The 144,179-nt window shown below is 43.6% G+C and overlaps 2 protein-coding genes across 8 annotated transcripts; one reads left to right on the top strand and one right to left on the bottom strand.

Annotated features, from left to right (window-relative positions):
* Window positions 1-53,644: 53,644 nt before the first annotated feature.
* On the bottom strand, window positions 53,645-104,824 carry ACAD10 (acyl-CoA dehydrogenase family member 10). 6 transcript variants are annotated; one of them, XM_081252641.1, is made up of 21 exons: window positions 104,730-104,824; window positions 99,926-100,125; window positions 95,144-95,292; window positions 93,326-93,520; window positions 89,148-89,306; window positions 88,289-88,448; window positions 86,644-86,785; window positions 81,414-81,482; window positions 79,719-79,900; window positions 75,564-75,714; window positions 74,326-74,471; window positions 73,391-73,564; window positions 64,241-64,641; window positions 60,673-60,813; window positions 60,040-60,177; window positions 59,826-59,916; window positions 58,759-58,917; window positions 57,911-58,083; window positions 56,009-56,152; window positions 54,911-55,001; window positions 53,645-54,323 (listed from the first exon to the last, which is right to left on the bottom strand). In XM_081252641.1, exons 2-21 carry the CDS (start codon window positions 100,110-100,112, stop codon window positions 54,235-54,237), a joined length of 3,141 nt encoding a protein of 1,046 aa, XP_081108767.1. In that variant the 5' UTR covers window positions 100,113-100,125; window positions 104,730-104,824; the 3' UTR covers window positions 53,645-54,234. The 6 variants fall into 6 exon arrangements, 4 of the variants coding, with proteins under 4 accessions (XP_081108767.1, XP_081108766.1, XP_081108769.1 ...); XM_081252640.1 differs by having other exon boundaries at window positions 54,924-55,001; XR_014017341.1 differs by having other exon boundaries at window positions 54,265-54,323; window positions 54,924-55,001; window positions 57,911-58,054.
* A 91-nt stretch (window positions 104,825-104,915) lies between these two features.
* Window positions 104,916-136,469, top strand: BRAP (BRCA1 associated protein). 2 transcript variants are annotated; one of them, XM_081251968.1, is made up of 12 exons: window positions 104,916-105,180; window positions 107,200-107,361; window positions 108,027-108,225; window positions 109,386-109,575; window positions 116,355-116,468; window positions 118,122-118,270; window positions 122,464-122,539; window positions 123,001-123,139; window positions 123,511-123,620; window positions 125,943-126,032; window positions 131,705-131,808; window positions 133,845-136,469. In XM_081251968.1, the coding sequence occupies exons 1-12, from the start codon at window positions 105,099-105,101 to the stop codon at window positions 134,206-134,208; spliced, it is 1,779 nt and encodes a 592-aa protein (XP_081108094.1). In that variant the 5' UTR covers window positions 104,916-105,098; the 3' UTR covers window positions 134,209-136,469. The 2 variants fall into 2 exon arrangements, with proteins under 2 accessions (XP_081108094.1, XP_081108095.1); XM_081251969.1 differs by lacking the exons at window positions 131,705-131,808; window positions 133,845-136,469 and adding an exon at window positions 128,398-128,592.
* The last annotated feature ends 7,710 nt before the right edge of the window (window positions 136,470-144,179 follow it).

Genomic DNA, 144,179 nt, shown 5'->3' with positions numbered 1-144,179 from the left:
CTCAATGTGGGTAGGAAGCTGATCAGGAGAGAAGAAAGAAGATGGTAGTTGAGGGAACCAGGAAAGGTTTATAAGGTGCAGTTCCCCTGCATGACTCAGGTCTACTCATGCCCTTCCATGGGATAACATTAGGCCACCATTGTATGTGTAAGAGACACATTGTCCTTACCCTTTCCCAAAGAGGAGCGAAACAAAGTCAGTCAGATATAGAGCCTGTCTCAGGGAGGTGACAGTCACCAACTCCAGGAAGGCTGAGACTAGAAGATCAGTGACACAAGCTACAGTCTATGGTAGAAAGAATAATGCCCCACACCCCAAAAGATATCCATGTCCTAATCCCTGGAACCTGTCAATATGTTATGTTATATGGTAAAAGGGGTTTTGCATGTGATAAAGTTGAGGACTTGGAGAAGGAAAGCATAGCCTGGATTATCCAGGTGGGCCCAAACTAATCACATGAATCCCTAAAATCAGAGAACCTTTTCCTGCTGTGGGTAAAAAGAAACTTGACGACAGAAGAAGGGTCAGAGTGCTGCTGTACTGCTGGCTTTGCAGTGGAGAAAGGGGCCACTAGCCAAGGAATATGGGCAGCCTCTCAGAGTTGGAAAAGGCAAGGAAACAGATTTTCTCCTAGAGCCTCAGAAAGGAAGACAGCCCTGATGACACTTGATTTTAGCTCAGTGAGACTCATGTTAGACTTCTGACCTAAACAACTGTATGAAAATAAATTTGTGCTGTTCCACAAGCCACAAAGTTTGTGGTAATTTGTTACAGCAGCAGTAGGAAATTAATACACAGTCTCTACTGCTGTAGCTAGTTCTAGGGCCATAATTCATTTATCATCTCAACCCTCTACTACCCATCTGGATTTGCCTCATCTTCAGCTAGTATTTTTGTTGGTCAGGGTGATTTGACTGGTGGGGTGTCCAGACATTCATCCCCAAAGGGTGTGAGTGATTGTGTCCTTGCCAGGTCACAGTACTGTAACTGTCCACTAACAGTCACCCAAAGCATAGAAGTAGCTAGTGATAACAGTAGTGAATCCTCTGGGTTCCAGACATTCTCTATCCTGCCCCTGTCAAGTACAGTTGAACCCTGAACCACAAGGGGGTTAATCCACATACAATTTATAGTTGGTTGTCTGTATCCGTGGTTCCTATGGACTGGATCAAGTAGTACTGTAGGATTTACTATTGAAAAGTATCCGAGTATGAGAGGATCCTTGCAGTTCAAACTCATGTTGTTCAAGGGCCAACTGTAGCAGCAACCCTAGTAATTCCCCCTGGCAATCAGAACTGATTAACCCAGGTCATGTAGTAACTCCCTTCTCTGTCTGTTGGTTCAATGACATGAGGAGCCCAAAGTGACTAAGTGCTGTCACAACGTGCAATTCAGTGGAACGCTCCCTGTGTCCCCCGGCTTAAGTGCTCCTCCAAAAATTAGAAACTCTTGCCCTAGAGAGCCCAGGGTTACAGGGATGAGAAGCACAGAATCAGCAAGTGGATCATTGGGTGTAATTTGAGAAAGGCACGGTCTCCATCCCTGTTACCATGGTCACTTTGTTCATGGGCCCACGTGCAAGCTATGAGCATTGGCCAATAAGACCCACTGAAGACAGAATTTCTTATTCTTTTTTTTTGTATAACCAGCATAACAATGCCTTACACATAGTAGCTAATCAATATTGTTGAATTTGAATTATTTATTCAACAAACATTTAGTGAGGACCTACAACGTGGTAGACAATGAGATAGGTTAAGACTGTCAGTTAAAAGTACCTGTCCTGTGTTGAAGCTCTTAGGACAAAACAACTATCCCTTTATATGCCCTCATCCTTTAGGCCCGATGCAGGCTGCCCTGGGAAGGGCATGATCTCAGGAGAGGCTGACCCTGAAGGAGCTGACAGCTGGAGGCCATCTGCTGACCGCACTCCTCACAGCTGGGCAGCAAGTCCCTCCTTGAAGAGGGATCTGAATGGGACATCTCTGTGTCTACCAGAGTCCACCTCTTGCTCTGCTTGCAGCCCGTCTCCATGTACTCTCCTCCATGGCCCCGTGGGTCTCTCTTCTTTCTTTCTTCCTTTTTCTTTCTTCCTTCCTTTCTTTCTTTCTTTTTGGTTGCGTTGGGTCTTCGTTGCTGCGTGCAGGTTTTCTCTAGTTGCGGTGAGTGGGGGCTACTCTTTGTTGCGGTGCACGGGCTTCTCATTGCGGTGGCTTCTCTTGTTGTGGAGCACGGGCTCTAGGTGCGCGGGCTTCAATAGTTGTGGCTCGCGGGCTCTAGAGCGCAGGCTCAGTAGTTGTGGCGCATGGGCTTAGTTGCTCCATGGCATGTGGGATCTTCCTGGACCAGGGAACGAACCTGTGTCCCCTGCACTGGCAGGCGGATTCTTAACCACTGCACCACCAGGGAAGCCCGGTCTCTCTTCTTGAGGGAGAACTTGGAAGCGGGAATTAGTGGGCTGAGCCGCGGCCCCTGCTGCTGCAGTTGGTCCCCATTCTCTTCCTCCTCCACTACCGGGTCTGGATTCACCTCCATCTCAGCTACCACCACTGCTGGCTTTGATGTCTTAGCTGGTGATGTGACTCAGACCCTTATCGCTGAGCTTAGCAGGCAGGAAGTTTATTAGAGAAGGTTCTCAGCATGACACCTGCGGGGCAAGTGAAGGAAGCAAGATGGGACAGAGAGAGAAGTTGTGACATAGTCACATCGAGATTCCAGCTGACCCCTCAGGGAGCTCTGAAGCTGGGCTTACCCTTCAGAGCTGTCTCCATCTGGGGCCAAGAGCACTGGGCCTTTTCTGCCTCTGCCTTGACCTCTCATTGGATGTGAGCTGCCCTGGGGAAGTGGCTGTGACACTGGGTAGGATGGCTTTCTTCTGCCGAGGGCGATTCCCACACAAGGCTGACAGCTGAGGGCTGGTAACGGGGGTGTGTCAGCTGTGACAAGTGCCCTTCAGTCCCGAAGGGGGACGGCTGGTGCCAACCACAATAGCCCCATCTGTATCCAGGACCCAACACTTGTCTCTCCCTGTCGTGGTCTCAAACTTGGCATCAGTCAGTGTTTCTCACTGACCCCTCTTTCCAGGATTTGTTACTGTAGTAAAATACACATAACAGAAAACTTACCATCTTAACCATTTTTAAGCGTGCAGTTCAGTATCGTTAATTATATTCACAACATTGTGCAACCAATCCCCGGAATTTTTCATCTTGCAAGGCAAGCTCAATAGCCAGCCATTAAATAATTCCTCATTCCTCCTTCTCCCCAGAGCCTGGCAGCCACCATCTGGCTTTCTGTCTTTAGAAATGTGACCATTCTAGGTACCTTATATGTGTCTTTTTGAGACTGTCCTATTTCTCTTAGCATAATGTCCTCAAGATTCAACCATGTTGAAGCACATATCAAAATTTAGTTCCTTGGTAAGGCTGAATAATACTCCAGTGTGTGTATATACCACATTTGGTTTATCCATTCATCCGTCAATAGATAACTTGTGTTGCTTCCACCTTTGGCTATTGTGAATAATACTGCTATGGATATGGATATACAGATATTTCTTCAAGATCCTGCTTTAAATTCTTTTGGATACAAAGCCAGATCTAAGATGTTTTTATCCAAGATGTTTTTAATCTTTCATTGGCTTAACTCCTTCCAAATCCAGACAGAGGTGAGGATGACCCACCCACTGTCTTCTTAGGGAGACAAAATCAGAGCACCTCCCAGGTTTGTTAATCACAAACAGGACTTTGAGAAACAGTCTCTATGATGAAAGAAAATAAGGTTAAGAGGTAGGCAGGGGGCCAGCTCATTACCGTGCTCAAGCTGTGAGGGTGTCTTTGTGATGATGAGGGGAAAGCAGGGGCTGACAAGGGAGAGGTAGATCCTAGGAGGGGAGGTTGGGTAGAGTTTTAAAAAATTTTGCCAAGAAATTAATAGTACATCATTTTGTTGGGCTGGTTGTTTTAGGCTAAGCAATACCTGAGATTTCAAACAGCAAGGATGAAAAGTACATTTTCTATGAATTTTAAAAACACCTTGGGCTTCTTGTCTAAGACCTATAAATTTGGACGAACACATACACTCAAAGTTTATTTCCTCTGTTCTCATTAAAGTTAAATCCAATATGCATGACTCAAACCAAAAGTTAAAAGCAGCATCGGATGTCTTTTGAGGTTTCTTTACCCCAGGTAGCCAGCTGAAATAAGAAAGTGATAAAAGTAAACTTAAAATTCAGAACTCATTTTCTTAAGGAAATTCTCAACACTGCAATTCACCCACACAGAGCTGTGTGCAAGTGGATAATTGATACTGAATACATTAATGGCAAATCGTATGCATGTTTCCTAAAATAAACAGAACTGTACCATGGTGGTTAGGAAGGAGGCTTAAAAAAATAAATAACAGTAAGAACTCCCTACCGCAAAAGATTCATTTTTTAAAAGCATTTAAAAAAAATTAATTTTATTTATTTATTTATTTTTGGCTGCGTTAGGTCTTTGTTGTTTCGTGCGGGCTTTCTCTAGTTGTGGCGAGTGGGGGTTACTCTTCGTTGTGGTGCGTGGGTTTCTCATTGCAGTGGCTTCCCTTGTTGCAGAGCACGGGCTCTAGGCGCGTGGGCTTTGGTAGTTATGGCACAGACTCAACAGTTGTGGCTCGCAGGCTCTCGAGCGCAGGTTCAGTAGTTGTGGCGCATGGGCTTAGTTGCTCCACGGCAGGTGGGATCTTCCCCGACCAGGGCTCAAACCCATGTCCCCTGCATGGGCAGGCGGATTCTTAACTACTGTGCCATGAGGGAAGCCCAAAAAATTCATTTTTAATCATCATTTGAAATAATGCCAGTTGACTATACTAGATACTCCCAAGAATGTGCTCTGAAAAGACCAATCAACCCTAAAAGTTATGTTGTTACAGTGCAATATTTAGTGAGCTGTAGGATAACTTAAAGTTGTTAGCTGTATCCTCTTGGGACATCCCCATCTTTATGAGAGCAGTTGTATGTGATACTGTACATGTTCTCGGTTTTGTACAATGATTCTATACCTTAAATGACTTCCCTGGTCATTTCAAGGAGAAAAAGAAATTGACAAAACAAAACAAAAATCCAACACATCTCTGATTTTCTCCATAGCTCTTCCTTTACTTGGCTGAAACACGGACAAATCTAAAACCCCTTTTCTCTTATTCCCTTTAGCAAGATGAGATTATCTGTAGTTTTCAAAAGAAGCTCACAAGCAAGATGAGATTATCTATAGTTTTCAAAAGAAGCTTCACTAGTAAACATAGAAAGTACCAAAAGCAAGAAAAGAAAAAAGCCGAGTTGAAAAATATAGGTTTCTGATTTTCTGATCCTATAAAACTTGCTAGCTTACTGAGACAGCTGGCTCTGATCTGACCCCCTGATGAAACAATTTCCTTGCTTAATTTTTCCACTGTTTCTCCTCTGGCCTCTTCCTCTCTCCTATATTTGCACCCACCCAAAAGAAGGTCCCACTCACTCAAAACTTCAAAGAAAAAGTGAATAGAGGGTAATTGAGGTTAGTGGCCCGAACCTGTGTGAACAATGGACTTTCCACTCTCCTCTAGGTGGCTTTGACATAGAAAGACGTCCTATCCCTAAGAAATGGTCATAAATTCATTTCCTAGAGTAACAGTTTGTGATAATTCCTCATTTGGAATATCTATTACACAAGAATCTAATGAGCATCCTTAACCCAACTTTAATCCTGGAGACTTAATCTTAGCTTTAAAGTCAAATTCCATTTGTGTGGGGAAAAAAAGTAATTTTTATCATGGAAGTCACAGCTGTCATTGATATAAAATTGTATCCTTCACTTCTCACTGTCAAAACTTTCCACAGCTGAAACAAACTATCCTGACCTATCTGCAGACATCTCAAAGAAGGCCAGTTACCCTAATAACCTAAGTGTTAAATTAAGGGCAAGAACTTTCTGGAAGTGTTTCACTACATGTTGACATATATGACCATTATAGTGGGTGAGCTTAGGTCAACACACACTAACTTCTGTTTCTATGGTTAATTATAATAGAGATAAGGCAGAAGAGACTAATGAAAAGCTCTTTTGTGTATCATTTATTCATATTTGGATGCTCACCATGGCCACATCCAAGCCATCCTAGCCCACCTCCCCAGTATTTTAAAGATATCCAGAGAGCCTGTAAACTCAGTACATGATCCCAGAGTCAGGCAACCGACATTTTCTGAAAGTTTTCTTTGATGTTTAATTAAAACCCTCAGTGCAGTTAGCGAACAATTGATCACCACTGTGATGGTTAATTTTATGAGTCAACTTGACTGGGCTAAGAGATGCCCAGATAGCTGGTGAAACATTTCTGGGTGCGTCTATGAGGGTGTTTCTGGAATACATTAGCATTTGAATCAGTAGACTGATAAAGATGTTTGTCCTCACCAATGCAAGCAGGCATCACGCAATCCACTGAGGGCCTGAACAGAATAAAAAGGCAGAGCAAGTCTCTATTTGCTTTTTTCCACTTGAGCAGAGCAGCTAGGACATTGACCTTCTCCTTTTTTTTTTTCTTGGCCACACCGCGCAGCACCCCGACCAGGGATCAAACCCATGCCCCCTGCAGTGGAAGTGTGGAGTCTTAACCACAGGACCGCCAGGCAAGTCCTCATTCTCAGGCTTTTAGACCTGAGACTTAACGCCGGCAGCCCTCCCAAACCTCGGGCCTTTGGACTTGGACTGAATTACACCACCAGCTTTCCTGGTTTGCCAGCTTGCAGACAGCAGATCGTGGGAATTCTCAAGTCTCCATACTCATGTGAGCCAATTCCTATAATATATCTTCATATCTCTGGTTAAATAATTCTATTCATTCACATTTTCCAAGATCTATTTACAAATTGTTTGACCACATTTTGTGATTTTCTGAACCATCTGCTAGTTTTGGCATCGTATACTGACTTATAATTAGAAAGCAGCAAAGTGAAAGGTGGCTAGTCCATCTCTTTGCTTCAGGTCCCCTGGACCAAGCCTAGTTTGCTTCAAAAGAAACAATGTCTGTCCTAGGCTCAGACCAGCTCCCTTTCATTTTACTCTTCCGCACCTGCCCCGGAACTACCTTATACATACTATTCAGCAGCTCACCCACACCTGGAAACCCCTAATTTAGCCCAAGAATTTCCCTAGTCTCACCCAAAGTCCTGCAAATCTCATATAACCCCTTGAATTCACACAAGAGCAAAAATTATCTTTCTGTAATGGCCCAGAATTCTTTCAAGGGACAGTAGAGAAAACAACAGACCTCAGAGGTGCCACCAAATTGGCCTCATATGACCCATATGGCCAATCTCAGTCAATTAAATTCTACAATTTGAGAGCGTTCCCTTGGATGTTGGCAATAAATTTTCAGGAAGGTTAAAACATACACGTGTGTAATCCATTGTCATCATCAGTCATGACTTCAGTGGCATCAATCAATTTCTCATATTGGTTACAGTGATGACCCAGCCAGTCCTTAGGAACTTTCAACCTGGGTTATGAGAAGGCCAGAGCTTGGGGTACTGCCTGTGGGGTGCTCGCTTTGTCTTGCCAGAGTACAAAATCCTGGGGGTGTGGGGTGCCTGGAAGCAGAGGGAGGGGCACCAAAGGAAGAGGTAAGAATAGACAATCCAGATGAATCCCTCACAACTTTGCTTGTGCTTTGAGAATATGAGTTATGCAGATTCCAACAGAAAAGAAGCAAATGTGCTCTGTGGGGTCAGACTTTGTCTATAAAGAATGTTCATAAGGTAATAATGCCTTGGAGAATTTCCCATCAATAACAAGATTCAACAATTGTATAGTGTTTATTTTGTGCGAGGCACTATTCTCATCTCTTTACATGAATTTATTTATTTAGTCATTACAACAGCTCCATAAGGTAAGCACTGTTGTTTTTTAAATCTTATTTCTGGTAAGCACTGTTTTTAAACTCCATTTTCAGATAAGAAAACTGAGGTTCAGAGAGGTCATGGCCTGGCCCTGGTCTATGGTCTCAAAGACTTAGAAATCTGATTTAGCAGCTCAGCAGGAGCAGGTCCGTATTTCAGAATAGGACTCCCATTCGTTAAGATTACTACGTCCAGTGTTCAAAGCCAGGGCGCCAAATTATTAATTCGTGATGAGAAAGGTAAACTCTCAAAGACCACGTTGCTGCGGTTTGCATAATAGCATTTTCCCTTTGTAGGCAGAGAAACCAAATTGCAATCAGAACACAGTTTAAGGAGCATATAATTAGAATGAAGAGAATTAGATAAATGAGCTAAAAGTTTAGTTTTTTTAGACACACTCTGCCCTTCTTGTCAGTGATTCTGTGATACTAGAAGTCCATGGCTGAGCCATATGAATAGGACTCAATATTTACCTCTGTGATGCTCCTTTTCCTATGCTTTCAAATAGACCAACTTCTCTTCTGATAGACAAAATTTTTTGAAATTGTGTTGAACCCCTGAATTCAAGCCTTGCTTTGTCTTAGGAGTGACTGTATTTCTCTATTCTGATACACTGTATATTTATTTCATAGATCTCTTTTGTGCCACCAAATAAGTCTTATCTATAAACATTATAAAGCCTAGCATAGTCATTGTACAAGGCAATTCCTCAGTAATGTTTGTTGAAAGAAGGAGAGTGAAGGAATGAATGTACATCTCAGTGAAAGTACATCTCAATGGCAGATGACTTTAAAATAGCTCTCCCATCACTGTGAAAAACAGTATGGCAGTTCCTCCAAAAATTAAAAATAGGATTACCATATGATCTGGCAATTCCACTTCTGGGTATATACTCAAAAGAATTCAAAGCAGGGACTCAGAGAGATATTTGTACACTCATGTTCATAGCAGCATTATTCACAATAGTCAAAAGGTGGAAGCCACACAAGCGTCTATAAAATGATGAACGGATAAACAAAATGTGGTGTATACATGCAATGGAATATTATTTGGTCTTAAAAAGGAAGGAAATTCTGACACATGCTACAACATGGATGAACCTTGAGGACATTATGCTAAGTGAAAGGAGCCAGTCACAAAAGGACATATACTGTATGATTCCACTTATATGAGTTACGTAGAATAGTCAAATTCATAGAGACAGAAGGGACAACAGTGGTTGTCAGGGGCTGAGGAGAGAAGGGAATGGGGAGTTAGTTTTTAATTGGTACAGAGTTTCAGTTTTGCAAGATGAAAAGGGTTCTATGGTTGGATGGTGGTGACGGTTGCACAACAATATGATGTACTTAATGCCTCTGAACTGTACACTTAAAAATGGTTAAAATGGGGCTTCCCTGGTGGCACAGTGGTTAAGAGTCCGCCTGCAGATGCAGGGGACGTGGGTTCATGCCCTGGTCCGGGAAGATCCCACATGCCGCTGAGTGGCTGGGCCCGTGAGCCATGGCCGCTGAGCCTGCGCGTCCGGAGCCTGTGCTCCGCAACGGGAGAGGCCGCAACAGTGAGAGCCCCGCGTACCGGAAAAAAAAAAAAAAAAGGTTAAAATGGTAAATTTTATGTTATACGAGTTTTACCACAACTGAAAAAAGTAGCTCTTCCATGCTAACTCATGACTTATGTTTTTAAACCTGATTTCTGTCTCCACAAAACCAATATATCTCAGCTCCTATATTTGTCCCCTTGCAGTGCAATGTTTTATCCTGTTAAATTTCATTCTGGTTGAGACTCCCTATTATACGATATCAGTGTATCAGTTATACCATAGAGCTGTCCAACACAAAACACATTTCAAAGTAAAACCACAAACAATATTGTCACTACTTGCCAATTAAAAGGACAGACTTCAATCAAGAAAATAAATATATTATTCGTGGTTGATAAACAAAGCAATTTGATATTGGGTGAACATCAACTTCAACAATCTTAACATACTTGTTTTTTAAGATCTGCAAGAAAGAAATGTACCAGCTGAGCACAGTTGAACAAAATCATTGTAGGATTAACAGTTTTCTGACCCACTTACTGAAAAAAGCTGAATCACTCAATTGAGACCCCAGGGAAATGCAGATTTATACCTTTGATGTATTGCTTGGTTTTTCTTCAATTAAATTCTGTAACCAGTTTTTGAGTCCTTACCATATTCTTTTCTTTTAATTGGGTGATTCCATATGCCTTCTTGAATATAAGCCTTTGCAAACTCTTGATTTTGTAAATGCAAAGGTATAATAAAACATGCATACAGCTTTCTTCTATGCAATTATTTTCTAAACCCATCAGGGGGGACTGCTTCTCTCCCTAATCCTTTCCTTTATTAGATGGGGGGTGAGTGAGTGGAGTGGGCTGTCAGGAAGAGAAGTCCAGTGCTCTTTGCTTGCAGATGGGAATTGGGGAAGATGGGGGAAATAGCCACTCCACCTGTAGTCACCCTGGCCCAGTAAAAGGGAATGCTTCCATTCCCGAAGGCATGGAGCCATGGTTAGCTGTTTTCTATCCCCAGGCCTTGACTTACGTTTTTCCAACCACAAAGAACAACCTTTCTCCTCCTGTCAGGTATTCTAGCCCTTCTCTTCCATTCAGTAGCTTCCTTTAAGAAGGTTTCTTCCAGATGAGGAAACTCTTTTCATTTTCAAGCCCAATGATACAATTCCTGACCAATATCTCATCAACAACTCACTCTTAGAATTGTTATTTTTATACTGATTACATGCTTGTCTTATTTCTCTGTATAGGCCAGATGTCCTCAACCATAGACAAATCAAAGGGCCTATTTATGTGATTCTCTCTCTTTTTCTGGCTTTCTTGTTTCTGGCAATATCACCATCATTCTGTTGTCCAGGTTAGTAACCTCAGAGGCATGTCTGCATCCTCTTCTTTTTTCTCACTCCCACTCACTAATCTCTAATCAGTCTCCAAGTCCTAGCAATTCTTTCTTTTCTTTTTGGCTGTGTTGGGTCTTCATTACTGCACGCAGGCTTTCTCTAGTTGTGGCGAGCCGGGGTTACTCTTCGTTGTGGTGTGTGGGCTTCTCATTGCGATGGCTTCTCTTGTTGCAGAGCATGGGCTCTAGGGTATGTGGGCTTCAGTAGTTGTGGCTCACAGGCTCTAGAGCACAGGCTCAGTAGTTATGGCACATGGGCTTAGTTGCTACGTGGCGTGTGGGATCATCCCGGACCAGGGCTCGAACCCGTATCCCCCTGCACTGGTAGGCGGATTCTTAACCACTGCGCAACCAGGAATGTCCCCTAGCAATTCTTTCTTTTCAGCCTCTCTGACATCTTTTCTCCATTTCCATCATCCCTTTCATCTAGACTCTTCCAGCAGCCTCATAGCTGGCCTCCCTGATTCCCAGCTCCCACGGTGAGCTCATCCTCAACACCAGTGCCAGATGAACCTTCCTGAACTACAGCTTTATTCAGATGACTTCACGATTTTAAAATCTCCAGTGGCTCCACATTGTCTTTGGCTTAGCATTCAAGGCTACATAGGCGGGAAGACAAGAGGTTTTATAAGCAAACTGATCTCTGTTCAAATACCAGCTCTGCCCTGTACTAGTTGCAGGACTTGGGGCAAGACCCTGACCCTCTCAGAACCGGTTTCCACATCTATAAAATATGGGTAATAATACTCATCTGGAAAGATTATTGTAAGTTTTAAGCAAGATAGTGTAAGCCAATCCTTTGGCCATCCATTGTAGGCACTCAATAAGTGGCATTTTTCCTTCTTCTGCAAGCCAGTGCCAACCTATCTTTATCTTTACACCTTTATTCTCCCTCCTTGGCTGTTCTCCAAACACAATGTCCTGCCCCTGTGTCTTTGGAGAAGCTGTTCTCTCTACTTGCCTTGCCTTCCATCTTTGCCCATAAAATCCCCTATGTCCTTTAAGGGCCACAGTCATGAAGTGTTCCTTGATCAGTTTTGTCAAATATTGTCAGAGACATGCCAAGGGGGGAGGTGAGAGTATGTTGCCACTGACATTGTTTAGAACTGCCAGCTTATAGTGATAATAAAAAGCACACAGGGGCTTCCCTGGTGGTGCAGTGGTTGAGAGTCCGCCTGCCGATGCAGGGGACACGGGTTCGTGCCCCGGTCTGGGAAGATCCCACATGCTGCGGAGCGGCTGGGCCCGTGAGCCATGGCCGCTGAGCCTGCGCGTCCGGAGCCTGTGCTCCGCAACGGGAGAGGCCACAACAGTGAGAGGCCCGCGTACCACAAAAAAAAAAAAAAAAAAAAAAGCACACAGACTTTTAATTTTGTGCCACTCTATCTAATAATATCTCCCTTCTCAGAATTCCAAAAAACACATAGCATAATTTATAAGGTATTTAATATACTGTTTAATATAATTCAATACTGGTTATAATTATAGTTTTTCTGTTCATGTTTTTTATTATTTATTAAATTGTAAACTTTTTGAGGGCAAGTATCATAACATATACATTTTTGTTTCCCCTACATAATATCCAGCACCACGGTTTCTATACAATTAATGTTCTAGATAAATGAAGAGGTTAATACCAACCATACAGACTAAGTTAATATGTAACCCATCTGGCATTCTGAGGTCAAGGTATTTTTTTTTTTTTTTGTGGTACGCGGGCCTCTCACTGTTGTGGCCTCTCCCGCTGCGGAGCACAGGCTCCGGACGCGCAGGCTCAGCGGCCATGGCTCACGGGCCCAGCCGCTCCGCGGCATGTGGGATCTTCCCGGACCGGGGCACAAACCCATGTCCCCTGCATCGGCAGGCGGACTCTCAACCACTGTGCCACCAAGGAAGCCCAAGGTATTTTTTTTTTAAACCTCTTGAGTGAGCATTGACTATGTGCTAGGCAATGTACTAAGTGCTTTACATACATCATTCATTATTAAAATGTATCAAGGTCCTACTCTATCCTAGGCACTGTGCTAGGTCTTAAGAACACATTAGTGAAAAAGATTATTTGCTTACATAATGCATGGTAGTCAGAGAGATTAACTAATTTACCCAGGGTTATTCAGCTAGTAACTGGGGGAGCCTCAACTTGAAACTGTGTTGCCCTAGAAACTGTGTTCTTATCCACTATATTTCCTCTGTTGTGAGCTATAGACAAGCCATAGGAGACTGGTGATTGCCCAGTTTGACCACACTCTCTTACACAAGCAATGGTGGAATTCTTTTTGAGGATAGGGATTTGTGTTTTCATAAATCCTAAATGGCTCACATAATGTTAATTCTAAACCCATACCAAATTCTGATGGTTACTTAATAAATACTAACTGGACAACTGCCTTGATAACTATACAATCCATTGGACTTCTTTATAACTTGGGAATTAAAAAAAATTAATTCACCCATAAAAATTTAACCATCAATAAGATCTTATTTCTCCCAGCCACTGTCAAGTATAAATTAAATTACCAATATTAACTGGTGCATTACTCCAACTATCTTCCCAGAACATTTAACATGCCCACATATACACCCCAGACACACACATAACTACAGTCTGCAGAGCATGCAATTGAACCTAGTCCTCTTATCACAGAAAGGCACCAAGAAGCCCACATAGGCTTTTATCAAGAGCAAGAAGGGTAGTTGTAGCAATGATAACACAAACTATGAAAAATAGATTAAAGGCATTTTACCTATCCACCAGCAAAATTTTCAGGTGTTCTGGCACTGGATGATACACTACTTCTACAATCAGTTTACTCTGAAATTGACAGAGAAATATAAAGGAAAAAAATGGGGGTGGGGGGAATTCACTTAAGAAACAGTGTTACTATGAGCAGTATCAGTAGGTATAAATAACTTGCCTGCCAACAGATTAAATCAGAGTGTGATGCAGGAAGAACAAGACAACAAATGTTTGGCAAATTCTTGAAATGAAATAAAACTAGACAATGTCTAAAAATAGCGTCAGATGACTGATATATGTACAAAACACATCAGTAGTGTGTTTAGAGCCAAGATCATTGAAAAGCAGGAAAATGTGAGCACAAAATTATATCACAAATCTTTCTAGATTTGGGCATTGGAAGAACCAAAAATAGCCAACTCTTGAAGATAAAACAGTTGTTTTCTGATGAGTTTGAGCAGTGGAGACCACCAAATCACTAGAAGAGGGAGGGGGAAGTACGGAGAAATTTAATCAATGTTGGGAGCCATTCAGCCCAAAACGTAAGGGTTTTGTTGCTTATTTGTTTGCCTGAGTGGTATAGCTCTATTATGGGCTGGTTTCCAGATGGGAATTCCTAAGAGCAACCAAAGGCACACTTGGGCTCACGTCACAGCCTCTCTTGTGTATAACCCACTTAAGTATTTCTCGGGCAACAAATCCCATGGTCAAATTGTAGAAGCCCATTGTTTGATTGATTGATTGATTGATTTTCTTGGCCACGCCTTGCAGCATGTGGGATCTTAGTTCCCAAACCAGGGATCAAACCCCTGCCCCCAGCAGTGGAAGCGCAGAGTCTTAACCACTGGACTGCCAGGGAAGTCCCAGAAGCCTATTGTTTTATTTTTTTAAATAAATTTATTTATTTTTTAAATTTATTTATTTTTGGCGGTGTTGGGTCTTCATTGCTGGGCACGGGCTTTCTCTAGTTGCAGCGAGAGGGGGCTACTCTTCCTTGTGGTGTGAAGGCTTCTCACTGCGGTGGCTTCTCTTGTTGCGGAGCACAGGCTCTAGGCCCACAGACTTCTGTAGTTGCGGCACATGGGCTCAGTAGTTGTGGCGCACAGGCTTAGTTGTTCCTCGTCATGTAGGATCTTCCCCGACCAGGGATCGAACCTGTGTCCCCTGCATTGGCAGAGGGATTCTTAACCACTGCACCACCAGGGAAGTCCAAGCCTATTGTTTTAGATCAGGGTTTCCCGACCTTGGCACTACTGGCATTTAGGGACAGATAATTCTTGTTGTGGGAAGCTGTGCTATGCATTGTAGAGTGTTTAGCAGCATCTCTGGCTTCTACCCATTAGATGCCAGTAGTAACCCCCATTCCCAGTTGTGAAAATCAAAAATGTCTCTAGATATTGCCCAATGTCCCCAGGGTGCAAAATCACCCCAACTTGAGAACCAATGGTTTAAGGGATGAAGAGATGATCATGCAGCCCAAACTTGCACCATACAGATGAGGAAACCAAAGCCCAAACACACTGAACGCCTTGCTCAAATATACACAGCTGGTTAATGGTGGATCTAATCCAGGAACCCCAGGTCATCACTGTCAGTAACTCCACTATAGGCCAACTTCAGTCATTTGCATACTACCGTCATGATTTTGCTATATCCAATGCCATTTATATTATTATTTACTATTTTTATTTGAGTTGATTTTTTAACTTAATCTATTTTAAAAGGAAACAGACAGGGACTTCCCTGGCAGTCCAGTGGTTAAGATTCCGTGCTTCCACTGCAGAGGGCATGGGTTCAATCCCTGGGGGAAACAGGCATATATAGGAAAAAAGTCAGACATAAAAGGTATGAAGGATCATGGTGTCAGAGGGAGAAATTTGTGCTCAGTTATTTTATGTATTTCTTACTTATTTATCAAGCACCCACACTGTGCCTACCATGTGCCAGGCACCATTTTAAGTGCTATACACACATGAAATCTTTTTTCTTTTTTTTTTTTTTTTCTTTTCTGGCTGTGCCGTGGGGCATGTGGGATCTTAGTTACCCGACCAGGGATCAAACCTGTGCCCCCGGCATTGGGACCATGGAGTCTTAACCACTGGACCGCCAGGGAAGTCCCCATACATGAAATCTTTTTATCTTAATAACAACCTAAGGGAAAAAGGGAAAAGGGAGTGTGGGGTGGGGTTAAGGCCCAGGAGAGGACCCTGGAGGGTGAAGGGAAAAGTGTGAGGGGCTGCCAAGGTGAGAACCTAGAGATGGGAGGGACTGGGAAGGAGTCCCAGGAGGGCGAGCTGGGGCCCTGTGATGAGTAGCAGAGAAATCACACTCTGACACCAGGCAGGGCAGGGCATCTGCTAAAGACTGATGCTACTGAGCATCAGCCACTGAAGTTAATGTCTTTCCCTTAAAAACCAGGTTGAGAATCACTGGAGGTACACACACCACATTCTGCAAACGTTAAGTCAGTTCATCTCCAAATAAACAGAAAAAGCTATTGGGTAATATTTTAGGAATTTTTGAGACTTTTTATGTTCCCAGGACTAGTTCATAAATAAATATAAAACTTTAAAAAACGCACACACACTTGTAATTGCTGAATGAAAATACCAAGCGTAAAACTGCTTTATCACGTGTTTTGCCAGCTCCTCATAGTTCTTCAACGCTTGACTTTTCAAAAACAAGTTTTCTGGAAAACATTTTGTCTTTTACACTTGCCAGTTTTCACAGATCAAGATGCTCATAGAAATAAACAACTTGAGGAAATTTAATGAGTGTTATCATGTTCGGAAATACCAAGATTTCTAAGAAAGAAAATTTCATGCTTTGTCCTTAGTGATTTAACAGCATTTATGGAAATCCATCCATGGTCTGTTCAGATGGGTCAAACCTAAGATCACCAACGTATCCAAGTACCCAAAGGAATACTGATGCAAATGTATTTGAAAGGAATACAAAAATGATAAAAATATGAAGCTTAGTAACTAAGAGCAAGCACTTTAGAGTTAGCATCATAGTATCATGTCCTAGTATATACCGGTGTTATATACTAGCATTATAGGGTTATTGTGGGGATTAAATGAGATGTCATATAAAGGATTTAAGGAATGAAATGCTAAATATATTCTAGCCACTATTATTCTAGTATGAAGCAGAATAAAATAAATAATAAGTTTTTTAGATGTCTGAGGGTTTTCACATCTTTGCTTTGATGAGTTTTGAATCCTGGAACTAATTTCCATGTGGGGAGGTATTTGTTCATTCTTCTTAGCTTAAGCTTGACCTGTCTTGAATGGCTCTAAGTCAGCAGTTCTCAAAGTGTGGTTCATCAACTCCTGAGGTCCCAAGACCCTTCCAGAGGGTCAGCAAAGTACTGGTAGATGTGTTATTCTTCACTACTACGTGCTCACAAGAAGAAAAAAAGCTACTTTGATTTGAGAATGTGCCTGACAAAGCAGTACTCTTAATAAATTCTGATCCTCGAGTACGTATCTTTTTAATACTCCACGTGATGAAACAGGAAGTATCCATAAAGCGCTTCTGCTGCATACCTAAGTACATTGCTGTATTGAGAGAAAACCCTTGCACCACCGTTTGAGTTAGGAGTTGAACTAGCCACATTTTTCATGGAACACCATTTTTGCTTGAATGAATGACAGACTATGGTATTCAGGTTTGGGTATTTGGCGATATTTTCTCAAAAATGTATGTAGCAAGACTGTCACTTTGGGGCTTCCCTGGGGGCGCAGTGGTTAAGAATCCGCCTGCCAATGCAGGGGACACGGGTTCGAGCCCAAGAATCAATCACACATGGGTAAAAGAGCCCTTCAAGTGGAAGAAAGATCAATGGATTTCCTTGATTTTTTTTTTTGCGGTACGCGGGCCTCTCACCGTTGTGGCCTCTCCCGCTGCGGAGCACAGGCTCCGGACGCGCAGGCTCAGCGGCCATGGCTCACGGGCCCAGCCGCTCCGCGGCATGTGGGATCCTCCCGGACCGGGGCACGAACCCGTGTCCCCTGCATCGGCAGGCGGACTCTCAACAACTGCGCCACCAGGGAAGCCCCCTTGATATGGTTTTTGATTCCACATTGTGACTAACCTTTCAAAAGCTATCACTTATTGAGTTTTGGTATGTCATTAAGGAAAAATACCCTCAACAATCAGAAAAGGCCATTAAAATATTCCTCCTCTTCCCAACCAAATCTTTATGAGACCAGATTTTCTTCATATATTTCAACCAAAATGAAACATCACTACATTGAATGGAGAGGCAGATATAAAAATCCATTTTCTGCAATTAAGCCAACATTAAAGAGATTTGCAAAAATAAAAAATAATGTCACTCCTCTTGCTCATTTTTTTTTGATTTGGGAATATATAGTTATTTTTCATTAGATACATTATGTTAACATGTAATGGGTTTATTATAAGTTTTTTAAATAATTTTTTTCAGTTTTAATTTTTAATGCAGTGTATATCTAAACCCCTATAAACTAAAGGTTTTTGAGATCTTTGATTTTTAAGAGTGAGAGATTCTGTGACCAAAAGTGTAAGAATCACTGTTATTAATAGTTCTCCAAACTTGGGCTGGTCTTCTTTGACTATTCACAGGAAGATAGTACTTAGGGCCACACCTGTAGTAGAAAATGATCACTTCTTAGTCAGTTTAGGCCCGGGAACATTGTGAGGATAGATCTTCAGAAATTAGAGCTCGCATTGTAATAGTTCATTCTTACAATAACAGGCAAGTCTAATGGAGTAGGACCATTGAGTTTAAGGAAGGCAAGACAAAGACCTTTGGGGAAAGATAGGCTGCAAGTCTGCGTCAAGGAAGAATAAATAGCTGAAACAAACTTTTTTTTATTTTTAGAGCCCCCAGGGTGAGGCAGGCAGTGTAAACATGGCAGACCTGTGTCTTTTACCACAAGAAGATCACATAAATCATGATCTTCCCGTGAGATATTTTTAAATTTTATTTAATTATTTATTTTTGGCTGTGTTGGGTCTTCGTTGCTGCGCGTGGGCTTCCTCTAGTCACGGTGAGCGGGGGCTACTCTTCGTTGCTCGGGCTTCTCATTGCGGTAGCTTCTCGTTGCGGAGCACAGGCTCTAGGCACGTGGGCTTCAGTAGTTGTGGCACATGGGCTCAGTAGTTGTGGCTCATGGACTCTAGAGTGCCGGCCCAGTAGTTGTGGTGCATGGGCTTAGTTGTTCCACAGCATGTGGGATCTTCCCGGACCAGGGCTTGAATCTGTGTCCCCTGCATTGGCAGGCGGATTCTTAACCCCTGCGCCACGAGGGAAGTCCCTGTGAGCAGTTTTTTCCCTTTATTTGTCAACATAAACCCTTCCTTTCGGGGCTGCTGATCTCCAAGGCAGCTGGTCCCTTATATCCCTGAGTCGTCAGCATTAAGATGCTGGGTTTCTGAAGTCATCTCTTCTCCTATGGCTCTCTAGGGCTCCATCTCCTGACTGCTTAGCTCTCGCGGGGGCTCAGACCCAAAATCCGCGGCTGGAGGAATGTCCTCAGTCCCCTTGGAGACCACCTAAGACTGAGACCCATCGAACACAGAGAAACACCCCAGCCCAGAAGCTGGAGCGAGGCCAGGGGCCAGGCGGTGCCTGAGGTGAGAGCGAGGCTGGGGGCGGGGCCTTGTCCAAGGTGCGGGCGAGGCCACACCCCGAGGTGAGCGTGCTGGGGGCGGGGCCACACCCGAGGTGGACGGGAGGCCCGGGGCGTGGCTGCGCCGGGGAGCCGCCCGGACCGTTAGGGATGAGCCCAGTGTCTCCACAGGTGGCGCGCGCAGCGCAGGGCTTGAGGCCGCCGGCGCCTCCTGGGCGTCGCTGAGGAGACCCACGAACCGCTGAATCGCTCGCGGGCACAGCGAACAGGTGCCCCCGCGCGTCAGGAGCCGGCAAGGGGCGGGGAGAGGGGTCGCGGCAGGAAGCTCGAGGCGGGGTGTGGCCGGCCCGGTGAACTGAAGGAGCAGAGGCTGGCAGGAAGGTGCTGGCCGGGCCGTGCGGCGCGAGATGTGGAGCCGCCGTTGCCGCCGCCTCCGCTGCTGCTGCTGGGGCTGCCGCCGAGTCGAGAGACATGGAGCGCGGCTGCAGAGAGCGGCCGGCGGCAGCAGGAGCAGCAGCGAGCGTCGCAGCAACAGCGGAGCGCAGCCCGCCTCGTGAGCGCTGCCCGGCCGGCGGCGGCAGCCCCAGCAGCACCAACAGGGCGGATGAAAACCCGGCGGTCCCTCCTTGCAACATCCCTCCCGCTTCGTGTCCCCTCAGTCTTCCCTTCCTCAGCCTTTCCTTTGCCACCCATTCCTCCTCCCCAGCGCGCTATGAGCAGCTGAGCCCGGAGGCGGGGGAGGGGACACACGCGGCCGGCGCGCGGGAGGGGCGGGGCGAGGAGGCGGGGCCCCTGCCCACTGTGGCCTGGCGCGCGCGGGCCTCGTCCGCCTTGTGCCTGGGCCTGGCCGGCTGCGCTTCAGCACCCGCAGAGCCGAACAGCGCCTGCTGCACCTAGCTGCCCGCCGCGGTCGCCCTCATCTCCTTCCCCGGGGCCCCGCGGAGCTGGAACTGGCGTTAGAGGAGCTGGCGCTGCTGGCGGCCGGGGAATGGCCGTCTGACCCCGGGGAGCATCCTCAGGACAGGCCCGGGCCTCTAGCCGAGATGGCCGGACTGTAGCCGCCGCCGCCGCCCGCCCAGGATCCCGAGCTGCTGTCGGTGATCCGGCAGAAGGACCTGGTGTTGGCGGCCCTGGTGGGCAAGGCCCTGCTCGAGAGGAACCAGGACATGAGCCGGCAGTACGAGCAGATGCACAAGGAGCTGACAGATAAGCTGGAGATGAGGACGTCCCTCCTGGGATGGGTGGAGGGCGGGGAAGGGACAGGCACCCGCCTGCCAGCCCATGGTAGCTTCGGGAGCCACTCACCTACCTCACCCCACCTCATCCCTTCGTTGCTCATCCTGCGAAAACCGCCTGGAAAGGGGGTGGAATGGGGATTATGGATTATCAGACGAGGGCATTCATGGAACCCACCTAACTTTCCCACCCTGCTCAGCAAATGGGCCCATGCAGGGCTCCAACCGCCGTGGGCCGTTCTATATAGGTACTATACACAGCATCTAAAGTAGAGCTTTCAGTATGGCTAATTTATACAGCACTGAGGTGATGCCTGCACACAGAGTAATTAGAAAGCCGGGAATATGCTCCAGGCTTAACACATGCTCCAGGTTTTCAGAGAAGTGGTTAATGGCTAATCAGGGTGTTAGCCTAAAGCTTTCCAGCTTTGGAGTTAAGGCCCCTTGTTTTAACTTCGCAGCAGCTAGGAAGGAAACAAGTGCCCCCAAAGGAGCTTTAGATAGCCTTCAAATAGTCAAGGATTAGGAGGTTTGGTTCCACTACAGAAATCAGGCCACCCTGGGCTCATCGTGTGACCAATGGCTATGGATTCAATTTGGACCGCAGTTTTTATATGTATTTAAACAGTACTTTTCTGTTTCTGTTCTGGGTCTCACACATGCAATTGGATGGCCAAATGCAACCTATGAGAACCGTATAACTTTAACTGTTATCCTTTTCTGCCTGTACATTTACTGTTGTTACTCAGTTTGGTTGCAACCAGTTCTTATTCTTAGTTACAAGAGAATCATACAGTCCTGAATAAGGTCTGAAATTGACCCTAGTCTGGTCCCATATCACTGCTACTTGTCAAACGGTCAGAATGTAGGTTCAGAAACTTTTCTATAATAAGAAATGTGTCTGTAGTCCAATGACATATCAAATCAGGGAGAAAAAAGGAAACCAATGAGTGCCCTGGAGTTCACTTGAGTGCCTAGTTGTAGTTAACTAGGTTTGCCAGTTGATAAACTCCTGAGATACCTCTCTGAAAAGTGGTTTGTGAAACCTATAGGTAGACTGCCAAAAAACAGCTCAATGAACTGAATTGTTGAATTTTCACTTGAGGTAGAGGCCTAGAAATAAAAGGGTGTCTTCTTTAAAAAAAAAAGATTTAATTACAGTCTCTATATAGAAGTACTACTGCATAGATGTATGCTTGTGATTTCAAATTCCTTCAGTTAAGGACTTGATTAAAGAGACAGCTTACTTGAAAGGAACATCATATCAGTCAGTTTGATTGGTGATAGATTTCAGGGTAATCCCCAGTGTTCAGTCACACACATCCTGGGTTCCATTTGGAAGCTTTATACATGTCCTCAACAAAGGAAAATGATCTTCAAATTCTATAACAAGAAACGTTCTGTTGTAAAATAATAAGTTACATTTGACCTTTTGCTGTTGACTTGATAGACAACAATAAAATAGTTTAAAACTCTTATTCAACTTTTAGGGCTTCCCTGGTGGCACAGTGGTTAAGAATCCGCCTGCCAATGCAGGGGACAGGGGTTCAAGCCCCGGTCCGGGAAGATCCCACATGCCACGGAGCAGCTAAGCCCGTGAGCCACAGCTGCTGAAGCCCGCGTGCCTAGAGCCCGTGCTCCGCAACAAAGAGAAGCCATTGCAATGAGGAGCCCGCGCACCGCACCGCAACGAAGGGTAGCTCCCTCTCGCCGCAACTAGAGAAAGCCCACATGCAGCAACAAAGACCCAATGCAGCCAAAAATAAATAAATTTTTAAAAAACTATTTAAAAAAATCTTCACTCCTCTCAGGTCAGCATATGAGCTCTAGTGTTAAAAGTTTATTTTTAATTTCTGGAGGTTGGTTGCACAACACTGTGAATGTACTGAACCAATAGTACACTTAAAAATGGTTAAAATGGTAAATTTTAGGTTATGTATACTTTACCACAATTTAAAAAGTAATGTTTTAAAAAGTTTATTTTTAAAAAGTGAATTATTGATCATTAATCAATATTAATGATTGATGAGATGGTTCATTTATACTATTTCTGCTAGGTATGTCTGAAAGTTATTAAAATTTTTTAGTTTTTTTAAAAAGTAAACTTAAAAATATCTTATAAAGGTATTGTCATTAGCTCCTTGTTAATTCTTTTAGTATTAATGAGAGTGACAAATCTGATTAACAGGGGACTATTTCATTTGATTCCTGCAAGTGAATTTTCCCTTGCAAATTATGCCTGCAAGTATGTTTCTGTTTGTTTGTTTGTTTGTTTGTTTTGCGCGGTACGCAGGCCTCTCACTGCTGTGGCCTCTCCCGTTGCGGAGCACAGGCTCCGGATGCGCAGGCTCAGCGGCCATGGCTCATGGGCCCAGCCGCTCTGCGGCATGTGGGATCTTCCTGGGCTGGGGCATGAACCCGCGTCCCCTGCATCGGCAGGTGGACTCTCAACCACTGCGCCACCTGGGAAGCCCTGCAAGTATGTTTTTCAGGCAGCCTTGATTTTAGAATGTCTGCTTGGACAAATTCTTTCTAAAATTTAATGCAGCCACTCTGCTAGATTTTCAGTTAAATTCAACATTTAGAAGTAGAGATCCAGCCCTTACTTTAGAAAGCATTTGTAATTTTCTACAAACTATTAGACAGTGGAGTCAAACACATTTTCTCATAGGTTAGTTTGAAAGATAAATACATGAGTGGACTCCGAGAGAATGTTGGTTTGACTGTTACATAATGAGATTGGTTTTAGTCCCATCTGCTTCGTTATGACTTCAAAATTGGCACCTTTCTAAGTTCAGGACCAACAAGTCATTTTCAAGATCTTTTCTACTTATTCATTGGCTAATATTGAATACCTCTCCAGTTCTGTACGCCAAACCTAAGCTTTTGTTTTGTCATTTAAAACATAAGGTACTTGATCTTACACTGCTCTCTCATTAAAGGCATACTCTTTAAAGTCTTTATTGGTTTAAAGATTAACATAGAAGTTCTTTAGGTATGTGTCTTCTAGGGTTAAAATGAAGATTCAGTTAATTTGAGGGGCCGTAAGGTTTTGGTCATTTTTTTCCACCCTTAAATTGACTATACTGTATTTTATTCATACCCTGAATCAAATGTTCACATGCTTAAAGATCTAAATGCATTTTTTTTTTTTTTTTTTTGCGGTACGCGGGCCTCTCACTGTTGTGGCCTCTCCCCTTGCGGAGCACAGGCTCCGGATGCGCAGGCTCAGCGGCCATGGCTCACGGGCCCAGCCGCTCCGCGGCATATGGGATCCTCCCGGACCGGGGCACGAACCCGTGTCCCCTGCATCGGCAGGCGGACTCTCAACCACTGCGCCACCAGGGAGGCCCCTAAATGCATTTTTTTTTTTTTTTTTTTTTTTTTTTGCGGTAGGCGGGCCTCTCACTGTTGTGGCCTCTCCCCTTGCAGAGCACAGGCTCCGGACGCGCAGGCTCAGCAGCCATGGCTCACGGGCCCAGCCGCTCCGCGGCATGTGGGATCTTCCCAGACCGGGGCACGAACCCGTATCCCCTGCATCGGCAGGCGGACTCTCAACCACTGCGCCACCAGGGAAGCCCCTAAATGTATTTTTAAAAATTTATTTCTTCTGCATACACAATTAGCCCTTTTGCTTTTAAAACATATCCAGCCAGGTCCCTAGTTTTTTTCCCCCAGAATATGAACAAAAACAGTAACTTGCATTTATACACTTTTTTCTTCAGAGATTATATATTTAGTTTTTAAAAATATGTTTTTAATATTCAGCATCCCCCTTTTTCCCATTCCAGCTGATAGTGAATTATCTCTTACTGCAAAGGTAGTCTTTTCCCTTAATTACATTTTCTTCTCCCTTCCCTAGGCCAATTCTCATGATTCTAGCACTATTTTTTTTAAAGAGGCAAAACAAGTAAGGTGAAAATGATTACATAATGAGGTAGTAGATTTAGGTAAGCAAAGGCAGGGGTCCTTATTTGCATTTGGTGCTTGGTCCACTTAAAAAGTAGTATTTTTTCTTTGTATTTTTCAAGAACCATATACTAGACTTATGAGAATAGTATTGCTTTTTTGGTTCTTTGTAGAAATGTTTCTGTAACAACCAATTTTAGGTAGGCTAATGATACTAACTTTTGTTTTTATCAGAGTTTGAAATAAACTTTTTTTTTAGAATGGTTTTAGATTTACAGAAAAATTGGAAAAATGGTACAGAGTTTCCATATGCCCTGCCCCCAGTTTCTCTATCATTAACATCTTACATTAGCATGGTATACTTGCCATAATTAGTGAACCAATACTGATATGTTATTATTAACTAATGTCCTTAGTTTATTCAGATTTCTTAAACTTCGCCTAATGTCTTTTTCTGTTCCAGGATGCCACCTTACATTTAGTTTCTGGATCTTCTTAGTCTCTTATTTGCTGTAACAGTTTCTTAGATTTTCATTGTTTTTGATGACCTTGACAGTTTTGGTATTTTTTTCTTTTTTTATTGAGGTATAACTGACATACATTATTTTATTAGTTTCAGGTATAGATATTAACTTTAAAATACCATATAACCCTGAGAAACAAAGAATAGCATGGGCAGAGCCTGACTTCCACACTTGTTGATTTTCTGCCTAGAGTTTACTGGTTAATTTAGTACTTAATTGAAAATATAACTCTAGGAGGAAATTTTCTTTTCTCAAAATAGACAAAAGGCTAAATTCTGTATGTTCATTAAGTTTTGATTTTTTTTTTTCAAAGTATGGGGAAACCTGAATTGGGAAGTTTGTCACGTGCCCAAAGAAATGTAAGGACAGAATAGACTGATCAGCACCACCTGCCCTCAACCCTCCCCTCCCTCCCCCCGCCCCAAGTGGATTAGACTGTTTTAGTTACTTGGGGCTATTCACCAACAGCTGTTTGCTGAATATTTTTAAGTCTCTCTGTTCTTTTAGAAGAGAAGCCTGATTTATCTGGCCTTTCAGTAACACTGATTACTGAGTTCTTGCTGTAGCCTTCTGCTTGATCTTTTCCATTTTGGAAAAACTCAATAAAAGCAAATGTCACAGTTTTAGGATTGCAATTAGCATTTGCTTCTGCATTTCATCTTTCTGAAGTTTGTACAGTGACTAAAACATTCTCATTTTTGGAAGTTCAGCAAAATGAGGGAAGCATAGATCAGAAAATTCTCATGCTGAGGAGTACAAGTCCCTCTCTCGTCATTCTTTTTTCCATGTGTTCCAAACTGAGGCCGTATAAAGTATAACTATAATGTGACTTTTTCAACAAATAGAGTGGCTGTATCCAAATTAGTTATTCCCTTGAAGTGGTCAACTTTGGAGGGCATACATTTATTTCAGTGAAAACTGCCTTTGCTAATGTGCTCAGAATTTTAATTTTGGATCACTGTTTTTCTTTTGGCACATTAGTCTGACTGCTCTGTCACAGTAAATTTTCATCTGGGGGGTAAATTAAACTTTAAGAAGCATTCACAAGTCACTCAGATCAAATTAGGGGAATAAAATGTCAGGATGAAATAGAGTAATCTCTTTTTAAACACATCTCAGATGTGAAGTAATGGGACTGGTTTTCTTGTATAACTATATACTGCCCCCTAAGGCTTTCCAAAAGAGGCATTCCAAAAACATTTGAAGGGTGAGAACTCGGGTAGAATAAGAGCATGGTTTTCCAGGGTGAAAAGATGTCTGAGTACTCTGAAAGAGAAGATTAAAATGCTCGTCTTAGGTTGTTGAAACAATCTCAGTACTGGATATCAACCTTCAGTGCATCCGAATTTCCTGTAGAACCTAGATAGGTAAGTAGATAGATAGCTAGATAGGTGGATAGATGCATCCCTAGGCCTCATACCATTCTTAACTGTATCACAATCTTTGGAACTGGTGTTCAGGTAGATATATTTTAAAAGATTATACCAGAGATTTTCTGACAGCACCAAAAATTGAGGACCATTGCTTTACATTTCATATATATTTCATATACTCCCTGAGGTACAGAGTTGACTTTTTTGTACATACTATCCTTTGTAAGTAGGGGAACGTACTTGCTTCTGTAAAGAGGCATTTGTATTCTCTCACAGAAGCAAAAAGATGTTCTCATTTCCTTCAATCCAAAAGAGTTCTTTTCTATTGAGCTGCTGCTTCAAACCATCTGTACTTTTCCTACATACCATTTGTCACACTGTACAACTTACTACTTCTATCAGTCCCACTCGAATGGAAACTCCATAAAGGCAAGGACCATGTCTGTTTTGCTATCACTATGACCCAGCACAGTGGCTAGCCCATAACAGGCACTCAAGAAGAAAAGAAAAGATCAGAAATAAATATGCAAGGCTAGTAGGCCATGATTTAACAAAAATAGGCCTGAACCTGAACTTGCCTTAATGATTTTGAAATACAATGCTATATATAGCAACAAATATTTATTAAGTTGTTCTTTAGAGCACTGAACAGAGTCAAGTGACTGAGACACCAATCCCAGTTCTCCCATTTGGTAGTATAGACCTTGAGATTGTTACTAAAACTCTTCTGTTGCTTCATTTGTATTGAATAAGAAAAGGTGGTTAATCTGAAGGATCTCTGTAATTCTTTTTATCTCTGAAAATTCTGTGATTCTAAGTGCCTGGTATTATGCCAGGCATAATAGCTGACAGCAAAAGAAGCTTTCTTAAGGACTCATTGTAAGTTGTTTAAATGTATATTTCACCAACTAATAGATGACTTACTAAATCTCAAGTGAGTTCCTAAGTCTAGAACCCCTATGCCCAAGGACAAGAATAAACATAATAACATTAAGTGTTTTCTGTAGGAATGGCATTCTCTGTGAAACCAGCCTTCCCTTCTCTGGAAGAAGGGAATATTTTTGCAGCTGTGAAGTGTGCAACTTTTCCTACGTGACGGTGTTTTGTTGTGCTGACGGACTAGGAAAAAGAAAAGTTAGGAGAGTGTGAAAAGAGAAAAAAATGAAAGGCTCTGGAATTTTTAACAGTTTTTAAATCCTCTTCACTTATCACCCAGCAATTGGAACAAGAGAAACGTGAACTAAGACGATTTGAGAACCAAGAAGGGGAGTGGGAAGGACGCGAGGCAGAGCTGGAGAATGATGTGAAAGAGCTTCAGGATGAGTTGGAGGGGCAGCGAGTTCATCTACGGGAAGTAGATGGAGAACAAACACAGGCTGTCCAGGAATTAGCAGAACAGAACCAAAGGTTATTGGCTCAATTCAGCAGGGTGAGTTACAAGTTAAGAGTTTATGGAATAAAATAATAAAAGTTGAAACAGCTTTTGTGTAATGTCAACCATTTATATGGTAAGAGTAGTTCTGATTTTCGTTGCCTTGGGTATTGATATCAACAAATGAAGTACTTTTCACCTGTAAGAATTTCAGCTGTGGTGATATAGGCGTCAGGAGAAAAGACCCTTTCCTGTCATTAGCCAGCTGTGAGACTTTGGCAATCACTTAACTTGGGAGTTTCCTCATTTTTAAAATGTAAGAGTTTGCTTAATGATTTGATGTTCCTTATAGCGCTAAAAGTCTATGATTCTTTTACCTAGAGAAAATCTATTTCTGGTAAAGCTATGTTAATGCATTTAGTTCACATGTTAAACAGTGCCATCTTTAAACTGAGAAGCTTGGGGGAATTTTCTAGAGCAAATTATTTTCATTGACATTACATTTGTGAATGTACATTTCATATTATTTAAACATGAAAGGAGGCATGTGTATCTGTGTTTAAAATTTGTTCTATTTCCACATTAAGTAAAAGTTCCTTTTTGTACCTTTATAAGGTGGTGTCATGGAAGTAATAATTAACCAAAATCAAGACTGCAAAATCATCGCAAAGAAGGTGTTTGAGGGGTGGATAGGTGGAGATCTAATTTAAATACAGAACATACCTTTTAACAAATGCAGGAATTTTGTTAATAATGCCCTGGTCTCTAAACCCAACTACTTTTGAAAATTAAGAGCTGGATTTATCATTGTACCTCAGTCTTTCTCATGTGCTGAAAATGAGTTCAGTTACCAGAGGAAAAAAAAGAACTTCTACTCTGATCTCATCCCTAAGCACTAACGTTCTCATGAGAGCACTGCCCTTGTCTACATGGTTAGTGTTTGGTGCTTAGGTCTCTGGGAAAGGCTTAGCTAGAGCAGCATATGAAGTTATTTCACTAGTTTGTGTCATAGTTTCTTCCCATGGGCACCCTGAGACTGGTCAAAACCTTCATACTTCACAAGGTAGTGCAAAGTAAATGCTACCACTAGAGAAAGGGAGAGGAAGAAGGAGAGGGACAGAGGAGAGGATGAACAAGGGGTCCTGGGGGAGATGGGGGAGGGGAGGGGGGAACCTAATAATTTGGAAAACAGCTAGTTGCAGGAACTATCAGAATGTATGCGAAGGTGAGACTTCAGGTGGTAGGTGGAGCTAAAGATCTTGCCTGCGGGTTTCTCAGCTAGGGAATCAAATCACCATTTGATTGGCTGGAAAGGAGGAGCTGGACAGTTCTTCAAGAAGTCATTACAGGGCCAACTCAGTAGCCTTTCTGACTCAGTTCTAAAACCTTTCATGGACTTCCCTGGAGGTCCAGTGGTTAAGGCTCTGCGCTTCCACTGCAGGGGGCACGGGTTCGCTCCCTGGTCGGGGAACTAAGGTCCTGCATGCTGCGTGGCTTGGCCAAAAGAGTAAAGACAAAGACCTTTTTCAGCAACTGGGAAGGGAATCTCTATTCTCATAAGATTTTGTAGGTTTTTGAATCTTCATTCATCATTCATGAAATATTAACCAAATAGGCCTGACCAGATTGATTTATTTGTTCAAAAACATTTATTTAATACTTACTCTGAACAAGTGTTTCTTATGGAGACATGAAAGGAATACAACAAACCAGAACAATTTAAGAGGAAATTGTTCCTGGGAGCTAAGTTCATGTTACAAAATAATGTGAGCAGGGCTGCCCTGGTGGCGCAGTGGTTGAGAGTCCTCCCGCCGATGCAGGGGACACGGGTTCGTGCCCCGGTCCGGGAGGATCCCACGTGCCGCGGAGCGGCTGGGCCCGTGAGCCATGGCTGCTGAGCCTGCGTGTCCGGAACCTGTGCTCTGCAACTGGAGAGGCCACAGCAGTGAGAGGCCCGCATACCACAAAAATAATAATAATAATAATAATGTGAGCAGAAGCCAACTCAACTCTGCTTTCTGATCTGGTGAAACATAGGTGGCTGAGAGAGAGAAAAGGTGAAAGCAAATATTAGTGTGACATAGAGAGAGCACTCTGATCTCTTTACCACTCTGTGATGGAAGTAGTGGTATTTATCCTTTATTTGACAGTTGAGGAAACTGAGCATCAGAGGGTTTTTTTTTTATAGTTTTTCAAAAATATTTTTATTGCAGTATAGTTGACTTACAGTGTTATATTAGTTTCAGGTTTACAGAAAAGTGAATCAGTTATACATATATATATATACACACACACTTATCCATTCTTTTCCAGATTCTTCTCCCATATAGGTTATTACAGAAAATTGAGTAGAGTTCCCTGTGCTGTACAGTAGGTCCTTATTAGTCATCTATTTTATATATAGTAATGTATATATGTTACTCCCAACCCAATCTCCTAACTTATCACTTCCCCCCACGTTTCCTCTTTGGTAATCATAAGTTTGATTTCGAGATCTGTGAGTCTGATGCTGTTTTGTAAATAAGTTCATTTGCATCATTTTTCTAATCAGATTCCACATATAAGTGATATTTGTCTTTCTCTGTCTGACTTACTTAGTATCATAATCTCTAGGTCCATCTATGTAAGCATCAGAAGTTTAGTGACATTGCCCAAGGCTTTGCACTGGTTACAGGTTAACCACTGGTTTCAGGAGTGGTTTTTGTATATTTTCAAGGACAGGTAGTCAGAAACAAAAACCTCACATGTATTTCCATCTCACTGGCTTTTTAGTTGATATTTGCTGGAAGTTATTGTTTTGGTTGCCCCTTAACTTCAGAGTCACTGAGTAAAATGAATCCAAAGGTTTGGGGTCTACTTTTAGCAGTTTGCTATATCAAGGGTGTGCTGCAAAGTTGAGAAGGATTTGATGAGAGGCTCACTTCAGCTAGAAGAGAAAAGGGGCTTTTGCACATAGGAGCTCTCCTCTGTGAAGACAGCATTCCCAGCTTTTTCCAGTTGGGTAGTCTTGCTAATTAGTAGGTTAAACACATTAGGGTGGTAATTGCTTGTTCATTCAGCATATGGGTGTTTTTATTGGTAGATTCATGTCTTGATTATTTGAGCCTGTTCTTAATTATTTATGCATAGAGAGCCATGCCTGATTCAGGAGCCTTCAGGTTGGTTCTGTTAGTTACAAGTGTATCATGTTCTGATTATCTTTTGCAAAAGAGGAGAGCCTGAGGTTCTAGCATATTAGGTCTAAATTTGTTGGGGGCGGGGCGGTTTGCAAGGCCCAAGATTCAGATGAATCACTGTGGGAGTAGATCTTCTTAATGCTGCTAGATTTGACTTAATACAATGGCAGTGGGCTTTTTTTTAATTGACATCTGGATTCCATTGGTCCCTGTAGGCAGCTTAACATATTGCATTGGAGTGATGAAAACAGAGTTAAATGAGCTGCCCCCGCGTGGTGTGAGGTGAGGCCTCTAAGTTTTGTACCTGCCAGATGGATTGCAGGTGGTAATAAGGTTAGAGTTTACTGGCACAGAAAAAAAAAATTAGCTGCAAATTCTATACTCTTTTGTTACCTAAGCTTGCTGACCTATAGTTCTGGCCCCTGAATATTGTTACCTTGAAAAATAAAGTATCTGTATTCAGTGAGTAAACGTAGTCAGCAGAAAAGCCTGTAATGTTTTGACTCTGACAGCGTCTTCTTCATTGCTCTTCATTGGCGTCCAGGACAATGATCCAATGCTATCATACAATTTGTAGAACTGAAAAAGAACTTCTAGTCTAGCTGGACTAGACTAGAAAATGTTGGTAAAATGTTTGCTTTTCACAGATAATGCAAATTTGATTGTGTTTTAAAAACATTTGTCACACTTTGAAGAACCATTACCAAAAAACATATCACGTGCTCTCATGAGATGAATGCCATATTAAACAGATGAAAGACCATTGGTGCCTCAGGTTGTGCTGCCAGCTTATGTTGCTTTCTCCTTAACTAAGTAATATGATGCTGTTGTAACATGAGCTGCGTAAAAACTGGTAGCATTTGTAACTACTTCACTGGGTGAATTAAAAAATTTGTGTTCAGTACTTTAAAGTCAAAGCTAAATCCACAAATACATCAATACTGAGTAAAGCTACTGCTGTCATTGTTGTCCTCCAATTTCAAATTGTTTTTAGAAGGCCTAATTATTTTTAATGAGTTTATCAATCTTAATACAGTTAAACTTATAAAGTATTCAATATTAATAAAAGATAACCTGTATCTGTTTACTGAGGCTTCTTATAAGGTTATATATGGAAAAGTATATGGGGTGGGAAAAACCCCACCTGACATAACTTGGAAAGCCGTAGTTTAGATCAGTGGTTCTCAAACTATGGTCTGAGGAGCCGTAGGTCTTCAAGAGGTGCCTCAGAGTAGTTACAAGGTAGTACAATTCAGTTATTTTCAGCAGATTCATAGAATTGTGCCACCATCACTGTGAACCAGTTTTAGAACATTTCCCTAGCCTGCCCCCCCCACCCCACCCCCGCCAACGGTTCCCTGATGACCTTTGCAGTCAGTTTTTACTCCCACCCCTACCCCCACCTTCAGCCCCAGGGCAACACTGATCTGCTTTTGATGTGTATTGATTTACCTTTCCTGGATATTTTGTATAAATAGAATCAGACAACAGGTGGTTTTTTGTGTGTCTGGCTTCTTTAGCATAATGTTTGTGAGGTTCACGTACATCGTAGCACATATGAATAGTTCATTTTTATTGCTGAATAGTATTCCCTTGTGTGGATATAGTGTATTGTGTTTATCCGTTCACCGGTTGATGGACATTTGGATTATTTCCAGTTTTTGACTATTAAGAATAGTGCTGCTATGCACATGAACTTGATTCATGTACAAGTCTTTGTGTGGACATTTGTTTCGTTTCTCTTGAGTGGAATTGCTGTCTGGTATGTCTCTGTGTAACTTTTTAAGAAACTGCCAAACTGCTTTTCAAAGAACACTGTATCATTTTACATTTCCTCCAGCAATGTCTGAGAGTTCCAATTTCAACAAAAAGAGGACCCTTTTTTAATATTAAAAAAATACTATATACTCTCACATGATAATAGATGTCATTTTAGTATCTTCAGGTTAATAAAAAGAATAAAAATGACAGGGAATTAGTCATACTCCTAGAAGGGTTTATATTCTGTAATCACAACAGCATTTAATGACTTGATGTATTTAGTCTACACGCAGTGCTTTCTGTGCACTTTTATAGCAATTCATTGTCCCCCAAGGATCATGGTTGGTAGCTACTGGTCCAGATGACTTATTTAGAAATAAATGTAAGCTATCTTTTTATCCATCTTCTGTAAAATAGAGACCTACCTCATAAAATTGTTTAGAGGCTAAAGCATTTGGCCCATACTAGGTGCTCAATTAGTGACAGCTATTACTACTAGGGATTAGTGTGACTTAATATTGAGTATAGGCTTTGGAGCCATACAGGTGAAAATTCTAACTTTCCTGAACCAGGCTAAATTAATAACAGTCTCTTCTTAACTCTGCCTTGGAACAGAGACTGTATGGATTCTTGGAAACACCTCTTTCTATACTTATTCCTTGCTGACTTCAAAATGCTGTTTGTATCTATCCATTTCATTTGGTTTCATCTTTTTGGGTTTGGAAGGTTCTCCTCCCCACCCTCAAATTATCAAAGCTGCTTAGCAAAAGTTGTTCCTGTATTCTAAAGCTGTAGTTCTCATCCCTGATTGCAATAAGAATCACCTGGGTAGCTTTTGCACTGAATACTGATTCCTGGGTCCCATCCCCAGAGATTCTCATTTAATTGCTCTGGGATGTGATCTGCATATCAGGATATTTCTTTAAAAAAGCAGGTGATTATAATATGTGGCCAAGGATGAGAATTACTATTCTAATATGAAACCAGGATTTGTGACAGCTGTTCTTGCCTACTTGAGTACCAGCAGCCAGTGTTATAAATATCTTAATTCCTTCATTAGTAAAGGCGTTAAGCAAAATAGAGTCTCTGGGATAGCCTGTCAGAATGACACCAAGCCACTGGAGGAACCTGTCAGGTAAGCCCTTCTTCCACCAGAGTGGCACAGTCAGTGTCTGAAAGGAGGTTCTGTGGAATGAAAGTGAAAACTTTAAGCCATGTTGAAGTCACGGCATGTTTCATCCATCATCCCTCCTTGTAGGAGGCAATGTGGCATAGTGAGATGGATTCAGGTTTTGGCCTTAGATGAATCTGGGTTTATTTTGGTTCTGTTGATTACTAGTTGTGTTGCTTGAGATTCAGAGTTTGCAACTGCACATTTTTCTCATGTGGAAAAAAATAGGGATTATTAAAAAAACAACCAGAATCATACTATACACCTTACAGGGTTGTTAGCATTGTGGACTATATAGTTCTTAGCATACTTCCTGGCTCAGTAAATAGCAGTTGTATTGGATATACTGCTCCTACTCATGCTAAAGACTGTCATTGTCTCCAGTGCCAGTCACGATGCCCTAATGCTCAGAAGTTATAAAATTTGATGATATAGAAAACAGAAAATTTGATTTCTTTTTTTAAATCAGTTACTCATAGGTAAATAATTAACAGAGCTGTGGCATTATAAAATTAGTGCTCAGCAAGTAAGTGTTGCTACACACTATTTTAATGGCAATATCCCTTCATTTTTGTTTAATGAGATTCATGGTCAAAGTCATGCAGTGTCATACACCCCAGGGACAAAAATAGTAGCACCTCAGTATTTAGCAAGACATGCTTTAGTAGCTATAGCAAGTGTGATAAAAACAAAAGAATGGGCACGAGGGGACAGCTGTAAAGAATAGTCAGGCAAGAAGTCAACATCAGAAAAATCAAGAGTCAAAAATGTTAGGATAGATAGACAAGCCAGAATCAGAACATATAAGACAAGTGCAGTTCATCATGTATTTTTTTCCTAGCTTTGTCTGCAGAGGTCCTAGAAGCAATGAAATACTAATAGTAATAAGTACCCCTAATGCACAGATTTTACTTCCTAAATAACACTCCCAACTAAAAGGAACCAGGACTCCTAGGAGAAATGACTAATTCTAAGTCTAGAGTAGGAACTTAACAGGCTGAGCCTGAGACATCATCTTGTGCTAGAAGCTAGAAATTCAAATAAAACCACAAAAAACCCTGAGTTACCAAAGCAATCTTGAGAAAAAAGAACAAAGCTGGAGGTACCACCCTCCAAGACTTCAGACTATACTACAAAGCTACAGTAATCAAAACAGCATGATACTGGAACAAAAACAGATGCATAGATCAATGGAACAGAATAGAGAGCCTAGGAATAAACCCAGGCACCAATGGTCAATTAATCTACAACAAAGGAGGCAAGAATATACAATGGGAGAAAGTTTCTTCAATAAGTGGTGCTGGGGACTTCCCTGGTGGCACAGTGGTTAAGAATCCACCTGCCAATGCAGGGGACACGGGTTCAATCCCTGTTCCGGGAAGATCCCACATGCCGCAGAGCAACTAAGCCTGTGCGCCAGAACTACTGACCCTGTGCTCTAGAGCCTGCAAGCCACAACAACTGAGCCCTCGTGCCACAACTACTGAAGCCCAAGAGCTTAGAGCCTGAGCTCTGCAACAAGAGAAGCCACCGCAATGAGAAGCATGCCCACCACAATGAAGAGTAGCCCCCGCTCGCCACAACTAGAGAAAGCCCACGTGCAGCAACAAAGACCCAATGCAGCCAAAAATAAATTAATAAAATAAATAAATTTAAAAATAAATAAGTGGTGCTGGGAAAACTGGACAGCTACATGTAAAACAGAGAGCTTAGAACATTTTCTCACAACATATACAAAAATAAACCCCAAATAGATAAAGACCTAAATGTAAGACCTAGAGCCATAAAATTCCTAGAAGAGAGCGTAGGCAAAACATTCTTTGACATAAATTGTGACAGTATATTCTAGGATCTGTCTCACAAGGCAAAAGAAACAAAAGCAAAAATAAACAAAGGGACCTAATTAAACTTAAAAGCTTCTGCACAGCAAAGGAAACCATTGACAAAATGAAAAGACAATCTACTGAACAGGAGAAAATATTTGCAAATGATATTGGGAACTTGTGCTTACAGCCAAGCTAGAGTAACAGAGGCCAGATTACCTTCCTACTTAAAAAAACAGAAAGACTATATGAAACAATAGTTTTCAAGACACCAGGCATCAAGCAATGAAGGACAGTGGTCCCTGAAGGATGGCAAACAAAAGAGGTGAGCCCTGCAATTGACCCATTTTGCCTTGAGTTTCCAGGCTCTGGCATCAGGAGTAGGAAGTGAAGCAGAGCCCAGTAGACTCCCTGAGTTGACACGGAGCTGTGAGTCTAGAGAGAACAGTGCAACTGCAGTTCATGGGACAGAGTATCAGAAAGAAGAGATACATGGAGAGAACTGCAGAGATCTACAGAAGTTCTCCCTTGAAAACTCAGCAGAGACTGACCAGCACAAGCATGTGAACAAACTAGTCAAGACTGGGAATTTGAAGAAATTAGAAGCAATGATGTCCAGTGCTCACACAGTGATAGGAACAGGCACTGTTACTACCAGTCAGACAGGAAAATTTTCGTACTTCATTAGGCACTGGGTGGATTACTCAGGAAGGTCTTGGTTTCATAGTAGGAAATAATTAGCTTTAGATTGAGCACTGCTCTGGACCTACCTGACAGATCTTAAAAGCAAGATTCAAAAGGATCAAACCATGTCCAAGTAACTTAACTGTTTCCCAGAACAAAGCTCAAAAAGAGTTACAGGGGGGGAAAAGCAGTTTTAGGAATTCAAATATATCCAACACCTTATTAGGTAAAATTTACAATGTCTGGCATCCAATCAAAGATTATCAGGATACAAAGAGACAAGAAAACATGATCCACAAGCAGAAAAATCAATCCATTGAAACTGACCCAAAGTTGACACACACTAGAATTAGCAGAGAAGAACATTAAGGGAGTGATTATAACTTGTATTCTGTATGTTCAGAAGTTACATAGAACTTGGAATATATAAAATAGATCCAAATAGAGCTTCTAGAAATGAAAACTACAATGTCTGAGATGAAAAATACACTGGCAGGATTAATTGCTGATTAGACATCGCAGGGGAAAAGATTAGGGAATTTGAAAACAGTAGTAGAAATTATCCACATTGAAACACAAAAAGAGCATCAGTTAGCTGTAGGACCACTTCAAGTGGCCTAATACATGTGCAATTGGATTCCCAAAAGAGAGGGGAGTATGGAAAAAAATATTTGAAGAAGTAATGGCTGAAAATTATCCAAACTTGCTGGAAAGTATAAACCCACAGATCTGAGAATCTTAAGTCTTTCTTCTTTTTTTTTTTTTATCCAGCAGGTTCTTATTAGTCATCAATTTTATACACATCAGTCTATACATGTCAATCCCAATTACCCAATTCATCACACCACCACCCGCAGCCTCCCACAGCTTTCCCCCCTTGGTGTCCATAAGTTTGTTCTCTACATCTGTGTCTCAATTTCTGCCCTGCAAACCGGTTCATCTGTACCATTTTTCTAGGTTCCACATATATGCTTTAATACATGATATTTATTTTTCTCTTTCTGACATACTTCACTCTGTATGACAGTCTCTAGATCCATCCACATCTCAACAAATGACCCAATTTTGTTCCTTTTTATGGCTGAGTAATATTCCATTGTATATATGTACCACATCTTCTTTATCCATTCATCTGTCGATGGGCATTTAGGTTGCTTCCATGACCTGGCTATTGTAAATAGTGCTGCAATGAATATTGGGGTGCATGTATATTTTTGAATTGTGGTTTTCTCTGGGTATATGCCCAGTAGTGGGATTGCTGGATCATATGGTAATTCTATTTTTAGTTTTTTAAGGAACCTCCAACTGTTCTCCATAATGGCTGTATCAGTTTACATTGCCACCAACAGTGCAAGAGGGTTCCCTTTTCTTCACACCCTCTCCAGCATTTCTTGTTTGTAGATTTTCTGATGAAGCCCATTCTAACTGGTGTGAGGTGATACCTCACTGTAGTTTTGATTTGCATTTCTCTAATAATTAGCCATGTTGAGCAGCTTTTCATGTGCTTCTTGGCCATCTGTATGTCTTCTTTGGAGAAATGTCTATTTAGGTCTTCTGCCCATTTTTGGATTGGGTTGTTTGTTTTTTTAATATTGAGCTGCATGAGCTGTTTATATATTTTGGAGATTAATCCTTTGTCCGTTGAGTCGTTTGCAAATATTTTCTCCCATTCTGAGGGTTGTCTTTTTGTCTTGTTTATGGTTTCCTTTGCTGTGTAAAAGCTTTGAAGTTTCACTAGGTCCCATTTGTTTATTTTTGGTTTTATTTCCATTACTCTAGGAGGTGGATCAAAAAAGATCTTGCTGTGATTTATGTCAAAAACTGTTCTTCTTATGTTTTCCTCTAAGAGTTTTGTAGTGTCCAGTCTTACATTTAGGTGTTGAATCCATTTTGAGTTTATTTTTGTGTATGGTGTTAGGGAGTGTTCTAATTTCATTCTTTCACATGTAGCTGTCCAGTTTTCCCAGCACCATTTATTGAAGAAACCGTCTTTTCTCCATTGTATGTCCTTGCCTCCTTTGTCATAGATTAGTTGACCATAGGTGCGTGGGTTTACCTCTGGGCTTTCTATCTTGTTCCATTGATCTGTGTTTCTGTTTTTGTGCCAGTACCATATTGTCTTGATTACTGTAGCTTTGTAGTATAGTCTGAAGTCAGGGAGTCTGATTCCTCCAGCTCCATTTTTTTCCCTCAAGACTGCTTTACTATTTGGGGTCTTTTGTGTTTCCATACAAATTTTAAGATTTTTTTGTTCTAGTTCTGTAAAAAATGCCATTGGTAATTTGATAGGGATTTCATTGAATCTGTAGATTGCTTTGAGTAGTATGGACATTTAAACAGTATAATTCTTCCAATCCACAATTATGAAATATCTTTCTGTTTGTGTCTTCTTCAGTTTCTTTCATTAATGTCTTATAGTTTTCAATGTACAGGTTTCCACCTCCTTGGTTAAATTTACTCCTAGCTATTTTAGTCTTTTTTATGTAATTGTAAATGGGATTGTTTGTTAAATTTCTCTTTCTGATAATTCATTATTAGTGTATAGAAATGCAACAAATTTTTGTTTATTGATTTTATATCCTTCAATTTTACAGAACTAGTTTATTCTAATAGTTTTTTGGTGGAGTCTTTAGGGTTTTCTGTATATAATATCATGTCATCTGCAAATAGTGACAGTACAACTGCCTTCTTCCAGAGGAACCACTATCCAGACTTTTATGGTAATCATTCCTTTCTTTTGCTTTCTAGTGAGTTTTACTTGCTAAGTATGTATCTGTAAATAATACTGTTTTTTTGGCCTGTTTTGGAATTTTGCATCAATGGAATCATACAGTGTGAATCATTTTGTCTCACTTCTTTTGCTTAATATTTTGTTTTTATAGTTCATCCATGTTGATATTTGTAGCTTAGGTAATTCATTTGCTTTGGTGTATTGTATTCCATTGTGTGAATATATAACTTACCTATTTTTCTGGTAATGGTTGTTTATAGGTTTTAGCTATTAACAAATCATGCTGTTATAAACAATCTTGGACATCTATTCTGATAGACCTGAACACACATTTCTGTAGGATATACACATAGGGAATTGCTAGGTACATAAAGCTTTGACAGCTTCTCTGATGATTATTCCTAAAGATAGATTCCTAGCAGTAAAATTAATGGATCAGAAGGTCTAAGCATGGAAGATGATTCAGGACTTCTATGAATTTACTCCATAATCAGCAGCATAGCCTTTATTCTAGTTTAATTTTTCTACAGTGTAAACTAGCTACACGTTGTTCAGTGTGGGAACAAACGATAGAATCAGTAAGCAATTTCCTTGTTTTTTTCTAAAGTTCATCTGGAAATGTATTTCTTTCATGCTGCCTAATACCTATTCATGTGGGTTTATATAGTGATTATGGCTGATTGGCTGGAAAGCTTAGAAATGTTGAATTTCCTTGTATAGAAATATCAATTAAATATGATCAAATTAATAAATAAAGACATTGATTCAGTATGCTTTATTTGAAGATTCACTTTCCAGAACTTAAATTCTGTCAACTGAATGTTTTAAAATATGTGCTTTTATGTTGTTGTTTTCACTTTAGCAAATGTAGCTGTTTGTTCATTTACCTGTTTCATGTCCTTCCTTGAATGCAGGGCTGCATCCTAATCAATGCCTAAGATCTTGCCTTGCCTGTGGTGGATGTTCAGTAACTGTGTGTTGAAACAGTACTGGATTAGCACATTATTTGGAATTGTTGCCTTTTTGCCTTTTTGCTCTTCCTTAGTATGTTAGGTGTATTAATGAATGATCATTTTGACTTACACAGCACCTTCTTTTCCACCTAGGAGCTCTGAGGTGACAGGTTATTTGGATTCTTTTTGATTTGGAATAATTATTCTAACATTTAAATTAGGCTCTGTCTGGATGTGCCCGAATTTTCATTTCTCTCTTTTTAAGCTTCCCTGCTCCCGAGAACTTTCAGGCTTATAAGACTGCAGTTAATTAATAATCTCCATCATTGCATCCCAGATAGACATGGGGGTTGACAGAAAGGAAGCAGAAACAAGTTTAAATAGAATAGCGCTTAGCAGTGAGATAACACTGTATACCTGAAATCCTTGGCAGACATTAATCAATTTTCCAACACACTGGAGAAGCAGGAAATGGGTTTTTATTATGTATTTAATGGCTGAGAAGGTGAGATATGTTTTTAATCTCTTAACTCTTCCTGAGAAGTGGACATTCACTTGGAAACAACTTACTTTGTTTAAAATCATGAAGACATTTTTTGTTGCCAGGCTTACATAATAAATTTCTATTTTTTTAATCTGAATTTTTTAAGAGACTCATCCCTTGACCTTTCATTTTTCTCTGAAGGAGGCAACTGAGTCAGCTTCAAAATTTATGGGTTTTATTTTCACGAAGCCAACACACTAGACAGTTTCCAGAAGCAGTAAGTGCCTCTTGCTCCCTCACCATCCTTGGAGAAACAAGAAAATAGAACAGACACCAACTCAGAACACAAAGTAACATCTAATTGCCCCTGAAGGGTGGTCTGGCCGTGGGTAGAGTTAGTTTGTCCCATGTGTTTGAAGCTTGAGGAGACAGAGGCCAGATTGCTTACACGAATTGCTTATGTTCACCCAGTTAGGAATGGAGTCCGGTGACAGGTTATCCCTGTCCCAATATTTTTTGGTAGTTAATCTTTTTTTTCATCGAGATACATGTTTAGTTTGCCCAGAGGGCTAGCTCTAACTATAATACAATACCTTTTCTCTTCTCGTCAAGAAAATATAGTGAGTGAACGTTTTGAGTTTGTTACATTGAAATTGTTTGAAGAAATGAAATATTTATTAATACTTCATTACTTTATTAGTAATAACATGACTTGCCAGCATATCTCACAACTGATCATGACCAAACAGTATGTTCATAGTTAAAGCTTTACATAAGATTTAATTAATTTTTTCCAAAATAGTAAATGGCCACTGTCATGTCTTTCAGTACATTTGATTTCTTAAACAAAAACAAAATGAACAAACAAAAAACCCAGAAGGCTCTGCCTCCCTGTCTGCTTATATCAAGTATAGTTCTTTTTATTTTTTTATTTTTTTTTGCGGTACGCGGGCCTCTCACTGCTGTGGCCTCTCCCATTGCGGAGCACAGGCTCCGGACGTGCAGGCTCAGCGGCCATGGCTCACGGGCCCAGCCGCTCCGCGGCACGTGGGATCCCCCCGGACCGGGGCACGAACCCGTGTCCCCCACATCAGCAGGCGGACTCCCAACCACTGCACCACCAGGGAAGCCCAGTTCTTTTTATTTTTTTCACTGTTGGTTTTCTTTAAGTCATGTTTTTGTCAATTGATTGCCTGTTGTGAGCCAAGCCCTTTCTGAATCCTGGAGAAGTGGCAGAAGGCGAGCCACCCTTTCCTCCAGGAGCCTACAGTCAAACACCTGTGATTGCTTTGAGGAAACATTTAACTTATTGTACTGGGAGAGTAACTTAACCTCTCTAACGTTCAGTTTCCTCATCTAAATAGTGGGTTCATAATACCTGCCTAACAGGTATCATTATGAGGACTTCAGGGAATAATTCACGTGACAGCAGTTAGCACCGGTGCCTGGTGCAGGGTAGGCACTCAAGGACTCTGTTCATTCAGTTTGCATCCATGCAAGACACTATCATTAGATAATTAAATTATGATATGAAGGCCATTTTAAAAATATGAATTGAGAGACAAGCAGGAACTGAGAGCTAGGGTTTATTAGGAAAGGCTCTGTGGAGGATGTAGGGTTTAAAGAGGCTCAGAACTTAGATGATGAAGCTGTAGGTATTATCAGGGTAAAGAATGGATCGCCTCTGATTTGGAGGAAGAGTTTGGGATCCACTACTTAAGTCTCACCAGCTTTTTCTCCCCACATAGAATCTGTATTGCTTCCCCAGTGACTTCACAGAAAATAATTCTGTACCCAGTGGTAAAACCCTATGGGGCTAATCCTTGTTAGCATTACTGCTATTTCCATGGCAACTATCAGATGATATATAATCTTAGTGAGGCAAGATGTGGGAAGTATTTTCATCAACAAGTGCCCAAATTTACTGGTAGAATGCCCCATGGGAGGTCACCCGATCACTTAGCTGCTGTCTCCAAAATCTAAACCCTGCTCTTCCACGTTTCTGTGTTTGAACATTTAGTGGGAGATATTTTTTGAGAAAAAAAGTCTTGGGGATAACCAATAAGGTAAATTTGAGAGGGGAAAAAGTCTTTATATCTCAGTTATAGGTATTTTTGTGACTATGGATAGAGTTTTGTGACTACTGATAAGTAATTAGGTACAAAGGTAAAATTGGCTTGACTCATCTTTTGTCAGTTTTACTCAAATGAAAGATTTAAAAATAAAATTCTTAATATTTAAAAATAAAAATTTTCCTGCTGAAAACTGAACTCATTCTGTAATACGGGGGATTTTATAGAATTTGTTTCATTCTCTGTGACATTTTAGGAATATGTTACAGACAACCGTAAGTTGAAAATGAGTGAATATATACATGTTTCCCCTGTATTCAACAAAGTTGTCTACTGTGTGCCTGGCATAGTTCTGAGTACTGGGCTTATAGTGACAAACGAAACAAAGGCCCTGCCCTTTTAGAACTGACATCAGGGGCAGAGAGAGAAGCAATAACTCAATTAACAAAGAGCTAAGTGTCAAGTGTGATAAGTGCTCTAGATTAAAATTAAACAGGGAGGTACTAGAGATTGACACATGTAGGGGTCGGGTGAACAAAGGAGGCCTCTCTGATGAGATGACATTTGGGAAGAGACCTGAGTGAGTGAGGGAACAGGCCTTGTGAATATCTAAGGGAAGAGTGTTCCAGGCAGCGGGATAGCAAATGCATGGATGGTGATGAAGAGTGTGCTCGACAGGGCTGAGGACAGCAGGGAGGCCAGGATGAGTGGAACAGAGGGAACACAGTGGATAAAAGAGCAGATCAGAGGTGAGGGCAGGTGGGGGCAGGAATCTTGTACATTAGCTATCAAGGCTATAAGCCGTGATAAGGACTTTGTTATATTTTATTCTGAGTAAGGTGGAAAACTTCTGGATCGTTTAGAGTAGTGACACGGTACGTCTTGGGTTTTTAAAGGATTGCTCTGCTGCGTGGAGAGTAGGTTCTAGGAGGACAAGGCTGGAAGCAGGGAGACCACTTAGGTGGTGACTTACTGCAGTCAGTAGTCTAGGTGATCGATGATGCTGGCCGGACCTAGGGTGGGAGAGTGGGGACAGAGAGTAGCAGTAGGATGCTGGATGTTTCTTTTGCTCAATAAATACTCATAGTGCTTATTATATATGCCAGACACTGTTCTAACAACTTTATAAACATCAACTCATTCCTGCTCATAACAACCCTCTGAGGTAAACTTCAAAGGTACAGCCCACGGGATTTGTAGATGGATATTGGATGTGGGTAGAAGAGGGAAAAGAAGGAGTCTGTGATAATTCCTTTGTGTGGGCCTAAAATTCCTAAGAATGGACTTGCCATCTCCTGAAAAAGGAAAGATGCAGGAGAAACATGTTTGGGTGGAGGCCCAGAATCAGAAGTTTGGTTTTCATACGCGTTGAGTTTGAGATGCACAGCAGCTATCCAACTGGATGTGTTGAGTAGGCAGTTAGATAGAGGAGCCTGAAGTCAGGGAAGAGGTCAGGGCTGGAGATAAATTACAAAAGCGGTCTGAAAGCATTCAGGAAGAAGTGCCCACTGGAGGTCTGGTTGTTGCTGGTAAACCTTACCAGAGGTCGGTGGGAGGAGTCTTTTCCCGTGGGTGTGGTTGTAGAGTGGCATTTTCACTGGATTTGGATCAGATCTGCATTTGAATACTAGCTGCATCATTTACTAATTAAGTGACCTCAACCATGTGATTTAATCTCATTTAGCTTCACTTTCTTCATCTATAAAACGGGTTAACAGGACATATCCCATAGCATTGTTAAGATAAAATGAAATAACGTATGTTACCTACAGCAGTGCTTGGACATGGAAAGTGCTTAATAAATATTCATTATCTTCCTTTTCCTCAGATTTGGTTTGTTGCATTTGACCCATACTAACAAAACATGAGCTTCTCTTCCAGGATAAAATAAATCTGAATTTAAAGCCTACTCCCACATATACTTTTGGGGGTGCCTACTTAATGACAAGCTCCAGAAAGGATTTCATTCAAATCTATTTCCTGTCAAACAGTAATGACCTTATAAAAGAAGGGACTTTTGTGAGGTTTATAGAAGGCACAGGGGAAGAAGTTGTGGGTTCTGCGTATTAAAATATTCCACATGCCAAAGCAGAGTGAAGGTATAGGTAGAAGCACCAAGCAGCAAATCCGAAGATCAGTCATGGGTAATTTACATGAAAGCATAAGTAAATCCACCTGAGTCACGGTGATGACCTATAGGAGAAAATAGTGCCCTTTCCTAGTGATGGGCTGTTTAAATCAAAGGGAATTATCTTATTAATTACCTGATGATCCTGCTGGAAATTTGCTAAAGGGACACTCCTGGAGTTAAACTTAATCCCTCTTCTATTTTCTACAATCTTAGCTTGAGAATCAGTACTCACTTAAGGTGCTCAGATTTTATCTCATACGAATGTTTACATTTATGCACCTACTATGTGCTGTGTACATTTTTAGGCAAATGATTCCTGTCCTTAGGACCTTCACAGTGTACAAGAGAAAACAGACATGTAAACAAACAGAACAGACTATGTGGTAAACAAACAAAATAGAGTATATGATACTCAAAATAGAGTATTACTACAGGACTGCAAATAATGTAGTCATTTTACCCTAGGAGATTGTAAAAACAGTATAGTGGTCACCTCTGAACTGGGCTGTTAAGGTTAAGAATTTATCAGGTAAAAATTTTCAGGGAAAGATATTCCAAAAAAGGAGCACACCATAAGCAAAATCATAGAGTCATGTTCAGGAAAAAAAGAAAAAGGCATAATAGTTTGTTTTTAAGGTGGTGGGAAGAAGAAAGTGACCACCAGTTTGGAAAGCAATTTTTCCTTAACCCTTCTTCAGCTCCAAACAGGAACATCTGAACTTTCTAACCTTCTTTTAAGGTCTAGATGAGTCCCCTGGTGAACTATATGACCAAGAGAAATTAAAAGCATTAAAAATACTATAATTTTCTTTCTTTGTTAGGATTAGACATGACAATTATTTTCTGAGGGAATCCTGAGTGTGTCCCTAGGACACCATTTGTCTTCCTGTGAAGGACTCCTAAGTGTTTACTTACCCCAGCCCATTCCCATCACTGACCTAAATTAAAATTTGTTAAGTAGAATGTCATTTCCCCCTTAGCCTTCCTGTTTGTTATGAAAAGGTTCTCAGTTTTCTTTTCCAAGTATCTCCGTGTAATCTTTTGAAAGCACAAACATTTTCTGGGAAGTCTGCAGTGTTCATGGTATTTTCAACCCTGAGGGAACAGGGAAGCCTGTTCCAAGACAGACATGTTCTTGCAGACAATGCAGTTCCTCAGCTTAGCTGGATAGTAATTCTTTTAGCTTGGCTCTAATTCCATGTCCACTCCCCTTTTTACCCCTTAGACCTTCCAAGGTTTCTCTATGATCACCACACCACATCCACGGATAAAAGAGAGTGCCTAGATTCTCTGCAACTCGGCCTCAGTGAGGGCTGTCGTTCTCTCCAGTCAATCTCTATGCCAAATTTTCTTAGGCTCTTTAAGATCTGCCCTCTTTTACATTTAATCTTTAGACTTTCTGTGCCAGTGACTTGAACATCAGATCTTCAATCCAGTTAATCTTTGAGGCTATTAGAGCATTAATAGTGATAGAGACAACAATAGCAACAGACAGCTCACACATACAGTACTTACCAGATGCTCTTCTCAGCACTTTACATAGATTAATTTATTTCATCCTCACAACGGCCTTTTGGGGGTAGCTACCACTTTATCCTCATTTTACAAGTGAGGAAACTAAGGCACAAAGAGTCTCGCAGTTTTGCCTGAGGTTACACAGTGCTGTAACTGGTAGAGAAGAAAGACTGCTCTTTTCAGAGCTTGAGATTGGAAGACAGTTCTCCCACAAGAGTTTTATTTACCCCTGTATCCTCAATTAAAAGCATACAAAGCAAGTGTTCCATCCATGTTGGAGTTAGTGCAAAGTGCCAGGCCATCAAGTGTACACAGAGGATCGTGTCATTTGGGTTTAAAAAAAAAAGGAAAAAAAAAAAGACGAAGTGAATCAAAAGCTCTAACTGTGAATACAGTATATTGGCAATATCTGGGGCCTATTTTATTATATGAGTCCTCATAGGACATTTAAAAATAAAAGTTTAAAAATCTATTCTCTCTGACATCTTCGGAAATATTTTTTTATTTAACTATTAGTAGGGATCTGGCACCGAATAATGGCCCTCCTCCAGAAACAAAAACGGATTAACATTTGTCCTTTTTTCTTTTTGAATTAAAAGCCTGTGCTGCCAGAGTTGCTGGTCTTTGATGCTGAGGGATTATGTTTGGGACAATAATTTAAAAGATGATAATAAAACTGTTATTGTGCTCTGACTTTAAAGTTAGTTCAAATGAAACAAAATTAGACATGGCCCCTAAGAGCAGCTTTTCACATATCCCACATAAGCAGGCATTCCCCGGGGCTTCCCTGGCGGCGCAGTGGTTAAGAATCCGCCTGCCAATGTAGTGGACATGGGTTCGAGCCCTGGTCCGGGAGGATCCCACATGCCACGGAGCAACTAAGCCCGTGCACCACTACTACTGAGCCTGCGCTCTAGAGCCGGCGAGCCACAACTACTGAGCACACGTGCCACAACTAATGAAGCCCACATGCCTAGAGCCTGTGCTCCGCAACAACAGAAGCCACCACAATGAGAAGCCCGTACACTGCAATGAAGAGTAGCCCCCACTCGCAGCAACCAGAGAAAACCCGCGCACAGCAATGAAGACCCGACACAGCCAAAAATAAATAAATAAATTTATTTAAAAAAAAGAAAAGGCAGGCATTCCCTTCCATGAGTAATAAACATTGTTAGTGGCATCAGACTTTCCTCATTCCAGGGCATGAGTTTTTAGCATCCCTGAAAATCATCTAACATGTGGCTATTTGGTTTTGTCTAAAAGAAGAAAAATAGTATTAAAATGGAAATAAACTGAAAATGGGAATCAAGTGCTAACCAGCCGTGTGATCTTAGGCAGGACCCTTACGTTCACTCAAGTCATATCACAGGCTTGTGTGGCAACGTGCTTGGGTCCCCACTTGTGTGCACAGTTGTGTGTATCCGTTTAGCACACGTGTTGGTTCACAGGTTCATTTATTCTGGTTTGTTCATCTGTGGTGCTCACCATACCCCACCAGCAGCTTTCTCACCCCTGGTCCCCTAGTTTTGGGGGCCCCTCTTCTCCATGCCCATCCTACTGACTCTGCTTAAGGAAATCTTACCTACCAAGATTCAGCCCAAATCCCGTCTTCTGGGGAAGTCTTCTATAATCACACCAGCTTCCTTTAGCTGCTTTCACACAATTTTCAGTTCAAGGTCAACCAAACACTGCAGCCCAAGATTAACTGCATGTGCTGAAATCCTAATATATTTGTGGCTCCACGTGGCTCAGTCTGCCCAAGGCATTAAGCACAATTTAACTCTCAGCCTAGATTTCTCCCTGACAATCTGTGTTGGCTCGCTCTTCCACGTTTCTTTCAATCTGTTTTCTTGTTCTTATGTAAGTCTTTGTTCTGATTTTTTATTGTTGTTGTTTAATCTCTTTTTCTCTAGGTCCAACTTTCTTATTCTCCATTGCCCCTTGTCTGTGGACTCAGTGCCAGGAATGGAACTGACAAAAGCAAAGTATCCTTAGAGGGAAGAAGAATGAAGCTGGGAGAGGAACTAAGCAAGCAAAATGTAACGTCTTTTCAGGATGCAGAGGTAAGAGATGTGAACACTTCGACATGAATAAACGTTGTCCTCCCACTGTGCTGAGATCATTGAGAGAAGCACCGAATTGGGTAAGAAATAGTCATTCACTTCCTCTAAGAAGTTATACAAAGTCTTAGCCTTGAAATATTCCAAAACATTTCATTGGTAGGGCCCAACAGTGTGTCTTCAGGTCGAAAAAAATCTAGTTCCACCTGCTCTCTAAAAACAGTGGTGACTGAGGTGTCCTTTAGGGTCCCCGAACCGTGAGATTTTAAATATTTGGTTGTTTAGTCCCAGTGCTGGGACACTGACACTATCAAATGGAAGGTGTTTTTTGGTTTGTTTTTTGCAAACAGTGTGTGGGGGTGGGGTGGGGGGGTAATTCAAAGCAACATTTAAACGGAAAGACATTCTCTCTCAGAAGCAGGAGGAAAAAATGCGGTCCAGCAAGGGCTGCCCTCCTTATTTGCACATGCAAAGAAACTCGTGACAGGCTCACCACGCCCCACCTGCAGCCTGGCCCCCTAAGGCAGTGAGTAGGTATCCCCGAGATTCCCCGGCTTTGGAAACACGCTCACAGACTTTCTTCATGGCAGGACATGCTCTCCTTGGCTAGCTGGGGCTTCTTTTTCTTCTTCCTCCTTTTCCAGGTGAGGCAGCCAGCACCTCTCAGGAAGCCCCTCAGAGATGGTAAAAATCCATGCTTCCGAGTGGAAAGAACTCTACAGTCTCATAGTTCAGGTTTGAATTCACTGACTAGCTGTGTGATCTTAGGCAAGTCATGAAAGCTCTTTGAACCTCCGTCTCCTCACCTCTTAAAATGGCTAGAGAAGGTATCTGCCAGTTGTTTTAAGGGTTCAAAATAATACATGTGCAGTTCTTGGCACCTGGCAGGTACTAAATATCTAGGAGCTATTACTCCATCCAGTTTACGAAGTGAGGGGAGTCTAGCCATTCTCCTCGCCCTCACTTCTCCAGATGGGGTCCCCAAACCAGCAGCTTTAACGGCGAGCGCGTCAGGAAGGCAGACCTGCTGAGTCACGCTTGGCAGTGTAACCAGATCCCCGGGTTCATTCCTCTGCACGTCAGCCTGTGAGAGGCTGTAGCCTCAGCTGCGCCAGGCCCTGGTGAGGCCCCCGCAGGACTGTATCCCAACTGGAACACAGCCTCCTCTTTAGCCCCCTCTGGACTCCAGCCACGTGAAACACTGGCATGTACTGCAGGCTTCGTATTTAATCTTCGTGGGTCAGCTCATTTAATCTTCAAACAATCCTCGGAGGCAATGCTGTTCTCTCCATTTTCCAAATGAGAAAACTAACCCTACATGACGAAAAATCGCTTCCCTGTTGTCACCCAGCTCGTCTGTCACAGAGGCAGGTTGAAACCCAGGGTCATTTGAACCCAGAAGTGTAGCTGACAAAGAGCCTCTCCTTGACTAGACTCTTACTGGGCTTCTCTAAGCTCTCTTCCTGACTGGGCCTCAACCTCAGCCTATAAAAACTGCAGACTCTCAGCACGAATGATTTAGGGTCTCTGGGGGAGGCTAGGAGCCTAACTTCCTTAAGCGCCTTAAGTTAGCAAACCCAGATAAGTTTCATGGGGACCGGGCCCTCCACCTTCCTGCTTTTTGTACATTTAGCAGGAATTTCCATGTGTAAACCCCACCATTGCCCCTCCCTGCTCTCTCATTCTCCCTTTAAAATGCCCTCTGTACAAATGGAAGTTGAGGTCAGTTCATGCTGGGCCCTCTTTCCTACTGCAATAGCATATTACTGATTAATATTTGTCCTTAACACTTTAGTGTCTGTCTGTGTTTATCTGTGACACCTCTTTACCACTAGGTTATCTATCTAATGCTGATAAGATGGAGAATTCCCTGAAATCATTTCTCCATTCAGCCAACTTGATTAAAAGAACTCTGCTCCCAGAGTACTTGTCCAATAGGTGATCACAGGTTTGGACCCCGGGTCCAAACCTCTGTCTTTCCTCCGTCCTTCTGCTCTGACGCTTACACACATTAGTGAGGTCGATGGAGGGGAGAGGGCTGTTGCTGCAGGGCACCATGGAGGGCAGTATAAATACTGATCCAGATGTCCCAGAGATGCTCAACCAGTGCTTCAGCCCTGGACTTGTGCCCAGTTTCCCTGTGACTGCAAAGAGGTGAGCTGCAGCACAGGCCTGGCATCCCCAAGGCATCCCTGGGGAACTCTAAAGTCCCGGGCGGTGACAGACAGGAGCCGTCTCTTAGATGACCACTGGGGACTCTAGGAGGGGATTGCTGGTGGAGAACGCTGGAGCCTGTTCTTTCAACATCACCCCCAATGATGTCCTGAAGGCGCCCCACCCAGGCGAATTACCTGGAATCCAGTCTCTTTCTTACAGCCTCTCTAGGATTATTCTGGAATGACCTAACAATATCTGAAATCAGGGCTTGGAGGAGCACAGGCAGCTGTGGATGATAAGACCACAAGTTGCTACAGGGAGCATGAGGTGGGGGAGAATGGGAAGGGAGGGCTGGAGCCCTGAGGCCTGGGGACTGTCACGGGACCACTGGGGAGGGCTCAGCCCTACGGGAATCTAGCCCCTGATGTCAAGAGATGAGCAGAGGAATGCGTGTTCAATTGCTTTGGGATAGCAAATTACTGTGAGAAAAAAACAATCACTAGTATGTTATGAGGACATTTTGTTCCCATTCCCAAGGCAGGCTGAAGGAAGGTAGGCCCAGCCACATGGGGCTGGTGGCAAGACGTTAAGTGTGCCACAGATAAAACTGGTCAGGCATACTCATCACCATGCCAAGCCTGTCCATGCCCAGTGTGCACCTATAACCACACGCTGACCCCACTCCAGAGGAGCACAGTGCTGGGCGTCACCACACTAGTTACCGCGCCGGCCCACCAGAAATGCCAACTGTCTGCTGAAGGTGGGGAAAAAGCCAGATAAGGACCAGGTTAGACTTCCTTTTATCCTTTGGATTTTTTGCTCATATCTTGTTAAGGCCCTGCCCCTCATCCCCTGCCTTTTCTTCTCTTTTTTTTCTTTAATTTTAATTTTGCGGGTGGTTCTTTTGGAGCCCTCTGCAGCATTAGGGAACTTTGAACCCGCTCTAGTCTTCCTTTATTCCTTCTTCATCCTGGTGAACTCTGGAGAGCAGAAGGAGCTTTCAGAAACTCAAAGCATGTCGCGCTGCTACCTAAACTCACCGTTTTGTCACATTTAGAATCAACATCAAACTCCTCACCAAGACCCCTGAGGCCTAATATGACCCACCACCTCCTACTCTCTCTGCTCTGCACCCAGACACACTGGGCTGCCCCCCAGGGCCTCTGCATCTGCTGCTCCTTCTTCTGAAGCACCCTTGCCCATTCTCGTTGTGCACGTCTGGCTCAAATGCCTCTTCTGGAACAAGTCCTCCCTCCTGAGCCCCCAGCTCCGCACCCCCAGCAGTGCCTATCACATCACCCACCACAGCACTCACCACAGCACCCTCGTCACTCATCAGTCACCCAGCAGAGCACCCATGTCACTCATCAATCACCCAGCACAGCACCCTCGTCCCTCATCAGTCACCCATCACAGCACCCACGTCACTCATCAGTCACCCATCACAGCACCCACGTCACTCATCAGTCACCCAGCACAGCACCCACGTCACTCATCAGTCACCCAGCACAGCACCCACGTCACTCATCAATCACCCAGCACAGCACCCTCGTCCCTCATCAATCACCCAGCACAGCACCCTCGTCCCTCATCAGTCACCCAGCACAGCCCCCACGTCCCTCATCAGTCACCCAGCACAGCCCCCACGTCCCTCATCAGTCACCCAGCACAGCACCCACGTCCCTCATCAGTCACCCAGCACAGCACCCACGTCCCTCATCAGTCACCCATCACAGCCCCCTCGTCACTCATCAGTCACCCAGCACAGCACCCTCTTCACTCATCAGTCACCCACCACAGCCCCCTCGTCACTCATCAGTCACCCAGCACAGCACCCTCGTCACTCATCAGTCACCCAGCACAGCACCCTCGTCACTCATCAGTCACCCAGCACAGCACCCTCGTCACTCATCAGTCACCCAGCACAGCACCCACGTCACTCATCAGTCACCCAGCACAGCACCCACGTCACTCACCATGGTCTCAGACACTCACCACCATCCCCCACTTGAGATGTGGGCCCCTTGATAATGGCAACTTGACCTGTTTTTTTGGCACATTCCCCAAGGCCGAGACCAGTGCCTGGCCCAGAATTCGGGTGCAGTTGACAGTGGGGAGTGGAATTATTTCACCGAATGGGAGACCCTGGATGAGGGGCTGCTGGAGGCCACATCTCTGTGACTCGCATCCTTCAGGCAGTGTCCACTCTGCCGCCCCAGGGCCTCCCCACTTTGCAGCACAGTATCTGAGGGAGACGTGAGGTTGCGCCACTGCATGGCTTCTATTTTCATCCCTGCAGCTGCACTACTTAACAAGCACGGTTAACAAGCTGAGGGCCACGTGATACAGCGGGCCACCAGCCAAGCACTTCCTTTCTCAAACCTCCTCCCTCCTAAGGCTTGAAGCAAGAAGTCAGGATGCTAGAACCCTGCCCGAGCTTGCGAAAGGTTGTCTGTCAGTGTGGCTGTGTGACAGCAGTTCACTGGGGGTCTGAATTCCACTTTACCTTTCGTGAGCAGCAAGCAGTAGAGGGCCTGCCTCCCCGGGCCACTGGGGCAAGAATACCTGGGGAGCCCTTTCACAAGCCCCCCATGACTCCCCAGTACCCTGAAGGTGTGTGGCCCCGACTGCAGCAGATGGGCACTCTCTCCGTTAAAGCAGTTCCCGCAAGGGGGTCAAGTCTGCAGTGCAGCAGATGCTGGGATGACGGTCCCTGCCCACCTGGTCTGACCTGAAATGGGCAGCTGATGGCCACATCATCCCAGATCATGAGATTAGCAGTCCAGGTCCTAACAGCCAGTGGCTTATCTCTGACTGCCACCTGGGCTCATGGGACACCCATTCCTTGAAGAACTCAGACCTCAAGTGAGTGAGTATGTCCACCTTTCTCTGCAGGGAGAGTACTGCCCTCTGCATTGTAATAGCATGTTGCCCACCACCTCCCCTCCCCGCAAACATTCTGACTATAGAGCAGAGGGAGGAGTGGGCCTCACACACCAGAAAGCTGTGGTCCTTTGCTGACCTTTACATGAGCGGCTGTGAGGCGGCTGATTCGGGACCAACCGGGGTCACCGTGTCTGTGCCCCCCACGCATTTGGGTGGGCCGATGCACTGGGCAGGATCTTATGTAAACTCAAGTATGAGGAGGCACCTGACGTACTGAGACCGGGGAGCTGAGGTGTGAGCCTTCATTCTCCATTCTCTTTGTATGATACAGAACATTCGTGATGTCTCTGAGGTATATCTTCTTGTTCTTTCATGTTTCCAAAGTCCCTTTCCAAAATAACACCTCAGTGTTCTGTGTTTTGGACATTCAAAGGAAGAAAATCAGATGGCAGTGGCTTCATGATTGGGGTTTCATTCCATTCTCCCAGGAGCACTCCCGCCCTGGGTCTGTAGGCTGCAGCCATCAGCTGGGAGCGGGGGTGGGGAGGCGCGGAGCAGGAGGCCCCATGTTGGGAGCAAGCACAGGCACCCCACCCCAGCAGGACTCCTAACATTCGGGCAGAGTCCCACAGCCTTTACGCGCCACAGCCAGAGAGAAGGGGGCCTGGCTGCCCAGCCGGGCGCCTGGACTGAAGACCAGCTCTCCACCCTCTGTCCTGGAACCCACTCAGCTCTCAGCTAATCCCCTTCCTCCTTGTCTGAAACAGGCAACTCCAGGCTTCTCACAGAAGTGTCTTCTGTGGGCACCCACTGAGGTTGAGTTCACAATAAGGATGGAAGGACAGAGCTGCCGGGCAGGGTGCAAGAATCACACACACCAGGTCTTTCAAAGCACATCATTTAAAGTTTTGGGCACTACAGGCCTGACAGGGACGATCTGGCTCCTGCAGTCCTGCAGGTCTAACTGCAGCGCTTCAGCTCCATCTTGGCCACTGCCGCTCTGTGCACCTCATCAGGGCCGTCGGCAAAGCGCAGGGCTCGAGCCCTGGTGAAGAACTGAGCCAGCGGGTAGTCGCTGCTTAGCCCTGCTGCTCCGAAGGCCTGGCAGACACAGGGCGGGAGGGGAGGAAGCCCTGGGTGAGCCCTCGTCTCTGAGCGCCCCAGGAACAAGTGCCTGCTCCTAAGATCTCAGAACGGCTCATAACAGCTGCCTTCCCAAGCTTGTCCCCTGACACCTGTGTGATAACGATGTTCTGGAAGACTTCAGGTGGGGCCGCACTTGCCATCCCAGGGATGCCAGACTCCCAGGTCTGCTCTGCTAGGTGACTTCTGCCATCAGGAAATCCCTCTGTTGGGGCCAGGGATTGAGATTTGGGAAGGAGGCATCCCTGCACGGTTAGGAGGCTGGGCCTGCTCAAAGAAGAACCTAGGTTCCCCAAATCTGAGCTCAGCTCCTTTCAAGCTGAGTGACCCTGGACAAGACACTTCACTTTCCTCTGCTTCTGTTTCCACATATTCAAAATGAAGGTAGGAACAGAACCCCTCATAGGGTTGTTCTGAGGAGGAAAAGGAAAGTCACATGTGGTGAGTGCGACAAAGGGCGGCTCTTAGTTTACAGGAGGTTGGGCAGCTGAAGGAGAGGGAGTTTTGCATCTGTTGTAAATGATTCAGACGAATCAGCGACTCACCATCTGCGCTCACCTGAATAGCACGATTAGTCACTCGGCAGGCCATGGACGGGGCCACCATTTTAATCATGGCAATATCCAAAGCTGCGGCCTGCAAGGAAGAGGAGGTATGCTTAGGAGGGCAGACCCGAGGGCTGAACACTTGGAAGAACGATCAGTTTCACAGGGAGGAGTAGAAACAATAGCTCAGAACAGAGAGCTGAGGTCCCGCTGGACCACAGGCCTTGCCTGGTGTGTGGTCCCTGCCCAGCACTGACGGTGGGGGGGGGGACAGCGGGGTGACTAGGAGGGGACTCAGGATGTTGTGCGCTGTGGGTGGCTGTCTGGTCAAGGAAAGACTCAGGACGTCTTCCCAGCTGATGGGCAGCATCACTAGCACACACACAGGGCAGAGTGGTGAGTGGCTCGTGCCTCATTCAGGGTCACGGCCAGCTCTGTTTCCAAAGGGTAAGTGGAACAAGGCCAGCCAGGACTCTGGGGAGTTGAGCGGCAACCATCTGCCCTCAGTCTGGGATTTTAATTGAAGCCCCCGAGAGCCCTCACACCCGGCACTAGAGTGCCAAGAAACAGGGAACTTGAGCCTGGGTCAACCCACTGCTACCGAGGCCTCTCGGCTAAGGGGTGGAGGCCCCATGGAGAGATGGAGAAGGCAGGGGTCAGCATGGCATCGTACCTGGCTGTTAGAGGCCCTCAAAAAGAGCCATTTAAAGAATAAAGTCACACTTGAAAATAAAGCTTCTCCTCTGGTTAACTCCATGGCTTACTCTTAGTTTGCTGGATGCCCGGAAGTCCGGGTGGGGCCGTAGCTCAGGCTGGGGCCCTGGGGCCCTGTCAGGTCCACTGTCTTGAACCCAGAAGGTCACTGGGTCAGTAAGACAGAAAGTTCAGTCCTCTTTTATTGTACCTTTTCCATTTTTGAAAAGCTGCTCAAGTAGTCCCAAGGAGAGTTGAAGCAAACTTATTTATGTCAAGGAGCCAAGTGCTTTCTCCATGGTTTGCTGAGTGGGGAGGAAAGAGTCAGCATCTAGAGATTCCCGGGCCTGTGTCCCTCACCGCGACCTCAGGACCCGGCCTCTGTGAGGCCCCTCGGCCCCCTACCTTATTTCCCGCCACGTCCATGACATGGGCAGCTTTCAGCACCAGCAGCCGGGCCTGCTCGATCTCCACTCGGGACTGGGCAATGTCTGCCAGGACCGTGCCCTGCTCTACCAGGGGCTTCCCGAAGGCCACACGGGACTTCGCCTGTGGACACAGGAGACAGGACGGGAGGCACGGGGCTGTGCCCTGCAGAGGAGGTGGGTGGAAGCACACAGGAGAGGGCTGGAGGGGAAGGGGGGCAGAAGCGGGACCGTGCAGCTCAGGTGCCACTTTGCCAGCTCTCCAGCCACTGGAAACTCCCAGGGAGAAGAGCCGGAAGCAGACAACGTTCGTGGGCACCGTGGAGCTAGTCAACGTGGTGGCTGCACAAATTACCACCAGGAACCCCTGTACTCCAGCCATTCCGCTCCTTCTGGGCAGGCTCGGCTGCCAGGCAGGGACAGTGCTTGATCTGAGCTGCCTCTGGCCCAGGGCTATTCTGGGAACTAGGCAGTGACTGTGGGCACCTCACACAGGCAGGGGAGGGCGCCCTCTGACAGCAGGGCCTGCTTCACGTCCTGGGGTGCCCTCAGGAGCAAAGTCTGGGTGCCAGACCCCCCTCTTGGGCAACTGTTATTGCAGTGGGGATTCTACAGTCTTTGAAAGTTATAAGCAATCAGAAAAACGTATAAGGGACCTATCCCCCACCCCCCCTTTTTTTTTTTAACTAAAAACAGTTAATGACAAATAATATTACTCATGGCAGAAAATGTATCCATTTTCAGACAAACAAAAAAAAGAAAAAACATAAACACCTGGTATTCCATCATCTAGTCACACTTAATATTTGGTGGACACTTTTTTGTATGCATAAACATACATATGCAGTTTTTACAAAAATATGGAGTCATACTCTTTATAATGCTTTGTAGCCTGGCTTTTTTTTTTTCATTAAGAGCATCTCTCTATATATCAAGAAATAGATTTCTACAGCATCATTTTGGAATTTCACTGCATGCCCATAACCAGGATTATCTGACCAGGCTCCAGTTGTCAGCCTTATAGGTTGTTTCCAATGTATTATAGTCATGGCTGTGGTGAACCTCCTAGTATTAAATCTAATTACTCTCTTGAGACCAAGTCCTATGAGTGGAATGGCCACGTCAATACTATGGTACCTTCTAATAAGACTTCTGACACGTACAGTCAAACTGCTCTGCAGGATGGGACTGGAGACTATACCTGAGCTCTTAAGAAAGGAGCATTTTCTTTAAAAAAAAAAAAAAAAAAAAACCCAAAACCAAAAAACTACTCAGTCTCAACTAAAAAGGTTGAATCTCAGGTTTGCTCAGTAATCTATGCACACCAGACCATCTCTGTTCTTTGGACAGTATTTTGTGAGATATTTTGGAGGCTCAAGGGTTTGCTTCATCTTTGTGAAACTGATATCACCAATCTGAATTACCATTGCCAGCAAGAGCTTTCTTTTGTGTGGGCCTGCAACCTTTGAGGGGGTCAAAGAAGAATCAAGTTTTGGATGTGCTTGGGGAGGAGGATGGCGCAGGGCTGAACGCTGGAACCCTAGGTTCTCCCTGGTATCTGATTTTTAAAGATGACCTGGTAGCAGGAATGGTCATCAGTAGACCATGACCCTGTGGACCTTGGAACCTTGCCCGCTGCTGCTACAGAGCCTGGCCTTTTCCTTCTGGTCACCTCAACAGAGTGAGGCCCATTCTGCTCTGAATTTGAAACTTTAGCAAAGTAGCAGATGCAAAGCAAAGACAGGGACACAGCTTCTTGTAAAGAATATCACCTTGCTTCACCAGCTAAGTCTGCTCTCAGAAAACAGTTAGGATTTGAAGTTTGATAGGAAAACAGATGGGTCGTTCTGGTACAGAAACAGTCGCAAAGGGAAGTACTCACTCGGGCCTTCATGAGCGCCAGCGCCCTCTCGGAGTACCCGATCAGCCGCATGCAGTGATGGATCCTGCCAGGACCCAGTCGGCCCTGGGCGATCTCGAAGCCCCTGCCAGGGCCCAGAACCATGTTCTCCTTGGGCACACACACCTGCTCAAACAGGACTTCGCCGTGGCCACCTGAAGGACCCAAAGGGTACCCATGAGCCATCTGCCTACTTGTTTTCCTCAGATGTGTTTATCTCATCTCCTGCCCTTTTGTAGCCTTCTAACTGGAACATGGTTGAACATGTTGAACAGGGAGGGAAGGAAGGAGTCTCTTAAAGATGGGAAATAAATCACTGATTTATAATATCAAATGGATAGTTTGGCATTCCTTTTATAAAACATGACTAACTTAAGCTGAATCTCCTTGGCGGTATGTGACTCTAATAACGTAGTGATCCTACAGAAACACCCAAGGCAGAACGTGAACACCATCAGCAGAGAGAAGGAGCCCCTGTGAGAGGACTTCCAGGCCTGGAGGTCGGCTGTCCACCCTGGGGTCTAGAAGAGAAGGTCTGGGGGGCACTTCCTGCCTCCTGCTCTGTCCTCTGTGGCCTCCTTACCTCACAGAGTCCGGCTTATCTTCTAAGAATGGAAGAGAAAAAAAATAAAGGGATAAATGCCTGTCTGAAATTTGCCTGCATGGTTGATACTCATGGATGGAGTTGAAATGCAGGAGCACATGGCCTTCCAAATGTCATCAGACCCTTACAGGTGTTACTTCCTGCAGTGGAAGTGCTGCCCAAAGCCTTTTCCCCAGGCCCAGACCCAGACCCACACAGAGAGGCGAGCTGCTCCTGGGGGGCCAACCTGGTGCGTCCTCCAGCCCATATACCGTCAGAGGCCGGATGATTTTTATCCCCGGGGTATCCATGGGAACCAAGAGCATGGACTGCTGCCGGTGGCGTGGGGCATGTGGGTCTGTTTTTCCCATAAACACGCAGAGTTGGCAGCGAGGATCCAGGATGCCTGCCAGGAGAAGAGAGAGACCCCGTCATCCGACGCGAGGCCATCAGATCTCCTTACACACGCAGTCCTGGCCCAGGGAAGCCGAAGCCAGTGAAGAGAGGGCCCTTTAAGACTTCACATGATCAGACGAGGACGTGCAGGCCCTTGACCAGCAGTGAGAGCAATTGGTTTCTGTGCCAGTGAGGAAGGAATCCAACATCCTAAGAGCAGTTTTTTTTTTAAAGCACCAAGTCAAGTTGAAAATGTAGTTTGGAGACAAGAAGCTGAAAACTGCTACTTTATTACTGGCAGCCTGTTCTGCTTTTTTCCCACAGGCAGTGGAAACATGATGGCTTTGGGCACAGGCTTCAGAATCCTGCCAGCTTTGAACTCTGGGTTCCCTACTTGCTAGTTCCCTACTTGCAAGTACCTTAGGCAAGTGACTCTAGTCACTTCTCCATCCTAGTTTCCTTCTCTGTAACATGGGGATAATAACACGGACCTTCTGGGGAGGGGTGGGGACTCAGCACATATGGAGAGCCCTGCAGAGTTAACGCCTGGTGAACAACAGGAGTATGACCAGCCCTTCTGCTGAGGCACACCTGACCTCACAGCACGGAGAAGCCATCAAGGAAGTGACCTCCTGCCTTTCGAAAGGGAGATGCCCACAGCAGAACCGAGAGAGAGGGGAGTGAAGCAGAGGTTCCTGGGAACTGTTATGTGGGGTCACCTGGTAACCCACGTAGAACCTCTGGTTCTCCCAGGGTTTGCTGCCTTTTCTGAGAACAGACACAGAATCTCCTTTGCATCAAATGGAAATGAAGCTAGTCCCTCCCACAGTTTCTCAGAAAACAGCCAGGCAGAGAAGACATGCTTATCAATGCAGACCCACATAAGTATGATTGAAAAATGAATTTCAGGCCAAATACCTGAGATCCACCACTTGTGACCATTTATGACATAAAAGCCATCCTCCTCTTGGATGGAAGACTCAATGTTGGTGGCATCTGAGGAGGCAACCTGAGCGACAGCACATTCTGATTAGAGCTGGTCCTGCAGTCCCTGATGGCAGAGCGCAGATGGGGTCGGGCGAGGGTCTGGCCTGATGAGAAGGAGTACCTGCGGGTGACCCAAGCAAGGTACCTGGGGCTCAGTCATAGCAAAACAGGAGCGGGCCTTTCCCTCCAGCAGCGGAATCAGCCAGCGGGCCTTCTGCTCCTTGGTGCCGTATCGCACCAGGAGCTCCATGTTCCCTGTGTCTGGAGCAGAACAGTTAAAGATCTGGAAAGGAGAAAAAGCAGAAAGGTGACTCCCATATCCATATTCAAAACTTCAAACACCCCAGAAGCATGCACCCGGGCTCCTTCCAAGTCACAGGCCCTCTGACACCCTCATGAAAGTCCTTCCTCTCCCCAAGGAAATGCAAAGACCCACAACATTCTGAATATAGCAGCTCAGAGCCTCTGAAGCTCAACCACGGAGCTCCTAGGGGGAGAGAAAGGAGACTGGAGCTGGTGGGCTGGGGCCCATGGAAGCCAGCCAGGCTGTGCTCATCTGGGCCCTCACTTCCCAAGTAGATGCCCACCCCAAGCTGCTTTCTTGCTGTGGCTCCAGCCATCTGCCCACAGTGTCCTCCCCCATAAGAAGTCTGAGTTTGCATCAGTGCTCCTGAGTCCAGTACAGCTGCAGGGAACCCCATCGGCCCAGGAGGGTGGCTGAACTTGTGTGGAGGACAAGGATTTCCTCCCACACTGAGAAAGACATTAAAGAAGGTACCTCGGGAGCGTACAGAGATGTGCCCATGACCTCACAAAAATGTGCGTACTCTACGTTGGTCAGCCCTGCTCCGTATTTTTTCTCGGGATCAGTCTCCACAGGTAGAAAAAGGTTCCAAAGTCCTTCGGCCTTGGCTTTCTCCTGTCACGGGAAAAAGAAGTCAGGGATCCACAGAGTGTGATTTCATTTTATTTTGTCCCGCGGAAAATAACGAGGCCAGTCCAAACCACTGGGCTGGATACAAACCCTGCAGATCTGTGGGAGGAGAATATGAGGGTGCCTGGAGACGGCCCAGTCCTAACAGTGACCGTGGCAATCAGTTCACTTCCCCGGTGTCCACATCCCAGGCGCCCTACGTACACCACCTCCATCACTGTTAGCATCACTACTGTCGCCACGACGCAGCTTAGAACTCACTCCATGAGCACAAGAGAGTGATGGGTCCTTTAGTGAGCCTGCGGGGAACCAGCCTAGGACAGTTGGCGGCAGCCTCAGGTGCTTTGATGAGGTGCCTAAGGACATCCCCTGATCCAGCTTCCTTTATGAGGCACAACTTTGTTCCTGGGAAAGTAACTCTGGGTTTCTGAACGTAGCTCCCAACATGGAAACTAGGAAGTCTAGCCTGGGGGTCAGGAGCCCAGGCCCTGAGTCACACTGCTTGGTTCAGACCCTGCCCCACCACACCTGCTGGGAGACCCTGGGCAAGATACCAGAGAGCTCCACGTGGCAGTTTCCTCATCCGTGAAACGGGATGTCACCACCCACGCTATCAGTCATGGCTACTGAGTGAGCAGTAGGAGTGGATGGTGACTAACTGACGGGAAAAAGGAACCGCGTGGGAAGGTTATCAGGAGCTCAGATTAGAGAAGGAGGCTCAGAAATGGACAGCAGCCCAGGCAGCACAGCTTAGGACAGACACTCTGCACTCCTGCTGTGCAGTGAGTGAGTGCCAGTTGTTTTCTCTCTTGAAAACACTGTTTACTCTCTCAGTTGCAGGAAGGGCCAGCCCGGCTGGCCTAGCTTGGCTCAACATGCCCACTTCCTGGCCGGTGGGGGGGCTGGGTTGGCACCTGGACTGACAGCTCTGCCAGACTGTGTCCAAAGGTGGGCGGGGAGGCCCCCAAATGAAACTGGGGTGCTGCTACCCAAAGAAAGGGGAAGGGTCTCTAGGCAGCCAACCAGTGCCCACAACACCCACCTCACTGGGTGGCTGGGGAGATGAAATGAGGTAACACACAGAATATAAAGTGCTGGACTGAGAAGCTGGGGGCTGTACTAAATATTAGTGATGATGGATATTCTTCGCACTGGGAGGTGACCAGCTGGCTGACTTTTCCATTACATTGGGCCTGGGCTCTAGGACATGTACTTCTAGAATCAGCACATACACTCGGCTCATTGCTGTGTTAAGCTAATTAGCTCAGAGTGCAGCAACCAAGGAGAAGAAGGACAGATTAACTGGAACAAATGAATCAAGAAGGGAAGGGAAAAGTAGGAAGGGAAGCACGGGAGTTCTGAGAGGAGGAAGAATAAGGGAATAAATATAATCGTCTCCTTGTGGGAGGGGAAAAACCCCACAGATTTGAGCCCAGAAGATCTGGACTGAGTCCAGGTGCTATTATTTCTAGCTGTGTCCCTGGACAAGTTCAATTCCTTATCTTTAAATTGAGGTTCTTAATGCTTACCTCACGGGATTTGTGAGATGCCGTGTAAAAGTCAAATACTTCTCATTTATGGGTAGTAATGACACTTTGGATAAAAGCCACGAGCCATAATTCCACCACACTCCCCAAAAATCTTAGTTGTCATTATGATTCCCATTTAGGTATGACCACAAGTAGAATGTACCCTAATCTAGGTTTTTCCTATGCCTTCATTTTAGAGACTAGAGTGTGTGCTTTTCTGATGCTTCTGTGCACTCCACGGGTACGTCATATAGGCGAGGACTAAGTGTGCAGGCCAGTAGGTGGGGGATAGGGCACAGATTGGAGCACAGATCGGTAAGCACCTTCTTGATGAAAATTTGGCAATATTTGTTGAAACTCAAAATGGCCTCATTCTTAGAGCAGTATTTTTACTTCAAATAAATGATGCTGTAGAAACAGTAAATGGACACAGAAGCATGTAAGAGCATTCAATGTACCTTCCTTGCACAGGATCCAACCCCCCCCCCTTTTTTTTAAGATTTTTTTGATGTGGACCATTCTTAAAGTCTTTATTGAATTTGTTGCAATATTGCTTCAGGTGTTTTTTTTTTATGTTTTGGCTTTTGGTCAGGAGGCATGTTGGATCCTAGCTCCCTGACCAGGGACTGAACTCACACCCCCTGCATTGGAAGGCAAAGTCTTAACCACTGGACTGCCAGGGAAGTCCCCCAACACCTTCTTATTCTGGGGTGCTCTCTCACTGTATAAATTTTGGTGGCATCAAGGCACGAGCATGGGACCTACACCTGACTGGCCAAAAATTCCCACCTCAATCTTGGAATCCTGAGGAAGCATCCAGCAGAGACCTCCCGGTTGCTGCCCTAGTGACAGCCTTGGCCACGCTCCCTGCAGCCAGCCTTCCCTTGGCTTCTACTGTCTCTTTCAGGTGGCTCTTCAGCCTCCCTGTCCATGTTAGCAGCTAGCTGCTAACTCTCCTGCTTAAGTGACCCAGAGTGACCTAGACTGAGATCCCCACAGTGTCCTTCAGCCAGGGGCAGGGTAGACAAATTATGGTGTACCTGCAATGTGGTCCTCTCGGGGGTCCATCTCCAGGAACTGATGTGGGAAGGCGATACATCATCAAATAACATAAGCAAGTGGGAGATTCAAATGTATAAAACAATTTCATGACAATAGGAATAATAATAATATGTTATAGGAAAACAGAGCTGGGAGGCTAATAAACCAAACTGTTGACATTGATTAGCTCAGAGGGCAGAGAATTTTAGAGAACTCTTTCTACTCTTGCCACGTTTGAGCTCTGGTTACTTTGCGATAGGTTTGTAACTAGGAAAAAAGAGATGACGCTATTTCTTTTTAAAGTAGGTGATGGTTGCATCACAGGCAGAATATGTGCTCCTGAAGACCTCAAATAACTTAAGAACTAACACAAGCCAAGACTAATCCTGAAAAAGAACAGCAGGAATTTCCGTTATCAGCTAAAGTGGTGTCACCGTGTGTCAAGAGCATAAACACAGTTTATACTGGCCCTTCAACTTTGATATTAGGGATTCTTTAAAGAGAGCCTTATTTAATTGATACAATTTATATCAGTTTGTTTCAAATTTACGTGATTCAGATATGCATAAAATGAGCCCACCGGCCTCAGGGTTACAAACCACAGACACGGCATTGCTTTGCCTGGCTGAGTATGAGGCCGAGACACGGTCACACAGAAAGAGCAATGAAGTGAAACTGAGTGATCTAGAGCTGGCTCTTTCTAATGATGGTGGAAAGCAGAGATCATTCAACTTGGCCCTCCCATCTCTTCGCTGACTGGGAGGGAACAGATGTGGCCGGCGTACGAGCTGAGGTTGGGCCTTGCTAACGAGGTCTCCCCACATCTCGAAACGCTGCTTTACCTTGAGATCTTCGACCAGTAGGGGAGGGGTCCACTTCTCGGCTGAGGCCTGGTGATGCTGCAGCTCTGGCTCAGCGGGGTACACGTGCCGCTCCATAAACTGCTTCAGCCGCTGATACAGCTCCCTGACTGGTGGGGAAAGGCCTTCTGGAGAGAAGACCAGAGCTCCCTTTGAGACATGAGCTGGGGAAGAGTCTGTCGAGGTGACATAACTCCTCATGCCTGGGGTCCTTGGCAGGGACTGTGGCCTGGCCCGTGTGTGGTGGGACCTTGTTAACGGTTTGGTGGCTGGCATCTCCTTGAAAACCCGGAACCCTTCTTTGACTGCAAAATCCCATGCCAGGTTAGACATAAATTCAGTCAGCTTTCCAGTTTGTTCCGCAGTAGCCGAGCTTGCATGCCCTAAGCAGAGGCAAAGAAAACCAGTGAATACCCCCCAAATAACCCTTAATAGTGATGCTAACATGTGACAGTATTGTTCCATCAACCTACTACCACTTGCTGAGCATTTGACCTGCACCAGATTCAGTGCTAAGTGCTTGACATGCATTATTATAGCTAATTGAATTCCTGGACCTACATGACTGTTTCAATCCCCACTTTACAGACAAGGATCCAGGTCTTAGGGAGGAGACGTGCCCAAGCTTACATCAGTGGGCTGGGAGCAGAAGTTGGACTCAGTTGGCCTGCTCCCTGCTCTTTATCTCTTCTTTTCCTAAAGAAACTAAATTAAATTGGGAATTCCCCATATCACTTCTGCTGTCACCTTGGGCTATAGGAAGCCCTGCCATGAAATTCATAATAATAGTGTCACAGGGGATTGGATTAATGGCTAGTTCCTGGGCACCATTTTGTCTAGATCAACACTGTCATCAGCGTCACAGAAGTCACTCTAGTCATGCTCTGTTTTTTTCTTTGCTTAATACACACATCAAGACTTTTTTTAAGAAACGATTTTTGAAAAAAATTAAGATGTAGTGTACATACATCCTCTTTAGAAAGTATACAGTTCTGTGAGCTTAGTCAGGCAACCACTGCCACCATCAACATCAGTACACATATTCCCATCATCCCCAAACTTCCACGGTGTCCCTCTGTACTCAAACCTTTCCCCTTGCCCCTGGGGAACAACACTGATCTATGTTCCTGTAGTTTGTCTTTTCCAGAATGTCATATGAATACATATGTCATATTCTTTTCAGTGTGGCTTCTTTCACTCAGTATATCTGGGATCCATCCATGTGTCTCCTTATACTGTGAATATTGCCTTTTTATAGTGGGATTTTTCAGTCAGCTCATCTGGATTATTTTTAGCATTTCCATGTTCTAAAGAGACTGTTTTCCTCATTTGCTTTGTATCAATAAATGGATCTTTGCAGAGGCCTATTTTACTTCTGGCTCCTGCCAATGGTCAAGTGCTAGTCCTCAAAAGAACTATTTCATTGCAGCTTTGGTTTTAAAGATATTATGCTATTCCTTACAAGTTGGGAACCAGATCCATCTGCTACACAGCAGGGAATGCAGCCCACTGGACCTCAGCAAGTCTTTGCTTGGCACCTTCTGGGTACTGGGTATGGACCCAGGCCCTGGGGGGCCAGCTGGGAATCAGGTAACCCCCTTCCCTGAGTCACAGACTTACAGCGAGGGCCACTGAGCACGAGTGGGCTAGGCTACATTTTCCCCTCCTAACTCAGACTGTACAGGTCTTATAGAAGGGAAGGATATCCCCCCCTTAACATTCATTGTTATTCATAATGATTTTTTTTCTATTGTTTTCTTTGTTTCTATTTCATTTATTTCTGCTCTCATCTTTATGATTTCTCTCCTTCTACTAACTTTGGGTTTTGTTTGTTCTTCTTTCTCTAGTTCCTTTAGGTGTAAGGTTAGATTATTTGACAGTTTTCTTGTTTCTTGAGGTAGGATTTTATTGCTATAAACTTCCCTTAGAACTGCTTTTGCTGCATCCCATAGGTTTTGGATTGTCGTCTTTTCATCGTCATTTGTCTCTAGGTATTTTATTTCCCCTTTGATTTCTTCAGTGATCTCTTGGTTATTTAGTAATGTATTGTTTAGCCTCCATGTGTTTGTGTTTTTTATATGTCCTTTTCCCTGTAATTTATTTCTAATCTCATAGCGTTGTGGTCGGAAAAGATGCGTGATATGATTTCAATTTTCTTAAATTTACCGAGGCTTGATTTGTGACCCAAGATGTGATCTATCCTGGAGAATGTTCCGTGTGCACTTGAGAAGAAAGTGTATTCTGCCACTTTTAGGTGGAATGTTCTATAAATATCAATTAAATATATCTGGTCTATTGTGTCATTTAAAGCTTGTGTTTCCTTATTAATTTTCTGTCTGGATGATCTGTCCATTGGTGTAAGTGAGGTGTTAAACTCCCCCACTATTATTGTGTTACTGTCAATTTCCTCTTTTATAGCTGTTAGCATTTGCCTTATGTATTGAGGTACTCCTATGTTGGGTGCATATGTATTTATGATTGTTGTAACTTCTTGGATTGATCCCTTGATCATTAGGTAGTGTCCTTCCTTGTTTCTTGTAACATTCTTTATTTTAAAGTCTATTTTGTCTGATATGAGTATTGCTACTCCAGCTTTCTTTTGATTTCCATTTGCATGGAATACCTTTTTTCCATCCCCTCACTTTCAGTCTGTATGTGTCCCTAGGTCTGAAGTGGGTCTCTTGTAGACAGCATAGATATGGTCTTGTTTTTGTATCCATTCAGTGAGCCTGTGTCCTTTTTTTTTTTTTCTTTTCTTTTTGTGGTACGCAGGCCTCTCACTGCTGTGGCTTCTCCTGTTGCGGAGCACAGGCTCCAGACGCACCGGCTCAGCAGCCATGGCTCATGGGCCCAGCCGCTCCGCAGCATGTGGGATCCTCCCGGACTGGGGCCCGAACCCATGTCCCCTGCATCAGCAGGCGGACTCTCAACCACTGCGCCACCAGGGAAGCCCCTGTGTCTTTTGGTTGGCACATTTAATCCATTCACATTTAAGGTAATTATCGATACGTATGTTCCTATGACCATTCTCTTAATTGTTTTGGGTTTGTTTTTGTAGGTCCTTTTCTTCTCTTATGTTTCCCACTTAGAGAAGTTCCTTTAGCATTTGTTGTAGAGCTGGTTTGGTGGTGCTGAATTCTCTTAGCTTTTGCTTGTCTGTAAAGCTTTTGATTTCTCCATCGAATCTGAATGAGATACTTGCCGGGTAGAGTAACTTGGTTGTACGTTCTTCCCTTTCATCACTTTAAATATATTGTGTCACTCCCTTCTGGCTTGTAGAGTTTCTGCTGAGGAATCAGCGGCTAACCTAATGGGAGTTCCCTTGTGTGTTATTTGCCATTTTTCTCTTGTTGCTTTTAATAATTTTTCTTTGTCTTTAATTTTTGTCAATTTGATTACTATGTGTCTCAGCATGTTTCTCCTTGGGTTTATCCTGCCTGGGACTCTCTGTGCTTCCTGGACTTGGGTGGCTATTTCCTTTCCCATGTTAGGGAGGTTTTGACTATAATCTCTTCAAATATTTTCTAGGGTCCTTTCTCTCTCTCTTCTCCTTCTGGGACCCCTATAATGTGAATGTTGGTGTTTAATGTTGTCCCAGAGGTCTCTTAGGCTGCCTTCATTTCTTTGCATTCTTTTTTCTTTATTCTGTTCCGTGACAGTGAATTCCACCGTTCCGTCTTCCAGGTCACTTATCTGTTCTTCTGCCTCGGTTTTTCTGCTATTGATCCCTTCTAGTGTATTTTTCATTTCAGTTATTGTATTGTTCATCTCTGTTTGTTTGTTCTTCAATTCTTCTAGGTGTTTGTTCTTTAATTCTTCTGGGTCTTTGTTGAACATTTCTCACATCTTCTCGATCATTGCCTCCATTGTTTTTCCGAGGTCCTGGATCATCTTCACTATCATTATTCTGAATTATTTTTCTGGAAGGTTGCTTATCTCCACTTCATTTAATTGTTTTTCTGGGGTTTTATCTTGTTCCTTCACCTGGTACATAGTCCTCTGCCTTTTCACTTTGTCTATCTTTCTGTGAATGTGGTTTTCATTCCACAGGCTGCAGGATTATAGTTCTTCTTGCTTCTGCTGTCTGCCCTCTCATGGATGAGGCTATCTAAGAGGCTTGTGCCAGCTTCTTGATGGGAGAGAGTGGTGGTGGGTAGAGCTGGGTGTTGCTCTAGTGGGAAGAGCTCAGTAAAACTTTAATCCTCTTGTCTGCTGATGGGTGGGGCTGAGTTCCCTCCCTGTTGGTTGTTTGGCCTGAGGTGACCCAGCACTAGCGCCTACAGGCACTTTGGTGGGGCTAAGGGCAGACTCAGGGAGGGCTCAGGCCAAGGAGTACTTCCCAGAACTTCTGCTGCCAGTGTCCTTGTCCCCCGTGGTGAGCCACAGCCGCCCCCCCCCCCGCCGCCTCTGCAGGAGACCCTCCAACCCTAGCAGGTAGGTCTGGTTCAGTCTCCTATGGGGTCATTGCTCCTTCCCCCTGGGTCCTGATGTGCACACTACTTTGTGTGTGCCATCCAAGAGTGCAGTCTCTGTTTGCCCCAGTCCTGTCGAAGTCCTGCAATCAAATCCCACTAGGCTTCGAAGTCTGACTCTCTGGGAATTCCTCCTTCCATTGCCAGACCCCCAGGTTGGGAAGCCTGACGTGGGGCTCAGAACCTTCACTCCAGTGGGTGGACTTCTGTGGTATAAGTGTTCTCCAGTTTGTGAGTCACCCACCCAACAGTTATGGGATTTGATTTTTTTGTGATTACGCCCCTCCTACCATCTCACTGCAGCTTCTCCTTTGTCTTTGGATGTGGGGTATCTTTTTTGGTGAGTTCCAATGTCTTCCTGTCGATGACTGTTCAGCAGTTAGTTGTGATTCTGGTGTTCTCACAAGAGGGAGTGAGCGCGTGTCCTTCTACTCCGCCATCTTGAACCAATCCTCGATTTTTTTTTTCTAACAGAGGGTACAAACTGTTTTCTTAATTTTCGTTTCCTTAGTAGGATCTCACTCTCAGAGTACTGCTTTGTCTCTTGGAAGGTCACTTGTTTGCGCTTGGGTTGATTTAAAACTATCAGTTCCGATATATTTTCCCAAATGTAATCCCAGCAGAAAAGACCACATCCATGACTGACGTCTTCCTAAATTGCAGCCACCAGCACTTTTTCCTTTCTAGAATTTCAGCAGCCATCTACAAGAAACCTAAACTTCAGTAACCACTTCTTAATGAAGGAAAGTGATACTTGGGGTCAGCTGGTACAGACTGTAAATCAGCCCCCAGGCTCTGGTCAATGTTGTCCCTCTGCCAACCTAAGGATGAGCCCAAATCTCCTGTGATGACATCACAGAGAGAATGCCTTTGAAACACATTGTTCTTCTCCAAAACCCCCTTTCCCAGGGTGATACCAAGTATCGCAACTGTTAAAAAAAAAAAAGAAAAGAGACTTTAACAGTTAATTAAGAAGACAAATGCGCAGAAATAATACTTGTGTTCAAAGAGTTGAGTTTTTTGTTTCCCTAATCAAATGATTTTATCCTATTCTTTAAAAAAATGGACTTCACTGTTTTTACATAAGAAAACTAAGGCACTTCCTCAGTATGTCTGCTGGCCTTCCAGGTAGGAGGGAAGGGAGAGCACAATCAAGATCAGAGGAACAGGGGCCTGAAAGGACAGCACATCTGTTTTTCCATGTGGTGGCAAACACTGGCGTGTTTTGCCTCTGAGGCCAAGACAAGTTTGAGGCCAAGCCAGCGGCTCACAGGATCTTGGAAACTGTCAAAGGGCTTCCTGACAGGCAACTTGAGGACAATCTGGCGAAGTTTATTGGTGTAGAGATTCTAGAATGAATAATTCTGTTTTAAAAACTGAGATATAATTGACATAATGGGCAAAATCGATCCAGCTATCCCCAGCCACTGGAGCAGAACCCAGCGAGAACTTGGCTGCCCACTAGAAAATACCCACAGGCAATCAGGCCTGCACATCACTGTTTGGACTTAGCAGCCATTCTGTTTAATTAAATGTTTCTGGTGACCTTTCACTGTAAAACCATAACAAAAATTGGGAAATACTGGCTTAGAGCTGAGACTCTCCAAAAGAAGAGAAAATACCATTTCCAGGAATTACTGCTTATTGAGATCACGGAGGGTTAAACTAGAAATTCTCCAGATGCTGAATTTTCTCTGGAAAAATCACAACCTTCTATTGCCACTAACACCTGGCACAGTACCTGGCCTAGGAGAGGCTCTTGTGAGTAAATGGATGATCAATTCCCCTATTGCAACTGCCTTTCTCAGAAGATTCTGGCACCCTGGCTGAGAGCGACATGCTGCCAGAAAGCCTCGGGTATTGATGACCACGAAGCTAAGATATCCCCATAGTACTAGCAAACCCACTGCTGGGCTTCTTTCTACGTGCCTTTTAAGTTTTCATCTCAGAAAATTTCAAAGACAAACAGAACTAGACAGAAGAATATAATGAACCTAAAGGTTTCTACCACTCAGCCTCAACAATTATCAAAGCATGGCCAATCCTATTTCACCCTCTGCCCTCCCCACCCCCACTGCCCTGGATTTTGCTAAAGTAAATCCCAAACACCACATCATTTTATTTATAAACATTTCATTTATGTCTAAAAACAAAGACTTAAGAACACCCACAACAATACCATTATCACACTTAAACAACAGTTAACTATGACGCCTTAATATCATCAACTCTCCAGTCAGAATTCATTTTTCACTGACTGTCTCAAATATTTTTTTTCAGAAAAATTTCTTTTTTCAAACAGGGATCTGAATAAGGTCCAAATACTATTTTTGGCTAATGTATCTTTTAAGTCCCGTTCAATCTATAGGTTCCCTTTTCAACATCTTTTCCCCTTTTTTTATCTGTTGAAGAAACTGAACTGTTTGCCCTGTGACGTTTCCCAGAATCTGGATTTTTGTGAATGGCTCTGCCTCAACGGTGCTGTTGAATGTGCTCCGCTGAAACCTCTGTTCCCTGTAAGTTGGTGGTTGGCACTCGAGGCTTGGTCAGATCCAGGTTCGACTTTTGAGGACAGCATCAGGAGGTATGTAATGTCTGGCTGCCTCTCTCGATTTCAGCACCATTAATGCTTATTTTCCAGATGCATTCATGTAGTAGGGGTGGCAAATTGGTGACACGCTAATTCTATCATTGGGTCCAGGATGCTTCTCTAAAGAGAAACTTTCTCTCCTCAATCATTTGGTTAGCCTGATATGTAATTTGTATGGGAAAGGCAGGATAAATGCTTGACTCTCTTCCCTTTATGTACCAGTTTTCAGAGTAATGGGTTGCTTTCCTGCCAACCTCCAAAGTCACCAGTGAGACACTGTCTCTTTGTTTTAGTATCACTCTTTACTCATGGATTTAAATATATTTGATGTGTTTCATCCATTTCAGCTATCATCATACTGGTGCTCAAAGTTTCCTGTCATTAGCAAGTGGGAGCCTATTCAAGTTGAATCCTGAGACCTTTAGATACGACCTTCTGAATCTTCAACAACCTCCTTGCTTTCTGGTACGGCAAGATGTTCCAGGTTCATCTTGTGGATATTCTGCCCTAGACCTGAAATCAGCCACTTTCTCCAAGGAGTCCTGGTTCCTTTCGGTGAGAATGGAATTTATAGATTATAATGTGGGTAATTAGGGGTACTTAATGCTATTGGCTTAGTCACTATTTCTAGGTCTTTTGGTTAGATCCTAACAGCTTGCTTTCTACTTGCTTTCCTTCTACATAGGAAACAAACTTTAATCTGTCTTTCTACTTTCTTAAATAATTTAGGATATAGATTATTTCCATTTCTACCCTATAGAATTTAGAATTAAAACTAATAACATTGTGCCATCCTCGCATATATATATGAACACTCCATAGGTGACATATGTATATATCAAACCATCAGTTCTAAGTAGCCATACTTAACTTTTCTTCTCAAAAGTTCAAACTTAAAAGATACAGTCTAGAAAACACTGGTTAAATAAAGTATTTTACCATATATATATATATATTTTTTGCGGTACACGGGCCTCTCACTGTTGTGGCCTCTCCCATTGCGGAGCACAGGCTCCGGACGCGCAGGCTCAGCGGCCATGGCTCACTGGCCCAGCTGCTCCGCGGCATGTGGGACCTTCCCGGACCGGGGCACGAACCCGTGTCCCCTGCATCAGCAGGCGGACTCTCAACCACTGCACCACCAGGGAAGCCCTTTACCATATATTTAAAAGCACCGTCAAAGAAAATACGGTCATCTTTTCTTCTACAATCCTCTTACTGGGCAATTTGGCAACATCTACAAAATTGTTAAATACACATTTTTAACCCAGAAATTCTAACCCTGGGAATTTATCCTTCACATATAGTCACATGTGTGTGAGAAAGGATGTCCACCAACCACTATTTGTGATTGCAAAAATCTGCAAACAATCCAAAGATACATCAATAGGGGAACTGGTTAAATACATTACAGTATATCCATACAATGGAATGTACTATAGAAATCAAAAAGAATGATGTAAGTCTGTACATATTCCCATGGAAAGGTCTCAATGAAATATTGTTCAGTGGAAAAAAATAAGGAATTTGCCTTACATATAGTCATATCTAGTAACTATATAGTAAGTTATAGTTACATATATATGGTAATTATATATATATACACACACACAAATATTTCATAGAAATTCTTAAGCATACAAAATTTTTAAATCAAGGTACTGAAAACTACCTGTAAGATGATCACATTTTTATAAAACTTGGAGAGAGAGAGAGAGAGAGAGGGAGAGGGAGAGGTGACAGATACACAGAAAAACTGGGGGACCCATAATAGTAGTTTCATCTTTGAGGAATGGTGCTGAGAAGAATGGAAAATAATTTTATATTCTTCTATATGGTTGAATTCTTATCATGTATGTTTTTACTTTAAAAATTTTTGTGCCTTATTTTAATAACTTAAAATTTTTTAAATATTGATATTTAAAAAAATATATATATATATGATATACACTTAATGACAAATGGTTGAATTAACTGAATCTTGTAATTCGGTCATGAGAGGGTTTCAGGGATAGAAGCCCCTTGGCTGTGACTCACACCCCGAGGCCAGCTCTCCCAGGCCCCCATTACCTGTGAGTGAGCGCTTGTAGACTCCCTGCAGGATTGCGGCAATGCGGAAAAAGGAGAAAGCCATGTAGAAGTTCCAGTTCTCAGTGGGACGGATCCCCATGTGAAGACAGTACATCCTGAAATACTCCTCTGCAGTAGGGATTCCCAGCTCAGTCAGATCACTGTCACTCAAACCTGAAGCGACAGACAGACCCAGGACTAGGCAAAAACTCCATGCTCCCCTGTGGCTCCAAGTATTTGAATTCTGAAAATCACTTCGTCCCTTGGAAATCAGCTTCACAACTAGTTCAAAGGGTTATAGCTCATCATTTCAAGATGTCTGGAATCCAGGCATGAAGCTGTTATTCGCAATTTGGCTCTTAAAAGTTTCAGACTAAATTGGCAGTAAAGGAAGGAATGAGGGGCCTCCAGTTCCATCTGGGCCACAGTTCAGGGTGGATGCATATTATTTTCTACCAGTCATTTGATTAAAAAAATGGTATTCAAAGAAGATCTCGCCAAATTATGAAAAAGATAACTGCAACAAATAAAAAATCTTACCTATTTCCTTCATTCGTAACATTTTGATGGTTTAGAAGCATGTAATATGTTCTGTTCCAAGAATTTATCCTAGGAGTATAACTTATATACAGGCAAAGATATTACTACACAGATATTCACTGCCTTTTTTTGTGGAAGCACAGGGAAGGTAATATTTTATAAAAAAAAAACAAAAACTGGAAACAAATATCCAAATAGGAATCAAACCAAATGCCTTATTAAGTTAATTCTATAACAATGAAATCCTATACTGTCGTTAAAAATGATGCTGTAGAAGAAATACTCAATACCTGAATTTCACGCAGCCCCATCACAAACTGTTTCAGCATAGTTTGCCCAAAAGCTTTGAGAAGAGCGCTGGCTCCATCCCTCATTACCCCAGCGGCAGTTCCTACCTGGCTGAATGGGAAAGCTGGATGGCAGGTAGTGAGCCAGGCAGCTGTAGGCCACATCGGCAAGGGGGTCGCCTAAGGTAGAGAGTTCCCAGTCAAGGACGGCAAGCACCTCGGCCGTTTCCGGATGGAACAGCAGGTTGTCCAGCCTGCAGGAGCCACAGAAGGGATGGAGACAGCGCTAAGAAAACTGACCGCTAGGGTGTATTCTGTGCTGGGCGTCTTCTGACCCCTTCAGAAGCACTCCCCACCCCTCCCATGTGCCCAGGAGCCTGCATGGGCGGCATCCACCAGCTCCCTTGCCCTTTGGCTCAGCTGGGAGCAGCCAACGGGACACCAGCAGACAATGGGAAGGGGGCCTGCACATTAATTCCCAACCCCCCTCTCAGCAGATAGCTGAGGGACAGCTGTATTCCTCTCCTGAGGGCCATAGCTTTGGTCAGGTGGCCCTCGCCACATAGAGACCATGTCTGGGTTCTGGTAATTACTCCTTCCCGAGATGGTTTTAAAACAGGTCGCAATTTTTTGACACTCCTACCACAAAAAAAAAGAGTCTAATCCTTCACCCCTGGAAGCAGCTCACTTCTAACAATTATAATACAGGTGGAAGTGGTGCTGAGTGACTCCTGAGACAGGGACAGAAAAGGTGATCAGCTCCCCGCTGGCCCTCTCCCCTCAGAACACACACCTTTGCAACCGTGAGCCACTAGGTAAGAAGTCCAGCTGGAAGCTGCCATACTGGGAAGACCAGGTGGGAAACCACTGAGACACAGAGAGAGGCTCAGGGAGCCCAGCTCTCCTCTGCCCTGGTGCAGGTGTGAGCGAGCCTTCAGGCGATTCCAGTCCCCCGCCTAAGACCCACCTCAGTGGCTCAAACAAGCCATCCTGTCCCAGACTGCAGACTCATGAGTAAGATCATTGCTGTCGCTGTTGACAGCCACGCAGCTTTGGAGTTGTCGTTACAACTGAAGCCCGTGCTTGTACCTTCAGACCCGGGGGGTGGTACTAACTCCTGCTGTTGCACAGGCCAGGCCCCCCATCACAGAGAATCATCTGGCCCCAAATGTCAATAGTGCCAAAGCTGAGAAACCCTGCCTTAAAAGCCACGCACAGGGAGAGCCCGTGTAGTGGATAATTGTCAACTGTAAACTGGGGCAAGACCAGCTGCTTAATTTCCCCTTCAAATACCCTTCCCATCAGTTTCCACAACTAAGTATCAGCCCTCCTCACGCCCAGTCGACCTGAAGTCCCCATGCACCACTGTGGTCTGCTGCTGCCTGGGAAGGTGGAGGGGCAGCCACTGGATAAGCCTCTCCATTGGCGGGATGGTGCTGGTTTCCGAGGCTCGATACTGCTTGATCCATGTTTGTACCTGGCGTGCAACATAGTCCCCTGAGGGAAAGAGGATTAGAACATGGTGTGCCAACTCAGCAACCTCCAGAGGTTTCGAAAATCAACCAGTGTGATGAAACCCTTTGTAACGTCTGAGGCATCTTCTTCCCATGACTAGAGAATTTCCCACATGATGTTCCTGCCCCCTCAACCTGGAAGCCACTGCTGTTTTATCTTGGCTGGATCTGTGTGATCTGGGCATTGTTCCCAGCCACACAGCCTCCGAGCCTGATCCCTGGCCCTCTCAGATCCTATGAGCTTCCTAACAGCCTTTAATAAATCCCTTCTTGGCTAAAGGACAGTGACTGGCTAAGAGCACAGGCTCTGGGGTGGATGGATGGTCTGGGTTTGGTTCCCAGCTCTGCCATTGTCTGTGTTATCTCAGGCAGGTTACTTTACCTTTCTATGCCTTTGTTTCCTCATTGATGAGATGGCCCTCACAGAGTTGTTGGGAGGACAACAAATATGTAAAGCCCCTGCAAATGTTCCTGGCATGTAGTAAGTACTGCATGAGTATTTGCTATTATTCAGTTGTTTGCTACCAGAGTTACCACAGTTGAGGAACTTGCAAGTTATATCTGGGACCACAAACTGGAGGGAGTTCTGGAGTTGCCTGGCTCACAGTTAAGCTTTTCAACTAATTTAACCTCTCTAAGCCTCCACTGCTTCATCTGTACAATGAGTGTACTGCCACCTATATTCCCTAGGACCACTGTGAAGGCCAAATGAAGTCCATATATAATATGCCAGACACAGAAGGCTGCTCAGTGAATAATGACCATTATTACTGTCACTGTTATTAGTTGTCAATTGACAATTATTGTCATTATTAAAGCAATTCATAATTAATAAGACATCACACCACTAGCTCTAAGTCAAGCCCTCACCCCTCATCTGAGAGCAAAATGTTCCCCAGAAGCTTGAAGACAAGGATAGAGAGATTGGGCTCCTTCTGTGGAGTCTGCTGCACACTCAGCACCCAGACACCTGTCCTTCGGAGGATCCAGCAGGGCTGGATGAGAGGTGAGATCAAAATCCACAGGCATTTAACCCCAAACAATTCAAGCCTTTAGAACTAACTTCCAGTTTTCAGAATTATAGGAAGTAGAAGACAGCAGTAAATGAAATCATAAGGTAACAATCAAAACAAACCTATAATATACATACCTGGTCCCTTAAAAATTCATTAAAAAAAACAAACAGTGAGGGTACTGTTCTAGATTCCTCGATCAGATCCCGATTTGGAAAACCAACCAAAAAAAACTCACTTATAAAAGATGTAAGGGGGGTAATGAGGAAATCTGAATATGGACTGGGTTTTATATATTCTGGGAAAATGGTAAATTTCCTTGGATGTGATAATGGTACTGGGAGATGTCCTTACTATTAGGAAATGTAGGAAATGCGTACCGAAGCTCTTAGGAGTCAAGCGCCAGGATCTCTACAACTTTGTCAATTGTGCAGATAGAAACAGAAGGAGCTATATAAAGGAATATGGCAAAAGTTAACCATTGTTAAAATCAGTCGTGGGCATATAGTTATTCATTGTACCATTTCACATTTCTAGAGTTTGAAAATTATCATAATAAATTGAATACAAAGGCCACCAGGAACTGAGTCTTTGCGGAAGGAGCCCCTCAGGAAAATCTCCTATATGGATTTAGGATGTCCCCCTGCCCCCCACGCACACACACCACCCCAGTGCTATACACACTCCCTTCTCGTGGGAAGCAGATGCAGCTGTCCCTGCGGCTCTGGCTCTGTTGGCCACTGGTCCCGAGCAGGCCTGCCAAGGCACTAACGCCCTTCCTCCCCAAAGCAGGCTGCCCTCTGGGATGAGAAAAGAGAATTATAGGTTCCCTGCAGGTCCTTGATGGAAAGGTTCTTTGTGATAACTAGACTGGACCTAAAGGATCTGGTCAAAAGTCCCTTTTGATCAGAAATCATGTTGCTGTGCTTTTTCTTTTCCTTACAAGTTTAAATTTGTTCTCTTCAACAAATCATATGTTCACATGGCTCGAAATTAAAGTGACAAAAAGGAGTGCAATAAAGATTTTCTCCCATCCCCCTGCCCAGCCACTCAGCCGTTATTCCCCAAAGGCAACCCATGTGACCAATTTCTTAGGCATCCTTTTGGAGATATCTTCACGTGTGCAAATAAACATTTAAATTTATTCAAATATACCAATTTTACACAAATGGTGTACTATCTATATATAGCCAATGCCCCACGCAGCAGCTGGGTTCCTGACATAACTTGAGAAGAAAAGGAAGATCTGATGCCCCTGTAAACTGGATCAGTGAATGTGAAATTTGAGGAAGCTGCTTTATGAGATAAGGCTCCAAATACAGCCTGCGGCCTAGGAGGCTGACACTGAGTCATATAGAATCACACCAGATTTCTGCTTTGTCTCTTTGTCAAACTAACACGCCAGTGGAAAGTGCATCAAAACAGTCTACTTTAAAAATAAAAGGCAGAGGATCCACTCAGCACATGGGAGAGGCCTCCTTAAGCTGCTCTCTCTCCACTGCGGCATGGGATGTCACATTGCCCATTGCTTCATGTGACAGAGGCTTTATCTCCATTCAAAACACTAGGACAGGTGCCATCTCCTTTGCTTTTCACATCAGCACTGTGAGGCGGGCAGGGCAGGGTTTTTTAAATTTTGTGGGTTTTTTTTACTGAACCTTTACTGTTGAGAAAACTGTAACAGAGTAATGGGACTTGCCCAAGGTCACCCCACAAATAAGCACCTGACTTCTGGTCTAGGGCTCTTTCCACTCTGAAACAATGGCTCAATATAGGCAACATCTATGGTCTTTGCCTGCTGACCCTTTTACTGGTAACTAGGGCTCCCAGATAAAATAGAGGATGCTCAGTTAAACTGGAATTTTGGATAAACAACAAATAAATTTTTACTGTAAATATTTTCCAATGACACCACCAAGATGGAGGGGAGCCCCACTAACCTGGTAACTCTGGTCAACAGGTTAGTGCATGATATGGATCAGGCTGCGTATGGAGGGGGTGAAGAACTCCCTCAATTGGGGCTGTGAAGTCAGCAAGCCTGCTCTGTGGTAGCAAAGTTTCTCAAATGGTTAGTTTTGAGAACTCAGATCACGTGCCTATGGAATGACAGAATTTTAGGTAACTTGGTAGAAATGTGTCAGGAAGTTGATGTACTTTAGACACATACTGCAGCCTTTGATATGGTCCTAGAGAAAACAGGCACATTTTGGTTAAAAGCAGAGAAAGAACAAAATACAGCTTATTTGAGAGATTCTTTTTGACCATGGTCAACAATGCACACTGGTTGAGAGTCAGATAATCTTGAATGCTGCAGGGCAGACAAAGTGAAACTCTTTGGCTCATGCTAAAGTTTCTGCATGCAAAAGCATGAAGACAATGGTGATGGTGGCTATAAAAGTGTGTGCATTTGTCAACATTCGTAAAATGCTACATTTCAATACAACTGACTTCTAGAAAAAAGGAAAAGGGAAAACCTGACAATACCAAGTGCTTCTTCCAAGGATGAGGACCAACTGGAACTCTCAGACATTTTTTTAAAAAAAGAAAGAAGAAAACAGAGACAAATTATACAAACAAATACCTTGGCATAACGGCATTTAAAAAATATATCCCTAAATATTTCCTCTAAATATTGTAAAAAATATTTAGAGGAAATGGTGAAAAATGGAGAAGAAAATATGTATCTTAAGTACTTTTGGCCAGTATCGAAAAAAAAAAAAGATTTAAATGATACAGTGAGATAAAAGTTTCAGGGAAGAGAGATTCTGTAGTCCATGAAGGGATTTATCTCAGGACAAAACACCTAGGTAAGTGACACTTATACTAAAATGAAAGTGGATTTCCAAGTAGGAAGCTAACAAGCCCACCTCACATTTACCAGTGGTGCCTTAAAACCTTGGTACCATGGAAATCATGAAAGCAGAGGCACCAGTGAGGAAACATCAGCACAGAAGACAAGCGGCCCCGTGCTCACCGTGTTTCCCATAGTCTTCTAGGCCTGCGGCCTTGAGGTCCACACTGTGAATCTTGCACAAGACTCTGTTCATGGCAGTGTAGATGGCCCGCCTCTGGCTGGGCTCCAAGCCTGGCAGAGAGGGGTCTTTGTAGATGAGGCCCGGGCAGTACTCCATCAGATAGAAGGGGGTGCCGATGACCCTAGCAGGGACACAGACAGGGTGTTTCAGTGGCCCATGATGTGGCAGGCTGTTAGTCGTGGCACTGCTCTGTCCTGTGTGTAAGCTTTGAGTGCTGGGTGGGAGTTCGGATCCAGAGTACTGGAAACTTCCTTTTTCCTTTGCACATAAGCACAGGGGTTAGAGGTACTCCCTCCCCAAACCAATCCACACACACACATCCCTGTCTACACTTCCTTGCCAGCATGCCTCTCTTCTCTTTGGTCCACTTGTAGAAGCCGTCGGAATGGGATTAAGTGTGATAATACAGGAAAGCAGCACGTTGAGAGGGGGATTTGGAGTCAGAGAACCAGGCTTAAGTGCCACCTCTGCCCTTCCTAGCAGTGTGATCCTGAGAAACATATTAAAGCTCTCTGAGCTTTGTTTTTTTTAAATCTATAACGCTTCAAAGGATAGTTATAAGAATTAAGGGAGCAAATACATAGGGAATGCCTGGCATATGTTTCTGGCTTCAGTGAGAGTTGGATAAGTATCCCTTCTTGTTATTGATGTTATTTTCATCATTATCCAGTGGTATGAATGGCATATACAACACCCCAAAGTATTAAGGTGACACACCAAAATGTCATTAATCCATCTTTTTGTCACTACTCGAAATCAGTTTAGTACTCTGAAAAGTTGTTTTGAAAATTCTACTATTATAACTATTCATCCTGACTTGAACATGGCCTAGATATTAAATTATATTATTAAATTATTTTTAATTATCTTAAATGTAATATTGCTGTGGTTATGAAAGAAAATGTCTTTATTCTTAGAAGATGTATGCTGCCTGAAACTTATTTCAAAAGGTTCAGTGAATAATAATTTATATACATACATAAAAGATATACTTATTAACTTACAAAATAATTATATAATTATTTAATAAACTTATTAAATTATGTTATAAAACATTTTTAGAAAAATGTTATATATAATTAACTATTTCTATAAAATTATTTTATATAATACACCTATTCACATATATACACCTACACATATATACATATACATAGAAAGCAAATGTGGCAAAATGTTAACAAATGTTTTCATCTAGATGAAGTGTAAATGGGTGCCCACTGTACTATTTTTTCTTCTTTCAACTTCTGTGTATGTTTTGAAATTTTCATAATTAAAAAAATTGGGAAAAAAGAGACAGACTCAGAAAGCATATTATAAAGCAATTCAAAAACAGTTTAGAAGGCCCACAATAAAAAAAATTAATTAAAACAAGCAACATGAAGCTAGATGGACATATATTTTTTAAATGTTAGAAAAGATATTTCCTATCAATTCTCACGAAAGCAGGCATTTATCTTTCAGGATAACTTAAAGATCTGTGAACTTCTAGGGGAGGTTACTATAAAATCTCTTTTCTCTCCTACCCAAATTTTACTTGTCTTTACTCTAGGAAACTGGAATGTGAGTTAGCATAAGGACTTTTCTCTTCTGTAGCTTGAATACACAATAGAAAAAATAAATCTGAACATTACCTTGAATCTTCACAGAGGTCAAGAACTTTGGGGACGGGGACTCCAGCATTCGCGAGGGCTTTCATTATCCTGCCAGAACAAAGGAAAATGAGAGACACTGCTGAATGAGATGACTGGATATTCTTGAAATTATTTTTTGATTTAAAAATTTTACATGCAGAAGTTAAAATGGAATGCTAAAATTTAAAAATTTCAATTGACCCAAGAAGGCAAAAAGGCAAGGAGAACAAAAGACAAATGGGACAAAGATCAAACAGCAAAATTATAGACCTGAGTCAAACATACTGATAATTACACTAAATTTATTAGAGTAAACATTCCAATTAAAAGACAGAAGTTGTCCTACTGGGTTCAAAAGCAAGACTTAATATACTGTCTATAAGGGACATGCTTTAAATATAAAAACATAGATAGAAATAAATAAATAAAACAAAATATGAAAGGATGGAAAGGGAAGTTCCATGCAATTGGTAAGCATAAGAAAGCTGGTATAGCTATATCAATATTAGAAAAAGAGACCTTAAGGCAAAGAGGACTACCAGAGATAAAAAGGGACATTTCAAAACAATACAAGAGTTAATTCACCAGGAAGATATTACAATCATAAATGTGTATGTGCCTTAAACAACAAGGTCCTACTGTATAGCACAGGGAACTATATTCAATATCCTGTGATAAACCATTAGGGAAAAGAATATGAAAAAGAATATATATATATATATATATATATAAAATACGGCATAAAAAAGAATATATATATTTATAACTGAGTCACTTTGCTGTATAGCAGAAATTAAAACACAACATTAAATCAACTATACTTCAGATTACAAAAGTAAATAAAAAATGTGTATGTGCCTAATAAAAGAGCTTCAAAAATACCTAAAGTAAAAATTATCAGAATGAAAGATAGAAACGGACAAACTCACAATCATAGCTGAGACTGTAAAATGCCTTTATCAGTAACTGACTTTATCAAAACTACACTAACTAGAAAAAGTCAGTAAGACACAGATCTGAACAACACTACCAGCCAACCTGACCTGATGGACATTCGTGTAACACTCACACAGACACTGCAGGATACACATTCTTTTAGAGTGCACACAGTATATTCACCAAGATATATCACGTACTGGTCTATAAAATAAGTCCTAATAAATTTCTAAGTATCAAAATCTTTTTTTTTTAAATAAATTTATTTATTTATTTATTTATTATTTTTGGCTGCATTGGGTCTTCGTTGCTGCGTGCGGCTTTCTCTAGTTGTGGCGAGCGGGGGCTACTCTTCGTCGTGGTGCGCGGGCTTCTCACTGCAGTGGCTTCTCTTGTTGCAGAGCTCGGGCTCTGGTTGCACGGGCTCAGTAGTTGTGGCTCACGGGCTCTAGGAGCGCAGGCTCAGTTGCTGTGGTGCATGGGCTTAGCTGCTCCGTGGCATGTGGGATCTTCCCAGACCAGGGCTTGAACCCGTGTCTCTTGCATTAGGCAGGTGGATTCTTAACCACTGCACCACCAGGGAAGCCCCAAGTATCAAAATCTTACAGAGTATTTCTAAGACCTAAATAGAATTAAACGAGAAATTGTTACTATGTGATAGCTAGAAAAAGCCCAAATATTTGGAAGTTAAACAACACACTTCCATATAAGTCATGGGTCAAAGAAGAAATCACAAGGGACATGAGAAAATATTTCAAACTGTAATAATAATAATAAAAACACATGTCAAAATTTGTGGGATGCATATGTGCTTACAAAGTAATTTATAACTTTGAAAGCTCATATTAGAAAAGAAGGAAGATGTTAAATCAATGGCCTAAGGTTACACCTAAGAAGGTAAAAATACACCCACAGTAAGAAGATGGAAAGAAATAAAGCTCAGAGCAGAACTAAATGAAATAGAAAATAAACCACAGAAAAATTAACAAAACTAAACATTTGTTCTTTTAAATTATCAACACAATGATAAAGTCCTAGGTAGACTGATGAAAGAAAGAGAGATAAAATACTGTCAATCCACAGCAGGAATGGTAAAGATGGGAAATCACTACAGATCCTACATACATTAAAAGGACAGTAAGGGAGGACTTCCCTGGTGGCGCAGTGGTTAAGAATCCGCCGGCCAGTGCAGGGGACATGGGCTCAAGCCCTGGTCCGGGAAGATCCCACATGCCGCGGAGCAACTAAACCCGTGCGCCACAACTACTGAGCCTCTGCTCTAGAGCCCGTGAGCCACAACTGTTGAGCCTGTGTGCCACAACTACCGAAGCCTGCGCACCCAGAGCCCATGCTCCGCAACAAGAGAAGCCACCGCAATAAGAAGCATGCGCACCGCAACGAAGAGTAGCTCCTGCTCGCCGCAACTAGAGAAAGCCCACGTGCAACAACGAAGACCCAACAGAGCCAAAAATAAATTAAAAAAAAAACAGTAAGGGAATATTTTGAACAATAAATTCAACTGTTAACACGAAATGGACATATATAACTTTATATATTTTATAATATAATTTTATATATTTTAATAAATGTACAAATTCCTTGCAAATTACAATTTACCAAAACTAAGGCAAGACAAAATAAAATACCTGAATAACCCAATATTTATTACATCAAACCCATAATCAGAAAACTTTTCCTGTGGGATAGGGAGGGTGGGAGGGAGACGCAAGAGGGAAGAGATATGGGAGCATATGTATATGTATAACTGATTCATTTTGTTATAAAGCAGAAACTAACACACCATTGTTAAGCAATTATACTCCAATAAAAAAAATTTTTTTAAATGACATACTATAAAAAAAAAAAAACTTTTCCTAAAAAACCTCCAGGCCCGATGGGTTTACCGATAAATTCTATGAAACATTAAGGAATGAATTTTTTTAAATAGAAAAATAATTAGTCGGTCTTATCACCAATAACTGGCTCCTGCTTTTGGCTGCCTGCTGTCCTTTCCCCTTTTCATGTTCTGATAGTAATACCTAGACATTCCTTTGGGAAACAGCTCTCCCCCACTGTAGGTTCACATGGTTTGGGTGAGAGTGACTCAATCCTGATTCCAGGGTTGAGCACAAGACCCAGATTTGGCCAATCTGAATAATGCATCCTCCTGACCACAGAGATTGGTTCAGGAACAAAGCTGTGACCCATATTGGGCCAACGAGTCAATCTCAGGAGATATGCTGGAACGTTCACTGTGGTTATCAAGGAGAGAAGTGTTGAGAGATGGAGAGAGAGAATGAATGGGTCCTGGTGACATTATTTGGGGCCCTGGATCCAGCCATAACTGAAAGGTTTAGATAATGAAGCCAATACATGTTACCACTTCTCCTCCTTTCTTTTTTTTGAATACTTAAGTCAGGCTAGGTGGGTTTCTGTCACTTACAATTTGTACTAACAAACGCAAACATGACCAGGGTAAACATTTTGGTGTGTTCCTTTCCGATATTTTTGTTTCAATGTACAAGTCTTTACAAAAAACATAGTTAAGACATATGCAAAAGACAGATACAAACAGTTTGTATCTGTTTTTGCTACATTAAAATTTTATTTTTTGGCAGAGTCCCCTGGTGGTCCAGTGGTTAGGACTCGGCACTTTCACTGCCATGGCCTGGGTTCAGTCCCTGGTTGGAGAACTAAGATCCCCAAGGCACAATGGGCGGCCGAAAAGGAAAAAAAAATTTATTATACACATTTTAATTTTATTATAGGCATCCTTTTATTGGCTGCAATAATAGCATAATCATTAAGACTGGGGTATGGAATCCTACCAGCCCTGGGTGTGAAGCCAGACTCCATCACTCACATACTAGATGTGTGTCACTAGTCATGTTGCTTAACTTCTTTAAGCTTCACTGTCCTCATCTATAAAATGGAGATCATAATAGGACCATATCAGGGAGTTGTGAGAATGGTTTGAATTAACAATATATTCAAAGCATTTATTTAGTGCCTGACACATACTAAACACTCAGTAAATGTTAGCTATTACTATTATGTTATTGTTCCAACAAGCAGAAATACCAAGGTTTGCATAATCATTACTCATTTATTGTACCTGTAGGTTTCCAATTTTTTTATTATAAACTACACTGCAGTGAGCATATTAATGCATAAAGCTTTTCTCCCTATTTAGAACTATTTTTTAAAAGAGAGATCCCCTATTGGAATTATTAGGGATAAAAGTATGACTGCCCTGAGGTTTTTATAAATTATGTTATACTGTTTTCCCAAACAGTTTTCCAAATTTGATTTGGCATTTTATAAGCAGATACCATACACATTTCATCTTCAAATGCACATGTTATCCCTTTACTAAAATGGAAATTCTGTGCATTCTTGGATTTTTCGATGTCCTTCTAACACTCCAGAATTCCTCAGTACGCTAGGAAGTTGGTGAGAGTTCACAAGCAGGATGCACAGAGACAGTGGGAGTTTTACATTTCAGGGTTTCTCTTCTACAAGCACACACTCACTATCACAGGGGCACATTTATGAATGCTCACGAATAGCTACAGGTTTTTTCCTGAAGGCTTCATAACTGTCAGTCATCAGTCCCCGTAACACTTAGAGAAGTCAGATTCAAGAAACCAAAAAGTCAGAGGAGAGACAGTAAATGGTGAGAAAGAAGAGGCCAGGAGCCGAAATCACATTTTCCTTACTACTCTCTGCAACTTTCCTTCTGCAGAACATGATAGGCTGGAAGGAAGGAGGAAGAGGAAGAGAAAGCCGTCCAGGAGAGGAAGCCCCACTCTGGAGTCCAGTCATCGCACTGCCACTCACTGTCCAAGAGTCTGAAGCTAGTGTTTTTCAACCTACTGTGTTTAAATTTTCCTATTCACAAGGCAAAAGATTTTATTTTGCATGGGTTGTAATACATTTATTGTTTGAAACATTTTATTATGAAAAATATCAAACATACATAAAATTAGAGGGATTCATATAAGGAACCCCAGGTTTCAATAACTATCAACTCACGGCCATGCCTCCTTGGGCTATGACCCCACTTAATAGAGGCTCAAAAAAAGTCTAGTCTCCTAGAGGTTTAGGTAGAGAAAAGAGAAAACAAGCTCCTGAATAAAATTAGGTGACATGTTCTTATCAGAAATAATTTTGGAGAGTCATACTTGTAATTTAAATGTCTCAAGGCACTTTAATGGAGTGCTGATTGGCCAGCTCAGGGGCTGGGCTGCGGAGGCCGGGGACGGCGAGCACGCCCCCAGCTCTGAGAATTTACCTGAACTCCCTCTCTATTGCATGCGCGGATGGGAGCAGTGTCCCTGGTGGCTTCTTCCTCAGAACCAGCTGATGTTTAGCCAGTCTGACGTAGTAGGTGGGATTTGACTGCCCGTGATCAAACTGAAGGAGTTCCAGTGGGCCTGCAAGTTTGAAAGCAAGGAAAACTCACACCAGCTCTGGAGGACAAATGCGGACAGACATTCTTTCTTTCTAACGAGTGCCGCATACGGATGCAGAGCGCCCTGATTTGGAATGCACTGTAAGGAAAGCAGCTCCTCCCGGGGTACCCGACGTGACTGCGTCCCAGGCACCCCCGCCCCCCACCTCCAGCTCGAGGCCAGAACATCACACTACGGTGCGGCAAAGGCCGCTGGATCTACACGACAGTTTTCCCCTTGGGCAGGTGTCCAGCTTTGTCCTTCCTGCCAACTGCTGCTCCGTAAGGAAAAGGTTTTTAGTCCTGTTGGTAGAACACAAGCACAGTCCTGGAAACCCGTCTTGCTAAATGGAATGCTTGAAGCCGAGGATGAAAAGTGCCCTCACTTGAAAGGTGTGCCCCTCACCCCATACTCGGCCACACCACGCCTGACACTGATGGGACAGCTGGAAGGAGCTATGCAGAGGCCTGCAGCTCGAGCCAACGCGGCTTTCAGGAGACGCGTTTCCCACCCCAGCAGGCTAAGCTCTGAGGCTGCCCTGCAGAAACGGCCTAATTAGCCCTAGTCTTCACAATGACATGAACTCTACACACAGATTCGCAGGAAATGGGAGTTCGCCTGACTTAGCTGGCCTCATCAGAAAGGGTCCCTCGGCTTTGCAGAGGCTCTAAGAACAATCCCATCACTGGAAAAAGTCCTCATGCGAAGCTGCATACAGAGAGTACTGTCAAATGGTACAGATGAACCGGTTTGCAGGGCAGAAATAGAGGCACAGAAGTAGAGAACACACGTATGGACGCCGAGGGGGGAAAGTGGCAGGGGGTGGGGGGGCTGTGGTGGGATGAACTGGGAGATTGGGATGGACATATATACATGAATATGTATAAAATGGATGACTAATAAGAACCTGCTGTATAAAAAAATTAATGAAATTTAAAAAAACGTACTTTCAAGGATCAAACTTTATCACCAGGTAGAAATTTCTTCAAACGTTCATGCAACTATACTTTAATAAAATAAATTTAAAACGAAAAAGGTCATGAGGCACCTGTTTTTCTGAGGGTGGAATGTGAAGAAGGAGCTAGAGGTTCCTCTGAAGAGACAGAGACAGCTTGTCACATTTTAAATTCGTGCAACTTTTAAGTCACCTTCACTAAACAGGCTGTCATCTCAAAACACTCAAATACCCCTGGGCACATACTGCAAGTTCCTCTCCTCCGGGACAGCCCTCTGCAGGCGACTGCTGCCACACCACACTCTCACATGGAACAAGGGCCAAGTACACTTTGGGGATCCATAAACAAGGAAGTCAGTGCTTTTTTTCCAAGCAAAACAGAGCAGCACTCGGGTCCACTGGGCTCACTGAGCGCACTGGCTCTTTTCTTCACCACATGGCATCGTTGTCTCCAGCATATTCCGCTAAGAACTGAAAGTGTGAACCAGACTGAAAGCCTAGCCTTTACCAAAATGCAGAAGCTTAACTACCTGTGACTTGGGTCCCCAGTAAGTCTTTGAGGTGCTTCTCCAAGGAGTCCTTGGGAATTTCCATCGTCTTTCTCACCGGGCGAGTGTTTGGAACAGCCATTCTCAACGGAAAACCCAAAAGAGTTTCCAGTTCCTTTACTGCAGTCTCTGGGTCATGAACCTGGTTTCACAGAGAATATTGAACATGGACGCCCAGTCAACCCTGCCCCACCCTCCTGCCTGTTCTCTAAGAGGGTACTTTCTTAGAGGGAAATATAGAAGAAGTCAGTTCTCTGAGCAAGGACTTTGCAGCCAGGGGAGTCAGCTCACGAGAAAGCCTCAGAATGAGTTTCCTCCTCCCATTTAATTCCTAACCACATTAAGCTTTCTTATCTGCTGGGAAGAGTGCCGGTTAAGAGTGAATGATACTCCCTCGTGCCAGGAGGGCAGAATATTGTGCTGTAGTGTCCACTCTGTCCCTATGGGCCCGTCAGCTAATAACGAAAACCCAAACGCAGAAAGCTGGACAGAGACCCCCGCCGCCAACGTGGCTTCTCCTGCTTCAAAGCATTGGGGTGGCCCGTGTGTCTGGTAGCTGCTGGGTCCCCACCCAGAGCAGCATCACCAGGCCAGCAGAACTGTCACCCGAAATGTCTTAAGCCTGCCGTTCACCTCCCTGTATAACTCTTTTCTTACTTCCTATTGAAAATACAAGTGACTAGTCACCTAGATTTCATAAGCAATAAAAAATAAAAAGACTATGGCAGCATGGGTGAAAACCACTAGAGGCAACTGCAACTATGAGTGTAAGAGGACTGCATAGACATGCTTACACTAGTGCCTGGGGCACAACAGGGGTTCGAAAAACAGTGACCTTTACCTTAATGGTGTGAATACCAAGGCTGGCAGCTGCTTTTAGATTCGGTCCAAGATCATCCAGAAAGATGGACTCAGAAGGCTGCCGGCCTAGCCGCTCCAAGCACAGCTTGTACATCCTGGCATCTGGCTTGCAGACACCTTCCAGGCAGGATTCCACAACCTGAGAGGGAGGGACAGGAAGGAGAGATGAATGTCCCTAAAAGTGGTGTTCCCACGTACACCCAGTATATTTTCTGAAAAGCAGAGCAGAAGGAAGGCAGTGGAGATTTGTTATAACAAGTACCTTAAGAGTGTCATGATATAAAATGATGTTGCTTTTTTAAGAGGAGTGATTTGGAAATACTGGGTTACAACCTGAGGGAAGACTCAGAAAACCAAAGCTCTGGTTCAGACACAGTGGGTGACCTTGTGCAAACAGCGAGGGTACTATGGGCTTCAGGTTCATCGTCAGGAAACCAGGAACACTAACAGCCATCTTACCTATCCTAACGGTAGCTGGGAAACAGTGAACTTCAATGTGTTCCAAAATGACACAGCAGTTTGCTAATGTGAGGTATTGTGAATGCACAGAACAGAAGAAAAGCTGCACGTTTCAGTTTTAGGGAAAGTATTTCACCATTTTCTCAGAAAGATGGCACTGTTTACTGTTATAAAAGAAATACGACTTTAATGTCCATATTTCAGAAGTTAAAAAACAAACAGCTGTACTCAGCCTAGATAGATAAATCCCACAGGAGGGCTAACACCAAAGAGATCGTCAGTGGCAAAGACATGGTTCCCTTTCACACGAAGAGCCTCCTGTATCCTGACAGCCTTGCTTCAACCTGTATCTGATCCAGAACTGGTGGGGTGCTGCTGAGGGTTCAGGAGAAGCCTGAAACAGCTGTCTCAGTGTCAGGCAGGCTACCTCTGATCCAGCAACCCCAAGTCCTCTGACACTGTCCCCATGGTTTGATCTCCTGTGAGCAGGCCTAAAACATCCATAGAGGCCTGTAACCAATACCCTCTGGTCTGCCCAAAGAATAGAACTAACTCCCTCAATCACTCCTGAATCGACCCTCGCTCTCCAAGACCAAGGACAAACCTGAGGGCCCCTCCCTCTCCTCCAAACTCCCATTGTTCAAGGTTAGAGAAGAACTGCCTTTTCAGACAAATGAATGTTCTGAGTAAGTTACTGACTCTTCCTGGTCTCCTAAGGACCTGAATGAGCTAAAAGAAGACAAAGAAGCTCCTTCTAAAGAAAATGTCAACAGTGGGTAGCAGAGAAGCCAGGTGTTTCAGACACCAATAAAGGCATCATGGGATAGGAAAGCAGCACAGCTGTGCCAGATGACACAAGAGGAGAGGGGGAGCAAACCCTGGGGATCAGGGCCTAGTCTGACAAGCAGACACCTCCTCTCATAGGTGAGTACATTTGCAGAAGTGAAAAAATTCCTGACATTTAAATTGGATAAGATCCCTGGACTTCTTGTGTTCTATTTTGCCAGATGAAAAATTTCTGAGGTTGTGTTTCACAACAATGTGAATATACCTAAAATTACTGTCCTGTATAATTAAAAATGGCTAGGATGGTAAATCTTTTTTGTTTCATTGTACTACATTAGCATTTTTTATTTACTTTTCTTAAAAAATAAATTTATTTATTTATTTATTCTTGGCTGCGTTGGGTCTTCGTTGCTGCACACGGGCGTTCTCTAGTTGCGGTGAGCAGGGGCTACTCTTCGTTGTGGCGCACGGACTTCTCACTGCAGTGGCTTCTCTTGTTGTGGAGCACGGGCTCTAGGTGCGCAGGCTTCAGTAGTTGTGGCGCGCAGGCTCAGTAGTGTGGCTCGTGGGCTCTAGAACGCAGGCTCAGTAGTTGTGGCACACGGGCTTAGTTGCTCCGTGGCATGTGGGATCTGCCTGGACCAGAACTCGAACCTGTGTCCCCCACACTGGCAGGCAGATTCTTAACCACTGTGCCACCAGGGAAGCCCCTAGGATGGTAAATCTTATATCGTGTGTTCTTTACAAAAAAAATAATAATAATAATGTAAAAGTTTTTACTTAAAAAACAAAGTAGATGGGGACTTCCCTGGTGGTCCAGTGGTTAAGAATCTGCCTCTCAATGCAGGGGACATGGATTTGATCCCTGGTCGGGGAACTAAGATCGCACATGCCACAGGGCAACTAAGCCTGTGTGCCACAACTAGAGAGCCCACGTGTGGCAGCTACTGAGTCCGTGCTCTCTGGAGTCCACGTGCCACAACTAGAGAGAAGCCCACGTGCCACAACTAAGACCCAACGCAGCCACAAAAAAAAAAAAAAAACAAAAAAAACATTACCCATTGCTTAAACCTGGACACAAGCAAAATTTCAGACATAAAACATCCATACTAAAAAAAAAAACCCAAAAACAAAGTAGATGAACAAAATTTAAAAGCCACATGCACGTCAGAAGAAACAGATTTCTGTGACATTGAAAAGTTCAGGAGCAGCCTCCAGTGATGATGGGGATCACAGGAATGGTTCCATTAGCTTTACTTCTACCAAAATAACTTGTTCCTTATAGCTTTAGAGAACAAAAATGTAAACCCTTCTCTTGAGGAAACAGATTTTCAAAACTCCAGGTCTCCTGCAGACACAGAATATGAAAATGGATCTGAAAAGCACACACCAGAGAGCCTGTGAAGCCTGAATAAACAAGTCCATTGTTTTAAAGAAGCTCACAAGTCCTTACATAGTTGAAGGGCCCAATATGAGCCTGGCCAACTGATTTTGTCCAGATGAAGATATATCCCCATAGCCACACTGGAGGGGAGGAATCTCTGAAAATAATTACAATGTATTGAATACTTACCTATCTGCCAGGCACTCTGTAAAGTGCTTTGCATGCATTATACTCTGGGATCCACACAGCTACCCTAAACAAAGAAAATTCCTACTCCTGAACTACAGGTGAGGAAACTGAGGTTCAGAGAATCAAAGCTACTGCTTATAGCAAGCTGCAAGACAGGATTCAAATCTGGCTGAGGTCCCTGAGCACCAGAAGGGGAGGATGCTTGGAGGAAGGCTGTGCTGTGGACAAGCGGGGAAACCAACAATTAAAGTGGGCAAGGAGCCAGGCAGCTGTGCAGAGGGAAGAGGGAGGAATGAGGAGGTGGGAGGTGAAAAGAGCATTAGGTTGGGTCATTAATTTCCCATATTTGTGCTCTGAGTTTTCTGCCTGTCAATCCAACTAGATTTTACGTTCTAAAATAGCACTATCCAATAGGACTTTCTACAGTGATGGAAACGCTATACTGTCCTGTCCGACATAGTAGTCACTAGCCACATGTAGCGACTGACAACCTGAAATATGGCAAATGCATATTCCAAAGGGCAGGGCTTGTGTCTGTCACACTGAACACAGTATCCCCTCATGCCTAGCCAGTGCCCAGCACACAGTCACTGCTTAATGAGAATGTGTTTTCCAACCAAATGAAGTTTAAGCAAGTCAATAATTCAGTAATTCATATCTGTCCCAGGATAACGATATACTTTCTCTTAGGGAAATGGGGAGTCTTTCACAGAAGTAACCTCCTGGCACAGAAGACCACCTCCTGACTCAGAATCTTCTCAGGTACTTTCATAGTCTAGCCCTTCATGTGCTGTCCCATACGGTAGCCACTAGCCATATGTGATTATTTACATTTAAGTTGAAATGAAATAGAATTCCTCAGGGCCACTAGCCACATTTCAAGTATTTAATAGCCATGTGTGACTAGTAGCAACCATACTGGACATTTCCTTTACTGCAGTAGGTTTGTTTGCACAGCACTGGTCTAAGGATTAATGCCATAGAAATAGAGGGCAACGGGGTTGATCTTTGAAGAGAAAAGGTCGAAGGGCCCGTTAAGAGGTGAGGGCTGACGAAAGTGCATGTGTTATCTGACGACTAAGGTTCGACTCCAGAATGAAAGGGAGTCTCTAAAGCTGAGGTTTCAGTCAGTTATCAAAGCCCATAAATGACTGACCTTGCTAAGGGCTCAGTGATATTTTATAAGTCGTTTCCCACCTGTTATGTTTAATCCTAACTGAGTCAAGTGTGTGAATAAAAAACCCATTCACTCAAGACCTACTGAGAGGCAGCATTAATGCTGCATCCTGAAGCAAGGACACAGACTTGATTCGGATTATTCTGGATCACTGTGAGCTTACCACATCAAACTGGTTCCGGTCCAGGGGCAAAAAGCTCTTCCCATTGGGAAGATAAAAATTATTGCTCAAGACTGCAGTCTGAAGACCTTTAGCCCGAATCTGAGTTATGGCCTCAGTCATCACTGGGAACTGCTTTGCCACTCGCTCACTGGTCAGCAGAGAGAAAAAGGAGTCCAGGGGCACGGAGGTCTTTGACTAAGAAGGGGGGAAGGGAGAGGAGAACCAGCCATCATTAAGAGTAAGAACAGCTTGTCACCAACACAGAAAAACACATATTCCTGGCTTCCTACCACTACCTGGTGTAGGACCCCGGGCCTTTGGCTTGCTGCCAAAAGGAATTCCCTCCCTCAGCCCTTGTGCAGAACTTTGTATATAAGGTTGTAAAAAGTGGCTTAGAATTAGAGTTACAGTGGTTAGAGAATGGAGCTATTTATATCAGCATTCCAGTTAAATGAGTTCTTAATTTCACTCACTCATTGTCAATTTTAAAAAGATTCAGAAGACCCTAAGAGGTACATTAAACTCTATATGTGTATTAAGCAGATGTAATTTAATTTTTAATGATCCAGAGACATTTGATGATTCTGCATTGCCTTAACTTCACCATTACGAACTGAATGTCAGTTTCTGATCAATTTTTGTGTTTTGTTTTTTTTTTTGCGGTATGTGGGCCTCTCACTGTTGTGGCCTCTCCCGTTGCGGAGCACAGGCTCCGGACGCGCAGGCTCAACAGCCACGGCTCACGGGCCCAGCCGCTCCACGGCACGTGGGATCCTCCCAGACCGGGGCACGAACCCGTGTCCCCTGCATCGGCAGGCGGACTCTCAACCACTGCGCCACCAGGGAAGCCCAATTTTTGTGTTTTTAAATTCAATCTCTGTGGGTTTTGAAAACTCTTATTTTATCATGTTTCAAAATCTGCAAGGCCAAGTCTGCTATTCTGATACACACACACATTTTACAACAGCTTTATTGAAATACAATTCACACATCACCCAATTGACCCATTTAAACTGTAAAATTAAACACTTTTTAATATATTCACAAAGTTGTGCAACTATCAACACAATCTGTTTTAGAACATTTTCATCACCCTGAAAAGAAATCCCATACCCATTAGCAGTTGTTACCCATTCCCCCCCCGACACCCCAATACTCCCAGTCCTAGAAAATAACAACTCTGTTTTCTGTTTCTATAGATTTACCTGTTCTAGACATTTCAAATAAGTGGAATCATACAATATGTGGTCTTTTGGGTTGGCTTCTTTCTGTCACTTAGCAGAATGTTTTCTATACATATATTTAAATATTTATTCATTTATTTAAAATTGAGGTAAAAACACATAACATCAAATTTACTATTTTAACCACTTTGGGTGACATTAAGTACATTCACTGTTATGTAACCAAAACCACCATCTATCCACAGAACTTTATTATATCTTAAATTATATTTTAGCAGGGTTATTGTGAAGGCACATGAGTTAATACAAATAAAGAGCTTAGAATGCAGAGCCTTTCCAGAGAAAGGTTCAATGTTATTACTGCATTAAACAAGCTTTCTGATCAAAGCCATTACACAACTCCAGCTTCAGATGAACAGTAACTGATGGAGAGGCTTAGTATGTAATATTTTTACTTTTTCATTCATGTAGTTAAAATTGAGTACCTGGGGATGGAAGAAATAGCTCAAAATCTTATAACAGGTTATTAGGTTTTCCCTTCTTTATTTTTAGTTTAACCAACTTAATGGATAAGTGTTGCATCCACTATTCTAGGCAAAAAGAATATGGAAATTCTAGTATGTTTATCACTCACAATTTCAGAGCAAAGTCTCCCAAATTCTTGTAGAAAATCCTCTGTTGTTATCTCTGCTCTCATAAATTTCATCCAGGGCCCATTTTCGCCACCTGAGATCAAGGCCTTCAATATAGTTCCGGAAGGGATATGATTCTGTACCTCCCATTCTACCGGAAGTAAAACATATGGTAAGTCAAACTGTAATATAGGGACAAACAGCTGGGGTTTGGGGAGCAGGGGAAGTACCATACAAGTTCCTGTGGCATCACTGTGGTGCCAAGTGGGTTCTACTGGGAATTCAGACAAATTCAGGAAATGGAAAATCTCAGCTTGGACCTCCAAGGGAACAGCAATAATCATCTGTGTAACTGAGGGGACACTGGTGCCAAGCATCAGGTCCGTACCACCACCTTGAGATGACTCTGGACACTGCAGTACGAATTTTCTTCCCTGATCTCTCATTGGCTGGTTCATATATATTAGGTCACTCACACAGTCCTGGCACATGGTAAGGAAGTGCATTAGGGAATACAGCAGATTCTGACAGCACTCCAAAATGAGCCCTTCGTTTTGTAAACCGTAGTAACCCTTCAGAGCAGCGTAGCTGGCACACGGAAACATTCACCTGGGGGCGCTGTCTTTGAGAAATAAAGAACAAAATTCTGTCCATAAAGAGCTAAGGCAGTGGATGGATTATTATTGTGTATACTGGGAACACTGGGACAGGGGTTACTTTTTCTTGTACAAGGGTGTTTTCTCTTGGTATAATATACCTGCTATGGGGCAAAAATATATACAGCATTCATAATTATATCTAAGATATATCAATAATATACATTAGCGCATATCTTTTGTTTAATGTAGTACCTGTGCATTGAAAATATTTCAGACAATATAGAAAGGTATAAAAAAGAAAGTTAAATGACAAAGCAATCCCATTCTTCAGAAATCACCAATGTGACCAATTCAGTATATCTTCTGAGAATAACAAGACTTTTAAAACTCAATCCAAATAATAATAATAATAATACATCTTTAATTTTAGAACTAAAGTTAGAGCATTTTTTAGGATCTTAGAGCTGGCAAGCATGCAAGGAAAGGGGCACTCTCATATGCTGTTGATGGGGGTGTAAACAAATACAACCTCTATGGAGTGCAACATTTTAAATACACATTTACATTTGATGTAGTAATTCTGCTTCCAGGAATTTCTCCCACAGATATATTTATAAAAGTAAGCAAAGATTATGTACACGGCTGTTGTGCAGAACTGCTCACAATAAAAACTAGAAACTTACATGCACGTTACTAAAGGGCTTGTTAAATCAACCATGGTACATCCATAGGATGGAATACCTCGTAGATGTTAAAATGTATAAACTAGGCCAAGGGTTGGCAAATTATGGCCTGGGGGCCAAATCTGTCTCCCATCTGTTTTTGTAAATAAAGTTTTATTGGAACACAACCACATCTACTTGTTTACTATTGTCTATGGCTGTTGCTGGCTCCAATAGTAAAGCCATACAGAGATTGTATGGCTTGTGAAGCCCATCTAGTGCCCTTGACAGAAAAAGTTTGCTAATCCCTTAACTAGACCTTTGCCTGCTGATGTGGAAAATTTGGCAAGATATTCTACTGGGTCAGAAAAAAGGAAAGGTACATAACAGTGTGTACAGTATGACCCAATCTGTGTAGACACAGTTTACACACACACACTCACACACACTCATGTATATATAGGCAATTTTTGGAAGGATAAACAAACTTTTCACAATGATAACCAATGAAGCCTAGGACTGACCAGGGAGGGGTGAAGGTGACAGTAAGAAATTTGTCTTTGTATTTTTTTTTTTTTTAGGTGTACTTTATTTATTTATTTATTTATTGGGGTATAGTTGTTTTACAATGTTGTGTTCATTTCTACTATACAGCACAGTGAAGGAGAGTTCCCAGTTTTTTTTTTTTTTTTTTCGCGGTACGCGGGCCTCTCACCGTTGTGGCCTCTCCCACTGCGGAGCACAGGCTCCAGACACGCAGGCTCAGCGGCCATGGCTCACGGGCCCAGCCGCTCCGTGGCATGTGGGATCTTCCCCGACCGGGGCACGAACCCGTGTCCCCTGCGTCGGCAGGCGGACTCTCAACCACTGCGCCACCAGGGAAGCCCCCCAGTTTTTACTATACAGCAAAGTGAAGGAGAGTTCCCTGTGCTATACAGCATATCTTTGTATTTTTAAAAATATCCTTTCAGCACCAACTATTTAATAAATGAGGTTGGCATAACTGAGTTTCTGTATAGAAAAAATTTAATTAAATCCCTGTTTCTCACCATCACAAAAATGAATTCCCAACAGACTAAGTACCCAATTCAGAAAAAAAAAAAACCCTCTAAAAGTTAGAAAACAATATGCAACGTCTTTATGAACGTGAAGAAAAAAAAGACTTCCTTAGCCTAGTCTCATACCATGCAAGCCATAAAGAAAAACACAGATGATTTTGATGACATCAAAAATGAAAATTTTGGGGCTTCCCTGGTGGCACAGTGGTAGTCTGCCTGCTAATGCAGAGGACACGGGTTTGAGCCCTGGTCTGGGAGGATCCCACATGCCACGGAGCAACTAGGCCCATGAGCCACAACTACTGAGCCTGCGCGTCTGGAGCCTGTGCTCTGCAACAAGAGAGGCCACGATAGTGAGAGGCCCGCGCACCGCGATGAAGAGTGGCCCCCGCTTGCCACAACTAGAGAAAGCCCTTGCACAGAAACAAAGACCCAACACAGCAAAAATAAATTAATTAATTAATCAAACTCCAACCCCCAACATCTTCTTTAAAAAAAAAAAGAAAAGAAAATTCTGGTATGGCAGAAACATTATAAATATAAAATAAAAACACAAGTCAATAATAACAACAACCACAAGACTTACTATGTGCTCCAAAGATTCCAGGCACTGCTGAATAACATACCATTTAAAAGTATGAGCAGGATTTGAAAAGGCAGAGGAGGCAGGGAAGGGTAGCTCTGATCAGAGAGAACAGAACTTGCAAAGGCACAGGAGTATAAACACATTTGACAAGTTTAAAGAGCATCAAGTAGTCCAAGGTAGCTGAAATGTGGGCGTACATAGGAAACGGTGTGACAAAAGGACATGAGAGCTGGTTGTGAGGCCCTGGAACCAGGCAAAGCTTCCGGTTTTAATCTAAGTGAAAAGATGCAGGCACTCAAGGATTTGAAGCAGGAGAGGGAAGGGATAAGATGTGTGTTTCAGAAGGGCAGTTCCAGGCACTGTGTGCAAAACCCAGAAGGCCAGGGGTAGAGTTAGGAGTTAGGGGGCTGATGTGCCAGTGCAGGCGGGAGAATTTAGGAAGAGGCAGTGGCAGCGGGAAGGAGTGAACAGGTTCTCAAGATATTCTGGAGAAAGCTGAGAAAACTCCTGCCAAGCGATCTTTGTGTTCTCTGAAAAAGGAGACTTGGCTGTCTGCCAAGTATGAAGGTTTGGTCTGGGGAAGTATGATGGCTCCGGGGGGAGTCTGGTGAATGCAAGAGGAATATGAGTGGAGGAATAGAGAGGCTGAGGGCCCAACTGCAGCTGGAGCTAAAAAAAAAAAAAAAAAAAAATAGCTCACCTAACGAGTTAGCAGAGCTGGGTAATTTTGCAACCAGGGGCACAGAAAACCTGAAGTTGGGTTGATTTAGCATAGAAAACTGCCCAATCAGCAACCACAGTAAGTCAAAAGAACAGGGACAGGGGCTTCCCTGGTGGCGCAGTGGTTGAGAGTCCGCCTGCCGATGCAGGGGACACGGGTTCATGCCCCGGTCCGGGAAGATCCCACATGCCGTGGAGCGGCTGGGTCCGTGAGCCATGGCCGCTGAGCCTGTGCGTCCGGAGCCTGTGCTCCGCAATGGGAGAGGCCACAACAGTGAGAGGCCCGCGTACCACAAAAAAAAAAAAAAAAAAAAAAAAAAAAGAACAGGGACAGCTCTGTTCAGTCCTTTTTCCTTCCTGCTGGCTAGAATGGGAATGTGGGTAGAAAGTGAGGCAGCCAAGCCTGACCCATGCGGTGAAAGTGGAAATGAAGTGCACTCACAGCAAAGCAACACAATGAAAAGAGCCCAGGGCGCTGACATCACAGAGCAACACACTGGCCCAGACCACATACCTGGACTTTCATGTGCAAAAGAAATCAACTTCAGTCTTGGTTCAGTCACTGTTTTGTTAGGCTTTCTAACACTTCAAGCCAAACAAATCACACTTAAGTCAGTTGAACTGAGTGGGTAAAAAGGTAATACCAGGAGGGGCTGAAAAAGGAAGGATCAGAGCCTAGAGGTTTGATCTTGTAGTAGCAAAAGCAGGTTTAGAAGGGAGGTCGGTGGAAAAGGAAAGGCTATGATCAAAGCGGGGAGGGGGGGACAGAGAGGATTTCAGGATTCAGAAGTCGTAGTTAAATTCCACCAATAACATTAACAACAATAACAATAGCAGCTCGTCATTTATTGAGAATTTCAGATGAACCAAGCACTCACCCTGCTAATCAAGTGCTCTCCATGAATTATCTCATTTAACCCTCCTCCAACCCCAAAGAGGTGGGTACTATCATTAGCCGTAATTTAACAATGAGGAAACTAAGACTCAGAGCAGTTAAATAATTTGCCCAAGATACTCAGCCACTAACTGTTGCTTGGAATTTGACTCAAGAGCAAGCATAGTTCCCACTGGGACACACTGCCGTCTCCCCTCACCACACTCCTTTCCCCCACCCCTACCCACTGCAGTCTCCAAAGGTGAAGGAGAATGAAGAGCTCACCTGCAGCCACTCTCCCTGGAGAAGGAATGAGAACTCCGCCCATGTCAAAAATCACTGCTCTGTAGGTGCCGCCTCCAGAATGTGTCCATCGCCAGGCTTCCTGGTGCCTGCCCTGGCCATGTTTCACGAAGACCGCCCTCCAAGCCCGCTGGAGCTGTGCAGACTGCAAAAGCCGCCTCAGGCACATGTTGGAGCCGAGGCTGCGGAGAAGGCACAGGACATAGTTTGCCCTCGCTGCCTCCAAGCAGACCTCCACCCTGGTGCTCAGGGTGGCACCTGCACACCTCCTCTGACCTCCAACCAGCGCTTCAGACACCACCAGAGCGGAACGCAGGATCTCCGCCCTCCCTGACCACTCCTTGCCTAAGTTCCTTGGCTCAGGAAAGGGCTCCACCGTTCTCCCAGCCGCCCAAGCTGGAAAACTGGATTCACCCCGACTTCCCTCCGTCCTCCAGCCAGACACCTCGGCTCCGGGTGCTGGGCGCGGCCCATCCTTCCTCCCGAAGCTCTCCGTCTACCTCTCTCCACTCTCACTGCGTGATCTCGACCACGGACCTCTGCGACGGCCCCCTAACTGGTCCCCCTGCCTCTTCTCAAACCTCATTCTTTCTTCACTCTTCAACCAGTTATCATTCAAGATTGCATATTTGATCATATCCTAACCCCACTTAAAACCTCCAACGGCCCCCCACTGTCCTCAAGATAAACTCTCAGTTCCTTAACCTGCCTGAAAAGGCCCTCTGAGTTCTGCCTCTCCCCTTCCGGCCGCAGCTCTCCCTCCTATTTCACCTTAACCTGGTGATCAGGACACTCAGGTCCACGGCCGCTTCCTCAAACACGTGATGCTCTCCTCCTGCTGCCAGGCCTTCGGGGGGCTGTAGTTTACCTGTAACTTCCTTCATGCAACCTCTTCTGGCTAACCAGAAGAGACCAATGAGCAGGATGCCCTGTACCCACCTCCTCCTAGCACTCGCCATGCCACCACACCATCACCCCTCCTACAGAGCAGGGCGATGTCCTCCTGATTGTTCTCCATTGCCTCTTTTCTAAACTTACTTTCAAAAAGTTCGGGAAAAAAAACAAAACACACGTAACAGGTACACGTGTATATAGATATATAAACATGTGCAGACATAAATCAAATGTGGCAAAATGTTAATAATTAATCAATCTTGGTGAAGGGTACACGATGAAGGGTTTATGAGAGATCACTGTACTATTCTTCAACTTTTTTGTACGTCTGAAATAAAAACCTGGGAAAAAACCAAAATAATTAAACCAAATTCTATTTGCAGTCAGTTCCACTTGAAAATCTGGAAGCTTCTCATGCGATGTCTATGGTTAAAAAGCTTACTAAGAAGCAAGTTAGAGCAAAACAGGTTGGTAAGACAGCTTGCCTGTTCATGGGAGTCACTTCAGTGCCACCATAAGGACTAAATAAACTCTGTAAGATTCTAAAGAAAGGATTCTTTTTTAAAAAATATTTATTTATTTGGCTGCGCTGCATGCGGGATCTTCGTTGCGATATGCAGAATTTTTAGCGCCAGCATGCGGGATCTAGTTCCCTGACCAGGGATCCAACACGGCCCCCTGTATTGGGAGCGCAGAGTCTTAACCACTGGACCACCAGGGAAGTTCCTAAAGAAAGGATTCTTTTTTTTTTTTTTAGAAGTATTCGTGACGCCATTCTTCATTAAGGTATCAAATAACTGTATCTGGCCAGACAGCCACCTAAAGAAAGGATTCTTAAGAAGCAAATGTTCAAGATGATATAATGTGCTTCTTATGTAATTGGAAATTTGCTGGATTGGGGCATGAATGCTGAAATGAAAAATGTAAAGACTGATTTGCATTTTGGGTTTTACCTACGTTCCTACACCATGGCCAAAGTTAGTGGTGGAAGGAGAACTTTATTTATAGGCTCCTAAAAGTTTCAACACGTTCTCTGTGAGGGCTTAACAGAGATGAAAACTGTCTCTGGACCTAAAGGGCTGGCTTTCATCCCCACTGAGGACACTGTCCGCCTCATAATCCTGCTAATGGGTAAGTGGGCAACGCTCCCACGACTACCTTGCTTCTTCCTTCCAACTAGAGATGATAGTTCTGTTCTAGCCACTTCCCAAAGCTCTCTTTGGAGCAGGTTAGTGCTGTGATTTCTCATACCTCCTGGTACCTCCGTGGTACATGCCCACTGACTGGAATGTCTTCACCTGTTTATCTGCTGGTAAATTTACACTCTTTTTTACATCACAGCCTCAGCTTTACCTCCTCTAGAGAGGCTCGTCTTTCTTTTTCCTGGAAGATTCTGAAACTACTTTTTTTTTTTTTTTTTCACTCTCATTGCTTCTTCTCCATACCTTCACTAGGGCACTTATCCCATCACACAGTTCCTGTTTTCAACTCTGTCTGCTCCTCTACGTATCAGCTCCTTAAGGAAAGGCCTACCTTACTTCATCTTTGTATATATCCATCCCCTAGGACCTAGCATGGTGTCTAGACACACAGCACATGCTCAGTAGAAACATGAGTTGGAAGGATGAATAAACTGGATGATTCAGAATATAGGGAATAACCTTCCTTGGTAGCACAGTGGTTAAGAATCTGCCTGCCGGGCTTCCCTGATGGCACAGTGGTTGAACGTCCGCCTGCCGATGCAGGGGACAGGGGTTCGTGCCCCGGTCCGGGAAGATCCCACATGCCGTGGATCGGCTGGGCCCGTGAGCCATGGCCGCTGAGGCTGTGCATCCGGAGCCTGTGCTCAGCAACGGGAGAGGCCCCAACAGTGAGAGGCCCGCATACAGCAAAAAAAAAAAAGAATCCGCCTGCCAGTGCAGGGGACACGGGTTCAGCCCTGGTCCGGGAAGATCCCACATGGCGCAGAGCAACTAAGCCTGTGCGCCACAACTACTGAGCCCACGTACCACAACTACTGAAGCCCACGTGCCTAGAGCCCATGCTCCGCAAGAAGAGAAGCCACTGCAACGAGAAGCCCGTGCCCCGCAAAGAAGAGTAGCCCCCGCTCGCCACAACTAGAGAAAGCCCGTGCGCAGCAACGAAGACCCAACGCAGCCAAAAATAAATAAATAAAATTTAAAGATTAAAAAAAAAGAAAATAGGAGAACACAGGGGGCAGGCATAGTGATTGGCAGCCACAAAGAAGTGTAACAAGCCCAATTTTCCCATCTCTAGAGAATAATTCTAGTTCTCTGGAACTGGCATTTTCCTCCTCTACCATAAAGAATATGTCTTCTGTCTCTCAGAATGAGGTCAGTATGACGATGCAGATTTGCTATCTAAATTATGCTTTCATAAATATGCACACACAGTGTATGTTTCCACATATTAAAGAGATAGTTTAGTAGAGATTGAGTGTTGGCTCTGGAATCAGATTGCCTGGGTTCAAAGTCTACCTCTGTCACTTGCTAAGTGTGAGATCCTGAGCAAGTGACTCTCTCTGAGCCTCAGGTTCCTCTTCCATTAAAATGGGAACAATTATACTACCTGTCTCATGAAGTTGCTGTTACGATTACATAAGATAAAGTATGTAAAGCACTCAAGCTAGTACCTGGCACACCATTAAATGTTATCTACTACTGTAATATACTATTAAAAAGTTCACATAAGGGACTTCCCTGGAGGTCCAGTGGTTAAGACTCCACACTTCCACTGCAGGGGGCACGGGTTTGATCCCTGGTTGGGGAACTATGATCCCACATGCCAAGTGGCGTGGCCAAAAATTTTTTTAAATAATAATAATTTTTAAAAACTTCATGAGGTCTCATATATTATATGCATATAGCAGGTGCAAATGGCATATGCAGTTTCACAAAAATCAGACGGTCAGTGGGGGCAATTTTGGCTCCAACGGGACGTTTGGGAATGTCTGGAGACATTTTTGGTAGTCACCACTTGGGACATGCTACTGGTACCTAGTGGGTCAGGGCAGGGATGCTGCTAAATATCCTATAAAGCATAGGACATACACACACCCCAAAGAATTATCGAGTCCAATAATGTTAATAGTGCAGAGGTTGAGAAACACTGATATAAACAGTGTATACTGAAACTAATTCATAGGGTGCAGTCACAAGCTATAACTATCATTTGGTCACATTATATGCATATACAGTCCACACACCTACACGTTCACGACGTGCTGTGACACACCTTATATGTAATGGTAGCATATACCTAGAACAGCGTTCTGTCACATATGTGCCATATATGTATTGACTGTGGTTCTCCATGTCTACATGCTAAAGGCAGTCTGAGGTACTGGAAAGAATGCTGAATCTCAGAAAAACTGATGTAAATAGAGCCACAGGCTCTACTCATTTCATCACAGCTGTATAGGGATATTATCCCAATTTTACGCAAAATCTAACTCAAGGTCACAAAACAGATGAACAGGGTCTACTCAATAATAACAGAAACTGCGTGTTCATCTCATTCACCCCCAGATGTATCTCCAGCTCTGGGCACTTAACCAGCCCACCGCCCTACCTTAACAGAATCAGAAACCCTGCAATCTAGTCCCGACCCCCGATGGGTCCTCAGAAAAGCGTATTCACCTCTCTGAGCCTCAGCGCACCTGTCTGTAAAGCGTGGCTGACACAAAGCAACCCTGCCTACAGCTAGAGCGAGAGATCGAACAGGACAAAAAGAGGCCAGAACTCTCTGCAGGGCGCGGGTTCCGCGGAGAATTCGGACACCTCGCGGAGCCAAAGGCCCCTCGCCGTCAGATGAGCTGGGACGAGGGCGAGGTCTCTCAGATAGGCTAACTCGGGTCTGGGCGTACACCCACCGATTCCCCTACTGGGGGCCCAGCTTCCGGTATCCCAGTGACGTGAAACCTCCACGAACTCTTCAAGATCCCTTTCCGAAGGGCGCAGGCTCACCTCCCCGCAGACACGCCAGTCACGTGCCTGCCTCCGCACCCAATCAGAGGGCGCGCTGATCCGAGCATGCGTAACCTCACGGGTCAGGGACGGCGGCCGGGAGGCGGAAGTGGAGGGTGTTGTGGCACCCGGAGCTGCTGCTGCTGCTGCTGAGGCGGTTGCGGCGGAGCTGAGGCGCGGCGGCGGCGCTGCCCGCCCCAGGCCGCTCGGCTTCAAGGCTCGTCTCCCAGCCTCGCCTGAGCCCACCGGGGCTCGCGCCGAGCAGCGCCTGCCCTATGAGTGTGTCACTGGTTGTCATCCGCCTGGAGCTCGCAGAACACTCGCCGGTCCCCGCCGGCTTCGGCTTCAGCGCCGCTGGTGAGTCCGCGGCCTTGCCGCCTCCCGCGTAGCCTGCGCCTGGGCCCCGGGGGCTCGTCCTCCCAGAGTCCGGGTCCGAGGGGGGGCCGCGACGAGGGCTTTCGCCTCAGGAGGAAGCCGAGAGGTGGTTGGGATCCCTCTCATTCCCTCCATCCTTAGGAGGTCTTCCCAGATGTCACCTCTGGGAAGCCTTTCCCGGTCTCTCCTTCCTGGTGCCTCCCCATCGGGACTCTGTTTATATTTGGCGCGTCGCTCTCTCCGCCCTGGGTTGGGGCCGAGTTGTGCGAGTTGGTTTCGTCTGCGTTTTGTGAAGGCAGAGACGGAATCCCCAGCTCGCTGACGGCCCCTGGTTTAATTAAATCGTTCCTCTTTGAAAGACTATTTATTTAAGCGCCCTGTAGCAATAGTTATACTTGTAATTAAAACGTGTACACTTCTGGTGTCCGAGCACTGTACTAAACACTTCGTGTGCACTGTTTCTAATTATCTTCATATAACTCTATTAGTTAGATGGGTGTATGACCCTTTTACAGAACTGTGAAGCTGAAGCCCAGGGATTAAGTGCCTTGCCCACGATCATCTGCCAGTGGCAATATGGGTATTCTACCTCGAAGAGCTGGACTTGAGAGTCTGGGCTCTTCATTCCCAGCCACACAGCCGCCTCCGTGGGGAATGCAGGTGTGGCTCCGCTCCTTGGACCTCCAACAATTACCTAACAACAACATTCGTTCAAGAAACAGTTTTTGAATGTTCACTCTCTGTTGGAGCTTTAGTTGTGTGCGGAAAGGGATGTGGTCCTTGCTTTAATGGCACCAGCAGTTCAGTTCATGGAGACAGATTAAGTAAATAATTACAAAATAAATGTGGGGACTTCCCTGGTGGCGCAGTGGTTAAGAATCTGCCTGCCAGTGCAGGGGACACGGGTTCAAGCCCTGGTCGTTGAAGGCCCCACATGCCGCGGAGCAGCTAAGCCCGTGCGCCACAACTACTGAGCCTGCGCTCTAGAGCCTGCGCGCCTCAGCAAGAGAAGCCGCCGCGATGAGACGCCCGTGCGCCCCTGCTCGCCACAACTACAGAAAGCCTGCACGCAGCAACGAAGACCCAGCACAGCCAAAAATAAATAAATAAATAAATAAATTAAAAAAAATAATAATGTAGAATTACAGCTGTGACAAATGTGAAGGAAAGGAAAAAAGTGTTTGGAAAGCTATTACGAGAGTATGTGTTTGGTTTGGGGAAGGGGCCTGGGGCTGGTAGGGAGGTGTCATTGGAAACTTGCCTGAGTATGTGAGTTTTGAAGCTGCAAATTAAAGATTGAATGTGATTTAATAGGCTACTGAGTTCTGAAAGTCAACTAAATTGACATAGGCCACATATACACTTCTACATGGGTCAGTCATTGATTCATTAATTTATTCAACAGATCTTTAAAGAGCTTCCAATGTGTGGTAGGCACTGTAAGTGCAAGGGATACAGTGATGGGCAAAACAGGCCTGATCTCTGCTCTGATAGAGCCTATATTAAGGATATTCCAGTCGAGTTTCCAAATTCCTTTTCCATTTTTGTGTGTTTCAGTGATTTAAGACAATGATCATGGATTTCCAGGGCCTGATAGCATAAGGGTGTTTAAGAAAACTACCCCCAAAAGTTTTTAAAAGTTTTATTAGCGGACTTGATGCCTTCATTTGGGGCTCAGCACACAGTTTCACTCTACAAATGTTACTAAAATGTTGGTTCATCTGAGCATAATCACTCTCAAAGCTTCTATCTCGTTCATTTGCTTTAAAGTGCATGGTTTTCACTAGAGCAGTCCTGCATTGCTGAGTTTATTGCACCGGGCATTAATTGACTGTCAGGCACTGCAGGAGCCCCAGAGGTGAGTGAGATGGCCACCTCAAAGGCATCTTACAGTCTTGGGGGAGGGCAGCAGAGAGAAAAGGAAAACCTATGGATGGATACATTGAGAGTAGAAAGGAGCTTGTTTTATTATCAGGTATTAATCATTCATGTGTTCTTTAGTCGGGGAAATGTCTGATGAGGAGATCAAAAAGAAGACACTAGCTTCAGCTGTAGCCTGTTTAGAAGGGAAATCACCAGGGGAGAAAGCAGCGATCATACATCAGCATCTTGGCCGTCGAGAAATGACAGATATGATCATTGAGACCATGAAGGCCAACCCAGGTATGCTTCCTAAAACCCTAGAAGACTATCTTTTGTAACGTAAACCCACGGTTGCCTGTTTTATACACGGTGTTCAATGAAACATACTTTTATCTTTTACTGCCTTTGTGCCTTACGTGAGGTCATTAGGCCGCATTTCAACTTCTCTAAATATTTCTCCTAAATCAATCCTAACAAGGTAGGTTGACAGCTCTGCTCAGTGAGGAGAGCTACTTACCACATAGGTCAGGGGCAGATCATGTTGAATCCAGGTAAATGTGTTGTGACTCCCCCTGGTCTGCCAGCTCATTCCATCCAGGGGCATGGAAGTGTATTGCATCTCCAGCGTGGAGAACTGGTAGGTTTGGTTTTCGAACTTCACAGCCCTGAATGTTTATCCCACTTAGGAGCACACGGTGGAAGACACCTGCCTTATTATGGTACTTCTAAATGTAAAGGCCACTGTTGAGTCTCTGAGGGTGTTAATGACGTTTGGGGCGGGGGGCGGGCGAAGAGTACTTCCTAGCTGAGATGCCTCCACAGCTCTGCTGTTCTTGAATGTAGTTCTTAGTGCAGTACATTACAACTTCTCTTCCAGTTTATTATTCTACTCCAAGTTGTCATCTGATTAGAGTCCTTCAGCATATGTCCTCTCAGTTTATAATCCAATTTTTGGTTTGTGAAAGATGAGCTGAAAGCTACAGTGGAAGACAGGAAGTCTTCAGAAGCCTCCCCCACTGCACAGAGAAGTAAAGATCAAAGTAAAGAAGGCGTAAACACTGCTCCCGATTCTCCATCCAAACAGCTTCCAGACCAGATTTCGTTCTTCAGTGGAAACCCCTCCGTTGAAATAGTTCACGGTATTATGCATCTATACAAGACAAAGTAAGAAAATCCTTTTCTCTTTTGAGTTTGTCTGTTTTTTGGCACAGGGCAGAGAAAAATCTCTTGCCCTGAAGGGAAGTGGGTATTTTAAGCTTCAAAGGGATAGTACTTTCATATACTGTGTGTTAAAGAATTCTTAGATGTTTTATATATGGTTAAATCTCGTACATTGGGTCAAAGCTTCTTAGGAAAGAATTGTGTAGATTCACTTGAGAAAATACCTAGGAAAATATTCCCTGAGAAGGTAGGCATGCAGGTGATTGGGAAATTGAAAGGAAGGAAGATAAAAAAGAAAAGAAAAGAAAAATTCTAAATGATCCATAACATCACTGTAGACTCATGTTCCCACCAAGTCTTTACTAAAGAAGCTGCTAAGAAGTCACGTAATGGGTTGCAATTTCATCATGTCATTTTACCCCTTTCTGTGGTCCAAACAAGGCTTGCTGGAGGCCAAAGGAAAGGAAGGGTTTTGCTAGTCTACAAGCTGGGCCACCAGCTCCTTGGATAATTGGTAGCTGATCTCTTTAAAGGCTGTCCTTGTCCTAACTTGTCTGCTAGGTTCCCACTGGGAAGCAGAATACTCGGGTAGCCATTTTGGATCACAGCTGTTGAAGTGAGTTTGCAGCATTTCAAAAGCAAATTGCATTATGGGAGGTTTTTCTTTCCCCTCTATTCCAGCTATTCCAACCCAGCAACACTTTCTGTAATCTTCAGAGTCACATTCTCATGGTTCAGAATTGTCCTTCCTATATTTAGAGCTCTTTTCTCTTTGAGACCCTTTGAGAGAAGTCCGTAGTTTGAGTTGTGCTTCTACAATATCTAAGGATAGTTTTTACTAGAAAACTGAGAGCAAAACACAAACTGCAAATTTGCCTGATGGAGATTTATAACCATAACAAGCCTTTAACTGAAGATTAAAAATGTCAGTGCTGGGTATAATGTAGAACATTTCAAAGCTTACCTTAAACTCCATTGCAGGTATGTTTAAGGGATTCTGCATTTACCCATGTAGTGTGTATTTTCAGGTAAAATAACAAGCTGTTTAACTTGATTTATAAAGTATTACACTTTTTTTCTTGGACATAAAAGTTGTGTAACTAGTGTTGTTTGCAATAACTATACCTCATCTATTCAAGACAGTCTAATTATTGTCTTATTAGTAAGATGACCTCCTTAAAAGAAGATGTGAGGCGCAGTGCCATGCTGTGTATTCTCACAGTCCCTGCGACAATGACCAGTCATGACCTCATGAAGTTTGTCGCCCCATTTAATGAAGTAATTGAACAAATGAAAATCATCAGAGACTCTACTCCAAATCAGTATATGGTGCTGATAAAGTTTAGTGCTCAGGTAAAAGTTAAGATACTAAAAGCCTCTTTGCCACAGAAACTGTGTTTTTGAAACTGTTTGATAGTAGCCGTGTGTGATTTACTGCATTTTGCACTTCAGAGTCTTGATATGTTCTAGAGTATTGTTGTAATTCTAGAAATATTTCTAAATTCATCAGCAGGCATGCTGTTCTAATTCATACCTGCTATTTTTTATAAACCGGATTGAGTATGAAATCTAGGGTTGTGGGTGTTTGTTTATCCAGTAGTAATCATTCCAGTAGAACAAGAGTTCCCAAACTTTCTGAAGTTAATCCTGTATTATTATTTGCCTTTATAAAACTGTGCCCCTGCTTGGATCATCCTCTTTTTAGTAGATATTCTTTGGAACATTTTAGAAAATAAAATCAATTGAAAAAATTTTTTTGGTGACAGGAGGGGTTTTGTGACACTCCTTGCATCGTTAAAGATGCTTTAGAGTTCCTTTTTTTTTTTAATGTATTTTATCTATTTATTTATTTTTGGCACGTAAGGTGTAAGGTCTTCATAGCTGCACACATGCTTTCTCTAGTTGTAGCAAACTGGGGCTACTCTTCTTTGTGGTGCGCGGGCTTCTCATTGCAGTGGCTTCTCTTGTTGCGGAGCACGCGCTCTAGGTGCGCAGGCTTCATTAGTTGTGGCATGTGGGCTCAGTAGTTGTGGCTCACGGACTCTAGAGCGCAGGCTCAGTAGTTGTGGCACGTGGGCTTAGTTGCTCCTCGGCATGTGGGATCTTCCTGGACCAGGGCTTGAATCTGTGTCCCCTGCATTGGCAGGCGGATTCTTAACCACTGCACCACCAGGGAAGTCGCAAAAGATGCTTTAGAGTTCTAATTGGAAATCACTGCAGTAGAGAGACAAACACTGAAAGAATGGTGATATTTTCAGCTTTTAAAAGTATTTGCACGTTATAACAGAGTTTTTGACTTAGGAAGGTTTTGCCATCCAGTCCGTTTTACTTGTTGCATTAAGTATCATTTTGCATGCGCCTCAGTTCTAAAGATGTTAGAAAGATATTCTCTTGGTTTTTATTCTTAGGAGCATTCATGTTTCTGTGTGAATATAAAAATGAGGTAAGCTTTAGGTATTATGCAGGTTATTAAAGGGCTGGCTACCTTATCCATAGGTTTCATTCAATTTGTTTTCATTTTATTTTTTTATAGCCTGTTACATTTTGACATTTCATTAGGGGTTTTTTTTTTTTCAACTTTTTTTTTTTTTTTTGCGGTATGCGGGCCTCTCACTGCCGTGGCCTCTCCCGTTGCCGAGCACAGGCTCCGGACGCGCAGGCTCAGTGGCCATGGCTCACGGGCCCAGCCGCTCCACGGCATGTGGGATCTTCCCGGACCGGGGCACGAACCCACGTCCCCTGCATCGGCAGGCGGACTCTCAACCACTGCGCCACCAGGGAAGCCCTCATTAGGTTTTGAAATGCAGCTCTGTCCAAGTTACTTCTTTCTCACCTCATTGATAAACAGTCTTCCTGAATTTGCCCCAGATAAACAGTTCCAACTTGCAGATTGGCAAAGAAATGAGTGTGCCTGTAGGATCACTTGCCATTGCCTCTGACCAATCACCAAGATTTGTGGGTGATAGGAAGCCCATGACACAAGGCCCATTTGTCATCTCCTCATTTCAAAAACGCACAGTTGACAGCAGTAGCAGCCATTCATTGGCCGTGGGAACAGAATAAGAGCTCGGGGCTTCCCTGGCAGTCCAGTAGTTAAGCCTCCACACTTCCACTACAGGGGGTGCAGGTTCAATCCCTGGTTGGGGAACTAAGATCCCGCATGCCACATGGACACACACAGAAGAAAGAGAGTAATAAGAGTTGGATTATATTTGTACCTGTTCAGCAGGCCACCGAGAAAGAACCCTTAATGTGGAATTCCGTGTACAAGAGGGTACACAGTTGTTATCTTTAACCTTTACAAAGCACCACACATTTGAGAGAGACATTTAAAACGTGTTTCAACGGTTCTGTAAGCTTAGACTTCACAAGTTGACACTGAGAACCGAAAAGCACTTCACAGCTGCTTTCACTGACTGTCAGAAGACCTTCCAAGGTTGCTGAAGAACTTTCCAAATAGTGGGCAAGTGGTATTTTAAATCTTTTTGAATCTACTAATAAGGGTATTGATGATAACACGCAACCTTTATTGACCGCTTATTCTGTCCCATTCACTCTGCTAAGTGCTTGATGTGCATTAGCTGATGTAATCCTCACTACGGCCCTACTGTTGTTATCCTAGTTTTACAAGTGAGGAAACTGACTACGGAGAGAGGTTAGTGATTTGACCAGGGTTATACAGCTAGAAATAAGTGACTGAGCTGGGATTTGAGCCCTCACTTTTAATCCCTAGGGTGTAGTCCTCTTCCAGCAGGAGTGGGATGAAAGTGTGGGGAAGGGAAGATATTCACTGTTTGCCAGAAAAATTGTGTAATGGCAGTATTTTACTTATAGCTTCTACCGAACAAGCAAGGGTGATAAGTAACACAGGGAAAGTCACAGAAAGAGACTGGGGAAAAATGTTTAAGAACATATTAGACTTTTTATTTAGTCTGAAGTGTATTAAGCCCACAGCACTAACTTGTCTAATAAACCCACAAACTTCCCTGTAGCACATGCGGCCCTTCACAGTCTGCAGATAGTGCTGTGGAAATCTTCTGCTACTGTTAATGGATTTTCTTTGTACTTCTGCATTGTCTCTCCACCTCTGTCTTTGGACCAAGTGCAGGTTGCTTAAGTTGACACATGTTTTCTGAGACTGTGATACAGCTTTCTGAGTGCTCTGTGAGGATAGAACCCTTGACCTTGGTATCGTGAGTTGTATTATTTATCTGTAATGCTAGATCTTAGGGTCTAAGGCTCATCCTATCAGGGATTTTCTAAGGCCTAAAATTACCCTCCTGGTATAAGACTTGAAGTTGTTAGATTAATATTGGGCCCTAATGAGAATAGACTCAATATCACCAACTCTTGAGTAACTTACTAGATGTCAAGCCTGTGCTAAGTGCTTTTCATGCATTAGCTCCTCGAGTCCTCTCAGTTATGCCATAAGGTAGGTGTCATTATTTTCATATTTTATAATTGAGGAAACAGACATGGGTGAGACACTTGCCCAAGGCTACATAGCTTGTAAGTGTCCAAGTTATGATTCAAACACAGGCAACCTGACTCCATGGCCTGGACAGGTAACTATATTCTTACTCCTTTCTTTTTCTCAGCATAGAATTTTATTAAGAACTAATAGGCCTTCTCTATGTCTTTTATCATTTCTTGAATTTCTGTTGGCCTCATCTTTCTTTTTTTCTTTTTTTTCTTTTTTTTTTTTTTTTTTTTACGCGGGCTTCTCACCGCTGTGGCCTCTCCCGCCGCGGAGCACAGGCTCCGGACACGCAGGCCCAGCGGCCATGGCTTACAGGCCCAGCCGCTCTGTGGCATGTGGGATCCTCCCGGACCAGGGCACGAACCCACGTCCCCTGCATCGGCAGGCGAACTCTCAACCACTGCGCCACCAGGGAAGCCCGGCCTCATCTTTCTTTATGCTGGAGGTGTTAGATGTGCCTACAGAGTTGTACTGTGCCCCTTAGGAAATTTAGTCTTTGGGTAAGGAATTTGTAATTCAGGATACAGGGAAGTAGAAGGGGATTCAGTTTTGTAGTTCCTTGGGACAAAAAAAGGACAGATAACCTCTCAGTGGAGTATGTTGACTCATTTTCACTTAATATGCTTGGGCCAGCCCAGGAGATAGCTCTTTTGAAAAGTAGAAATGTGTTCTCAGGAGTAGAAATGTGATCACTGTGACAGTAAAGGAACCTTGATCATAATAGGTTTTTCTTTTTCTGAGTTTATGGTGAGAAAAGAACAGTAAAATCAAAGGACTAGAAAAAAACCAAAAGCTGGGTTTCTTGAAATTTGGGGCTCTAGGGCTTCCCTGCTGGCGCGGTGGTTAAGAATCTGCCTGCCAGTACAGGGGACACGGGTTCAAACCCTGGTCCAGGAAGATCCCACATGCCGCGGAGCAACTAAGCCCGGCACCAGAACTACTGAAGCCCGCACACCTAGAGCCCATGCTCAGCAACAAGAGAAGCCACCGCAATGAGAAGCCCACGCACCGCAACAAAGAGCAGCCCCCGCTCGCCACAACTAGAGAAAGCCTGTGCTCGGCAACGAAGACCCAACACAGCCAAAAATAAATAAATAAATTTAAAAATAAACAAACAAATAAATAAATAAATAAATTTGGGGCTCTATACAGTGCAGGCAGGCATTTTAAACAAGAGTTGTTCTGTGTTTTTTGCCGTTAGCTTCAGTCTTTTGTGCATTTCAGTGCTGAGTTGAAGCAGGAACCACATGGATTTTGTTCCCTGCTCTTGTCCTTTGCATAGCACAGTGCCTGGCATGTGCTTGGTACTCAGTAAATATTCCAGCCAGTGAAGCGACATTTCCAATACCAAGATTTTAAAGAAGATAACAATGTTCAAAAAGTATACTTCTTTGGTATAGATAATTCCCCCAAGAAAGAAATAGTTTATCTCATGTTGAGTAGATTTTGTCACATCCCCAGTATCACAAACCTTGTCACTTCCTCTGAGGAGGCTTGGGCATTTAGGGAGCATCTACAGAGCTGGAGGTCTTCGGCTGGGTCTGCTGTTCTCAGCAGCCACATCTTCAGCAGCTCCTGGTGGTGCCGGAGGCCCTGAGGAGCCAGCCGTGGCCCTCATTTCCCTCGGTGCGTGAGTCCACTTGCTCACTGTGCTGCTTACTGACCCAAAAGCCTTTCAAGACATATCTACTGCTCTTGAAAAATGGGAGAAGCCATTTGGGGCTGCTACTTCTTAGCGTTAAAGAGATTTATTGTCCAAGAACTGGCTTTTAACATTTTGAAGTTCAAATACACAGGTTGTTTCCTGAAGGAAAGCCTCCCCACCTCACCCCGCAAAAAGTCCCTGCAGGGCTTCCCTGGTGGCGCAGTGGTAGAGAGTCCGCCTGCCGGTGCAGGGGATACAAGTTCGTGCCCCGGTCCGGGAGGATCCCACATGCCGCGGAGCGGCTGGGCCCGTGAGCCATGGCCGCTGGGCCTGCGCGTCCGGAGCCTGTGCTCCGCAACGGGAGAGGCCACGGCGGTGAGAGGCCCGCGTACTGGAAAAAAAAAAAAAAAAAAAAGTCCCTGCAAAATCTGTGTTCAGAATTGGTCATCCTTCCTTAGTGGCTTAGCTTACTTGGTCAGATTAAGAAAGCATAGGTCGGGCCTCCCTGGTGGCGCAGTGGTTGAGAGTCCGCCTGCCGATGCAGGGGATACGGGTTCGTGCCCCGGTCTGGGAGGATCCCATATGCCGCGGAGCGGCTGGGCCCGTGAGCCATGGCCTCTGGGCCTGCGCGTCCGGAGCCTGTGCTCCGCAACGGGAGAGGCCACAACAGTGAGAGGCCCGCATACCGCAAAAAGAAAAAAAAAAAAAAAAAAAAAAAAGAAAGCATAGGTAATTAAAAATCCACACTTGAATTACATCATCAGAGTGCAGTGAAAAGCTGCTAAAAAGCTTAAAGTGGCTGTAAGGTTCAGACTCTATGAGAGGAGACAGCCAGGACTGGTTTTGCCTGGTACAGCTTGAATCTCGTCCTTGAGGTTGATAGTGCGGCATTTCCTTTTGCAGAACACCTTTCCTCTCTTTAGGCAGCTTGTCTACACTGGTGAGGCCAAAGCACACAACTTCCTATCTTTGGGCTAATGCCTGTGTGAGAGTGAAACCCAGATAAGCCTTGGCCTCTCAGCTGCCTCTAAAAATTGCTGAGTTTTAAAAGCTGGAATTGTCTCTGTTACTTTCTACTAAGGCTAGACTGGAAGATTTGATTTACTTGTGTCCATATTCACAAATGCACATGTGCCTTTGCAGCTTTACCTACAGGGGACTGTTTCCCCTGATTTTATCTGTCTTCCACTCCAAGGGAACAAGATTGTTAGTATTTTAAAGGCTGGTTCATCTTGGACCTCTTGACCTTGGCCAGAAGTTTTGCTTTTGGTGTTACACACTAGTTGCTTAAAACCTCCTGATAGGATGCTTATCTATCATGTATTATTACTATTATTATTATTGGGTTTATTGAAAAGAAGGAATTGGCTTTTCACTCCATACCAGTTCCACTGGTCCTCTATTTTTTCTCACATAGATGCTGACATTTGTTTTAAAAAGCTCTTCTGTAGGGAATTCCCTGTCAGTCCAGTGGTTAAGACTCAGCACTTTCACTGCCAGGGGCCCGGGTTCAATCCCTGGGTGGGGAACTAAGATCCCGCAGGCCATGTGGTGTGGCTGGGGGAAAAAAAAAAGCTCTTCTGTAACAATCATTGCTTATGATTTGGTTCCAAATAGGCTTGACTTCAGTGGCTGTGAAAGTGTTGACTAGAGGCAAAAAAAAAAGAAGAAAGAAAAAATATGATATCAAGGGAAACGCTGACCATTGTTGGTTGAATATGTATTAAAATTGTAGTAGCTGTCAGTTTATTGCACTTCAGTAGCTTCTGCTAGTTCCAGTAAGACTATCACGTATCAGGAAAAATTGTAGAGATGTAGGATATTGACCTGCAGGGTTCAGTTAGCCTGTGAACCTGCTGCTATAGATGTTACTTTTGGTGGTTGCTTTCTCTCCTAAGTATAACTTTTAAAAGCTGAAGAACAGAATAATTGAAGCCATGCATCTTGAATAGAAAGCACGTTTTCAGGATCTCTTAACTTTTTCCTTTTCCCCACTGGTTCACCTAGGCCGATGCAGATAGTTTTTACATGGCATGCAATGGCCGCCAGTTCAACTCAATAGAAGATGATGTTTGCCAGCTGGTCTATGTGGAGAGGGCTGAAGTACTGAAATCTGAAGATGTAAGTGTGAATAATTCTTATATTTGATATGAACATATCAGAATGGTATAAAGTTGAAAGTTAAGATATCTGCGGAAATGTCCAGAATAGGCCAGTCCATAGAGACAAAAAATAGATTAGTTGCCAGAGGCTGGGGGAGAGAAATGTGAGGAGTGACTGCTAACAAGAACAGTGTTTCTTTGGGGGGTGATAGAAATGTTCTAGAATTAGGTGGTGGTGTGATGGGTGCACAGCCTTGTGAATATACTAAAAACCGCTTTAAAATGGCAAATTTTATATATGTGAATTTTATCTCAAGTTTTAAAAATTGTCCAAAGTATTTTTTTAAAAAAAGGATATTATCTGTGTTGTTGAAATTGAGTATGTATCTATTCCAGATGGATGAAACATTGCCTAGAGTCTAAAAGAAATGTGTTTTTTTGAAATATTAACCCTTAATCCTCATCCTGATTTTTGATTCTGTTTTGATAGCAATTTGTGATTCTCCTGATCTCCCACCCTCCGTGGGAAGCTTTCCTATAATACGTGCTGTTTGAATCATTTTATGAAGTAGTAGATCCGGCTTGGTTATGCTCTTAATATTTCCTTTCTTTTAAAGTAGCCCTAAAGGTCTTTTTACGTTGAATTCAGCTTGATAGGAATAAGTTCTGATTAGATTGTTCTGTCATTAGATGAGGTAAAATAAAAATTGGCAAAGGATAAAAAGGGAAGACTTTCCCTTTTGCCAGTTGCTGGGCAAGGCCTCAGTTTTAGAAATTCCTTTCTCTAAATGAACACAGCTTCTTGAGAGATTTCCTGTAAATATCTTCTCTTCAGGGACTGTAGATTAATGTGACTTTTCTCAGTGTGTCCTTATTTGTACGCCTTACCTTTGCCTCAATAGTCCCACAGTTGGCAGGGCTTGGGTCAGACACCACTGTGTTAGAGGTGCCTTTCTTGACCACCTAGATTGTTACGCCCCCTATTTCACACCCTGTTCTTTCATAGCATTTATAACCATAGGTAATTATACTTTTTAAATTTTGAATTTTGTATCTCTCTCTACTAGAGTCTAAGCTCTGTGAGGAGAGGGACAGACTTTGTTTTCTGGGACTTACTGAATCTGTTTTTGCTCACCATTGTCCCACACCTAGAACAGTGTCTGGCACACATAGCAGGGAATTAATAAGTATGTGCTAAATGAATAAATAAATAAAATCACTGTTGTTGATACTGTTATCACTTAATGGAAAGTGTCAAGTTTTAATTTACTCTGTGGAAAAATCGTTCAGATACACTCCTGTTCTCCTGCTTTTTATTCCTTTGTGTTCTAGTATAGTCATGGCCATTCAGAGTTAGAGCAAGGAGTCTGGTAAAAAGATTCTGGCAGCAGTCTCCCTTCCTAGAATGTCAGCTCTGTGAAGGCAGGCATCCTTTTCTGCTTTGTTCACCACTGTATCCATAGTGCCTAGCACGGTGCTGGGACTGTAGGAGGTGCTTAATTAATATTTGTTGCATGGATGAAAATCTTACCAATTTACTTTCACAAAGCAATAATATTGAGAACATCCTGCGAGGAGTCAAAAAGTAACAGGAAAACTGTTGCTTTAAAAGAAAAAAAAAATTAGAACCCGTGGATGACAAGTGAGGCTTATTCGAGGTGTTTCCCTGTAGGGGGCCAGCCTCCCTGTGATGGACCTAACGGAGCTGCCCAAGTGCACAGTGTGTCTGGAGCGCATGGACGAGTCCGTGAACGGCATTCTCACCACCTTATGTAACCACAGCTTCCACAGCCAGTGTCTGCAGCGCTGGGATGACACAACGTGAGTGCAGAAGGTCACCCCCACTACCCTGTCAAAGCTCATTATTACCCTTTACCAGAATTAAGAACAGCCGCCCCCCAAAATGAATCACTCCAAGTATTTGACTTCATAAACCTGGGTACCACGATGGTGAAGAGGTCACATAGAAGGGCCTTCCGTGTTTCTTCTTTGCTTTCCTCAGTTCACGTGAGGATCAGCATTCCTAGACCAAGTCCCTTTTAGTGCCAATTCTGAACCCTTACGGAATGTCCCAAAGCAGCATGCATTGTTCATTCCTTCAAAGAGCCAGAAAGTGAGGGGGTGCGGGGGAAGTTTAGCTTTGAGGCTCTCATGCTAAAATGGCATCCAGGTCTAAAATCTTATCACCTGCACTTTATGTCTACTCTTTACTTTGGCTGTCTTATCAAAGAGTGCTGGGCCTACAGCAATCTGACGTTTTGGATTTATCATGTTGTTGATGGCTCGGTGGCCAGTAGTAACAGTAGTCACTAAGTATGAGGCACACACACACCTATGTTCTCCTGTTTCCCAGTGCAACAGAGGCCCTATTTGTAGGGTGGCATTGTGCAGACAAAGAACTGAGGTGTAACCTGTACCTTTTTTTTCCAGTCAGAGGTTGCTGCTCCCTTTGCAAACTGCATTGTGGGTCTTAGCTAGAAAGGCCTCGTGGCCTTCAGACACCGGCCTCGTGGGTTTCCCAGTACAGAGAGGAAGGTGCAGAATCAAATAATCACACAAATAAGTGTGAAATTACAGCCACTGCAAGTGTTACAGAGGAGCAGCGTTGCAGCACTGTGACTAGAGAATAGGGCCCTGACACAGCCAGGGCTGTCTGAGGGGCAGCCTCTCAGGGAGGATGCACAGGACTTAGCCAGCTGAACAGTGGAACCGGCGAGAAGGCAGTGTCGGGGAGGGGGTGTGCACGGGAAGGGGGAAATCACGTTCCAAAGCCCGGGAATAAGGAGGGGCGAAAGTCCACAGGAGTCTCAGTTCTCTGCCCCCACGTGGTCAGCTTTACAGAGCAGGGACCCTGTCTGGCTGTTCTCTGCTGTGCCGCTCACACTTAGCAGACACTTAGCAGGAGACGTGGTGCGTAGGAGGAGCTCAGTAAATATCTTTGAGCAAATAAACAGACCCTGGCTTTTCTGTGGCTAGTTTACCTGGAGAAGAATCTTGCCCTGGTTCTGTAGAGTCCTTGGTCAATTCTGGGGTATCATTTGAGGGTTCTTCAGAGAATTGTCCAGGTTTGAATTTGCCTTGAATAAAGCCACGCTGAGATGTTTCTGTTCCATAAAGTGTCTGTCTGTATCTTGTGTCCATCTGCTACACCATTTAAGTTCTGGATGCTTCTTTGTTTCCTGCCACTCCAATTTTACTTTCCGTACAAGTTAATTTTTGTAAAACCATAGCATTTTCAAGTTGGAAGTTTCCTCAGGGACCATCTTGTCCAACCTCCTCATTTTATAGAGGAGGAGACAGAGGCCCAGAGGTGAAAATTAGCGTGCTCGAAGTGTCATGACAGAGAACGAATGCCAGAACTGGGTCCAGAATTCAACCCACCGGGCAGCTGCCCTCAAAACCATACAGTGCCTTCAGCAAGTGGGTTTTGAGCCTCTCTATGTGCACAGTACAGTGCTATGTGCTGAGGGGGAGAGAAACAAACACAGACCCTCCTCAGGAACATTGATCTGCTAAGGGGGAGTCACACATACATGTATGCATACAGTTCGAGGTAGAGATGAGAGAGAGCCAGCTGCCCCGCTGGGGTGGTCTGGAAGGGCTGCTTACAGAAGGCGGTATTGGTACCAGGTCACGAAGGGTGGTTTTTTTGTCAGGGAAGGACATTCTGAGAGGATTTCCCCAAATATCTCCTCAGGAAAATAAGATTACAACTCAAAATTATTTTTGAAGGGAAGGCAGAAAGAATTGAATGAACTGTTATTTTTTAATAGATGAGATGGTATATCATAGAGTGCTAATTGTATAGTACAGATAAGTTTATTTTTATAATTTTCCCCCCTTTTTCCTTTTTATTCTCAGGATCATACATTTCGGAAAGATCATTTTGGCACAGTGTAGAAAATTAGATTTCAGAATTCGTTTGCTGTTTTCTTATCCCACCACTACCACAGCTGCACAAAGACTGAAGTGATGACACAGAGCTAGTTCCTACGTTTGACAAGACTGCTTGTGGCGTCCTAGCTGCCACTTTTTAAAAAAATTTTATTTATTTATTTATTTATTATTTATTTATTTTTGGCTGCATTGGGTCTTCGTTGCTGTGCGCGGGCTTTCTCTAGTTGTGGCAAGTGGGGGCTACTCTTCGTTGTGGTGCGCGGGCTTCTCATTGCAGTGGCTTCTCTTGTTGCAGAGCACGGGCTCTAGGCGCGTGGGCTTCAGTAGTTGTGGCACACGGGCTTCAGTAGTTGTGGCTTGTGGGCTCTAGAGTGCAGGCTCAGTAGTTGTGGTGCATGGGCTTAGTTGCTCTGCAGCATGTGCGATCTTCCCCGGCCAGGGCTCGAACCCGTGTCCCTTGCATTGGCAGGTGGATTCTTAACCACTGGGCCACCCGGGAAGTCCCTAGCTGCCAATTTTTTTACTTCTTCAAGATTGTCCTGTCTTCTCTTTTGGTACTAAAGAAAGAGACAGACTAAATCCTTTAGCTTTCTCTTGGGAAACATAGTCCTTATCTGTGATAAGAACTTAGTGTTCTTCCTGCTTATTTCCATTTCTTGGTTTTATCTATTCAGTAGGGTAACAAACTGATACTAGTTATATCTTGAGCATTCTTTCTTCTTGGTGCCAGTTCACTTAGCCTCAACTATCACCTACTTTCTATCATTTTTGCCCATTGGACACAAATATTCGTGACTGGTACTTAGCATTATCATTTTTATTGAAGTATAATTGACAATCAAAAATTGTATATATTTAAGGTGTACAACTAGATGACCCGACATACATCAACACTGTAAAATGCTCACCACAGCCAAGCAAGTCAGCATATCCATCACTTCACACCTTTACTGTTTTACCTTTTTGTGTTTACTTTTCTTTTTTTTTTGTCCTGAGAACAATGAAGCTCCACCCTCTTAGTAAATTTCAAGAACACAGTACAGTATTGTCAATAATAGTCAACATTGATGTATACCAGTTCTCTAGAACTTACTCATCTTGCATAACTGAAAGTTTGTACCTCTTGACCAACATCTCCCTGTTTCCCCCTTTTCCCAGCCCCTGGTAGCCACCTTTCTACTCTGTGTATCTATGAGTTTGGCTTCTGTGCCATTTTTATTGGCTTTTTGTAAATTGAAACTTTAGTACTCACCAAGCACTGGTATCTTTTTCCAGATGAAATTCATTGTATGATAAAATGTTGTATGTGTTTCATGAAGTACATTAACTTTTTTTTTTTTTAGTGAAATTTACTACAGAATTTAGTTTCAACTCTTAGGAGCAACCTTGAGAGGACAGGGTACATTTTGGATGATTTAAAACTTTGAGAAGTGGGGATAAGGTAGATTGAACTAAAAATACATTGTGGGTAGCCAGACATGAAACAAAATTAACAACTAGTCTCAAGTCTCTAATTCTAACCTATAAATATTTAGTTCTTTGATTACCTAAGCTTTAGACAGAAGAGTGGAGAAAGATATGAGGCAGATCAAGATTTTTCCCTTATCCTCAGCTTTATCAAGATTTTGTGGGACTTACCTGGTAGCGCAGTGGTTAAGAATACGCCTGCCAATGCAGGGGACATGGGTTTGAGCCCTGGTCTGGGAAGATCCCACATGCCGCGGAGCAACTAAGCCCGTGTGCCACAACTACTGAAGCCCGTGTGCCTAGAGCCCATGCTCCGCAACAAGAGAAGCCACCTCAGTGAGAAGCCCGTGTACTGCAACAAAGAGTAGCCCCCACTTGTAGCAACTAGAGAAAGGCCTCATGCAGCAATGAAGACCCAGTGCAGCCAAAAATTAATTAATTAAAAAAAAAAGATTTTGTGTTTTTTTTTTCATTTCGTTTGAGAATAGCTTGAAAGCATTTGTCTTTTGAATGATATCCTTAATTACGATAAACTTAAAACTATTATATGAGAGAAGGAGGATATACAATTGCATTTTTGACTTTTGGGTTCTGTGACAGTTGTCTTTTATATTTAATCTGTATTATTATTTTTTTGGTGTCCTTTATAGGTGCCCTGTTTGCCGATATTGTCAAACACCAGAGCCAGTAGAAGAAAATAAGTGTTTCGAGTGTGGCGTTCAGGAAGTAAGTAACGAGTGGTGGGGAAGAGTAACGCTCGTGGCTTTAATTGTCTGGGGTTTTCTTCTGCCCAGTGTGGCGTAAATTCTTTTCAATTCTTTTTGAGACTGATTTTTTTTTTTTCTTTTTGTCCAGGGTCAGGCAAAAAATATAAATACACAAACTATTACTCCTACACAAAATACTTTATGGTTTCATTCTTTGGCCTTTGAAAACGCCTAGACTTCTGTTGATAAATTGTGATTATTTTTTCTTGCTATTTACATAGAGTTCCATAGAATCCAGAGTGAAAAACTAATTGACCCCTAAAAGCATCCTTGCTTGTTGGGTTTTAAACATATTTATTCAAAACTCCTGTAGAAACAACTCTAAACCTCATCCTGTGTCAGGCTCTCCCCTTTCCACCCCAGTGGACCAGGTCATGTGTTTTTATGTAACTAATTAAGATCATACCTCCTTCTCGGCAGAACCTGTGGATTTGTTTAATATGTGGCCACATAGGATGTGGACGGTATGTGAGTCGACACGCCTATAAGCACTTCGAGGAGACCCAGCACACGTATGCCATGCAGCTCACCAACCATCGAGTCTGGGACTATGCTGGAGGTGAACACCACTCCCATTTTCTAATTTGGATTCATTCTTTCTGAAAACGTCTCCGTCAGAACCTCTCCCCTTGCTCTCACAGCTTGAAATCTTCCTGACATCTGTGGCAAACTCCAATTCTCATGGTGCCCCATAGGGCACTGTTTCCTATGAATGGCCTGCATTGCACAGGATAAAGAGAGTTAATACTTACACTCTGCCCTCTCACTTTTTTTGTTTTTTAATTCAAATGATTTAACCCACTTTTAAAGAAATATTACAAGGCATTTAATTTGGATCTGTAAAAACAAAATTTTGTCAAAGTTAAAGGCGTATGGAGACCCTTTTCATTCTGAAGAAACATGCCTTAGTTGACTCATTCTTTTCTTTAGATAATTATGTCCATCGACTGGTCGCAAGTAAAACAGATGGAAAGATAGTACAGTATGAATGTGAGGGTGATACTTGCCAGGAGGAGAAAATAGATGCCTTACAGTTAGAGGTAAGATATTTTATTAATAATTACTGAATACCTACGTCTACTGCTTTTTACTACTCTAACTTGAAAGGTTGTTTGGGCTTTTAATTTTGCCATACGACCTGCATGTTAGCTTTTGTTTTAAAGATCTGTATTGCTCTGAAGGATTATAAAAATATTTTTATTCCATCTGATTTTCTTCTTTGAAAATCTAAGTTTCACTGAGCCTTGTTACCTTCAGTGTCATGTTCCTGGTTGTCTCAAGTTCAGTATTAGTGTTGTCCTCTATAGCTGTGATAAAGGTGGAAGTTAAGAATCTTCCTGTTGGGGGGGATTCCCTGGTGGTCCAGTGGTTAGGACTCCATGCTTCCACTGCAGGGGGCACAGGTTCGATCCCTCGTCGGGGAACTAAGATCCCACATGCTGCACGGTGTGGCCAAAAAATAAAAAATATTCTTGAAAAAAAGAGTTATAAAAAAAAAAAATCTTCCTGTTGGCATCACAATAGCAGTTGGAAATTGAGCAAACTTGGTCAGGATAAGTTAACCCCAATAGCATCTTTCCATGCTGAGAAGCTTTTTCTAATATATTGGGCTGGCTCTTATGAATTGGACCCTTATATAGATAAAGCCATTTTTAGGGTATTTATATAATTGAGGAAGCAATAAAATTACCACAGTCTTATTTTTCTCATAGCAGTAAACCCCATCTACTATAAAAGTGATGTGTAAGTTTTATATTAAGGAAGGAAAAGTTTAACATGAGTCCTATTTTATAAATTTCAAAATGATTACTTTAAAAACAAATACCTTAACCTTGGGAGGAAGTGGACATTTGAAAACTTGCTTATCTCTAGACTTTTAAGGTCAGTGGAATGGCCTAAAATAGAGCTGATGTTACCATTAATAAATCGTATTGATGTGAAAAAAATTCAAATCTTTTTTTTTTTAATATTTATATATTTATTTTTATTTTTGGCTGTATCGGGTCTCAGTTGTGGCATGCAGGATCTTTCGTTGCGGTGCGAGGGCTTCTCTCCAGTTGTGGTGCTTGGGCTCCAGAGTGCGCGGGCTCAGTAGTTGCAGCACTTGTGGGTTTAGTTGCCCCGCAGCATGTGGGATCTTAGTTCCCTGACCAGGCATCGAACCCGCGTCCCCTGCATTGGGAGGCGGATTCTTAACCACGGGACCACCAGGGAAGTTCCCCCCCAAAATTCAGATTTTTAATGTTAAGTTTTTAGTAACTCTTCCAAATTAAGGATGTTCATTCAGTGAATACTTATTGAGGGTTGCCATCTGTTAGCCACTCTTCCATGTGCTGGGAACTCAGCATTAAATAGACTCCCTGCCCTCATGGAGCATACATTCTAGTGACACACACACATACATTCTTCCAGTTGTCCTTTCTTTCTGTTGCTCTTTCATGCTCTTCTCTGGCCTGCAAACATGATCAGATCCCTTCCGGTCTTCTGGAAGTGTCTTTCCAGAATGCAGATGTGGTCTTGCCACTCCTTGGCTCTTACTTCTCGATATCATACCCCAGAGCCTTCCATAGGTCCCATCTCTCCATACCCTACACCCCAGCCTCACTGGTCTCACTTCATCTCTGAAGCAATTCTAAACATCTGCAGCTCACATCTTGTTAGTTCTCTGGAATCTGTCTCCTCCTCCTGTCTGTCTGTCAAGAGTCCCCTCAAATCTCACCTTCTCTCAGAAGTCCTACCGGATCCTACCGTCATAAGCCACCTATCCTTCCTCTGTAGTTACACAGCACTGTTCATTCATTCATGCACTCAGGCAGCAAACATTTCTTGACATCCAGAATGTGCCAGGCACTGGGGGTACAAAAATAAAGATATAATCCTTGCTTTCAGAGAGTTCAGTCCAGTCAAGGAGAGAGGCAGGCAAACCGGTGATTAAGTGCTAATGTCATAAGTGCTGTTAATGATAGGCACAGTGTTGTGGGAGCCAAGAGAGGCAATTAACCCAGGGCTGGGAGTGACAGGGACAGCTTCCTGGAGGGGGCAGATGGATGAGCTGATCTGAGTTACACTTTGATTTAAAACCATGTAGTTCTTCTTGAAGTCAGCTTAAACAGAAACCTAAGGGTTTTTTAAATTGTACGTTTCTCTGTTTGTCCCTATAGATTGTAAGCCCCCAGAGGACCAAAGTGTAATTGTCATCTCTGTGTTCCCCTAGTTTATTGAGGAGAGTGGAACCAAGGTGTAATATACATTCTGTATGTTCCTCTTAATCTTCTGCAGGTCATTAAAAGTCAGGTTTTAATTGAATTTCAGAGACTGACAACTGTGACTTATGTTTTGGTGTTCATTCTCTGTTTTTGTAGTATTCATATTTACTAACAAGCCAGCTGGAGTCTCAACGAATCTACTGGGAAAACAAGATAGTTCGGATAGAGAAGGACACAGCAGAGGAAGTAAGTTTCTGGTCTGGTGACTGCTGAAATGCCACATGCCAGGACAGCCTGATGTTGGGGGGAGAAGGAAGGGGAAAAAGGGATCTCAGAGTCTGCCTTCTCAGTCTCATCTGTAGGTAGAGAACTGGTTTACCTCTAAAAAGAAACCTTTGTTACATGTCAGTTAAATCTCAACAAAGCTGGGGGCTAGTAAGGGGTAGGAAAAAGAAAAGATTTGGAATCAGCTGGCTCACCCCAGTAACCTAACTCTACATCAAGTTTCCAGGGAGAGGTAGTAAACACCTGACTTGTCATTATGCTAGAGACTTAGTCCCAGAAGGTCATATCAGGGAACAAGAAATTGTAGACCACAGTGAGAATGAAGTTAGTCAAAAAGAGGAAAAGGAAGAGACAGAAATACGCTATTGCACATGTAATCAACTAAGCATAATTTAAAAGGAGAAGGGAAGCAGACATATATTCTCACCTAGGATCAGTAAATAAAGAAGATTTTATTGCGTGCTGAGCCCTACACACAATTTTATTTTGTACTGAGCCCTATACTATACTAAGTTAAGGAAGAAATGAAATACCTGCTACATACCTGAAACAAAAGAAACCTTGGGCTTAAAGCCTTGGTATTTTGGGGCTGGGATGTTGTTTGTTAACTTCAATCAGGTTTTCTAGTTCCTTGTGTAATTCCATTTAAAAAATAGAAGTATGTGCATGAGGGTTTGTACTTTCAGTCAGCCAGCTGGTTTGTCAACTTGGGAACAGCTGCTTTGGGGAGCTGAATATGGGCTCCTGAGGCAACAAGATTGTGCTTTGAAACTGAAGGGAATAAAATTAGGCAGAGATGCTGAAGTGGTCACCATGGCACCTTATTGGTCTAGGGCAGTAGTCTTGAAAATTTAACAAAATAATGCTTTAAAGAAAAGGCCATTCACTACTCGGATGGATAGAAGAGAAAAGTGATGTGATTTTGGTGGAAACCCGGCCCAGAGTGGCCCAGAGCTCCACCTGCTTGGTGTGCCCTTTGGCTCCAGCATGTACAAGGAACCCTGAGGGTTCCAGACCAGGGACTTTGAAAACCAGTGAGCGCCTGAGTGTTCGTGTATAACTAGGGCTCTGGGAACCATTATCAGGACCTAGAGACAATGTTCGTAATTCAGTGATTCCCTTAGTATTAAGTAAAGGCTTTTAAATTTTTTTAAATGATTATTTTTAAAGTGATTATTTTAATAACTTTGCGAATCCTCACCAGCAACTGCACCCTCAGATGGGGGGACTGCAGAGCCGGGTTTGGGGCTCACCTCAGTGGTAGCTGGTGTTATCGTGGAGCTTAGCAGGCAGGGCCAAGCTTTCACTTTATGCCAGGCCCATGGGCCCAAGTTTCTGAGTATGCCTACAAATGAGGAGAAATCAGGTTTTTTTCATTAAGGCTTAACACCAGCTTTAAAATGATCTTTGGTGAAAAGTTCATGATGAAATTCTTACAGGAACCTTCTAAGCAATGGAAGTGCCTTTCCAGAGGGGCTTCAGGTCACTTGACATACTGTTCTGAATAGGGCTTGATTGGAGTCCACGTGGGAAGGAGGTGCATCTGATGGCACTCACAAGGCAGAGCAGAGGTCGCTGCCACTTGGTGTCAAGTTTGGGGCTCGCAGGGATGAGCACTGGCAACTCCATGCAGCCTTACTAGTGGGTTTTTCTACGGGCTTTACCAGCGTGACCACCTAAAGTGCTTTGTGCAGACCCTTGCGAGCTAAGCTCAGGATTCCCTCTGCCGTTTAAGATTCTTTAGGATTAACTGCATTACCTAACACATGCCCATGGAAAGCAAGTCAAGGGGCAGGGAAGCTAAAAATGTGAAACTTGTGTCTACTTTTAGGTAGGGGTAAGATAGAGGCAAGGGCAGCCCTAAATAAAAAGCTCGAAAAGGATATTTTGTTTTCTAGTAAAAAATGTCACTTATCCATAAGTTAATTGGTGATGCAAGCCTTTTGTTCCTGCTGCTGTCCTCCTTTTGACCAGTCCTCTGTCCGTTGGCACCTCCAGCAGTAGAGCACATGCAGGGAGAAACAGTAACCGTGCATTTCACTGGCAGAGATTCTTGGTCATGGGCCTCATAAAAAGGTAATGTGGGGGAGGAGCGGAGCTGCAGATTGAAATTCACTGTGGACTTCAATTCTAATACTATTCCAGTCCCCCGAAGCCTTAGGTAGTACAATTGCTGTAGTATGTGAGCAGAGTCTGTTCTGGAAAATGAAGCTCATACCCACTTGAAGGTTCATAGTTTTAGTGGGGCCATGTATAAGAGCATAGAGTAGGCCATCAGTACAGGTGCATTCCCCTAAATATACCTCTTTTCTTTTTAAACCTCCAGCTCCATATGGAAATTGCTCTTTCTCCAGGTGTGGATTGTGAACTGAGTTTGGTGGCCACAACTGGCATTTTTATTAGACAGCATAGGGTAGATGTCAGAGTGTATCACATTTAATATTGTTTTGTGAAACTTTTGTATCAGGGTGTGTGTGTGTGTGTGTACTAAGTGTTTCTTACTGAGGGCTAATGGTCAGAAGTGCTTTTAAAACCACTAATTTAGGGCTTCCCTGGTGGCGCAGTGGTTGAGAACCCACCTGCCAATGCTGGGGACACGGGTTCAAGCCCTGGTCCAAGAAGATCCCACATACTGCGGAGCAACTAAGCTTGTGCACCACAACTGCTGAGCCTGCGCTCTAGAGCCTGCAAGCCACAACTGCTGAGCCTGTGTGCCACAACTACTGAAGCCTGCGTTCCTAGAGCCCATGCTCTGCAACAAGAGAAGCCACCGCAATGAGAAGCCCACGCACTGCAACGAAGAGTAGCCCCCGCTCGCCGCAACTAGAGAAAGCCCGCACACAGCAATGAAGACCCAGTGCAGCCAAAAATAAAAATAAATAAAAAATAAATAAATTTAAAAAAAACAAACACTAATTTAAGCCATTGTAATATTTGTCTCTAGCAATATTAGAAACCTTTTTGAGGTTACTAGATATTTTTCATCTTGATTTAAATGTGTTTAGCTTATTGTCTTTAGTGACCAAAACAGACAGTTTGGTTCCTTTTGATGGTCATTTCTGTCCTTTCCAATTTCCCTAAACTGATAGGAGTCAGTTTAAGAGAAAATGTCAGAAGGATCTAGTGGTCTTATTTTAAAACAATATTGAGGAGAAAATTAATACCAAATAGAATGAGAGCAATTTGAAAGCTATTTTTCTTTTTTTCTGCGGTATGTGGGCCTCTCATTTTTGTGGCCTCTCCCGTTGCGGAGCACAGGCTCCAGATGCGCAGGCTCAACGGCCATGGCTCACGGGCCCAGCCGCTCCGCGGCATGTGGGATCTTCCTGGACCGGGGCACGAACTCGCGTCCCCTGCATCAGCAGGCGGACTCTCAACCACTGCGCCACCAGGGAAGTCCTGAAAGCTATTTTTTTATTTTTATGACATAGAGGAACTTTTAGAAATCTCTCTTTAATTGCATGTTCCTCCAACTTAATGATGTTGGCTCTAAAGTTAATTTCTACAAAACAGTTAATTTCTTATTTAAAAAAAGAGGGAGCAGTGCTGTTAGAGACCTGCTAGGCGAGCCATAGCAAATGTTTAAAAAGAAAGCGTTAAAAGTAGTGGCCCTTTTTCTGGCGTGATGGATGTTGCATGCATCATGGATCTCTGCTAAGAGTTTAAATCTTGCCAAGAGGTCAGTTTTCCTTTGTTATAGAGCTTTGGCCTCCCATATAGTGCAGAGAGTCTTTTAGAACTTGGCTTTGGACCCAGACTTGGGGGTCCAGTCTTGGACCCATGTCACTCGAGCTGGGTGACCTTGGAGTGTATTGCCTCACCTTTCTCTAAGCCTCAGTTTCTGTAAAAAGTTTACATACCTAAGTCATAGGCTTGTTATAAAGAATAAATGAGATACTGCCTATAAAACACCTAGCCAGGGCCTGGGCCATAGGATTTAAATTCTCAGTCACTTCTGTTCCTATTATTATTACCTCATGATCCACCTGTCTTCCCGTGTCTTTAGAGAAGTGGAGTTGAGGTGTTTCCCAAGTCTGTAGATCTTAACACCTGTGTGAATCCAGTGTCTACATAACTAGACTTCCACAGACTCTTTGCTAGGATTGCTGCCATCTGACACATAATACACCAGAATTTTTAATTTCTCTTAAGTTTTTAAGACAATGTAATTTGAATTCTCTCTATAGATTGCCTTTATATAAACTCAAAATAAGAACTGCTTATGTTGCATATGGCTTCATAGTACATGAGAAAATTAATGGTGAATTTGGATGGAAAAAAGCACCAAACAGAATCACCTGTTACAAGTAACTTCAGATTATTTGGATAATACAATTGTCACTTAAAAGCATGGATTTGAACTGCACAGATCCACTTATATGTGGATTGTTTTCAGTGGATACCTGCTACAGTACTGCAGGATCTGCAAATGGTTGAATCCACAGATGCAGAACCATGGATACGGAGGGTCAACAATAAAGTTATACTTAGATTTTCGACTTCAAGGAGGGTCGAGACCCCACATTGTTCAAGGGTCAAGTGTAACTTTTAGAATATGATCTCAAGAGTTAAAAAACAGTGGTCAGTTAAGAATTGGAGATTCTGCCCTCCTACACTGTTGATGGGAATCTAAATTGGTGCAGTCACTATGGAAGACAGTATGGAGGTTCCTTAAAAAAACTAAAAACAGAACTGCCATATGATCCTGCAATCCCACTCCTTGGCATATATTCAGAAAAGACAAAAACTAATTTGAAAAGAAAAATGCACCCCAGTGCATAGCAGCACTGTTTACAACAGCTAAGACATGGAAGAAACCTAAATGTCCATCCACAGATAAATGGGTAAAGAAGATGTGGTATATATATGCAATGGAATATTACTCAGCCATAAAAAAAGAATGAAATAATGCCATTTGCAGCAACATGGATGGACCTAGAGATTATCAAACTAAATGAAGTAAGTCAGACAGAAAGACAAATATTATATGATACCACTTATATCCAAATCTAAAAACTAATACAAATGAATCTATTTACAAAACAGAAACAGACTCACAGACATAGAAAACAAACTTATGTTTAGCAAAGGGGAAAGGAAGGGCAGTATGAAATTAACATACTACTATATATGAAATAGAAAGCAACAAGGATTTACTGTATAACACAGGGAACAATACTTGATGTCTTGTAATAACCTATAATGGAAATAATCTGAAATATATATATATGAATCACTTTGCTGTACACCTGAAACTAACACAATATTACACAATATCATCAGCTACACTTCAAGTTAAAAAAAAAGAATGGGAGGTTCTGGTCTGGCCTCTGATAAATCATCTCATGCTCTACAGCCTGCAGCTCTTTCTGTACCTTCTGGCAGTTTCACTCAACATTCAGTAGCTCTTGACCCTCTTCATCCTGGTTTAGAGAAATGGTAAGAAAAAAAGGATTTCTCAAAATTTTTATTCCTATTGCAGAAATTCTTTCAGATAATGGTCTCACCTTTTCCAAGTTTGGTTTGTCAAAGTTAAAGACAGGTAATTGGAAAAAAAAAATTGTGACATTAGCCCCAAAGGCCACACAGCTTTGTCTTTGTGAAGTGAAACTGATCTCTGTTTGCTCTTTCAGATTAACAACATGAAGACCAAATTTAAAGAAACAATTGAGAAATGTGATAATTTGGAGCACAGACTAAATGATCTCCTGAAAGAAAAGCAGTCTGTGGAAAGAAAGTAGGTATAACTGGCCTGTTCTTTTCATTAGCTTTTTTATTCTAACAGGTTCCATAAACATAACCTCCTTTATACCCTTGGACACACTCTCATTGTCAAGTGTGTATCACCAAGTTTTCGGGGCTCTCCCCATATATGGAGCAAACCTACTGTGACTTCCTGTTTACTAAAAAATTCAGTGTTTCATGCCAGATGGATGCCATGTGGAATGCAGGACTCTCTCCTGATGTCTGTGCTCATGCTACATGCAAGTATCTTCCATTTTGGCCTGTAGAAAGCAACTTCCTTGTGCCCAGAGCGTCTCTGAGCCATGGTGGCTGAGAAATGGCAGTTAGGAAAGAGATTTACGTTTAAGCTGAAGATGGCATATGTTCTGGCCTTGGTCGGGAATTACAGGCCAAAGATGTTGAATAAGGAGCAAAAACTCATCAACAACATGGCAAGAACAGACTCTACTGCTGTTATTTGGGAAGATAATTGCTACTGATTGAAAGTACCTTTCTAGTTTAAGTTATACTCACAAAAATAATTGGATTTTTTTACTCCAGACAAATGGATAAAAAATAAATTTAAGGGGGATAATTGTCCCTTAAGATGTTTTGTGTTTTTTTTTTTTTAATCTTGGGATAAATTTAGTTTTACAAAAAGGTTGCAAAGATAGTGCAAAGAATTCCCGTATACCTTTCACCTGTTTTCCCTCATTGCAAATAGTTGAATATTTTTAGTCATTTGTGTGGGGGGATTGGGGGGTAAAATCTGTGTAATGTAGATTCTGCCGTTTTAAGTATGCAGCTCACAGTGTTGTGCAGCTATGACCACTGTATGGTTCCAGAATTTTTCATCACCCCAAAAGAAACTCTTCAGCAAAGGTGTTTTTTAACTGCTGTGAAAACAACACTACATTAATAGAAACGCAAATCAAAACTTCTCCTATACATTCAGCACCCTAACAAAGTGAACTGTTCCAAAGAATTTAACAGTTAAAACTGGAAGTTTTCTTTCACCCCCAAATCCTGCTATCTAGAGGTAACCATTATTAATGGTACCAGTGAATATTTGTTGTTCTAGGTCTTTTGCTGTACCTGTGTAAACCTCTCATATACATCTTTGTTCTACAAAACTTGAATAATATTAGGTATTCTATTTGGTAAAATATTCTGTCTTGGAGTTTTTTGGTTTTTGTTTTTTTTGTACCGGCACATCTAGATCTATTCTGATCTTTGTAACATCATATGAAGGTCCCATAATAATTTTAACCAGTTCTCCTTGAAGGACATATAAGTTGTTTCAAGTCTCACACTACTGTGAACAATGTTGCAATAAGCATCTTTCTGCATTTGTCATTTAGTGCAGTTCTGAGTATATTTACTTTATAGGATAAATTCCTGGAAGTAGAATAGCTATGTGAAAGGCCAGGTGAAAGTTTGATTTTCATAGATGGTGTCAAGTTGACTTCCAAGGAGTTTGTGCCAGTTCACACTCTAGTACCAGCATGTGGGAGTACCCCCTTTTCCCACATCTGAGCTCTTTGGCATTCTGATACGTAAAAATGGTATCTCAAGTGGTGTTTTGTCATTCTTGTGAGTAAGATTGAGCATCAGTAAGGCACTCCCTATTCTTGAAAACTCTTCTCCAGCAAATGCAGTGAGATCAGAGTACTTGACTCTTTAAGAATGTCACTTTTCTTCATAACTTCTTTATCACAGCTGTCATCTCTTAAGCCACCCATGTAAACAAAACAGAGAAGCAGTAGAAATTTTACCACGAATCACAGAATAGTTTCTGCTATTGAAAATTTTCTGATCCTTTAAAAAAAAAAAAAAATTGTCCTGAGGCTACACTTGAGTTAACTAGAGCAAGATTCTTGTTTTAGGTAGCTGTTGCAATGGCAGCAAACCAGTCCCCCTGGCCATGGGAGGGAGGGGTCTGCCCTAAATGGCTTCTGAGGTCATGGCTCCTCTGTTCAATCCCAGAGCAGAAAGGGGACTGTGTCAGCAAATGCAAAACGCGCTTTGTCTTCCTTTGTTTTGTAAAAGGTGCACTCAGCTAAACACGAAAGTGGCCAAACTCACCACAGAGCTCAAAGAGGAGCAGGAAATGAACAAGTGTTTGCGAGCCAACCAAGTCCTCCTGCAGAACAAGCTGAAGGAAGAGGAGAGGGTGTTAAAGGAGACCTGCGACCAGAAGGACCTGCAGATCACTGAGATCCAGGAGCAGCTGCGGGACGTCATGTTCTACCTGGAGACGCAGCAGAAGATCAGCCACCTGCCCGCTGAGACCCGGCAGGAAATCCAGGAGGGACAGATCAACATTGCCATGGCCTCGGCCTCAAGCCCCCCGTCTTCGGGTGGCAGCGGGAAGCTGTCCTCCAGGAAGGGCCGCAGCAAGAGGGGCAAGTGACCTTCAGAGAAACACATGTCCTTGAGGCTGTTTTCCCTGGCACAGCAAGGGTGTGCTGGGGCCTTCAGCTAAATGTGAGGGTGGACCCTGAATAAGTATAAGTGAGGATCAAGCCGCAGTTGTTTGGATCTTTCATTTGCTAGCGTGTGGTGTAACGAACGTTAGAGGGCTGACAGCTAGTAGAGCTGAGGGAAACGGGCAGTGTTTTCAAAGGTGGCTGCTTTTTTCAACCATAATAGTTCACTGACCTCAGACGTTCTAATGACCATTTTGCCTTCCTACTTGATAGATGCCCCAACTCTGCTGTGCATTTTTCTGTTGTATTTATTGAGTTGGTGTATTAGACGTTCAGTTCTGGAGTCACTTTAAGAGGTCGAATTTTTTTGTGTCCCCTCAAAGGTAACTAACTATCCTTAGAGCACCAGACCTGCCTGAGGTCATCGCAGCTGCTTGAGAGAGAGGTTCTCCACGGCCACTGAGGATTTATGAAAATTCCCTAGCATTAGCATTGGCATCCCTCCCTGCCTCCAGGGAATTGAATAATTGGTCAAATGTTACATGAAAAGAGGCTGGGTCTGTAAACCTGGCACTGGCTTGTCACCAGCAGCCATCTCCTCTTGCTCCAGGCCTAGCCAGGAAAAACAAACAGCCCCGAGCAGACTGAGTGGACCCAGTGTAGGAAAAATGGTGATGTCCCCACTTTGTTTATTTTTGATGCCTCCACAGCTCATTATGTACCTCAGAGAAGGAGGCTAAATGTTTGCTCTGAGACTCAAATCTCAGAATGGATTTCCTAGCATCCAGCAAGAATAAGCAGGCAGATTTATCATCCATGTGAAAAGGCAGAGTGAGGCCTCTGCCTGGCTGGCTGTGTTTTGCTGGGATCAGTATTTTCTGAGTGTTTTTTACAAGAGATGGGGCTGCGTGTTCAGGTTGCGGCTAAAGGGAGCTTGGGCAGGTTTTCAATTATGCCTTCAAGGTATATCCAAAAGGCTGCTGCTAAATCCAAAAATTAGAATTTTAACAGAGGCCCCTTTAAAACAGTCATGTAATGCTTGTGTGGGCCAACAGAGGGACTGTGTACTTTTTCTAGAAACAGAAATGTCAAAATAAAATTCGTAATGTGTGGTAATTAAGCAAAATTAAAGTAAGACCCGTGTTGGAATTTTGCTTCCAAAAGAGGTAGCTAGGTAGGTTAACAAGACATAGTGTTAAATGATGGGGTTTTCTTTCCTGTGTTTATAATTAGCCAAGGTTTTCAAATGATCACACTTCAGAATTGGTTCTTAGCCTACGATTAGGCCTCATCCTCTTTGACCTAAACATCTTGCACGTTATTTGTTCGCACACCAACTGTCTCGCTAATCACCATCCACTTCTGTGGGATGTGCCGCAGCATTTCCCAAAGAACCTTCCCTGTAACTTTGCAACATGAATGTACTCAGACATTCTCAATTTTTTCTTAGGGCAAACCAACTCCATAAGTCCCCCTTGCACTTATATATACATATATCCTAAAGCAAGAGTGGGAATGGGAAGCTAACTTAATTCTCTTTCCTATAGAGATTCTATTTTATTTAAAATCTATTTTTACACTAGTTAGAATCCTGCTTTTTTTGGCCAAGTACTTGTCTTGCATGTCTGACCTTGCAGAAGCTGGGGTGGATCGCAGCATACTAATTAAGAGAATTAGAAGTAGTTGACAAAGCTTGCTTGCTCATTTCTCTCTGATCACCTCCAACAAGCAGCCGTACCACCAGCTGGGAGAACAGAGATTTTCAGTATAGGTGGGATAAATGCTCTGAAAGCCTGTGCCTAGAGGAATGAGCAAATAGGCAAATGTTTCCAAACTACTTGAAGGTTTGAAAAAATGTTCCAGAAAAAAGTCTTGTCAAGCTATGTAAAGAAAATGTTTTATTAAACCGGTCAACGAGTTATGTTTGAATTTGACAAAATTACATAAGGTAGAAGCTGTTAGTGTTTCCTACAGGATGGAAATGAACCACTTAACGTATCCATACTACCTTGAACAAGGAAATTGCATTAAAATAACCAACTCTGAAATGATTCTGCCCCGTGTGAAATCTGTGTCTCTCTGGTTGATATTTGCTTGGGAGCTTGTACCTGAATAATCTAAGAAAAAGTAGCTGAACCAGATACAGAATAGGGAAAATTCTCTGAATTTGGAAGCTTGGGTTAGGAGAAGACCCAGGCATACAATTCTTTTGCAAACTAAAAGCAGTCAATTTCTACACCTGAGACTTTTTTCCAGGCCCTACACCGAGCTGAGGTTGTTTTATTTTTGGAAACTGTCATAAATGTGACTTGTTAAGGATCCACCATGTAAGAAAAAGCACTGAAGCAACTCCCCGCTCCCTGCTTGCGCAGTGAAGTTGTCCTCATCAGAAGGGCTGAGAAAGTGATTTAAACAGTCAGCCAGTAGAATATGGAGAACTTGGCAAATCAGAAATGAACAACCTTCTGTCATCACTTGGAAACCCCTCTCCTAGTGCAGTCGGGATACACAAGCTACAAATACTATCCATAAGATTTGGCTGCTCTGCACGATGCCACGTTGCTTGGGCTGGTGGCAGATTTTAGTTTGTTGTGATAAAGTCCATGGACTTATCTAAAAATGGAAAGTCACTTCTAAAACATTTGAGGAAAGCTATTCTGTTTTCTCCAGGATAAAGCTGATTTATGTCGTGGTCATTCTGCTGTGTTACTTCTTGGCAGTAGAAGGGAAATCTTTCAGGAATTTCTTAAGACCCAGCTCCTGCTCTTCAATGGTGCTGGGGGACATCTCAACTACCCAGAGACCTGGCCAACACCTGAAGCAAGTTTGGAAGGCACCAAGTGTTCTCTGGCAGGCCTCTGCTGCTGGCCAGTCTTCATTCTCGCTCATGAAAATTCCTGAAACGGGAGTCCTAGAATTCTTGCAGTGGCTACACCAACAGATGTGGCTTTTAAAGTTAAAAATTTTAAATGACAGAGTGAAGTCCTAATAGGGAGAAAAGCCTTTCCCTTTAGGAACCCTGAGTTTTACCCCAGAGCCAAAGCCGAGTGTCTCCTCTGTGATGTGAAGTTGATTTCCTCCCTGCAAATGCAGTACTGTGGTCAGCCTGCAGCATGCAAAAAACATTCTTTGCATTTGTGCGTTAGGAGACTTCAGGGAAGTTATGTAAGACTTATTTTTTACTTTTTTTGTGGGGGACGGGGAGTGTGGCCTCTTTATCCTGATTAATGTCATAATCAACTCCTTTACATCCTCTTTGTATTTTTTTTTCTCTTTGTATTTTTTAAAGGTAGTGGTAACCATGTACCACTTGATGGTAATAACCCTTCTTCTTGCATCCCTGAAACTCACGTGCCCTCCCAGGAATGCTGTCATTTACGATAGCAGTTTCTATCAGACATGAATTTTGAAAGCTGTACTTCCAGAGGCCAAAACGATTTCAGCATCATTTTAGCTAGTATGCTCTTCATGAACTTGAGTATTCTCTCACTGTGATTCTGAAAGCTTACCAGAGCCCGAAAGGGGCTCTGCAGTTGGTTTTTAATCTGGATTTTGAATTCTTACTTCATTAAAGAAGCCCAGGAAGAGATGAACAATCTGTTGTTTTATACAGGATGACTGTGGTCTTTGGGGCCTAATATTGAACTGCTTCGGGTCAGAAACTTCTCACTGGAAATCAGCTGCAGAATGTAGTTTTGGTACTTGGCACAGAGCTGCGCTGGTGCGAATAACATTTGTTACTCCAAGGCTAATTACCAAGCACACGACGTGAACAAAGAAGCTTTGCTTCTTTTCAGACCCTGTTCTAAATCCCCTGACCCAAAACTCCTTTCAGATCTAGCCTCTCGAAGTAAATGCAGAGAAGTTTGTCCAGTAGGGAGTAGGGGGAGGGGTCCATCCAAGAGTGCAATCACCTGCAAGGTCTTGGACCATGAAGGTGTACGACACCCAGAAAGAATCTACCCTAGTACAACACTATTGACGGTGTGATTCTTTCCAAAAGATCAAAGTGAGCCTATGGCACACTGAGCATAAATGTTGAATAGGAAAAACTGTTCTGACTTGGCCTCTCTGGAGATGTCTTTTGCCATCTTCTGCCTGGAAGAAGCAGCAAGTCCCAGACCGAACTTCCTTGTTCAGTTGTTTCCTCACTTAAAAAGAAAGAGCAACTGAGATCCCTCCAGCTAGATCGATTTTTGATTCTAAATTCTCAGTCCCTTGGTTATGGCCCGATGGGCCAAAAATTCAGACTTTGGCTAGAGAGCTGGGAGAAGGCGAGTGCCATTGAAAGAAGGAGGTGTTTCCACCAGTTGAGAAACGTGCTTGTATCACTTTACATCATTATCATCGTGCTTCACACCAAAAGGCTGCGGCGCGAACTGAAAAAGAACGCAAACTAATTTCTGGGCAGAAGAACAAATCACGGAGAAAGACCTATAACTGAAGAAGAAATGGAAAATTTCAGAAGGAATCAGGAGAGTTGCTCGCTTGGAAACACTCCAGTGGAGAGTGAATTGGGACTTATTACACACAGCCAGCGGGTCCTCCAGCAGCATTTTCCAGGAACTATCTTTTGTGAAGGACCTAGCCCTCATCGTAGCTGTGCCCACTCACACATTCTGATGAGTTTATGCTCACTCGGAAACTATGAGCCCAAAACCGTTTGCCAAAGGGACTGCAACAGAAGAGCCACGTCACAACTCTCCCCCACCCCTCCACCTGTCCTTGGGGAAACAAATGAAAAGCCTCCTTTCAAAACGCACACCTCAGGAAAACAGCCTTCGTTTCATTTGTTTCCAGGCTGCGCAAAATCAACACTGATTGGCCTTGATCCCAAACAGGGCCAACTGCGGACGCGGAGATTCTGCAGCCTCCGGCGCCCTCCCCCCAGCACATTCAACTTCAATTACGTGGGAACAGGCCCAGGCTGGGGGCTGCCGCCAGATTCTCCTGGCCCGGTTGAGGAGGCCCCGTGCTGTGGCCCAGAATCTTTCCTAAAAGTCTGTACAGGATCTCTCGGTTGCTGCCAATGCTGCACTTTCTCTTTGGCGAGATTCCTGGCTCTGCTTGGCCACAGTCAGGCTAAAGCTCTCTCCTGTTCCTTTTTTTTCCTGTATGCCGGGATCTCCTCTCCCTGGGGCCCCACTGCCCCTCAGAGTTGTAAATAAGGATGTTCTGCTGCTTTTCAGAACCAGAATAATCCCAGAAAGATAAGCCCCACTAAGCAGCGTCTCTCTTCTCCGTTAGCCCGCAGGAAAGGGCTGCCTTTTTGGTGAACTCTTAAAAACACTTTTCTTTCACCTTCTGAGAGAACATTCTTGTGGGAAGGGAGGTAACTGATGCCACAGAACCCTGATTGGATTATTGTTTGCTTGTGTGAACCCAAGTAGACTAGAAAAAACCTAAAAGAACATCCCCTTGAGAGACCCCTTTTCCAGCCCTGGTTACCTCAAGTACACAATCCAGAGGGGCAGACCCCAGATCTCTGTTTTCTTTGGTAGGACCCAAAGCTGATAGAGTCATCTTGCTCTTGCCAAGAATGAGAAGCGGAAGCAAGTCCTGTCTTTGTCGAGGCGTTTGATTCCAAGGCAAGCTCGCATTTGTTGAAGTCCAAACCACGTACCAAACTACAGTTACTGCGTTGAGTGCTTTCCTTGTACCCAACACCAGTCTGTAAGGTAGGTAGAGTTATCCCATTTTACAAATCAGGAAACTAAGGCTCAGTGGGGGATATTTCAGCACTGACTTGACTGAAACACGTGAAAAGGGTAGTGCCCCATCTCAGCATTGTCTGATCCCAAAATCTGGTCTCCTCACCACTCTGCTCTGCTGCTCCCCTAACATTGGAACTTGGGAACAAAGGACAGCCCCCAGTTCCTGTTTTGTGATCGCTCTGGGAAAAGAGCAGAGTACTGAGTTAAGATTACTTCTGTGTGAGGACAGCAGTTCTGCACGCCCACCCTCTGCAAGCCTTCCCCTCTCCTCGTGGAACTTTCTGACTTCTCCCTGGCTCTCTCCCACTTTAGCAGGGCCTGAGCCAGAGCTGATAAAGAAGGAGGAAGAAAACAACGCCACTGCTTCCCCTGCTACACCTGAGGGCCACCTTTGGGAAATTGCCTGTCGTGGCCCTTCACCCTGGGGGACTCAGGGTCCAGGCCACACCAAGCAAGTAAGCTGACGTCTCAGTTCTTTCATATGGAGCTACATGGGAGCCGAGGTGCTTCCCCAGCTGGAAAAGTTGCTTCTGGAACAAAACTATGTAGACCCTAAAGAGTCCTTTCTTTGAGCGTGTAGACTCAGTTACTGCCCCCAAAGGCACAGTCCAACAGGCATAAACAGGCTAACTGGAAACTTTAGATTCTGGAGGGATCAGCTTAATTTGTGGCTTCAGTTTATTACAGAATAAATAGGGGAAAGAGAAAGCCTAGAACAAGATTTTTATAAACTACTGAGGGATATTATAAAGCAGTGTTAATTTGGCAGGTATAGACTGGTATATGTGTCTGTGCACAAATATTTCCAAGAGTTTTTTCTGTTTTGTTTTAATTGAAGTATAGTTGATTTACAATGTTGCCACCAGGGAAACCCTTAAAATATTCTTTTCCCTTATGTTTTTTTAAATAAATTTATTTATTTTATTTATTTATTTTTGGCTGTGTTGGGTCTTCATTGCTGCGTGTGGGCTTTCTCTTATTGTGGCGAGCAGGGGCTACTCTTCATCGTGATGCACGGGCTTCTTATTGTGGTGGCTTCTTCTTGCAGAGCACGGGCTCTAGGTGTGTGGGCTTTGGTAGTTGCAGTACGTGGGCTCAGTAGTTGTGGCTCGCAGGCTCTAGAGCACAGGCTCAGTAGTTGTGGTACATGGGCTCAGTTGCTCCACAGCATGTGGGATCTTCCTGGACCAGGGATTGAACCCATGTCCTCTGCATTGGCAGGCAGATTCTTAACCACTGGATCACCAAGCAAGTCCCTCCATTATGGTTTATCTCAGGATATTGAATATAGTTCCATGTGCTATACAATAGGACCTTGTTTATCCATTCTATATTCTTATATTCTATAAGAGCTTTTTCTTTATTTCTTCTTTTATATTATCACAAGTCAAACTTAGTTTATTTATTGATTGATTTATTTATTTTGGCTGTACCGGGTCTTAGTTGTGGCATGTGGGATCTTTGTTGCAGGTTGCAGGATCTTTAGTTGTGGCATGCAGGATCTTTAGTTGTGGCACATGGGCTCCTTAGTTGCGGCACATGGGCTCCTTAGTTGTGGCATGTGAACTCTTAGTTGCAGCATGTATGTGGGATCTAGTTCCCTGACCAGGGATCAAACCCAGGCCCCGTGCATTGGGAGCGTAGAGTCTTACCCACTGGACCACCAGGGAAGTCCCCAAACTTAATTTATGATAGAGATTCAATACCAATTTTTGTTATGTAACTCACATCTTCACTTATTTCTACTTATCCTGCTTACAATTATATATTCTAACTGCTGTACAACAATAGTAGGAGCTTTCTCCTCTAAAACACATGAGTAGGGGACTTCCGTGGTGGCGCAGTGGTTAAGAATCCGCCTGCCAATGCAGGGGACACGGGTTTGAGCCCTGGTCTAGGAAGATCCCACATGCCGTGAAGCAGCTAAGCCTGTGCACCACAACTACTGAGCCTGTGCTTTAGAGCCTGAGAGCCACAACTACTGAGACTGTGTGCCGCACCTACTGAAGCTTGCGTGCCTAGAGCCTGTGCTCCACAACAAGAGAAGCCACCGCAATGAGAAGCCTGCGCACTGCAACGAAAAGTAGCCTCGCTCGCCGCAACTAGAGAGAATGCGCAGCAACGAAGACCCAATGCAGCCAAAAATAAATAAAATAAAATAAATAAATTTATTAAAATACATGAGTATATTGTTTGTGTGTTTAATTTTTATTGAGATGTAATTAACATATAACAGAATGCAGCCTTTAAGCATTCAGTTGGATGAGTTTTGACAATTGTATACATCTGTGTAACTGCCACCCGAATCAAGATGTAAAACATTTCCATCTCCTCCCAAATAGCATGTTTTACTTTTAAAGCAGAAAAATAGAAAGAGGAAAATTAAAAGTACCCTTATCTCAACACAGGAAATCATTGTTTCTTCCAAGATTTTCTATACATATTCTTTTTTTATGGTTTATTTGTTCTGTCAGTAATTAGAGGGCCTACTAAGTGCCTGATACTGTCTAGGTTCTGAGGATATGATGGTGAATACAACAGTCCCAGGCATTGCCACCCTAAAAACAAACAAAGTTGGGTAAAGTTTCAGATAACAGTAAGTGCTAGGATGGGAGTTCCCTGGTGGTCTAGTGGTTTGGACTCCATGCTTTCACTACCGAGGGCCCGGGTTCAAATCCCTGGTTGGGGAACTAAGATCCCACAAGCTGTGCAGAGTGGCCAAAACAAAACAAAACGGTAAGTGCTAGGAGAAAAAATGAAAGCGTATAAGGAGATAGGAGGGAAGGGCTGTTTTAGGTTGGATCAGTGGAGAACGCCTCATGATTTACTGTGTGCCAAAAATGCTTGATTCAGACCTCTGGCCTCCAGAACCATGCGAGAATCAACTTCTGTTGTTTCAAGCCCCTCAGTCTGTGATACTTCATGAAACTAACCCCCTGCTCTGTGCTTCTGTTTCCTCCACCAGCTCCACCTTCCCCCGGCCAGCCCCTATGTGTGCAGTCAACCGATTTTAACTGCCGCCTCCTCAGGAAGGCCCTCCCTGGTCTCCTGGAGCAGCCCGGCAGCCCCAAGGCCTTAATTTCTGCCTCACATCAGCAATCAGGCCTCCACCTCAGTCACACCAGCCCGCACGAAGTAGGGGCTTCTCAGGGCTCAATCCTGGCCTTCCTACTCTTTCTCCTCTCTCCCTAGGTGAGCTCACCAACTCCTGTGATGTGAAAGACCACCCTGATGCGGTCAAATCCCCAAATTTCTACCTCCAGCCTAGACCCTGCTCTGAGCTCAGAACTCACAGATCCACCTGCTTGCTTTATATCTCTGTTGGGATGCTGCATCCGTTATCTCAAACTTCACGTGTTTGAAAGGGATTCTTCCATTCTCCTCCACAAATCTCCCCCCGACTCCCACATCTGGTCTTTGACTCAGAATAAGAACCATCCCCGGGAATTCCCTGGCGGTCCAGTGGTTAGGACTCCACACTCTCTGCCAAGGGCCCGGGTTTGATCCCTGATCCGGGAGCAAAGATCCCGCAAGCCATGAGGCGTGGCCCAAACAAGCAAACAAAAAACCATCTTCATCCATCCAGGCGTCGCCATTGATTCCTCCCTTCTCTTTCCCCCTCACTAACCATCAACACGTCCAGATGGACCTGGCCTTCAGATGTCTCTTCTTTTTTTTTTTGGCTGTGCTGCACAGCATATGGGATCCCAGTTCCCCGACCAGGGATCGAACTCGGACCCTCGGCAATGAAAGCACGGAGTCCTAACCACTGGACCACCAGGGAAGTCCCTATGGAACCTCTTCTGTCTTCTCCACCCCTGTGGCCACCATCTGATCCAAGCCACCATCTTCTCTCACTGGGATAATTGCAGTGGCTTCCTTTCTGGTCTTTCCGCTGTTATTTTGCTCCCTTCCAAAGCATTCTCTACACAGCATCACTTCTCCGCTTATGACAGTTTGAAAACCAATCCACGGTTTTCCTGGATCTTAGAGTAAAATCCGAAGTCTTACCTGAGCCTGAAAGGCCTTGTGTGATCTGGCCCTGACCTGCCTTTCCCATCTCACCTTCTACCACACTCCCTCTCCTTTCTGTTGTCCCAGCTACTGTGAGACGTACATGGTGTATTGCTTTGCTGGGGCCACAGCAACAAAGTGCCACAAAATGAATGGCTTAGACAACAGAAGTGTATTGGCTCACAGTCTGGAAGCCAAAAGTCTGAGATCAAGGTGTCTACAGGGTC

This window comes from Mesoplodon bidens, assembly GCF_964165515.1.
Source record: "Mesoplodon bidens genome assembly, chromosome: 13".
NCBI lineage: Eukaryota > Metazoa > Chordata > Mammalia > Artiodactyla > Ziphiidae > Mesoplodon > Mesoplodon bidens.
This window is presented reverse-complemented; position numbering and strand designations above follow the sequence as displayed.

What these genes read in the sequence shown, in the direction of transcription:
- BRAP (XM_081251968.1), top strand. Translation starts at nt 105,099, where the DNA reads ATGAGTGTGTCACTGGTTGTCATCCGCCTGGAGCTCGCAGAACACTCG. An exon ending in ATGCATCTATACAAGACAAA is followed by an intron (nt 108,226 to 109,385) that starts GTAAGAAAATCC and finishes TTGTCTTATTAG; the next exon opens with TAAGATGACCTCCTTAAAAG. An exon ending in TCGAGTGTGGCGTTCAGGAA is followed by an intron (nt 122,540 to 123,000) that starts GTAAGTAACGAG and finishes CCTTCTCGGCAG; the next exon opens with AACCTGTGGATTTGTTTAAT.
- ACAD10 (XM_081252640.1), bottom strand. Translation starts at nt 100,112, where the DNA reads ATGTGCCTGAGGCGGCTTTTGCAGTCTGCACAGCTCCAGCGGGCTTGG. An exon ending in GACCTCTGTGAAGATTCAAG is followed by an intron (nt 79,901 to 81,413) that starts GTAATGTTCAGA and finishes TGTCCCTGCTAG; the next exon opens with GGTCATCGGCACCCCCTTCT. An exon ending in TGACTAATCGTGCTATTCAG is followed by an intron (nt 54,324 to 54,923) that starts GTGAGCGCAGAT and finishes TGTGTCTGCCAG; the next exon opens with GCCTTCGGAGCAGCAGGGCT.